The 142,040-nt window shown below is 43.9% G+C and overlaps 5 protein-coding genes across 9 annotated transcripts in view; 3 read left to right on the top strand and 2 right to left on the bottom strand.

Annotated features, from left to right (window-relative positions):
- The window catches only part of KIAA1143 (KIAA1143 ortholog), a 9,820-nt gene extending 775 nt beyond the window's left edge, over positions 1 to 9,045 (bottom strand). The window contains exons 1-3 of the mRNA XM_062617173.1: positions 8,918 to 9,045; positions 7,014 to 7,173; positions 1 to 679 (exon numbers count right to left, since the gene is read on the bottom strand). The exon at positions 1 to 679 is cut by the window's left edge and continues 775 nt beyond it. Of these exons, the coding sequence (XP_062473157.1) occupies positions 471 to 679; positions 7,014 to 7,173; positions 8,918 to 9,025 (477 nt within the window). The 5' untranslated portion in view covers positions 9,026 to 9,045 and the 3' untranslated portion in view covers positions 1 to 470. The remainder of the gene's footprint in view (positions 680 to 7,013; positions 7,174 to 8,917) is intronic.
- Positions 9,046 to 9,178: 133 nt separating this feature from the next.
- Positions 9,179 to 45,042, top strand: KIF15 (kinesin family member 15). Its single transcript, XM_062617172.1, has 35 exons — positions 9,179 to 9,276; positions 11,188 to 11,227; positions 12,682 to 12,865; positions 14,076 to 14,152; positions 15,208 to 15,245; positions 16,151 to 16,248; positions 16,613 to 16,792; positions 17,901 to 18,110; positions 18,207 to 18,332; positions 19,422 to 19,544; positions 20,161 to 20,284; positions 23,098 to 23,189; positions 24,012 to 24,221; positions 25,282 to 25,459; positions 25,881 to 26,019; positions 28,052 to 28,193; positions 28,462 to 28,662; positions 29,537 to 29,644; positions 30,398 to 30,503; positions 31,066 to 31,231; positions 32,639 to 32,780; positions 33,897 to 33,976; positions 34,172 to 34,247; positions 34,513 to 34,599; positions 35,550 to 35,654; positions 36,501 to 36,623; positions 38,306 to 38,452; positions 39,402 to 39,506; positions 39,761 to 39,925; positions 40,376 to 40,482; positions 41,143 to 41,215; positions 41,768 to 41,805; positions 43,550 to 43,715; positions 44,111 to 44,242; positions 44,547 to 45,042. The coding sequence occupies exons 1-35, from the start codon at positions 9,228 to 9,230 to the stop codon at positions 44,628 to 44,630; spliced, it is 4,221 nt and encodes a 1,406-aa protein (XP_062473156.1). The 5' UTR covers positions 9,179 to 9,227; the 3' UTR covers positions 44,631 to 45,042.
- A 17,787-nt stretch (positions 45,043 to 62,829) lies between these two features.
- On the top strand, positions 62,830 to 78,108 carry TGM4 (transglutaminase 4). Its single transcript, XM_062617171.1, has 14 exons — positions 62,830 to 62,979; positions 68,019 to 68,207; positions 68,314 to 68,420; positions 68,735 to 68,864; positions 69,898 to 70,016; positions 71,394 to 71,501; positions 71,980 to 72,154; positions 72,391 to 72,529; positions 72,787 to 72,890; positions 73,734 to 73,985; positions 75,019 to 75,366; positions 76,320 to 76,489; positions 76,824 to 76,960; positions 77,782 to 78,108. Exons 1-14 carry the CDS (start codon positions 62,964 to 62,966, stop codon positions 77,921 to 77,923), a joined length of 2,136 nt encoding a protein of 711 aa, XP_062473155.1. The 5' UTR covers positions 62,830 to 62,963; the 3' UTR covers positions 77,924 to 78,108.
- Positions 78,109 to 81,998: 3,890 nt separating this feature from the next.
- On the bottom strand, positions 81,999 to 116,515 carry ZDHHC3 (zinc finger DHHC-type palmitoyltransferase 3). Of its 5 annotated transcripts, XM_062617203.1 has the most exons (8): positions 116,382 to 116,481; positions 114,533 to 114,885; positions 102,095 to 102,424; positions 98,917 to 99,041; positions 95,626 to 95,722; positions 93,567 to 93,648; positions 91,472 to 91,602; positions 81,999 to 82,267 (listed from the first exon to the last, which is right to left on the bottom strand). In XM_062617203.1, exons 3-8 carry the CDS (start codon positions 102,398 to 102,400, stop codon positions 82,025 to 82,027), a joined length of 984 nt encoding a protein of 327 aa, XP_062473187.1. In that variant the 5' UTR covers positions 102,401 to 102,424; positions 114,533 to 114,885; positions 116,382 to 116,481; the 3' UTR covers positions 81,999 to 82,024. The 5 variants fall into 5 exon arrangements, with proteins under 5 accessions (XP_062473187.1, XP_062473186.1, XP_062473184.1 ...); XM_062617202.1 differs by lacking the exon at positions 114,533 to 114,885 and having other exon boundaries at positions 116,382 to 116,515; XM_062617200.1 differs by lacking the exons at positions 114,533 to 114,885; positions 116,382 to 116,481 and adding an exon at positions 114,190 to 114,311.
- Positions 116,516 to 116,629: 114 nt separating this feature from the next.
- On the top strand, positions 116,630 to 139,866 carry EXOSC7 (exosome component 7). The gene is made up of 8 exons (XM_062617206.1): positions 116,630 to 116,771; positions 118,041 to 118,142; positions 118,824 to 118,918; positions 126,039 to 126,204; positions 130,622 to 130,692; positions 135,271 to 135,394; positions 136,431 to 136,586; positions 139,731 to 139,866. Exons 1-8 carry the CDS (start codon positions 116,715 to 116,717, stop codon positions 139,833 to 139,835), a joined length of 876 nt encoding a protein of 291 aa, XP_062473190.1. The 5' UTR covers positions 116,630 to 116,714; the 3' UTR covers positions 139,836 to 139,866.
- The last annotated feature ends 2,174 nt before the right edge of the window (positions 139,867 to 142,040 follow it).

The raw sequence follows: 142,040 nt of genomic DNA, 5'->3' as shown, positions 1-142,040 counted from the left end.
CAAAGAGCTAATGTGCCACACCACACATGCAAAAGTTGTGCAAAAATCCTCTGCCTCTGTTCCACAGCAGTGAAGTGTCTCTCTTTTGAATGTCAAGGTAACAGTAACAGGTAAAAACCACACAGTTGTCAACTAAGGCCAGTAAATAGAGAGGAATTACACGTTTAAAAATGTATTGATTGAAAATTTATATAAGGTGGATATGTACAGGTCTATTTTGCTACTCATTTGTGACCTCAAATAGCTTTTACATACATGGTTAAATTCTCTTTTAAAAGAAAGACACGCCATACTGTTCATACAGTTCCATCTGAACTGCACAGACTTGTCTCTTGCTAGTTTTACACTATGTTTCTCTAGTTGGACTACAGCAAAGTAAGAGAAGACCTGGATACCATGCTCCTATGTCTAGGCAAAACCTCAGTCTTACTCAGATCCCTCCAAGGGTAACATATAAAAACATACAACTCCTAATCATCATTTTCCTCATCATCAAACGAGAGAAGGCTGCTGTTTATTTGCTTAGCTGTACTTTGAGGAGTAGTTGCTTCTCTCTTAGTTTTCTGTGCCTCTTTCATCTTCTTTCTTGAACTTACATTGAAGTCCAAATTTTTCTCTGACGAACGTTTGGCTGGTTTCCTGAACATAATTTTTCCATCAGCAGGTTCTGGTTCACCATCTATAACAAAGACAGTAAAATCAGAACACATCTGCACATGTTCACACACACATACAGACCTTCACCGCTATCTATACTTGGTCCCCAGAACCAAGACCAGCGAGACCCTGACAAAACGCAACTGTGAAAATGGATTTTTTGGCCACAAAATGTCCTTCATCCACACACATCTGCTACATGGCAACCAGCCCTTGAAGCCAGGTCTCCTGCAGCTCCTATTAGAAGTGGGTTCTCACTAACCAGAGCTATAACTTCAAAGAGACTGTGAGCAGTCTCACACAATCCAGTCACATCACTTACCAAAATGGAGAGGACAGCTTCATAGGATCCCTTAATTCCACTTCACTGTTTGTACAATCCATGACAACACATGCACTTATTCCAGAATTATGGTGTATCTTTGAAGAGCAAAATGCCACATACACAAGACAAAGCTTTTTAATATCTGCTGTCCTGCTGAAACAGCTAAAAAGATCACATGGCCATAAATCTGCCTTTTACTGTCTGTCGTGGTTTAAACCCAGTCAGGTAATTTCGTTCGCTCACTTCCCCCCCTTTCTTGCCCTCCCCCTGCTCTCGGAGGGACAGAGAGGAGAATCGAAAAGAATGCAACTCCCACGGGTTGAGATAAGAACAGTTTAGTAACTAAGGTATAACACAAATCACTACTGCTACCACCAATGATAACGATGATAAAGGAAATAACAAGGGAAGAGAATACATCATCTCACCACCAGCCGACCGATAACTCGCCCCCCCAGCCCGACCAAGCTCTGACCGATACCTCCTCCAACCCCGCAGTCTCCCAGCCCCTCCGGCTAACTCCAGTTACATCCTGGGCATGACGTGCTGTGGTATGGAATACCTCTTTGGTCAGTTTGGGTCAGGTGTCCTGTCTCTGCTTCCTCCCGGCTTCCCCTCCTCCCTGGCAGAGCATGAGGCTCACAAAGTCCTTGGCCAAACCAAAACATCGCTTGTTATCAGCTCCGTTCCCGAGCTGAAAGTCAAAACATTGCACTGCACCAGCTACCAAGAAGGGGAAAAATGACTGCTACTGCTGAACCCAGGACATTATCCACCCCTTATTCCATACCATTCACGTCATGCTCAGATCCCACATTTTCAATATACCATCACTCTTATCTCAGTGCATGGACCAGTCCCTATAAAGCTGCTGAGTCCATCTGGTCCATGATGTCAGGCTCCATCTCTTGTAACAGTCTTCCAGAGCAGGAGAGACTGTGTGCAGTGTTCACACTCGTGAATAACCTGGGCAATAGTGTCCATTGCTAAGTCCACCCCTCGATCATGAGTCCATCTCTGTGTTGCCTCTCTGCTCTGATGGCCTGAAGTGCCATGGGCCCACCAGGCTCAAAATAATTCACTGTCCCCTTCAGCAGTTTCTGCAGCTTGTTGCTGGGGACTCCATACAGCTGCCTTCCATCTCCAATGCTTCCAAAGCACTGGAGGGGCCCAGTGGACTAGATACTTGCCCATACTGTCCCACACACCCTGCCACTCCTGGCTGTCCAGCCTTGGGGAAAACCTCTTGGTCCCCCCATATGTTTGTCTAACCCCAGACAAGACCCAAACCTGACTCTGCTTAACTTTTGAGATCAGACAAAATGGTTGTGGGTAGAACACAGCCTGTGTGTGTGCCAACATGCTGATCCCCATCACAATCAGCAGGCAGGTCCCAAGGACACCCAAAGGCCATTCAAAACCTTCAGAACTCTCAAACGATGCTGCTGTACTTGTCACTGGGGCTGGTGTAGCTGCTGTGCTTGTCATTGGGGCTGGTGTAGCTGCTGTGCTTGTCACTGGGGCTGGTGTAGCTGCTGTGCTTGTCACCGGGGCTGGTGTAGCTGCTGTGCTTGCCGGCTCTCCCACCGCCAGCTTCTCTTTTCCTGAGTCCAGCTCTTCCTCCTCTGCCTTGCTGGGAAATGCTGCGTGGTCTCCTGCATCCTCCTGGGGCTCGGCGGGCGGCTGCTGGGAAACGCTCTCGGCCGCCGCGGGGCTGGGCTCGGTCGCGGGGCTGAGCTCGGCCGCGGGGCTCGGCTCCTCCGCGGGGCTCGGCTCCTCCGCGGGGCTCGGCTCCTCCGCGGGGCTCGGCTCCTCCGCCGCCTTCTCCCGCTGCTCGGCAGCCGCTTCCTTCCTCTCCCCGACCGCCCCGACCTCCTCCACCGGCAGCCGTCCCCTCGCGGCCTCCGGCCCCGCTCCCGCCGCCGCTTGGTCCCCGGGGCCGCTCTCCCGGGCCGGTTCGGCTGCCGCCGGCTCCCGGGGCCGCTCCCCCTCGGCTCCCCGCAGCCTCACGAAGATGGAGAGTAGGGTGAGGGCCAGGACGGTGAAGAGCAGCCGGACGGCCAGGTACAAGTCCACGGCCACGTCCGTCCCGCCCTGCTGCTGGAGCCCGTCCGTATTACAAGCCATTGCCATAAAGCACAGTGAGACAAGAACCTTAGCCCAGGCCCCACACTTGATAAACACTAACACAGCAAATACCGGCTCTACGTAAGTTACAACATTCTGAAGCTGTGAGATCAACAAGAACAACTCTGAGAGCCAATAAATCAGCATTGTGACGAGCTACTATTAATCCAGTCAGATCTGTCGTTATCTCAACCCCTCGATGCCCCACGTTGGGCGCCAAAAAGAACTGTCGTGGTTTAAACCCAGTCAGGTAATTTCGTTCGCTCACTTCCCCCCCTTTCTTGCCCTCCCCCTGCTCCCGGAGGGACAGAGAGGAGAATCGAAAAGAATGCAACTCCCACGGGTTGAGATAAGAACAGTTTAGTAACTAAGGTATAACACAGATCACTACTGCTACCACCAATGATAATAATGATAAAGGAAATAACAAGGGAAGAGAATACATCATCTCACCACCAGCCGACCGATAACTCGCCCCCCCCAGCCCGACCAAGCTCCGACCGATACCTCCTCCAACCCTGCAGTCTCCCAGCCCTTCCGGCTAACTCCCAGTTGCATCCTGGGCATGACGTGCTGTGGTATGGAATACTTCTTTGGTCAGTTTGGGTCAGGTGTCCTGTCTCTGCTTCCTCCCGGCTTCCCCTCCTCCCTGGCAGAGCATGAGGCTCACAAAGTCCTTGGCCAAACCAAAACATCGCTTGTTATCAGCTCCGTTCCCGAGCTGAAAGTCAAAACATTGCACTGCACCAGCTACCAAGAAGGGGAAAAATGACTGCTACTGCTGAACCCAGGACACTGTCATATAGGATGAAAGTTTTAGGGCTTGTTTGTATCTGCAAAATCACCAAAGTATTCCAAATGAGTAATTCTGCTCCTCAACATGTATTAGAGCAAATAAGTTAAAAACAAGGATTTGTTATCTTCCTTCAAGGATTGTCAGAGACAGGCAGAAAGCTACTGCACAAGTAACAGCACCAAGGCAGTATTCCTGGGGAAAAAGTGCAATTGTAAAGTCATGAATTGGACATAAACGCTCATGCAGTGATTTGCAACTTGTATAATGTATATCTGACTGGGTGTTAGAAACCATTAGGTTTTGAGCAAGACACTTTTCCTAAAGTACCTTTGTGAAATTCTTTATTCAGTAGAAATTTCCTCACAATATGCATGTGTTGGACAACACGATGTGCTATTTAGTTATAAACACTAAATATCTTTTGTCTTTAGCACGAATTCTTTCCTCAATATATAAGCATTATGACAGAAGAACATTTCGGCGGTAGCATATGCAGCACTGGCTGAAACACTCTTCAATGCATACTCTAAGCATTACAACTATTAAATCTAGTGTCTTAAGGGTTGTGTGGTACAAATGACCACAGAATCATAGAAGCCCAGACTGGTTTGTGTGGGAAAGGACATTAAGACCATCCAGTTCCAGGCCCCCTGCCACAGGCAGGGACATCTCACACCAGACCAGGTTGCTCCAAGCCCCATCCAACCTGGCCTTGAACACTGCCAGGGATGGGGCAGCCACAGCTTCTCTGGGCACCCTGTGCCAGCGCCTCAGCACCCTCACAGGGAAGAACTTCTGCCTTATAATCAACCTGAACTTCCCCTGTTTCAGTTTGATGCTGCACATGTGACATCAAAGTTTAGGAAATGCACATGGTATATTCTGGGAGGGAAAACCAGCTATTTCTGAAAAACATCACAGCCAAACAACCAAAATGCACTATGTATCATTATCCTCAGAAGCTGGGCCTCAATTTTTGGGCTCAGCAGTTTAATATCAAATAATTCCCCTTACTAATTGTTGCTTAAATACCTTGTTTATTTGGAAACCCTGATCTGAAGCACAGTGCTAGCCAAATTCTGGTAGAAAAAGGCATCTGTAAGAAAAATTGCACTTAGGAGCAGACACAACTGTCCATGTACTTGAGTGTACACACTAGACACAGCACCACCTCCGCTATGGGAACAGGACAACCAGCTACTGCATCAGCATAAGGAGCATCAAAAGTCTTCATCGAATACTCTTTACATTTTCTTAGAATAGTAAATTGAAAACCAAACCCCTAAAACTGTACTGAAAGCATATGCATAAAATTAAGTCAGACAAACAGCTATGTACTCATACATATGGAAAAATGGAAGCCAGAAATCTCAGTGTTACTCCAAAATCTCCTGTGAACTGCACAAAATGATTTCATCTTGTCTACCACAGAGAAACTGATCTTTGTAATGTGAATTTAAATGCCTAATAACCAAAGTGCATAAACTGAGCAAATCTCAAAAACTCCACCAAAAAGTCCACTACCTTAGCTCTGACCTTCAAGGCCTCAGTACTGTTTGTGGATCATTGTGCATCAAAGGAAAAGGTTTTACCTCTTGGCCTGGTTAAACACTGGCAAAATTTCATCATATGCTCAAGAACATTCCTTTCAGCAGGAAGGCCAGGGCACCTGAGAATCACAGACTGGTTTGGGTTGGAAGGGATCTTGAGGACATCCAGTCCAAGCCCCTGCCATGGCCTAGGACACCTTCCACTAGGCCGTGTCGCCCAAGGCTCTGTCCAACCTGGCCTTGAACGCTGCCAGGAATGGAGCATTCACCACTTCTCTGGGCACCCTGTGCCAGTGCTTCACGACCATCACAGGGAAGAGCTTCTGCCTTAGATCTAACCTGAACTTCCTCTGTTTCAGTTTGAACCCATCACCCCTTGTCCTATCACTATAATCCCTGATGAAGAGCCCCTAATGTTCTCAGCCTGTATTTGTACAGGAGGTGCTCCAGGCCCTGATCATCCTCATGGCCTCCTCTGGACTTTGGATCTCAAACCAAGGCCTGAAGACAAGGACCTTCAAATGAAGACAATCACTACAGATACAAAACAGGAAAGAGCAGAGCCTCAAAAATGAGTATTTACATGTTTTGAAAAAGAGGTTCTCTTCACAACAGCCAGCCAGCAACACATCATTTATGATCTATTAACATGTCTTAGCATTCATATGCAGTGGAAAGGAAGACTCTCAGTTGGGAAATTTACTTCCCTGCTACCTTTTCAGCTTCAGAGTTTCACAAATGACCTGATTTGGGGGTTTATATATTTCTTTTTATATACACACACACACACACACACATATATATATCTATATGTATTTGGACCAATACCTGTTAAAGTAATTTCACTTTCAACTCTGGGATAAAAATCAAAGCAACAAGAAACATAATTAAATCATGAGCATCAAACTTTCTTTATAGTTCCCATTTTTAGAATTGACCTTTATCCAAAAAAAAGGAATTATTCAAACCTCTCTTTATTAAACTGGAAATAACCAGCCATCTAAATACCTGCCTCTGAGTAGAAATCAGAATGTAAATCTAGAGGTCAGACTGACAGTGCAAAGATGGCCAAAGACTCAACAAAGCCCACAGCAAGCTGTAGCACAGTCACCCACACTTTCATTTCCGGTTTCACACCAGGTCCTCCCCATAGCAGAGGAACAACGAAGCACTTATCCTTTTACTCCCATAAGGCAAAAAATAGGAAAAGGAAGCCAAGACCTCATATTAACTACTGATGAACAAATAGAAACACAATAATGTAGAATAAAGGGCAGCAGTCCCCAAAGCATAGCGATCCAACACTCCTGGTACCTACTCCTCTGGATTTTTTTTCCTCCAAATGCAAGCTATTTCCAAAGGGGTAATAGGCAGAGGTGCCAAAATCCCATAAGGACTCAATACTATACTCCTCACGCTACATGCAATTATGTCTGAAAAATTCACACAACTAATGAAAGGCAGTATTAAATGGTCAAAAAGTAAGCAAGTATCAAGCTCCCTTTTATGGATTTTCTCTCTTTGGCTATAAGCAAGAAATAAGTAGTTTGCAACTCACCTGATTCATGTGACTTTAAGGACTCTTTGATTTGCTGTTTAATTTTCATCGCTTCTTCTGCAGTCAAGTCCCCCTTCTTCAATGTTACCACTTGAGGCTGCTCATCTTCCTTGTCACTGACATTGTCACTATCCTCATCTGCGAGTGGAAGCTGCTCTCTCTAGACAGGAGAGAAATAAAAGCAATTCTGACCACCCCACTCAATCACAGCCACTGAGGGTGGGCTACTTGTCTTTGGTTTCACTTCTGCAGTGAGGTTAGTGAAGAGATTTTGCATACTTGTCAATGCCAAACTCTCCCAATACACATTGTCACAGTGACACTCCAATTCTATCCTGAGACATGGCATCCCCTAGAAAAGAAACTGTATGGGCTCTTTCAATCAGAGACCAAAACAGCAGGAACTTGGAAGGTGAAGAATTCATTCCCTTGTTCCTTTACTGTACAAGCACTATCTGCCATGCAACACTAAGAAAATCTTAAATGTGTGGGTCCAAATTTGAATCTTCTATGCTGTACTCCAAGCAGCACAGAGAAAGGGAGTCTATGGTGGCTTTGTTATTAAAGCTGCCTAACCAAATCACTATAAGCATTATGGACTGACACAAAGAAAACCATTTCCCTGTTTCCACTCTCTCGAATTCATGCTCTGAGACACAAGAATCATTTGGGATAACAAATTGTAACAATAAACTTTCTGGCAGGCAACAACAGAAAGCTTGGAGGTAACAGAGGAACTTAAAACTCATAAGGAAAAGTATAGATGGCATTACCACTATCTACTGAATTTACCAAGAGCTAAACAAAATCTTCTTGGGGGAGTGAAACAGTTTGTACAACTCAAGGCATAGTTTTATCTCAAATTTCTTTTTTTAACAAATCCTTGTGACTATTACTTTCCTGGAGAGGGTAAGGTGATAATGGCCACTTTATACAGGAACTGAACCTTAAATACAGGCAAATGGTGCAAGTGGCACAGATCAATACATTGGCTGCTTGTAAAAAGAAATATCTTCATGAATAAATTATATATCCAGTGGCACAAATACAATTCAAATCAAGGCGGTAACAATGGTGGGGCACTTTCTTTTTTGCTAGGTTAGTTTTCAGCTGCATCGGTTAGGGTGGGATCATGCAAACACCTGCACAAGTACAACCAGGTCACCACCACCACTGCACAAACAGCACTACCAGCTGATGTTAAACGACCGCTTCAATTTACAGTTCCTTAGTTATAACACATACGTAACTCTGCATGTGTTATAATGACAGGCCTCTTTTATAAGGCATCCTGCAAAATCTCAGCAGGAAACACATGCAAAAACACACTGGAAACAGAAAACCCCTCAGAAAAGGCTGCCTTTTAACAAGCTGTCTCCAACACCCCTGCCCTGCCATCACATCAGTTTGCTGACCTGTATTAAGATGATGTTAACTCCTTTTCGATGTTACTTTTTGGCCGCTAAAACACTTTTGTACTGTATTACTCAACCACTATTTATTCTGTTTGGGTTTTGTAAGGCCAGGTGAATTTCGGACATCACTGCTGCTTCCCTGTTGACACAGATCCCTTGCGCACTGACTGCTCTGCGAGGCGCACCATGCTCCCCTCGGCTGCTATCATCAGAAACAGCAGCGGGGAAAGGCGCTGCAATTTCTTGATGGTTTGAATCGAAATAATAAGACGGTTTTCTTAATTTTAAGCAGGCAATTACTGTTCCACTTCTCCTACAGGGACAAAGCCGTAGTGCTGCTTCCCCACCGCCTTCCACTTAAGCCTGGGGCACGGGAGGCCCCATGAAGCGGGTGCTGCCGCTTCCCACCCCCGGAAAGGGCCACTCGCCGGGTTACAAAGGAAGCAGGGCCCCGCACAAGCGGAGGGCCGCGCTGCCCAAGGCCGTTACCTTGGTTTCCACCGTGGGGCCCTCCCGATACCCGACCTGCCGCTTGAAGCGGCTGAGGAAGGCGGGCTCGGCCGGCCGCACATAGGACACCTGGTTCCGCTTGCTCATGGCCGCCACCGAGCCGCCTTCCCCTCAGCGGCCCTCGGCACGTCAAGGCACGTCCAGCCAATGGCAGAGAAGACAGAGCGAAACGGCCGCGCTGACGTCACTCGCGGGAGGGGGCGGAGCCACGTCGGCTGCGTCTCTTGGCGTCAAATTTGAACGCTCCGCCGTTTAGCGAGCGGCGCTGCGCGGGCGGGAGGGAAGGAGCATGGCTTCCGCCAGGAAACGTAAGCGGGGGCCCGGCAGCCCTGGGGAAGGTGAGGAGCGTTTTAGCCGCATGTGGGGAGCGGGCAGCGTGAGGGGGGGGTTCACCCGCATGTGGGAACCGAACCGAACCGAACCGGCGCGGTGTGGTGTGGTGCCCGTGGCCTGGTGAAGGGCGGCTCTGCTGGGCTCCTCAGCACAAGACGGGCAAGGAGCTGCTGGAGAGGGTTCAGTGAAGGCCGTAAGGGTGATGGGGGTCTGGAGCATCTCTTTTGTGAGGAGAGATTGCGGGAGCTGGGGCTGGTTAGTCTGGAGAAGAGCAGACTGAGGGGGGATTGGGGGTTGGACAAGGTAATCTTTACAAGTCTCTTCCAACCCGGCCGATTCTGGGATTCTGTGGTGTCACCCATGTGTGAGAGCTAAGAGGGTCGAGTAGGGGCCTGGCTGGGCTCGGTGCCCCATGGAGAGGCCGATGCTCTGGGGCTGCGATCCTGGAGGGGCCACGGTGGGGTCGGAGCAGCGGCACGGCGAACAACGATCCCCGTCGCCTCCAGGAGCGCTTTTGGCATTGGCATCCTTGAGTGATATCCCTAAGGGCTTCCCATAGTTGATAAGTGTGAGCTGCCCTCCCGAGCGGGAAGCTTCACAAACCCGGCTGCTCTCAGCTGCCCCGCGTTAATCGGTTCGTTCTCTGTAATGTTATCGAGTTTTAATTAGCTGTGAGTAAGGGGCTGGAGCACTTCCCATACAAAGACAGGCTGAGAACATTGGGGCTGTTCAGCCTGGAGAAGAGAAGCTGCTTGGAGACCTCAGAGCAGCTTCCAGTGTCTGAAAGGATGCTGGAGAGGGACTCTTCATCAGGGACTGTAGCAATAGGACAAGGGGTGATGGGTTCAAACTGAAACAGGGGAAGTTCAAATTAAACATAAGGAAGAAGCTCTTCCTTGTGTGACACCGTGCAGATGAGGCCCTCAGTGATGTGAGTTAGTGGTGGCCTTGGCAGTTCTGGGGAATGGTTGGGCTTGGTGATCTTTTCCAACTCAGTTCATTCTATGGTTCTGTGAAAGCAGGCAGGCTCACACAGCAATGGCAAAGTATTCATGTAGCTACACAGCAGCAGCAAGTTATTTGTGTAGTATTAATGTTAATGAGAAGGTTAATATCTTTGTGCATCTTAATTCCACTTGTAAAGGAATCTTCTTACAACAAAACCTATGCACTCTTGGAGACTTTATGAGGTCTTTATTATTAGAGTATTTTGGTAAATCTTTCATTGTCGCTTGTTTTTTTTTCTTTTACATCTGATTATGTTAGTTAACATTTTGACTAACCTGTGTGAAATAATTTCATGTCAGAGTCATCCTTAAGTAGAAGACAAGTAACACTATCTACCTATGTAGTAATAAACCCTTGAGATGTGAAGCTGTGCAGAATGGTGCTGATAGCTGCAAGAGACCTTAATGCATTAGAGTGCTCTATATTACTTCATTAAAATGAAAGGAATTTGACTACTTTTTTTAAAAAGTGAAAGTTGTTCAGCTGTTCAGGTTTAGGAAGATGAGTTTTCGCAGTGATGACAAAAAACCTATTTCCTGCTGTGTTGGTTTACCTGCAGTTGAGTTAGCAGTTTTAAAATATAAAGGGAATATACAATTCTATTAGTATCCATGTTCCTAATTCTCCCAAACACTTGCAAACCCTTATATATGTTAATTTAAGAGCCTACTCACACTGCAGGACTGGAATTTTCTCTACCTTTGCAAGAAACTGAGAATTTTCTGTCAAGGGAAGATAGTTGCTTACTATTGTTGTAAAGTTCTGATTCATGCAGGAAGCAGTTATTTGCAAGGCTCTCCATTTATCTCCTTCATTTTCTATTTCTAAAATATTTTCAATTTAAATGACTTTTTTTAAGCAATAATTTTATCTTGTTTAATTATGTGTGTTTCATTTTTATTTTCTAGGAGATTTATGTGACTCTGCAATACCTTTGAACACATCTAGGTAAACTAATATTGGACAGTTTGCATGTATGAATAATCACATTTGTGTCAGGGATAATTTATAATGGTCCATGTGTTTGACCACACAAAGATAGAAAAGTACTGTCTGTCCGCTTTGGCTGCTCCCCAGAAAGTCCAGTTTGGTTCCTACCTGGAAAGTTTGGCTTTAGAATGCCCTGGAAAAGTCTCGACCCTTGGAGACCTTTCTAGGTATTGCTGGCCACTTCTTCCAACGTAGGCTGGCCCCTGCATCAGAATGAGTATGTATTTTTGTCAGTGTAAAAGCCCAAGCCTCATGCAATGCGAGGAGGCAGAGCCTCATACCACCCAGGTCAACATTGCCTCCCTGGGGATGCCCGCTAAGATTGAGCCTGCCACCTCGCCCTGCCATGAAGTCTCTTGGAGCTTGTTTGCTGATCATCCTTGCAAGGTCCTTGGGGTTGGTAAGATAACCAAATGTCAGAAGTATCCTTTACTGTATTTGCTAATATCTGTATGTTTTCCTATATTAATAACCTGGTTGTGAGTTCTCCATTTGTGTCTCATTTCTCTCACCTGGAATACTTGAACTCCGGAACAACATTGCATATAAAGTGCAAAAAACACCTACTATAACTGTGAAATAAACTTAAAGTTTTTCTTTCAGTGTTTTCCTGCGCTATTCTGTTCCTTTCTCTTTTTTGCCAAAACTAAAAATTGGTAAGAGTTGTAACACCCTTGTGCTATAACTGCCTTTTGGGAAAGAACGAAGTAAATTCAAGATTGCTACCACTTCATTTAAGATTTGAGTTCTTTAATATTGTATCTGTATATACTGGTATTTATGCCAGAACTTCTCAAAGTTTTAATGTCAGAGTCATGTGCTTACTCAAGCTAAATTTACTGGTGCATCTTCTGATAAATGTGATGAAATAGGTTAGGCAGCTTTTAGATATAGGTGCTGCTGTACTTCATTGGACTCATGGATCAAGAATTGGTTGTTCTTTCCCTTCTTGTGAGCAGCAAATTGAAATGCTAGCATTTTTCTTGCTGGAATGTAGCATCATCCACTCCATTTGTAGTCTTTTTCAGTAGAGAGAAGGATGCTTGAAGCTCCTGGTCTTAGAAACTACTGAAACACTTGTAACAACACTGTTTTTATATATCTTAGGTTCACTGTGAAATGTGTTCTTTTGGAGCTAAAATTACATGGAATAGCAATGAATTCCAATAATTCCATGTTCTTTGCTTTTAAATCTGCACATTGTGACCTTCATTAAATCCATGGCTTGTAGTGAATTGATGTGTACACAGTGAATTGATGCATATAATATACTACTATTACAGCTAATAGTGGTATATTTTCAGGAGGGACCTTTGTATGACTTTATGTTTACTCTGATTTTTGTGATCTAATTTTATCAAACAGCTGATAAATCTATTTTGAAGTAATCTAATGCATAAATATTCCTTTAGTGCTGAAGGTGATGCTATCAAAGTCTGCGTAAGGGTACGTCCACCTTCAGAGGGAACCGCCTTAAGCAATGGACATCAAGGCTTGTGTTTATCTGTTCTTTCCTCAAAAACCATCCGTCTGCATTCGAAGCCTGAGCCAAAGATCTTCACTTTTGATTATGTTGCAAATATGGAAACAACACAGGTAATGAATGACTTCCAGAGTCTTGGAATACTATTGCAGATTTTCCTCACATTCTGGCAACTGCTACACTAAATCTTTGTGAAGATGTGTGATGCTTTGGGTCTTATTTTTATCACTGGTCAGATTGGTGATATGTAGTTATAATACAGAAATGTTGGGATAAATTCTGCTCTCTAATAGTTTTAATGTATTTTTTTAACTTAATTTCTTTAAAGTTTGTGTTGAAATTGGAATTTCTATTTGTAAATGTTACAGTAACACCTTAGAAAATAAACCTGCCTGTTGGGACAAACATAGAAATCGCTGGCAGTCAGTAGCTGGTATTGCAGATGTGATTTGTATATTGGGAACTTATGAGTTTGTAGCCTATTTGTTATATTTCTTTCTTATATTTTCCTTTTGAGCAGAGGCATTATTCATCTGGGACTGATAATATGGGAAAGAAAATCCTTCAATTTGATTTCTGTGATTGTGCTTGTGATTCTGAACATAATTTTAATTCCTCTAAGACTTCAGTTCCCTTTAGCTTCTGTTTAAAATAACCCTTAAATATGTTAATTTAAGAGCCTACTCAGCCTTCCCCGCCCCCTAAAACCCCAAAAACCTACCCACTCTAGGCTGTTAATCTGTAGCTAGGCTGCTCTTGCAGGTCTAAGAAATCTGTGAAAACAGATGAGGTTAAGAGTTGGGCAGACCTGTTGAATATGCCATTTGGCAATGCGAATGTTGAAAGTTAACTGGATTTGGTAAGTGTCATGGGCTTAATTTTGATGGTATAAACCATATAATCAAAAACACTGAACCAAAATAAGTATAATATCTATTTGAAAGCTGTTACCATGATGCTGAGTTTTGTTATTTTTCTTTCAGTTTATCAAGGAATAAATGTCTTTCAGAGGAGTGGTTTATGTCACAAAGACTTAGGATGTATTATTTTGCTGTGAGAAGTCCAGGGAACATGATACATGTGTAATATTAAGGAATGCAGGTGTTCAAGGCCAGGTTGGATGGGGCTTTGAGTAACCTGGTCTAGTGTGAGGCATCCTTGCCCATGGCAGGAGGTTGGAACTGGATGATCTTCAGGTCCTTTCCACCCCGAACCATTCAATGATTCTATTTTATACATTATAAAGCTATGATCTGTAAAATGCTGGTAGAAGCAAGACTTGAATCAGTGGTGCCAAGTGTTTTCTCTTTCCTTTGTCCCCAGGAGTCAGTGTTCTCAACTGTGGCCAAAAATATTGTTGAATCTTGTATGAATGGCTACAATGGAACAGTCTTTGCATAGTAAGTCATTTAATGGTAATTCATTGCACCATTTGAAGGCACTGGGTTAATGAGTAGTAGTTGTGGGTTTAAGTGCCAGAGCCTGCTTGGTGTTACAGTAAACTTTGCAAGTGCTTTCTTACTGTAGCACAACCTAGGGAATGTTGTTGCATGATGAAGAGTGCTTCTTATTCCTCTTTCAGATGAGTCTGTGGGTGTTATACTTAGGCCAATAATGTTGATTGCTAAATCACTTCAATTTTACTATTCTTTGACTAAAACCTACAAGTTTCATCGTATTGGTAAAGAAAACGTTACTTGTTTTCATTCCATTTTACTATGGGCATACTGAAAATCTCTTTAACTGCATATTTAGCCAGCTTAACTCTTTAGCAAGTCTTAACTGTCTGTGGGAATACTTGGAAATGATGATTATGACTTTCATAGTGTTTTCAAGGTAGAAATATATCCATGACTAGTAGTATGAATATAATTATATTAACTCGATATCCTTTGGAAAACTGAGATAGCACTTTGATCAAAAATGCTAAGGTGAAGGCTCAATCTAATCAAAACCTTACTGTTTTTTTTAGCCTAGCACAGCATTTGCAAAACTGAAGGCACATCGACTTTGTTGCAATATAAAAAGTGTGGAAAATGAAAGGAAATTGCTCTGAAGTTTCTCTAGCATGGTTGATAACTATGGCCTAAAAAAGGGCATACTCAGCTTACAAGTATTTTTTGCATTTTGGGTTTATGTGCACAGCTGAGTGACACAAAACCCCAAAACTGACTCAAAAAGTAGTTTAATATAAATTTGAAAGCTTTTGTTTTTATGTTAAGTTCCTTTCCATCACAAATAAGGAAGAAAATGATGGGGGGTGAGTAAAGGTGATTTATCCAACAGAATTTCATGTTCTATTTGTCTACCTTTTTAGCTGACTTGTTTCTCAGCTTGCTTCTGTAGCTTTTATTTTAAACCGTGCGTGCTCCTTAAAAGATGCAGATTAATGAAAAATTAAGAGCCAGAATAAAACTTTATCTGACTCTTTTTTTTTTTTTCTTCTTGTTATTAGTGGCCAGACTGGCTCAGGAAAAACCTTTACTATGATGGGTAAGTGCATGAGAGAATCTTTCAGTGCTTTCCTAGTGTTTTGGTTTTTGTCTTGTTGAAATGTCTTGGGATGACTTAGTTTTTTGTCTTGCTACAGATAGCTTTCAGGTTTAAGAAATGGTGTAGTGCTCAGTGCAGTTAATTTTGCTTTATATCAAAATAGTGCAGTATAGGTATTCTCGTCTACCTTTTTAGCCCTGTTTTTAAGAGGAGAGAAGCTATTCAGGTAAACACATCTAATAAATGTTCTCAAAAATGAGTATACTATTGGCTTCCCCTTTTTGGCTGGTATCTCTTGCATGTGTAGCAAAATACTGCAGTGTGCAAGGGGCTTCCATGTTAAAATATATTGGGGTTTTCAAAATGACTGCTTCCAACCTGACCAGGAAGGTGAGGCCCCTCTGCATAGGGAGGGATCCTTTTGTAATCTTGTTCTTCATACAGTGGTGATTTTAAATGTATTAATAATTTTGCTGATGTTAGAAAGTTACTGAAATAACCAAAACCAATTTAGTTGATGTGTATTTGAGGACTACATAGGAATTAATTAAATATGGGGACAAATCCACCCTATCTTTCTGGTTCTTGAAATCAGGGTTAAAGTACCTGCATTGGCATACCTGCGCATTTGTACATGCTTTCTGTGGAAGTTATGTGCTTTTAGACTTGGGTGATCTATGGACAGGTAAAATGAACTTTCACAAGCATCATTTAGGCTATGTATGGATCTGATTATGGAATATTATCTTAGATCTTGAAAGCTGATTTTATTGCATTTCTTCTGTGGTTTTGCCATAAACTGACTAAAATGTGGTTGCTGAAATCATCTGTAATGATGTCTTGAAAAGGTCAAACATTGCTCTTAAGTAGTAATAATTCTTGTTTTTAATTCCAAATCTCTTTAGGACCATCTGAATCTGGCAATTTCACTCACAGTTTGAGGGGTGTCATTCCACGGAGCTTTGAATACTTATTTTTTCTAATTGAACGTGAAAAAGAAAAGGTACATTTACCTTATACTTCTTAGTGCAATTAAAGTCTTACATTAAAGATTAGCTATGGTTCTTTGGTAAGTGAAGTTTCCAGGATTATTGCCATCTTGTGTTGGATTTCTTTGTGAGAAACACTTGCTTCTAGTACTCTACCAAACTATAGTACTTTCTTCAGACCCAAGTGTGCTTGTATTTTGAGTCTAAATATGCATGTAGGTTTTGGGATGTTGGTTGTCATCTGGGCATCAGGAATATATCATGCAGAATGCATACGCAAACTAGTAGCTTTAGGTATGTGTAAAAAGAGACTTGCTGCCATGCAATGCCAGACTTAATAAACCCCATCTGTTTATAGTGTAAATTACTGTTTTTCAGGCTGGCAATGGAAAGAGTTTTCTCTGCAAATGCTCATTTATTGAAATCTACAATGAACAGATATTTGACTTGCTAGATTCTGCTTCAGCTGGACTCCTTCTCAGAGAGCACATCAACAAGGGAGTCTTTGTTGATGGGGCTGTTGAACAGGTGTTGTCATCTGCTGCTGAAGCATACCAGGTATTTTTTGTTGCTTTTTAATGTTTTGATGCTTATTCGGTAAATATTCCTCAGATTAAAGCACATACTTTTTTGCAGAGTGCCTCTGACACTCTTTTCCCCTGTTTACATACACTGCAAAACAGTGTAAAAAGCTGTTTCTAGATAATGCTTCCTGCCTATTCCACACATAAAATCATAGAATGGTTTGGGTTGGAGAGGACCTGAAGACCATGTTGCCCAAGGCTCTGTCCAACCTGGCCTTGAACACTGACAGGGATGAGGCATTCACCGCTTTCTGGGCACCCTGTGCCAGCGCCTCACCACTCTCACAGGGGAGAACTTCTCCCTTAGACCTAACCTGAACTTCCCCTGTTTCAGTTTGGACCCATCACCCCTTGTCCTATCACTGCAGTCCCTGATGAAGAGTCCCTCTCCAGCATCCTTGTAGCCCCCCTTCAGATACTGGAAGCTGCTCTGAGGTCTCCCCGCAGCTTCTCTTCTCCAGGCTGAACAGCCCAAACTTTCTCAGCCTGTCTCCATACAGGAGGTGCTCCAGGCCCTGGTCATCCTCATGGCCTCCTCTGGACTTGCTCCAACAGCTCCGTGTCCTTCTGATATTGAGAACACCAGAACTGCACACAGTGCAGCAAGTGGGGTCTCACAAGAGCAAGTCATATAGCTCTGGATTTTGGAATATCTGAATTGCAATTATAATAATCTTTCCCTAATACTTGTCCTACATGTCTGAAATAACAACAGAAAACTACATCTCCTGCTACTTAGGCAGCATATATGTTGTAGAAATTGTCAGGTTTATTTCTCCATGAATGAGACACATATGCATAGTATTCTGTAATTGTGTACTGCTAACATGCTATTGGATACATTATACTTTCCATCAGCAATAGCATTCTTGGAGGAAAGAAGTGAATATTATAATTCATGTTTTCATTAACCTTGAGAGCAGCTATGCTTTTTCAGTTTTAAAAGAGCTCTATTGGAAAAATTTAGAGAAGTCCTTGAGATTTTTTGAAAGCTGTTGCACTGAAATATGCTTACTACTGTGGGAAAATACTGAGTACAGTCTGAGACACTTGGTATCATTAGATACCTTTTTCATTCTTAGGCATTAACAATGGGCTGGAGAAACCGTCGTGTAGCATCAACCTCAATGAACAGAGAATCCTCAAGATCGCACGCTGTGTTCACTGTCACAGTGGAATCCATGGAGAAAAACAATGAGGTGGTTAACATTCGGTCTTCCCTGCTCAACCTTGTAGACTTGGCAGGATCGGAGAGACAGAAAGACACCCATACAGCAGGAATGAGATTAAAGGTTAGTTCTGTAAAAGCTGTGGTATATTTTTCCTTTCAGACATATTGCCCTGTTCCATCCACCAAATCAATTCACCTTTACTCTTTCCCTTTTTAGGAAGCAGGTAACATAAATCGATCACTAAGTTGCCTGAGCCAAGTAATGAAAGCACTTGTTGATATTGGTAATGGAAAACAGAGGCACATCTGTTACCGGGATTCCAAGCTCACTTTTCTGTTACGGGTAATACAGATCCTCTGGATTTTTACATGCTGCTTAGGATGTACAGAAAATACTTGTTTGGGCTTTTTTACTGTAAAAAGCTGAATTTGGGTATATTAAAGATGTTTCAATATTGGGCAAGTGGAAAAGAGCTTGAAAAGTATCTTTTTACCTAAGCAGACTTCCAGTAGATTTATTGCTGTAGACAAATTTAATAGGAGATTATAAGCCTAAATCCATATTTGCAAGTTTTAAAGAAAAAGTGTATGTTTTCATCCCTGTAACTTGGGAAATAGTCTGCATTGCAGTGTAGCATTTGGAGATGTGTTGAAATGTTTGAAAGACTTTTCAGGATTAGTCTACATGTGCTAAATGTCAGTATGATGTTAAGAATTGGAGACACTTAACAGTTTCCTACCTGAAAGCTTATAGGCTCTTTTCATGGTGAACAGAAAACAAAGATGGAAACAGTTAAAGATTGGTTGGACACCAGCACTCATTAAAATTCTATGAAGGGTAATGAATACCTGTAACACATTTTTGTGTTATAGTGCTTGTGCAAAATACAGTATTTGTGTTACAACTCAGTGTTGATGTGATCACAGCTGTATTTTCCAATCTTTCCATCCCTGTTCTATGTATATCTTAGAATCATGAGTCTCTGAAGAATTAAGTTCTTTCAATGCAACCCAAAACACATTAAAATGGAATTGTAACTGTATAAGCTGTTGAAGTGGTTATGTTCTTTCTAGGTGGCTGTGCTATAAAGATATCCACAAAAAATGATCTTTAGTAGGGAGGGAGAATGCCATTGAGGCTTGTGGGCTATTTTGGTAGTACTAGGCTTCTAGTCTTAAGTATAACTGCTGCCTTCACCAGAGATTTGAGAGCTACTTGTTTTACAGCATGGAAGTGCATGAAAACATGCATGTAAAAAGGAGAGGTTCCTTTTATATCTTTGGTCAAGAATCTGTTGGTTTGGGTTTTTGTTTGGCAGTTGCCACCAGAAGATAGGTTGGAACAGTCAACAGATGGTTGAATATCAGTCTGCTACTTTACCAAGATTAAAGTGAAATATCTACTAAAGTTAACTTCTGTGTTTTTAAACAGGATTCCCTTGGTGGTAATGCAAAAACCTGTATAATTGCAAATGTTCATCCAGGATCCAGGTGCTTTGGTGAAACCCTCTCTACTCTTAATTTTGCTCAGCGGGCAAAGTTGATTAAGAACAAGGTAAGAGAGTGACTCAATATCTTTGTTGTTGTAACAATTTCTTGTCATTTAAACTACACATCTGCAGAACGGGGAGGCTTCTTTGAAATACTCCTGTGCTTTCACTAATTTCAGTGAATATAATTGAAGTTAAAATGCTAAATTTGTTTTCCTAAACACATTTTACAGCGAATGATGTTTGCAAAGTACTTGTTCACTTTTGCTTATGAATAGAGTACAGCAGCTGGGGGACTAGGGAATGGCTGATAATAGTGTGTATTCATTGCTTGTTTTCAGAGCAGTTCATTAGAAAAAGTAATGAAATTGTCATTAAAAAAATTGAATTCACTGGGATTTCAGTGCATCTACTTCTTATCTATGCTACTACCCAAATGTAATTTCTCATGAGTGGGTTTTGAAAGCATGTTGGCATCTGGCTGGACGCTGCTGCCTTCAATGTATAATGCTTTGCTGGTCAAAAAGCTCCAGACAAAATTCTACAGAAGACATTAATATTTTTAACCATTTTAACCTTAAAAAAAGGAGTTTTGCTGCTTTGCAGTGTTTCTGTTTCCTCTTATTCTATAAGACTTCTATTTGTGCCTTTAGTAATTTTCTCTTAATGTATTTGTGAAAGGCTGTGGTAAATGAAGACACACAAGGAAATGTGAGGCAGCTGCAAGCTGAAGTCAAGAAGTTGAAAGAGCAGCTTAGTCAACTTACTTCAATGCCATCCATGCGTGATATTTCTGTATCACAAGGTAAGAGTTGGGAGTGAGGGAAGAAAATGTCCTAGTTTGGTAGCCTTCAGTGTTGGAACCTTAGGTAAGTCAAAGTTTCTGAACAACTAATACTTTTACAGGAGCTGACTTGCAGAGGTTACCTTTGTCTTATGGATCCCGTTGCCTGTGTTTGTACAGCATATTTTGCAGAAATTGTTAATGTCATTTTTATTTTCTTCCTCTTATAAGTATATTGTCCTGGGTTCAGCTGTAACAGTTATTCTTCTCCTTTGTAGCAGCTGGTGCAGGGCTGTGTTTGGGCTTTAATGTGAGAGCAATGCTGGTAACACACCAATGTTTTAGTTGTTGCTCAGTAGCACTTACCCTGATCAAGAGCTTTTCAGTCTCACGTCCTACCAGTGAGGGAGGGGTACAAGAAGCTGGGAAGGAGCAGAGACAGGGACCAGACCTGAACTAGCCAAAGGGGTATGGAATAGCACATCATTCCCAGTATAGAAACTGGGGGGAGTTGCCCCTAAGGCCCAGATCACTGTTTGGGTCAGGCTGGGTATTACTCAGCAGGTGCTGAGCAGTTGTATTGGGCCTCACTTCTCTGTGTTGAGGTTTTTTTCCTTCCCTTTTTAGTTTTATATTCTCTCCCCTTGTTATTTCCCTCATTATTCTTATTGGTGGTAGCAGCAGTAGTTTGTGTTACACCTTAGTTACTGGACTGCTCTTATCTCAACCTGTGGGGTTTACATTCCCTCCATTCTCCTCCCCATCCCCCTGGGAGCAGGTGGGGAAGACGGAGGGAAGTGAACGAGTGGTTGCATGGCTCTGAGTTACTGGCTGGGCTCAAACCACTGCAGTGTATGTTCTGAGCTATGGTTTTATTATCACAGTATCACAGTATCACAGTATGCTGGAGATTGGAAGGGACCTCAAAAGATCATGGCCAGAGCAGGAACACCTAGATAACGTTACACAGGAATGTGTCCAGGCGGGCTTTGAATGTCTCCAGGGAAGGAGACTCACAACCTCCCTGGGCAGCCTGTAGTGTGCACCCTCACTGAGAAGAAGTTCCTTCTCAAGTTTAAGTGGAACCTTTGTGTTCCAGTTTGCATACTCCTTGTCCTATCATTGTTTGCCACTGAGTAGAGCCTGGCTCCATGCTCGTGACACTCCCCCTTTATATATTTATAGACACTTATAAGGTCACCCCTGCTCCTCTTCTCTAAACTATAAAGACCCAGCTCCCTCAGTCTTTCCTCATAAGGGAGATGCTCCACTCCCTTAATCATCTTGGTTGCCCTACTCTCCAGCAGCTGTAATTGTACATTTAGGTCTCACCAGGGCAGAGGACACTAACCACCGCCCTTCTAATGCATCCCAGGATGCCATTGGCCTTCTTAGCCACAAGGGCACAGTGTTGGCTCATGGTCATCCTGTTCTATACCTAGAATACTCTTCCAATTTGTAAGAACCATGCTGCCTAATCCTCTAAGTAACCAAAAGTTTACATGTAATTGTACATTTAGGTCAGAGAGGACATTATGGTATTGATGATGCTGCATTTTTAAACTCAGGACTGTTGTGGGGGCTTGTTCCCCCCTCTTCCCTTCTTGCCCCTTCAGGAAGATCCTAAGAAGGATGTCTACCTTTCAATAAAAGATCTATTTCGATGCGAGATATTAATTGGGGGTTTATGTAATTTTCTAGCAGCAACTTTTCTTTAGACCATTGTATCTGCAATGTAGATCCTAGCACGACTTTCTACTATGTATACCTCCCTCTTCAATATGCTACTGTGTAATTTTGGTAATGAAGTAGTAAACTTGGTCTTGTAACTCTTCCTGTGTTGCTGAGTCAACTCCTTCCTGATCTTGCCAAGAAATAGAAGATACAGTAATAGAAGTAATTATAAAAGTTGGAAGACTTGTCTAATACAAAGCATCTGCGATTGAGTTTTCCGAAGGAAATAAAACATCTCTGTTAGCATACACATTTAACCAGTAAAAACAAGTCAGTCATTATGTGGGACACTGAATCATTGTCCGTGAATACATGAATATTGACAGAGGACTGAAAAACGTTCAGACATGTAATATTGTTCTGAGGGAAAGCAAGTGGTGATGCTTAAACACTGAAGAGAGGTTTTAAGCAGAAGCCAGTACATCAGAGCTGTGTTTGCCTATGCAGTTAAATTGTGTTTGTAATATTTGTGTGACACAAATATGCAATCTGCTTGCTAGCTGCTTTAAAAACATGGTGGTATTCCATAAATAAGTAGTCTTGCTTGTGTGAGGATATTCAGGAAAGCTATTTGGAATTAATATCTAAAGTGGATTAGTTAAGCCCTTTTATTCCCTTGTGTGGACACTTTCCTTCCAGATCAAATCACTGTCTACTTAATTCAAGCTTTCGCTGAATTTCCTTCTCCTAAACCAGCTAGTCCACTTGTAATATGTACAAACTGCAGTAATAATGCTAAATAATGGCTTAGTGTTATCAAATTAATTTCAGAGGGGTTTTGCATTTTATAAATATACTCTGCTGAACAGACCAATTCTTTCAGTTTAATAGAAGTTCATTGTAAAGCCACTTCATGCTTGAACAACTTGAATTATACAGTTATGTATATGGACTGCGTTCTTTATCAGCACTTGCAGGTAACTAGGATTTACTGTCTAAAATTCCTTGCTCTGGGTATGGCATTGATCCCTGTAGAGGAATTATACTGTTCAATGAATGAATTTAGATTTTCTCTACACAACCATGACATGTATCTAGGGAAACCTGGTTGACTGGTATTTTAATAAATGTGGTATTTATTTCTTTGCCTTACCTTACAGGTGCTGTTGAAAAAGGGCACAACCGTCTAAATTACATGAATAAGTTTCTTGAAGCAATGTTGTTCTGGGAGAAATCAGAAGGTGAAAAGAAGGTATGGAAGCATATTTTTAAGTGCTTAATATTGAAACTCACTCTCTTGATGATTTTTCTTTTTTTCTTTGGTTTTGGATAAAAATATTCTGCCTGAGAATAGTATGGTTTGGTAACAAGGGAACCCAGTCAAATGACAGGCAAGGTAAAATCTGCAGGTCAATTGCCAGCAGTTGGACAGGTTTTGACCAACCTGAACAGTTCTGTGATTCTCTTCTATCTTTTATATTCAGACAAGCCATGGGAGAGCTTTCATAATATGTTTAGTTTTAGGGGGTGGATTGTTTTAATTAGAAAATCACAATTTGAGAAGCAAGCCTCCCAGTCATCTCCATTTCTTGTCATGGTGCACTATTGAATCAGCCAAAATGGATCAGTTTTTTGAGAAAATCGACTGAAACCAGCACTCTAGAGGTGCATCTGATGTGCTTTACCAAATACCTAGTCTACCAAGTCATATTGGAGTTTCTAAGTATAAAATCATAGAATTCTTTGGGCTGGAAAAGACCTTAAGATCATCCAGTTCCAACTCCCTGCTCTCACACCTAGACCACATCACCCAAGGCTCTGTCCATCCTGGCCCTGAACACTGCCAGGGGTGGACCAAAGTAACTGGATGAAGTAAAGCTCTTCCAGTGTAGTGAGTAATGTGGGTTCTTGCTATGAGCTGCTGCTCTCTGTGAATCTGCTGCAAATGGTAGTCTGCATTTCACAGAATTACTGTTGACTGAGTTTTGTCTCTGTGTGTGCGATATGTGCACCTTAGAAATTCATCTAGTGTGACCATGACTTTTTTCACTGATCTGTATATGTACTTTCTAAGAGTTTATTAGAAAAAATTGCTCAACTAGAAGACCTGTGTGGCAAGAAGGAGAAATTTATTCAATCCAACAAAATGATAGTTAAATTCCGTGAAAACCATATTGTTCGCTTGGAGCGGTTACATAAAGAGGCTGGGGGAAGCTTATTGCCAAAAGAACAAGATGATCTCTTCAGTGAACTGAGGGAGGAATTGCAGATGCTCAAAGAACAGGTAAGTGCTTTTCTAGAGCAGTTTTCTTTTGTGAGAATAGCTCATGCAATGGGTCAATACAGGCTTTTTAGGAAGAGCAGGCTGGAAAGAAGATGGGTGGTGGGTTCCCTTATAGAAGCATTTCAAGTGCATGGAATTTGCCTATGGAATAGATAGGTTTAGAGTTTGTGAGTGAGTTTGCCTAAAAGGAAAGGTTGGTAAAGGTGATGTCATGGTGGAAGCTGCTACAGGCCACTTGATCTAGGTTAGGTGGAGAACTGAATCTCCTACTGAAGGAAGTCTCCAAATTACAAATCCTTATTCTTATGGGAGACTTTAGTGTCCATGACATCTGTTGAAAGGGAAGGACAGCAGGATGCAAGTAATACAGCAGGCTTCTGAAGGCTAAGAACACAGATGCCAGATGGGCCATTCAGGAATGATGCATTCCTGGAGCTGTTTGAGGAAGGCAAGTACCAAAGTACATACCTAAGCCTCAGAAGAGGAGACTTCAAGTTATTCAGGTATCTGTTAGGTGTGGTATCATTTGTGAAGCAGTTTTGAAGACCAGAGAAACTTAAGAGAGAAGGCAGATTGTTTTTAAAGAATCTCTAAGCACCAGCAAGAAAAAGGAATAGAGGTACTGGAAGACCAGCTTGAATCTCTAGCTCATAACTGAGCTCTGAAGTGAAAGGAGGGGAAGTACACAAGTCTGGGCAGTCATAAAGGGCTATAGAAATCTTTGTATGGCATGCAGGGTCAGTGTTAAAGTCAAAGCTGAAGCTGAAAATGAGTATCAAGAGCAGCAAGAAAAGCTTCTACTGCTTTATTGTCAGTTAAAGCCTAAAGATATCAAACCTACTGTGATTTCTTTGAGAGCAGATTACAAGGGAGTAAGAAAATTAACAAACAAAAAATTGGGGTGGTTTTAACCACTGTATGGAATATCTTTATTCCTCTTCCATTACAGTTTAATGCTTATTAAAGTTACTGGTGTAACAGGACCTCTAACATATATCGTAGATATGTATAGCATTGCCTGGAAAATAAAACCTGTTGAATAAAATATTGCTTATCACAGGTGGAACAACACCCACAGATTGCAAAGTACGCCATGGAGAACTATAACCTCAGAGAGGAGAACAAAAAACTTCGTTCTTTGCAGTCAGTTAAAAAGGCTCAGGAAATTGATGCCAACACAATAGCGGAATTGGAAAAAGCTTTCTCAGAAGCTTCAGCCACAGAGAAAAATACTGGAGGTAACAATATGCTCATGTTTTTCAGCTAAGTAAGCTTACTGTGTTTCTGGTGTGTTGAAAATGTCTGTTTTGATGTATTTTTTTGCCTTCTTCAAAGTGATTCCTGAAGACTGTGAATAAAATGAAGTAAACCTGTTTTATCAATGACCTTCAAGCAAATACAGCAATAGGGAATTTGAATTCTGGTGCATCCTGTGAACACCAGCCATGATCTCATTTTGCTGTCTTTACTTGTCCTGAAAACTGCAGTAATATGAATTATTCTACTTTTTTTTTTTTTATGTGGGCTGTAGCTAATACCCATTTATTCTTTTTTCAATCTGAATTGCTGCTCAAAAGCCTACAAATGCTATCATTTTAGTAAAAACTTAAGGTATTTGAGCTACGCTGTGATTTCAGGGGTATATGTTTGTTCTTTTAGGTCATCATTTATATTCCACCACCCTATCAGTGGAAGGCAATTCGCTGGCATCTGAAAGGCTGAAAGCGCGTCTGCTACAGACTCAGAGTGAACTGGCAAGTTCAAAACAAGAATATGAAGAATTTAAAGACCTAACCAAGTGAGACAAAACAGTACAGAAGTGTCTTTCATTAAATGTTTTTATTACTTGTATTGATTTTTAAAAGTTAGTCTCAGATCCTGAATATACAGTCAAAGAATTTCCTCTCATGTAAGAGAGGGCCAGGATAAGATGGTATGAACACAGAGGATGTTCCTGTTGAGCTCAGTTCCTCACAGACTATGGAACAGCCATGATGCAATCTGAAGGCACGTCTGCACTGTTGCAGATTTCTTTGTCTTTCCAAAAGCTCTTCATGCTAAGATGCAAAACAGTGCTTCACAACATGCAGGGAATGGACATGCCCTGGAATTCTGATAGTCACCTGCTTTAACAGGGCAGGGAGAGTTTGGCTTAGTTTCCGTGCTGGGGCATGGGGGCATATCTTTGGTTTTGTTTTAGTGCAACAGTAGTTTCTAATATAATACCTTTAAGATTGCAAGCTTAAACCACTATAAAGTAGAATCCAATCACCCCAGAAAATCTTGGCTAAGCCATTGGTTAATTTATTCTCTCTGCTTCAAAGATATTTAAGAAAGCAATAACACCACTATCTTGAGACCTGTTATTGGAATAGGGAATTAATTCACATAAAAACAAAGATATGGTGTCAATAATTCATTCACATCCATTTGCTTTGGGACTGAAACATGAGATAAGGGTCTACTTTATCCTTACTAATGTAGTAAATAATTTATTGTCATAGTTCTCCTTGAGGGCAGGGCAAGATAATGCAAAAAGCCTGAGTAATACCTTCAAATGCAAGTGAATAATACATGGCTTAACTTGATAAACAGCATTTCTGACAACTTTATGTCCTGTCACTGGAAATACAGGGAAAATAACTGCATTTCCAGCAAACACAATGGAAACCTGTACAAATCTGTTTTTTAGTCTTAGATTCTTGTGTAGCAAATCCTATGAACTTTATAAATCCTAAACTTAGATTGTAACGTTACAACATCAGTTGTCCTGTATCATTAGTTACAATGGTTTGTTTGTATCTTCACAGATTAGTTTGTTTTCCTGCCCACTCAGTGTATTTCTATTTTATGTATTCCATGTTTTGTGCAGGTCTTGCTCTCTTGATAGTATGAATGCATCTGTATATCACTTACCCACGTTTCCTTAATGGAGTGCAGTCAAACAGCATTGTGCTATTGAGCCTCTGGATTCACCTCTAGATTCCACTAAATTTTAAGCTTGTTTCCCATTTTGGAGTAACCGGATGCTTCATTTTACATTCAAGTGTAATTACATGATGTAACCGAATGAGTAAACTTGAACAATGTTATAGACTGACTCAATATATCCTCATGCTTTTGTTGTCCAATAGCTATCAGAACTGAAGTTCTACCCTGTTCCTCAAGTTTTATTGGGGATACTAAGAAAGGGAGGATAAGTGATAGCATTAAACTGCCAAAAGATGAAATAGTGTGTTTCCTTTTGTCTGTAGACTTTGACCCTACAATTGTGTTAGGAGGGCCAACTATCACAGTATCAGCACATAGCTCTGCAGAAATACCTTATGAAAATCATTCCTATGTTTCTGCTCAACTGTTGGAATTCAGCTAAAGCACTCTTAGAGGGCAAAATAATCTTAACAGAGCAACACTTCCAAAATACATCTTTAAAGGAATTTCTTTAACCCTGGCAAGCACCAGTTCAGCCTTCTCATGTAACTGGGTAACGTTTTTAAAGCTTAAAACAATGTTGGTATGAGTGATGCCACATTCTCAACAAAGGAATTGCAGAGCTCTCAGCTTTATTTCTTACTATGTAATGGACTTTTTCTTGACATGTTTAGTTCTCCATTGTTATGCAAGCACCCAGAAGCCTCCTAGCTTTGTCATTTTGTGTTTCTTTTGACTTTTTAATACAGCAGTGGTGGCTTTCTTCTCAAAATAAGGTATTTCAGTGTTTGGGCAAGGGCTCAGCTTCAGCTTGCTCTTTTGGCAATACTGCAGCTTATCCTTATAGGAGGGCATAGTGATGGAGTGGTTTTGACAGTAGTAAAATACTTTCTAAACAGGAAAAAGCATATGGAAATGGAATCAGAGCTTCAGTCCCTTCGGAAAGCAAACCAACATCTTGAAAACATTCTGGAAGCAACTAAAGCAAGCAAGCGCCTGGAAGTCTCTCAGTTACACAAGCTACACAGAGAAACTCTAAAGGTATGGTAAGAAGTTTCTTTAAAACCACGTATACTTACACCTGAGTTAGATGGGAACACAGGCACTTTTATTTGTACGATCCCTTAACCTAACTAGCAGTCTGGCATGAAATCCATATGGGATAAACCAGATCTGATGCTTTTTTTTGTTCTGGAATATTACTGACTGACTGCTACTGTAATCAGATGACACTGAAAAGCATAGTGGTGTAGAGCTAACCACTTTGAGCATTTTATTTTGGTATTCTGCTTTGTAATCTCTATAACAGAACATAACCACTCCATCAAAAGCTTACCAGCTGAGATCCCGCCTAGTGCCACGGATCAGCCCAGAGATCTTAGCTCATCATTCTGAAGCTTTTCAGTGTTCTGAAGAGGTGATGGATGATGTTTCAAAAGAGCCAGTTTCCCCAGAAGTGAATGAACAACAAGCATATGAGGCTATGGTTGAGGACCTCAAACTGACACAGGTGAGGGTTAAGCATAAAAACTGAAGCGTATGTGTATTCTAAAGCTGGTTTTGGCATGAAATACTGCCCCCCTCATGAAATGTGTTTTCTTTAGCATAGGAAACTGAAGCACTTGATGAATACTCAAGGCTTCACTAAACAGATCTCTTATTATACATGTCTGTGTGCATATGTATGCATAATTGTACTTAAAAAGATTTAGCATGAAAATGTTGAAAGGGACTTGAGTTGTGTATCTTAAGTAGTTTAAGATACACAGGGTATTTAATCTTTTCCTATTTTAACCTGATACCTTGACTTGGAGGAAACTTCCTTACGAGTCTCTGGTGTGATCTACATATGGAATAATACCTAAGCTTAATGTATAATATGCATTATCTGAAGAAACCTGCCAAATGATGCTTGTCCACCATTACGCTTTCTTTTTTCTAACGGACGCTGAAGGTCTTTAGTCGCATAAAGTACTCTTCAGAAGCTGAAACTAACCTCGGGGCATATATAACCCTGGCACAACAGCTAAAACCCCTCTTTCATGCTACCATAATGCAGAGATCCTCTAAGGAACTAAGCTAGTGTATATTGAGTGACTTCTTTGTAAAGTGTTACTTCTCCAACATGAACATGTGTCTGAAAACTAAGCGTTTACTGGATTTAGTCCTTGTATCCCCTGGCAGATTGTCTTGTGTTCTGGCAATTTAGTTGGCAATAGGAGAAATCAGCTGCTTTAAATACCAGCTGACTTTTGAATATTCAGTTTTCTGTTGGTTCAGGTCATAAAAAAAGCTGACATACTTAATGTGCACAGACTGCCATACGGCATGTGAGAATAGCAGAAAGATGGGTGCTCTAATTTTGAGTGTCTGTTGTGTCACAGGAGCAACTGAGCACAATGCAGACAAAGCTGGATGAAGAGGAAAGCAAGAATCTGAAACTCCAGCAGCATGTTGATAAACTGGAGCATCATTCTGCACAAATACAGGAGGTGAGAGAACAATACAACGTGTATGTGAGTGTGAATATACTTTAAGGTGATATCTACCACACTCATACTACTGTGCCTTCAGTGAGGTCTGCAGTGTTACTGCATTTTGGCTTGTGGAAAATGTACATAGCATCGTGGCTCAGGGCTGTGCAGGCAGACAAAGACTTTATTTAACACAGCACTACAGGTCTGGGGCTTTAGGGGTTGTTGTTTTAAGTGTTGTGATTCTGAGCTGGCTTGACCTGAAGTATAAGCAAGTAGACATTCAGGATGCCTGTGGTTGGTTTTGACCAGCTTGCTGATTTCTGGAAAATAGCAACAGTCACAAGGAAATTTTCAACTTTGGAATACTGAAAACAGTACTTGCCTCAAGGAACTGAACTGAAATGTTCTTACTGTATAAAACACTTGCAGGTCTTCCTTCATTACTAGGTTTGATTTAACATAGAAAAGGAAATAAGGCCTGTATGCTTCCTGGATCAGTCTCATTTCTGTTCCAAAGTAGACCTCAGCTCCTAAGCTGTGGGTTGCTTTTAAGTAAACTTCTCAGGTAAGGTAATATTTTCAGTCCTCTTTTTCTTGGACTTCTATGGATTTCAGATTTGCTAAACATCAAATTGAAAGAAAAATGTATCTTGTGTTCATAGCCAGTTGATGAAATGCTCTAATACATTCTTACATCATTATTACTGCTTTGTGACTTGGCCACTCTTACATTTCCTTCCATTTAAAACTTGTACTCCTCTTCTCAAGCTTCTTTCATCTGAAAGGAATGACTGGAATAAACAACGCCAGGAGCTCCTGGAACAAGTCAAGTCGCTTGAAAAGCAATTTCAAGACAGTCAGAGCAATACTGATAGTAAGTCTATGTAACGCTGTATCCTGGGTTAAACCACAACACTGACATTCCATATGGAGTTGTTGAGGTGTCTTTAATGTTTTGGATCAACAATAATACATTTGAGTAAATATTTTGGGTTGTTAATCCCCCAGAAATGGATTTTATGTTTCAAAGAATAAATCTCTAACATTTAAAGAATAGTTTTTCTCTGCCCAGTCTTGCACAGTACACAATATTCAGAATTGTTCTCTGGTTCACTCTGAATGCATAGGGAATACAGGATATAGTATATAAACAGAAAATAGTAACTAAAAAAGGGAAAATCTTCTATTGGTCTATGGACATGCAGTGATATGGTTTAGAATGGTTTGGTTCTGCCTGTACTCTTTAGTTCTTAAAGTCAATGTTTCATTAGCCTTTTCCCATTACAAATCCTTCTTGGGTGTGTGACCTCCAAGGTTAATTCTACTGAAAATGCAGGAAGTTTTCTGAGGCTTTCCCCAGGATATTCTGTAGTGGTACATGCCTTGTGTCTAGCACAGTTTTCCAACTAACATGTCAAATGTTTGGGTTTTGACAGTATTAAAAAGTGAAGTCTGTGACTTACGCATTGTCCTGAAGTCTGCGGACAAGGAGTTGTCTGCTGTAAAACTGGAATATCATGCCTTTAGGGAAAAGCAAGAGAAAGAAATGAGCCAGCTTTCTGCTAGACATATGGATGTACAGTTCCAGCTGGACAGTGTCAGGTACGTTGGCAGTTTGGTAAAATGCCTTAACCTCTGTTTTTGGATGCATCCAGTGATTTAATTCTTCTCTTCTGCATGTCAACTCACACTTAGTGATCTCTTATTTAAAGTTGTTAATTTGTGCTTATGACCTTTGCTTATTTTGGGGGTTTTTTGTGTGCTTAACTCTTTCCCTACCTACTTCAGAACAGGGAACATAGTGAAATTAGCAGAAAGAAAATAAAATGTGGCTTCCTTAACTTTGGTTTGCTACAGCATTTTTGCATTAAATAGAATATACCTGTAAACTTAGTGACCTCCAGAAATGAAGTGGCTGAAGAGGTATAGTTTGGTTGGGGTTGGGAGGGTTCATATTTTCAATTTAGTTTCAAAAATTAACTGTTGCTGCAGTCACATGAAGCAGATGACATAATGATGCTGCTTTAAAAATATAAGCAGAAAGAAACCATAAAAATAAACTGAAGTTTGACTACTGAAGCCTGAAAAGCTCACTATGTTGTATGCAAGAATTGCCATTATCATTGGCAGGTGAAAATCAGTGAGGTTTTTAATCATTAGCATGACCTTAGTTACGTTGGAGTTTGGGTTTTGTGTGGTTTGCTGTGGATTCGTTTTGGGGACCAGTGTCCTGGAAATATTAACTATGTTAATGGATTATCATGGGTCATAGAATCATAGAAGAGTTTGGTTTGGAAAGGACCTTAAGATCATCCAATACCAATCCCCTGCCATGGGCAGGGACATGTCTTTGCTGAAGTCAATTCTTGAGTGATGCATTGTGAGACTGGGGTCCTGGAACTGAAATTAAATGTGGTTTCATTGATGCCTTTCCTGCATTAGCACATGTACTATTTGGAGGGTATTCTTTCTATAGGCTTTCCATTAAGAGCATGGTTTATAACACTTGTCCTGCAGCTATTTTACCCCTCTTTGCTTTTCACTTTTGTGGAAGATGCAATTGAAAAAGTTTTCAGGGCAGCAATTTAGAGGTAAATAACCCACAGTTGTGCAGAATATATAATATGTAGAACATAAATAACACAGATATCAACTAAGCAGATAGAGGTACTGAAGATCATTTTAGCAGTCTTTTGTCCAGCAACTGCCTAAACGCATATAAACTTGGGGGGGTTAACGGGGGAACACCATTGTCAAGACACTGACTGAAATTTCTATGGGATTTTGTAACTAGTAAATTATTTCTAGGGATGAGAGAGTACTCTGCCTTCTCTGCCAATGCCACTAAAGTGAATGAGTTTAAAAGAAGTTACCATTTATTGTCATTCTTTCTAAAATATTCTGTATATTAGCTATGGGTTATTGAATAGACTTGATTGGAATAGTTTTGTAATGAAACAAACTCCTAATGTGGGTGGGTTTTGGTTTGTTTGGGTTTATTTTTGACAGGCTAGAACATGAGAAGATTCTTGAGGAAAAAGCAAGCCTGCAGGATGACTATGACAATTTGCAGGAAGTAGCCAAGTTTGAGACAGATCAGCTGAAACAACAACTTGAACAAGAAGCAGAAGCAATGAAAACTGAGCTTCGTGTAAGACAGTCAAGGCTTTTAAAGGACTTCATTATACAGTTACCTGGGTAGCCAGATTGTTTAATTCATAAAATCATGTAATGGTTTGGGTTGGAAGGGACCTTAAAGCTCAACCAGTTCCAAGCACCTGCCTGTGGCAGGGGTTTGGAGCTGGAGAAGCTTTAAGGTCGCTTCCAACCCATAGTCGTTTCTGTTACTGTATCATTGATAACAGATTTCACAGCAATAACCAGGTTTCCTGGTGATTTCATTTGGAAGATGTACCCAGAATCTGTATTAAAACTTGTTGCAAGATTTTTGCAACTGCAGGGCTACAAGAAATATCCAACATGTTGAAGCAGGAGGGATTTTGGCTGAGGAAACAGCTCTGGAAATGTTGAGGGAAATGGATTAATCAGTAAAGGAATAAGAAACTGCTTTGAAAAAGAATCCTGACATCAAAATGCTGGTGACTTTTCATCTCGGAGCTAGCTAAGGCTGGTTTACTTCTTCTGTCTTTACAAAGCAGTTTCTTAAACAATTTCATAATGGACGTGGTCTTGTTAAAATGATGTGTGGCTTCTTGTAGTGGATCACTGTCCTGCAGTTCAGTTGATGGTGTCCTTGAAAGCCTGTCACACTGAAGTGGCTGCAAAACAGCAGCAAGGTTGCCCAAGGGCTTTTGCAAATGATTTTGCCTGCTTTTCTGCAGTGTACACTCTGCCTGCTCAGCACGTTTGCTTTAAGTTTTACTTTTTAGTGTTTAAACGAATAGTGACACATTGAAAATGATAATTTTAAATTCCTTATAGTTTGATACCTTGTCCTGCTGGTTGGGGTTTGAAAAGTCCCCCCAAATGAATCTACAGGTTAATTTCTCACTTTAAAACCTTTTGATATTGAGGACCATTATAGCTACAGGAAATGGTCATCAATGGCAGGTGAAAAGAGCTGATTGCCTAATATCAATAAGACTTTGCTTTTGAACTTGTCCAGGACAAAGATAAGGGTCTTTCTGTTTCCATTTAAAGTTTTGTGGTGGGTCTTTTCAGTTACCTTAGCAATTTCAGGTTTTCATTTTGGTTTAAATGATTCTAAAGACCCTCTCTTGTAACAACATCTATTTTGATATTCTAGAATCTTTACGAACTCCTGAAAACAGAAAAAGAGCTTAATGAAAAATTAACATTAAGATTGCAAGAAGAAACCAGTTCAAAGTAAGTTTTAATTAGCAGTGGGCCTTGTTTTCATCTTGCTTCATTGGGTTTGTCTTGTGCTAGGTTTTCTATTCAGATGAGGCTCTTGTTTGTAGATGTGTAAGTGCAATAGAGATACGCTTACATGACTTAATTCTTGTTAGAGCTTGCTTTTGTTCTGATTATATTTCTTACTCGAAATGTTTTCTTCTCCAGGGAGCTCTTGAAAGAGCTTGGAAAAGCAGAGGTGGAGAAACCGTCCTCTGAAATGGTGACCCAGTGTGAGCAGCAGGTACAACAGCAGAATTGAATGTCTAAATCATGTGCTCTCAGATTTATTTGAGCATTAATAGCAACTTCAGCAATGAACCAACTGTTCAGTTGATTACCAGCAAAATAAATGTAGAATTCCTGAGTTTCAGACGTTGTTAAGCTATTGCTTAATTTTTCTGGGGAGGTGAACAACTTATACCTTCCCTTTCTGCATGGCTTTGTGCTTTACAAAGCATACTTCAAAAATAATAATGGTGAAGAAGAGACTTCATTATTTCTTCCAGGAAGCAAAACTGCAGAAATTGGAGCAGGAGCTGGCTGCTGCTGAAGAAACGATCGTTTCTTTGAAGAAGACAAATGATACAGATAAGGTTTGGGCTTATTTCTGTTATTGATACCCAGTTTTGCAGGTAACTTTGTTCTGTAGTAGAACTGAAAGCCCAGAGCAGCCTTTCTGTGCTACTTGATAATTCTGTGCTTCAAGGCAATCTTGGCTGTGTATCTAGGTAAAATAAACCCTTCTTTTTCCTGGCGTAAACATGAAGTTTGCAGGGTGGTGGGATACCGGTATGTGTTCAGAGACAACACAACATAACAGAACTGACAGTTAAACAACAAAAATATCAAGGTAAAGCTGTCTGCTGGGCAAAACATTCAATGCATAAATGATGCAGGCTTCCTAATGATCAATAGGGCCTTCCAGTTAGTGCCATGTTGGAATGGGCTAATAGAAAAGGTAAGAAAGGTGATGTCAGAATGTGACTCTGGGTATCTTTATGAACAAAATCAAAGCATTTTTTTACAGGAAAAGATTCCTCCAGTTATTTGAAAGCTTAAATAGCAAAAGTTCCCATAGTACAAGCATTTATGCTGTTTGTAAAACAAGCATAAGAAATAGTGCATTTACTGTCCAGCATGATGCAGTGGTTAAGTCTTTCTTTTTCCATGCTAAACTTAAATATTTGACGTATTACAAGGTCAGAAGAGTCTGCTATTGTCAGTGCAGTGGTGTTTCTTGAATGTGCCTTTTCCCACTACAAACAGATGTAACCTTAAACAGTAGTACTTCTATTTAAACCTATTACAGCCTGAGACTAAAACAGAGGGTGCGACTTCTCTTCTAATGAACACGGCAGGTTATTTAATTCTTTGTGTAAGTGCTTAGAACAAAACTGGATTTAACAACAAATCTCCTGTTATTCCTTTACATGTGCATATTGCAGCCTCGTTTTCAAATTTGGTATTGATACATTACACATCAAAGAGTCCAGTAATAAAATATGTATTATAATGTATCAAGATTAACTTTTTTGTGTTGCAGGAAGTTGTAACTGACTTGATGAGACAGATCCAGGAGCTGAGGTCTTCACTTAATCATAAAACTGAGTCCCTAGATGGTCTGACAAGAGAGCTCGAGGATATAAATGTATGTTCTGTCATTTTGAAGGGCATGGTATAGTTCTTCAGCAGTGGAAGGCAATGACATGTCTTATGGGTCTCAAACAGCATAACTCTCTGTAGCCTTTTAGAAGGAAACTTCTTTGTTTTGACATGTTGAAGTCTTCTGAACACTTTTTTGCCTAAGGCTGTCTTGAAAACTGAACTCTCCATGTGGTGGGTAAAGAGCTGTGTCTCCAAAGGGGCCTATTCACATCCTGTAAACTACACTCAGCTGACAGTCATGCTTAGGTTTGCTCAGAAACTGGCAATTTAAGAGCTCAGCAATCGAGGCTGAGTTGTAAATTCATTTTTGAGTGAATTCTTGCTGATAATAATACTATGTTCTCAATCTGAAAGCAAGTATAAAGAACTGAAACTACATATTTGAGTAAGTGAATCAATATGATGCATTTTCATATTAAAACAGGTCTGGTTTGCAAACAGAGCAGCCCACAGAATGGTTTAGATGATGTATATGTATGAGCTATGAATTCAAAAAGTCCTACAAACAAAATGGTGATGAGCCACATTTCTACATATTGTTATCTGGTTTTTAATAATGGTTTTAGTGGTTAATATGTATTGTGGTGGCTAATACATATTAATCTTTTTCCATTGTTTTGAACTCATTTCTAATAGCATAGTTTGTACAATATGGCAAGTACGATCTCAGTCTGATTTTTAGTAATTGACCCCGAGATATTAAATGTTTGTAGTAATTGTCATCATAGGATTTGTGAAATGCATTTTTTTGTATTATGTTGGCCAACTTTCTTTGACATTGATAATATTTCCCAAGATAATATAAAATTTAATATAATACTTATTGTAGTGCAAGTATAATCTTCTTCTGACTGCAAGAGAAGAAAGCAAAGTAGTCATACAGGATCAGGAAAAGAAGATTGAGGAGCTGAGGGAAGCCTTGGAGAGAAGTAAAATAGCTGATAACATTGAGGTAAAAACAATAATGTTGGTATATTATTCTATGATCATGATAATTTGTTCAACAGACCAACTGGATGTAGTTTTGCTTAAAACACTTGGTAAAAGATAACATCATTTTGGTTCAGACTGTAGCCAGTTAAGCTGTTCTTAAAGGAATTCTTAATGAGATACCTGACAAATTCTGTTAAATTATCACATTACCTGACATAAATGTTTTATAAGCTACTTCATAAAAACCTATACTAAAAGCCTGCTTTAATTGTGTTAAGGCCACTGAGGAGTCATCACCTGAATTTAATGGCAAAATTACATTAGCAGCTGAGAAATTCAAATAGGTAGACGAATATATTATGTTTAACATTCTCTCTTCCCCCACTGCTTCTATATGCAGGAACATCTTCTCTTTACTCATAATTTTAACTAAAAGCTCCATCTGCTGGAAACAGATTTAGGATGCGTTGTTGATTTCACTGCTTGCTTTTCAAATCGCATCTTTCGTTTTTTCAACTCTCTCTTTCCTGTTGCTGCTCTCATATTTTGGTGAACATGCCCATCAGCCTAAACCCACTAACCTCTCCTTACAAGTAATCCCTGCAAGATCATCTGTCATATTACATGTGCTTAGTCCAATCATATAGCATCGATAAAGCCTCCCAGAGTAGTGTTTGCTTCCCCAAACCCCGTTCTTAAATAGATTTCTGCTATGTTTAATGAACAGATTGTCTTCAATAATAATCATATCTAAATCTGACGTTCTGCAACCCCAACTGAGTTGCCTGCTAAATGGATCACCTTATTATAAACTGAAGTACCAGTTCTTACTACAGTGTTATCCATGAGTGTATCTGGCTCCTAATAAACTCATAGTGTTTCTCTTTCTTTGACTTTTTACATCAGTTACTGATTTCCTTCATGCTTTCTTGACTGGATGAGAAAAACTAATCTAAGGTGACATTTAAAACACTTTAGTGTTTCTCCTTCTAGGTTAACACACCTTGTGTAGGTATGATGCTCTACCAGATAGTGTGGGAGTCTAGATCCTGGAGTAAATCCAGAGGTATCTACAGAATAGCAGTGCACTAAAAAGCTGTAATCACCATTTCAGCATGGCTTAAAACCTATATCTTATTGTTTCTTATTTAAAGCATTGTGTCTCTTTTTAAGGATAGATGATACTTTAAAAGAGTGGTTGATTCCAAACAGCTCCCACAAGTATCTAACTGACTTTACTTGTGGTAAAGCTCTTGTTTTTGTTCTGCAACCAAGACACTGGATGCAGAAAACATGCTAAAATAAGAAATTTATAGTTGAACGCTTGCTACAATTAATGATGAAAAAGCGAAGGAAAAAAGGGAGATGTTTGTAGCTGTTGGCATTCTTAGCAAGAATTACAAAAATTAGAATCAGTGAGCATGGGAAAGCCCTTTAAGCTCACCCAGTCCAACCATTCCCAGCACTCCAAGGCCGCCACTAACCCATGGCACTGAGGCCTCGTCTTCACGCTGTGTGAACACTTGCAGGGACGATGACTGCAGCCCTGCCCTGGGCAGCCTGTTCCAATGCCTGAGCACCCTCTGGGGAAGGAACTGTTCCTGAGCTCCAGTCTAAACCTCCCCTGGTGCAGCTTGAAACAGCTGCTTTAGAGAGTAACTTTGACATTTCTGTTTTTACTCATCCAATGGCTTTAAATAGAGAGACCTTCTGTGTGAAGACTTGCATCATACTGTTGATCAGCTAATAAAACTGACTGAAGCCTCCAAGAAGCATGATTCATTGCTTCAATCTGCACAGGAAGACATAACAAAGAAAGAAGCCCTAATCCAGGAACTCAGGGAACAGGTAAAACAAGGAAATTCTTCTGATAACTGGCTCCTTGGGAGGGAGCTGTGGTTAATTGTAGCTTCTGGAAAAGGCTTTGCTGTTCATTTTAGGGCATCTTGTACACAATACTCTTGGTGAAGGGCAGCACTCCTTCCTGTAAAAGTATAGTAGTTCAAAAGCTTCTGAACAAAGGCTAGGTAGCCTTTAAATACTTCAGAATAGGTGTCTAGAGATCATGAAAATGTTTACTCTGAAAACTGAGTAAAATTGTCCGTACCTCTAATAGAGCAATCTGAGGTTGTAAGCGCAGTAACCTGGGGAGTTACTTTTTCCTCTGCTGAACACTTAGCCACAAACAATATCATTATATAATGGAGATACTGTTGAGCTATATAAAGTATGCAGCCTGAGAGCGAGTTGGAGCTTTTGCAGAGCAAATGGCTATCTTAAGCCTTTGCCCAAATTTTAGTTGTCATAACTGTCCTAGCCCCAGGTGGTACATTTGTGCTGGCAAAAACTCTACTTAGGATAAGCTGTTTTGTGGAGAGTTCTTTTGTCATGTTAGCTTATTCTCTTCCAGGAAACTGATTAAATCTATACCAGTAAAATCTTTGTATTGAATCACATCTTGTCCAGTAATGTTTGCCAATAAAGTTGATATTAGTTTTTCTGTGCTAGCAAGCTCTTTGAAAGATAGATTTAGCAAGGTGAACCAACAACAGGAGCAAAATTCAAACTCATTACATAGCATATAGTGTATAGGTGCTTTCAGAAAATGCTTGTTACATGCAATTATAAATTGATTAACAGTTATTAGGTGAATGTACAAAGTATTCATGAAAGTGAAGTCTAAGGTAATGTGAAATAACCCATGGTGTACTTAAGCTTGCTCACAATGGAGATCTGGCTGCTGTTTACTATTTTTGTATGTATTAACTAATTCACTTCTAATTGGGGTTTCTAATAGTTGGACAAAGCGACAGAAGAACTGGAGAAGAGGAAGAATGAATATGAACTAAAAATGAAGCAACTCGATCGCTTTGTTGACTCGTCTTCAGAAATATTTCCTCAGGTATGGCATTTGTGAGAGAAACATTTTCATTGTAATGACTGTTAAAACTCATTGAAAAGGACTAATAAACTTGACAATATACCAAGAACGGTCAAATCCCATTCAACTTCTTTGTAACTCTATGTATTATTGATGGCTTTGCCTGGTATTTATTACCGTATGTCTCCAACTGAGCATGAAAAGATGTAACCAGTACATAGGGGAACCAGTTCTTTGCTAATAGTCTGTTGGTTTTGTCTCTTTTAACTTGCCAGTGTGCAAAAACTCCCCCTAAGTTTGATGTGAATTTGGCAAAGCTCTTGGAAACTCGTGAGCAAGAAATAGCTGATCGGAGGGCTTCTGCAATAAACCTGGAGCACCTTGTGCATGAGCTGAATGAAGAACGGAAAGCTAAAAATGCTGAAATTCTAAGGCTGAAGGTACTGCGAGTTAATCTCTAAGGCAACTTGAAATTTGGAATAAGACAGAATATAAAGCTCAGATTTTTTGTGAGCTCTGCTAAGTAGCCTGCCCATTAAAGCAGGAAGGTAGTTCTTGGTCTTCTCTTTACTTAGGCTGATAACAAATGGTGACAACTTGCTTGCAATGTTCCATATATCTCATCTTCCTAAGGACCGAGTTGTTTCGTGTTCATGAATATCAAATGGTGTCATCATTTTTACTGATGAAACTATTCTGACTTATTCTAAATCAAGTTTCTAATGAAACTGTAAACGGAAGGGTGATGCAGATCTTGGCCAGAGAACTGTGCGTCTTTCTGATAAATAGCTTTATCTTCTCTTTTGCTCAAGAAACATATTCAACTGGAACTGAAAACAGGACTTGCAATTAGGTCTTCAAATAAAACGTTTCCAATTTCACTTGCTTAGGAACAATTAAATGAGTTGGAGAATTTGCGTCTGGAAATGCAGGTACTGGTGGAGAACAACAGGAATTTACAGAACCTTGTAGAAGCTCAGAGACCAAGCAAGAACAGGTAAAAATCAACCAAGAAAACCTGTCTTAACTTGAAGCAAGTTAAGCAAGAAAAATAAACAAACGTGCAGTTTTTGACTGAAATGCAATCTTACCTATTGCTCATATAATTAGAGATTGACTCAGCCTCTTCTGTGCAAGTCGTTTACTGGCTTGTAAACTTCATTGCCTTTAAATCACAGATTCTTGAACACAAAGTTTTATAAAAGAAATGGAAATAGAATTTAAAATAATTACCTGCATAACCATTTCTATGTACTGTATATTATCACTTGTCCAGTTATGGATTCAGTAGATAGAGAATGTCTAAACGAATTCAATACAAGCTTTAACATGGAGGCCTGATTCCATTTAAGTCTATTGTTTACCTCATCCTATTTACCTTGGTCCCAAAGCTGTCTAACATACAGCTGTATAGTTATTAAATTTTGAATTGTTTTCATTAAAACATTAGTTTTTCTATACTCTAAACAAAGGAGTGTGTTCTTGGAATATAAAAATTTAAACCCTTCTAGAGTTGTTTCATGATGTTTGGTGTTCTGAGTAGGAAGATGTGTCAAGACAGCTATACACATTTTCTGGTTTAATCTGGATAACGTGATGCTTTTACAACTGGCTTCCTCTCTTTCTGAGAACCTTTCCTTCTTCTTGGACTTCTTAGTGACCAGAAACATCCTGACGTTCAGTACCTCAAAGAGAAAGATGAGAAGGCTGCTGAAGAACAACATGCCAAGGTATTGCCCTTCTTGTGTTTCCCTGCTGTGAAGTATTAATATGTTCTTCTATTACATGGCAGTGAAACATCACTGGTTTCTAGTGAATTCTATTAGATGTAGCCTCTTATCTCTTAAGGTTTCTATTTAGGTCTAACACCAATGAACTTTGTGTCAGATTGCACAATAAGCAAAACCAAATTCAGACCATTAAAATCTGACTCATCTCTAGAGTTGGAAAGTGAAGATTGTGTCACTTGCTAACGTCAGGGCACTGCCAAAGGGAAGTTAATGTCACAGCAGAGGTTGCCATGGATCTCCTAGACAGAAGAACCCCCTGTTAGAGCTCTGCTCTGTATGAACGGGCAGAGATACTGCTGTGGGTCACTCTTGCTGGCATGAAACTGGAAATAAGTACGTACAGCAAAGACATTAATACTGGAGATGTGAATTACTGGGGAGTAGGATGATTTTGGTAGGATCTGGAATGAGTTAAGTAGCATCAATTCAGTGACAATTAATTCATATATGCTAAGCATCAAGAACGTAACTAACATTTTTTAACTTTTACAGAATAAAGCAGTGGAGGAGATGCTGAAAATCAAAGCAGAGTAAGTTTAAACATTGTTCATTGAACTGGAGACTTGTATTAAACTCATTAATGCCAAAAAGATATATTTAAGTAATAGAAGTCCAAGATCTGAAACTATAAAAGATGTCATTTGTAAATGTTGTTTATGCTCCTGCAAGACACATTGAGTTCTTACCCTTTCTCATCAGTAGGTGGTAGTAGCACCAACTACTACACTTTCTAAAATGGTAGCATTGTGTATCAAGACTGGAATAGGTGAAACCACAGAAAAACTTAAATTGAAAGGGACATTTTGAATTTTAAATTATAGATATTTTGAATTTTTATGTGCACACGCCTTTTAAAATTAAACTGAAATACTGCTCATTTCTTTATTAATATCATGCGTATTTTATAGTTTTAGACTTAATCTGTTTTCCTTTTTTATGCTATGTGTTAAAATATTTTACCCTTCAACTTGAATAATGGACATTATTATCAGAGGATTCCTAGATAATGTATGCATTATTGTGCAAGTGGTCCTTAAAGTTCAAGTGATTTGCACCATGGATGGATAGTAGTTAAGAAATAAAATACCAAATAAGTAGGTAGCAATTAGTTTGAAAGCGTTGCTCCTGCTCCTACTCACCTGTATTGCTTCATGATTCATAGTGGCTGAATCTCCTAATATTTGAGTTATTTATATTTCATGGAATACTTTCTATGTAACTAAGGATGAAGATAAGGTTTTATACATATGGTCATTTCAAAAGTGATTTATATCAAGCTATTTCTAGTCTTGATTAGGGTTATTTTGCTATTTGATGCATACCTCTCTGGTCTCCAAACCAGTGGTACAGTGTCTCCTACAAACAAATAATGTGCAAAGAGGGGAAGAAGACAACTCTTTTATCACCAAGGAAACATCTTGACAAGTGCAGCAAATGAATTCTGTTGTAATATATTGTGATATGTTGTGGCTGCAGTGAAATAAAACCAATGGCAACAATGCTCCATCCCTGGCGCTGTTCAAGGCCAGGTTGGATGGCATGGTTTAGTGTGAGGTGTCCCTGCCCGTGGCACGAGGGTTGGAACTGGATGGTCTTAAGGTCCTTTCCAACCCTAACTATTCTATGATTGTAGTTGAGTCTGTGATTCAATGGCAAATATCATTTATGCAATATTTGAATGGTTATGTATAATTACCAAAGTTCATATCATCAGGATATAGGCTGCTGAATTTGGTGGTATGGTTTAATATATTGGGAGCCTGAAAGAATTAAAACACTTTCAGCACACAAGATGTCTATCCAAAGTGGTGGTCCTGCTGGTTCCAGGCCAAACAAGCTCAGAGCTGTTCAGAGATGTTTCTGAGCAGCAAGGCTGTTGGGAAGAGCCACAATTTAGATGAAACCTGGAGAACAGCAGAGTTCATCTGGCACATTTAGATGCCTTTGAATTCATTTTAAGTGTTCTTGTAAGTGAAGCTTCCATTTTTCTTTCATGAGTGGAGTTACACATCCTGGATTGGAAGCAGTGTACTTCCCAAAAGAGCAGCAATTCCAAAACATTACCTAGTTAAGAGACAGTATCAAACACCAGCACTGAGAAGAGGAAGGGAATTTTTCCTTCTCTTAGCACCAAGTTCTAAGGAAAATATATTGTCTCAAAAGGATACTCTTAAAGGAGCCTGCCTCCATGTCCAAGGCTCACAAAGTAATTCAGCTGCATGCCATTTATGTTGGGGGGGGTTCTAATATTTCATGATTCTTTTACATTGGCAGATTAGAAGAAACCAAAAATCACCTCAAAATCAAAGAGAACACTTGCCTTGAAATTAATCTGGAGATGGAACGAACAAGAGCTTTGGAGATCAAAGCGTTTAATGAAAAAGAAGAAATAAGGTCAAAACTGGAGGAAATGTATGAAGAGAGAGACAGACTTGCAAAGGTTCTACATGTCTTTTTTTGGTTTCTTTACAGTAGAACCCTATTCAGCAAGTAGAGCTGTTGCTAATTGCACAATTGAATTAGCAATCGAGGGCTGCCTCTGAAAATGTTTTGTCTTGCAGTTGTATTTGTAATGCTGTTTCCTGCACTAGTCTAACTCTGGGTGTGGAAATCACGGTCGCATTTCATAAGTCAAATCAAAGGGTGCTTTTTTCTGCCCTTCAGAGGAATCTCATCTACTATCTAAGGAGGCATAAGACAAATAAGATATTTCCTGAATGAGCAGACTCTTTCATCATGTGTTACAGCACACTTAAATGTTAGTATGTTCTAAAGAAGCTGTTTCTTCTGGAAGAAAGGAGGGGCTACAGTCTACAATGTATTTATTAATTGCAGGAAATGGACTTGCTGAGGAAGCAGGTGAAGTCTCTTGCAGAGGAAAATGGGAAATTGATTGGTCATCAAAACCTAAAACAGAGGATTCAGTATCTTGTGAAACTGAAGAAAGATTACACTGAACTTAGTGCGGTAAGTCGCAGAGTAGCACATAAACAAAGTAATGGCCTGACATAGAGAGCTGAGCTTTGAGAACATAAACTAAAACTCTTGCTCTTCTGTTGGTGAGCCATGGATAGGTATCTCTGATTTGATGCAGCTGTGTGGTTGTGGCTGGTCTGTCTCCTTGCAGGTCCCAGACCCTGTTCTCCCCATTTGATTTCCTCAAGTACGTAGTGTGTGAAACACTTGACTGAGTGTAGATGCCACCTAATTAGAAGTATGAAAGAAGTGAGTATAACTTCCTTAGTGCCCCCGTGTTCGTTCTGTTTTCCAGGAGACTGAAAAACTACGAGTTGAAAATGCTTCTCTGAAAGAAGGAAGAAGATGTGACACCTGCAAACAGCGGGAGCAGCTCTGATGGCACAGCTTCAGAGACAGAGTTTTCAAGTGTACAGAATAAGCAAAACACCAAGTGTCAAAACCTTATTTTCCTGGGACCACAGCGAAAGTCAAGTCATTTAGTTCCTGGATTTTGGGCTGGTAATAACCTTTAGTGAAGAACTGAATTCAGCCATGTGGGCAGCTATCAATGACCTCTTATCGCCTTCCTGGCATTTCTCAAAAACTGATTTTTTTTGTGTCAGTGCTAGAAGGTACTTCCTTGAACCTGTCTCTAATTCTATCCACCTATTCTTGGCTATCTTATACAGTACTTACTTTTGCCCACAAAGAAATGGGGCAAGAGAGCATGAAGAAAAAGACCCATGGCAGTTGGAGGGCAGGATTCCTAGTGAGTTCCTGCACTATTTGACTGAAGGGAAGAATAAAGCTTATCTCTGGATTTTTGGAGTTGCCTAATCATGTAGACTTGTTTCTACTTGAACTTTGAAGTAGTAGGGTAAAAAAAACTCCTTAAACTGAGGCATTTCTTTTTCTGCAGACAAATAGCATAGTTGTATGCTTTCTGCGTTGCATGTCTGTAGTAGAACTTATACTCCATCCTTTTCTAACATAAGAAATAAATCCTTTGTATATAAACCACAATAGCCCACATCCATTTTTCCTTCTTGCCCTTCACCAACACAACCCAGCAGCAGGGAGGCGAGGGGCTGCTGGGGGCAGCAGCAGCCACTGGGGCTTTGTGGGGAGCCTGCCTGCCACTGGATACGGAAGGAGGAAATGGCACAGGGAAGCGGCTTGTGCCGGTTAAAGCATGCTCTGCATTATTCAGGGCTTTGCTTCTTCCTGCATCTGTGAGGGGGAAGAAGCATATGGGGTCTTCAAAGGGGTTTGGAAGCAGAGTGGGACAAGCCCAGCTGTATCTCAGCTCCTGAGGTGAGCAGAGCGTGGTGGGCATGCAGGGGGGCGATGGAGCCTGTCTGCTGGTGTGTAACAGAGAAGTGAAGTATGGGGATGCCTGAGACCAAACCTGGCCCTGAACACCCATTTGCAGTGGGTTTATGTCAGTTTGCCTTTAAAAGCAGGGTGTTGGTATGCTTGAGTGTCATGCTTGTCTGCAGCCTGTTGTTTCATTGATAGAGCAGAGACTCGGAATGGTTAGGTTGGAAAGGACCCTAAAGCTCATCCAGTTCCAGACCCCTGCCAGAGGCAGGAACACCTTCCACCAGAGCAGGTTGCTTCCAAGCCCTGTCCAACCTGGCCTTGAACGCTGCCAGGGATGGGCAGCATCCATGCTGGGAAGGTGGGAACAGGGTGGGAGGAAAAATGGATGTGGGCATTGGTAGTTTATATACAAACCTTATATATACTCCATCCTATTTATAGAAGGATGGAGTATGTAAGTTCTACAACAGGCATACAACGCAGGCTCAGGAGTAAGCAAGCTTATGGCAGGGATCACAAAGGGAGAGGGACAGAAACCACTGGTTGAACAGACATAGTCCAGAAACAGCCACACAACCCAAACCAGTTTGGGATTCTATGGTTATTAAAAATGGTTAAAAACCAAAACCTAAGTCCTTGTTAATCATGTTGCTCCTTTTGTGTATATCAGAAAGGACAATCAAAAAAGCATCAGGGTTTCAATTTTATCAGTGTGGGTCTTGTGTGTCTTTTTCCACCCCCAGGAAGATTGTGCTCTGCACTGACAGGAAAGAAGAGCATGGAATTGCTGAAAATGCGGACAGCATCTTTTCTGGGTGGTTTTCTCCTTTGGAATGTATAGAAACATCGCCCATTTGTTGGTGGGGTTTGTTGGTTGGGTGTTTTTCTGAAGGTGATAAATTGTTGTGCTATTGAGGTGAAGTGTTGCCAGCAGGTCAAGAAAGGTGAACCTTCCCTTCTGCTCAGCACTGGTGAGGCCACAGCTGGGGTGCTGGGTACACTTACGGGTTCTCAAGATGGATGTGGAGCTTCTGGAGACAGCCCAGCAAGGAGCTGTTCAGCCAGGAGAAGGGATGGCTCGGGGGATCTCATCGATGTGCTCAGGCACCTGAAGGGACACTACACAGAGGATGGAGCCAGACTGCAGTGGTGCCCAGTGACAGGACCAGAGGCAACAACTGAAACACAGGTTTTCCCTCTGAACATCAGCAAACATTTTTCCACACTGAGGGTGACTGAGCACTGGCACAAGTTGTCCAGGGAGGTGGTGGAGTCTCCATCCTTGGAGATAAATCAAGAGCCATCTGAACATGGAAATCTGTGACATGGAAATACGTACTTTGAATCCTGTGTTCTGTTCTGGGCACCTCATGACAGGAGACATTGAGGTGCTGGAGCGGGGCCAGAGAAGAGCAATGGAACTGGTGCAGGGCCTGGAGCACAAGTGTGATGGGGAACGGCTGAGGGACCTGGGGGGTTCAGTGTGGAGAAGAGAAGGCTCAGGGGGGACCTGATCACTGCCTACAACTGCCTGACAGGAGCAGTGAGGTGGGGTCGGTCTCTGCTCCCAAGGAACAAGGGGCAGGACAAGAGGAAACGGCCTCAAGCTGCACCAGGGCAGGTTTAGATGGAGCTGAGGAACAATTCCTTCCCCAGAGGGTGCTCAGGCATTGGAACAGGCTGCCCAGGGCAGGGCTGCAGTCACCGTCCCTGCAAGTGTTCACACAGCGTGGAGACGAGGCCTCAGTGCCATGGGTTAGTGGTGGCCTTGGAGTGCTGGGAACGGATGGACTGGGTGAGCTTAAAGGGCTTTTCCCAACCTGGATGATTCTATGGTCCTATCCCTCTAGGCATGAGAGCAGCCATCACCTGGGCAGCGGGGAAAGCAGCAGCAAACATTAGAAGTGTATTGGTATTACTAAGAGTCTATGACACAGGGTAGCAGGATACTTCACAGTAACACCAAGGTGGATTTCACCTCTCAGCCAGGATGATGTGTTGTGTTGGCTGAGGCTGAGAGGGGTCATTTCACTTGAACAAAAGTTCTCCTTTACTTTCCCTTGCCAAACTTCATCTAAAATTACTTCTGCCTCTTCAGGAGTGATTCTGGATTATCTGAAGTGTACACTGAAATTAATCTCTTGGAAAGGCAATCAGAACAGTAATCCTTGACTCACTGGGCTGGCTCGGCTGAGCCCTTGGCAGGGGAGAAATTTCTACCTCTCTCCTTCCTTGTGGGGAACACCTGGGGATATTCCTATCTCTGCCTGGATGCCATTGCGATGACCATTCCTCTGCCCAGGATGAAGAGGGACTTAACCTTTCACTGGAAAACCTTCCTACTGGGCACAATGCCACCCTGCAGCTGATTTCCCTGGCTCTGCCATAGAGGAAGGTAAGAACAACCCATTGGGTTGAGGGTGGCTTTTAAAGATCACAGTTGCTATGGTAGTGGGAACCAGCTTTGCTCCATCACTCATAGACCCACAGACTAACTCGAGTCAGGCAAGACATCTGGAGGTCTCTAGTCCAACCCCTGCTCTGCAACAGGTCACTCCTGGCCTTCTTCTCTCCCCAAGTCTGGAGAGCCCATGGCTTCTGTTTCTAGTGTTTGATCACTTGTTTTTCCTTGTATTGGATGGAAATTTCACTTGTTCCAAACTTGCTGCCTCTTGTCATATCCCAATGCACCCTGGCGAGGAGCCTGGGCTCCATCCTCTCCATACCCTCAAGCAGATGGTTAAGGATAATATCAAGGTCTCTTCCTTAAGGCTTTACCTTTCCCCAGCAGTGTACCTTGGTTACGCACTTTCTGACCTGTAAATACACTGAATTTAGGTGAAACACGGAGAATCAGTTTCCCTTCTCATCTCTTTACTCCCAGATCTGCCTACCCACTAGAAGAGGGGAGTGTGGATGTACACAGGTAAAACTGCCTGGTCAGAGGCAGAGAGTGAAGCTGGGAGGCAAACCCCTTCCCGTGGTGAGCCATAATAGAAGGCTGACCGGGCTTGCTTGTCCCTCTTCTTCCTCTCCATAGGGTTTGCCAGGGCTGTGGTGGGAAAGCAAAGTGCTTCACTGGTAGGAATCCTCTTGGATCATTTCCCATTGCCCTGATAAAGCTGGAGACCTTTGCCACATGTGGGGCTAAGCGGGGCCAAACTCCCTGAACCTCTGTGGCTTCACACCTCCGTTTCTGTCTGCTTCAAGGTGAATCCCACCGTGGATGGAAAGGTGACGGGATAGGCAGGCACGATCACTATGGGCTTAGGGAAAACCTGGCTTTCCCTTGCCCTGGGCACTTTTATGAGTCAAGATGCGCCTGTGATCTCCTCCCTCGGTGTCTTCGCATCAAGTACATGGTACATGGGGGCTAGGGAGGTGGCTGCAGCAGCTAAAACTGGGGGTGTGGGGGGAGACTGTGAATGGGGAAGGCTTTTTAGGCAAAGCTGTGCCCTTTTTTCAGATTGAGGCTGTTGCATAGGTTGTCCAAGGAGGGAGACCTTGAGAACCTAGTTTGGCCTTGAAGGCCCTGGAAGAGGTGGTTTTCTTGCTGCTAAATACTGGAGCAGCGAGCTCTCAGTGAATCAGTGAGTGTGCAAGGTCAGGGATGAGGCTCCTCAGCTCTGTTGCCTTGCAGAGGACCCTGCTTTGCCCTCACTGCAGCAGTAAGGCAGGTCATAGGAGGTGCTGATGGCCACAATGATCTCAGCCCACAGCTGATGGGTCCTGGATCAAATGCATCAGCAGCATGAGCACCTTTGGTGTTTGTCTCTAGCAGGGCTGAATTTGATCCTTTTGCATACATCTAGCAATGAGGGAAGGGCATTTCTCTGCGTTGCTTGTGCCCCACATGGTGAGCAGGAGAGCTTTCTGGAGTTTGGCTTCTGGCGTGGCACCTGCTGTGCGTTGTCCTGGCACTTCTCAGCTTGTCCATTGACTTTGTTTGTTTGACTCAGCTTTGTAGTTTGGATTCAAGGCAGGACATGCCAGGGTCACACTCTGCTCAGGTCTGTTTCCTTACTTCTGTTTCCTTCTGTGATTCCATAGAGTCATAGAATCCCAGACTGGTTTGGGTTGGAAAGGACCTTGAGATCATCCAGTTCCAACCCCCTGCCATGGGCAGGGACACCTCACACCAGACCAGCTTGCTCCAAGCCCCTGTGTCCAACCTGGCCTTGAACACTGCCAGGGATGGGGCAGCCACAGCTTCTCTGGGCACCCTGTGCCAGCGCCTCAGCACCCTCACAGGGAAGAACTTCTGCCTAAGGTCAAATCTAACCGTCCATTCTTTCACCTTAAAGCCATTCCCTCATGTCTGGTCATTACATGCCCTTGTCAAAAGCCCCTCTCCTAGTTTCTCTGCAGGTCCTGGATGGCTGCTCTTGCTGTCAGCAGAGGCGGTTCATCTTCACACCCAGCCAGGGCAGCTTTGCCTTGTCACAGGTGACAAAGGCAAAGCAAACCAAAGCAAAGCTCCCAGCTCCGGCTCTCACTGGCAGTTAGAGCAGCTCAGTAAACTGTGCAAGGCACTGCCCTGGGCAGCAGCTCCCTTCCTCCTGCACCACCCAGGGAAGTCCCACAGCCTCTGACGTGAACAAGTCAGAGCAGTTGAGACCTCATACAATCATTTAGCTTCTGCCTGTAACTCTCCCTTTGTGGCCAGCGATGTGGGTTATCGGATGAGCTGCACAGCTCGCATCCACTGTGACCAGCACATTAGAATGAACCAGGTTGGAAAAGCCCTTCAAGCTCATCCAGTCCAACCATTACCCAGCACTGCCAAGGCCACCACTAACCCATGGCACTGAGGCCTCGTCTCCACGCTGTGTGAACACTTGCAGGGACGGTGACTGCAGCCCTGCCCTGGGCAGCCTGTTCCAATGCCTGAGCACCCTCTGGGGAAGGAATTGTTCCTCAGCTCTGGTTTTTCCAGGGGCAGCTCTCTCAGCCCCATTCCTCACAGCTCTGGCAGTGCAGGAGGTTTTGGGGTGGCTCATCCCAGCAAACCTTTCTCTCTGTCTTTGCCTTCAAGGCCATCCTGGGTGATTTTCTCTTTGGGGAGACATGGACACCTCTGTGCTGGGTTGGCCTCGCAGCGATGCTCTGCAGCCTTGTGCTGCTGCTCTGGCTGGTACAGCACCCAATGGAGGGGGAGTGATGGCTCCTGCAGGGGACATGGTGCTGTGCTGTGCCACCCCTCACCAGCCTGCCTCGTGACCGCATTCCCAGCCAGTTCCATACACGTACATGGACCTGCTAACACCTACTCGCTTGCCGACTTGCGAAGTCACGCTGGTGGCATCTTTCCTGGCACATCGGCTATGGCGTGGTGGCAGCGACAGCCTCGGAGGGAGCTGCTCTGCTCTGAGTCAGTATCGGTGGTAATCACAGCCACGGGCTTATCAGCCGCTGTTCCTCTTCACACCCTGTGGCTGCGGAGCTTTCCCAGTTCAGGGAAGGCTGAAGGTAAACTGCGGAAGGTGCCTGTGCATCGGTAGTTTTCCATAAGAGGACCCGTCCCGAAATAGAAAAGCAATCAGGAGCAGAAGGCAGCTGATGTTTCTGCTCTGCTGTTCCTGGTTTTCCTCTTGAAATGGCTCCGTGCCTGCCCTGTAGGGCTGAGGAGCCTTTCATTAGTCCCTTCAGTTCCCCATCAGTCGCATACACCTTTTAACTTGCTATTTGTACCCTGTAACTCCCAGCTAACCCTTCCTGATGTTACGCACTGTAAGGTTGCTGTGCTTTAAACTCCTCACCACAGTGGGGTTTTGATACACACATTCCTGCTGTGTGTAGGTCCAACTCCAGTTTTGGGACACCGCGAGTGTCCATGTTCAACACATCCCTCTCCCCTCTTCACTTGGGAATTGCTTTAATGGTTGCTAAAATGGAGTTTCTCAAGCCACATTTTTCTTCACAGCTGTAGGTGATGCTGATTCCCACCGGCGCGATGCAATCAACCACATCACGGGTACCCACACATCAGTTCGGGGTGAGTTCATCTGTGTTCATGTGCTGACACAGCGCATGTGTCAGGCATCTCCATTTCTAAGGTCCTGACTTCTCTCTGGCCACACATCTTGTTTTGCTTGGAAGTTTTAGTCGCAATCCTCATTGAGAAGCATTCTAACGATGCCTGTAAATGTGTGCATCACGCTGGTGATATCACTTGTTTGCTCTGGGCTTGCCAGGTTGTCTTCTTGCGACCACAGAAAGTGAGTCACGGCTGTGGCATGTGCAGAGAACCTAAGGACACATTTCTGCCAGCCTCTGTATCAGAACCTGTCAGGTTTATCAGGACTGGCAGACCTGTGCCGTGTCCAGCAGGAGCGTAAAAATAGACTTGGGGTGGAAATGCCACTGGAGTTGGGTTTGTGCCTTCTCCTTTGCATCAGAAAGGTGTAAAGTGACTGCCCCTGGAAGAGCCTGGGAGCTGTTTGCTCCCAGTTTGCTTCAGGAGACTGTCCTAGCTCATCACATCCAGCAGGCATGTACCAAGGGGTACATGGTACAACGCCTTTGCCTCTCTGTTCAGTGTGTTCATAAGTCTTCTCCTCCAAAGAGAGGAGCTGCAGATGTGGTGGGGAAGAGGGCAGAGTGCTTTCCTCCTTACCAACATGGGGCTTTGCACCTGGGAGCTTTTTGCGTAGCAGCAGTAATAGAGTGGGACATGTCTCTGCTCCCTTCAACAAGGGATGGGACAAGAGGGAATGGCCTCAAGCTGCATCAGGGCAGGTTTAGATGGAGCTGAGGAACGATTCCTTCCCCAGAGGGTGCTCAGGCATTGGAACAGGCTGCCCAGGGCAGGGCTGCAGTCACCGTCCCTGCAAGTGTTCACACAGCGTGGAGACGAGGCCTCAGTGCCATGGGTTAGTGGTGGCCTTGGAGTGCTGGGAACGGTTGGACTGGGTGAGCTTAAAGGGCTTTTCCAGCCTGGTTGGTTCCTCCTCCTTACAAACCTTTTGGGAAGGTTTTTAGCACGGGCTCTCTCAACACTGGTATTTCTTTATTACAGTCTTTGTTGGAGATCAAGGTCTAGGAGATGTTTGCACACGTGCAAGAAGTGTTGGCAGTGGTTTACCTTGTGATGCTCGCTTTTAAGGTGGAAGACATACTCTGGAGCTGTAAATTCACTGTCGTAAATACTGGAAGGTGGGAATGGAATCGAGTTTCCCTCCAAGTCCTCCTGGAGGAAAAGATTGCCAAGCAGAGTGTGTTTTTTTGGCAGAGTCTCTCTCCTGTATGTACACAGGGTTCTAGCACATCCGCCAGTGTTGCTTGTCAGCGACAGGGCTGCAAGGAAGGCTGTGATTGCTGTGCTTCATGTGCTCATGTGTGGCCATCCAAAATGCCATCTCAAAAAGGGGTGGCAGCATTTACAACATCCCTTTTGTCTGCACATCTCTCAGGTGTTGGCTGTAAGGAGCCTTTCCTGCCCCTTCCTCTCATTCTGAAACACAACACTAATTTCTCACCATCTCTTTCAGCCTGGAGAAGAGAAGCTGCGTGGAGACCTCAGAGCAGCTTCCAGTGTCTGAAGGGGGCTACAAGGATGATGGAGAGGGACTCTTCATCAGGGACTGTAGTGATAGGACAAGGGGTGATGGGTTCAGACTGAAACAGGGGAAGTTCAGGTTAGATCTAAGGCAAAGCTCTTCCCTGTGAGGGTGCTGAGGCGCTGGCACAGGGTGCCCAGAGAAGCTGTGGCTGCCCCATCCCTGGCAGTGTTCAAGGCCAGGTTGGACACAGGGGCTTGGAGCAACCTTGTCTAGTGTGAGGTGTCCCTGCCCATGGCAGGGGGTTGGAACTGGATGATGTTAAGGTCCTTTCCAACTCAAACCATTCTATGGTTCTATGATTTTCCTCGAGCAGGGCTATACCCTGTCACCCTTCAAGCAGTACAGGAGCAGTACTGTTCCATACAGGTTAACAGCAACACTCACAGTGTCACTCATGAGGGTTGAAGTATTCTTGGATTAATGGTGGGAAACATTTGAAATATCTGTTGCATAAACAAGGACCAAGAGTATTATATTCTAAGGTAAATAATACCTTGGATACCTTTACAAAGAACAAAGCCGAATGAAATGGGAGTTGCAGTTGAACCTGAAAGCTTAGTTTGATTAGAGAAGGAACTATGCATAAAACCTGAGAAATGTCCCTGTTGTCACTGACAAGGGGCAACTGAAAGTTGGAGGATTGGTCATAGGGGATATCAGTGTAACTTGAAGGCTGATATGTTTGCCTGGGTGTTAAGTACTAGAAGTAGATGCGATCACTAAGATCAGTGGCTTGCTCTGCCAAGCTTGGTGTATTTGCATTTGGTTCAGTGCCCTGTGCTGACCCTTCAGAGACCTTAAATACTGATCCTGTTGCAAGGGTGTCACACACTTAATTCCACTAAAATATTGCAAGTGGTGGGGTGTTTCTGAAGAAGGAAGTCATTCGTGGTGCTGTGGCTCTGACCTTGACTGGCGCAATGAAAACATGATGTTATGAGCAAATGAACTAATCCTGATGTGCTCGTGGTGCCAGAACTCCTTTTCACTCTGTTTTATCAGGAAAGTCTGGGGTGGCCTCAAGTCAGTGGTAAAAGCCTTCCTAGGAAAGCCACGAGTTTGCCTCTAAAAACCCCATCCTATTTGAAAGGAAAGGGTTGCAAGAACACTGTGGTCCTGAGGAAGGAATAAAGTGTTTTAGACTGCAAAGCATCAGGTGGCAGATGGTTGTTGGGTTAGGTGTTTCCTTGCCCTTTCTGAGACAAGGCTGGTTCTCGATGCTTTAACCCCCAAAAGAAGTTTAGGGACTTGTGTCTAGTATCTGAAATGGGGTCTTGGTTCATGGGCAGAGTGGAGAGCATGTTCATATGGGTTGGCAGAGGCAGTCAGTCCTGGTGATGTCCTCAGGGACCTGATGTAGTCAATGTGTTGTTTCCAGTGCTGGACTCCACCTTCCAGTTCAGAAGGGGTGTTGGGAATGGATACCAAGTAGGGGCATACAAGGAGAGGCTCATGGATGTGGACTTGTTGGAGATGAGGAGGCTCAGGCTAACGTGATGGTAGTTCAGAAATGAGGTTGTAGTAAGAAGGGGAGCCTTGAAAACCTCCATGGAGGAGGCTCTGCTGCCTCTCTGGGCAGTTAACATCCTGATGCCATTCTTTTCCTTTATGGCCAGCTTGAAACTCCCAAGAGATAACCTGTGCCTGTTACTCCTTGTACTGGCTGTTTCTATGGAGTGGAGCTTGGCTCTGCTGTAAATCCTCTCCAAGCACATAGCATTAGAATGAACCAGGTTGGAAAAGCCCTTTAAAATCCTCAAGTCCAACCATTCCCAGCACTGCCAAGGCCACCACTAACCCATGGCACTGAGGCCTCGTCTCCACGCTGTGTGAACACTTGCAGGGACGGTGACTGCAGCCCTGCCCTGGGCAGCCTGGTCCAATGCCTGAGCACCCTCTGGGGAAGGAATTGTTCCTCAGCTCCATCTAAACCTGCCCTGGGGCAGCTTGAGGCCGTTTCCTCTTGTCCTGTCCCTTGTTCCTTGGGAGCAGAGACCGACCCCATCCTGCCTCCATCCTCCTCTCAGGAAGTTGTAGGGGGCATTTTTGCACAGCACAGGTTCCCAGCAGGGCCATGCCTGTGAGTTGCCTAACTGGGAGTGCCCTGAAGAGTCATCCAACATCCCTCCTCTCTGCAGGAGGAAGCAGTGCTTGGCAGCAGCACTTGTGGCATTTGTAATGCCTGATCCTTCCCTGGGGCAGCGCTCATTTCTCCCGAAGTGTTGCTGTAACTCACCAAAAACCATTAAGTTCAAAGCCCTGGCTGATGCTCAGGCCCTGCACATGCAGGAGAGCAGGTCAGGTGCCAGGCTGGCGGCGTGGTTTAACTCTGAACTCTCACTGCAGAAGCAGAGATGGCAGTGGGCTGGAACTGGATGATCTTAAGGTCCTTTCCCACCCAAACCATTCTATGAGTCTATGCTCGCTGTGTCGGGGAGGACATGAGCTGTTCCCATGGCCAAGCCCCATCCCCAGCTCATAGTGACCTCTGAGCCAAGCGAGGTTAAGCGATGGATGGGTTCAAGTCATGCCCTTCCCAAAAGGGCTGGCACCATCCACCCCACCCCACTTACTACTGCCCTTCCCTCCCACTTGTTTCCTTTGTCGTGCCTTTATCCCTGCAGCACGCAGCGGAGCCTCAGCACCACGCAAGACCCGTGCAGGGTTGAGCAAGGTGCGCATCATCTCCCTGCAGCAAATTGGAAGCACTAAGCCAGCACCAGCAAGCCCTCAGGACTTCGAGGGCATGCAGTAGCCTGAGGAGCTGCTTAGGAAGCCTTGGCAATTAGTATAGCCATTCACAAGCTCTCTTTCTTAAACCCTGAGGGGAAATTGAAACAGGTAAGACTGTTACTGAGCAGTCAGGAACAAAAAAGTGTGCTTGGAAAGCAAGCAGAGTGGCTGGTTGTTTGCTCAGCAGGGCAAAAAGTGTCCTGTGTATGCCAAGTGCTGCTACTGGATGTGGGTTACTTCAGTGCTGTGTGCAGCTATGGGATGGAGTGCTGCAAGGTCCAGGTTTCCCGGTGCTTTGGTCGGTGCTGCAGCTGGGCTGTGTTAACCTCCTCAGCCAGCACAGGTTCAAATGGCCAAATCAGTTCCCAGAACCATAGAATCCCAGACTGGTTTGGGTTGGAAGGGACCTTAACATCATCCAGTTCTAACCCCCTGCCACGGGCAGGGACACCTTCCACTAGAGCAGCTTGCTCCAAGCCCTGTGTCCAACCCAGCCTTGAACACTGCCAGGGATGGGGCAGCCACAGCTTCTCTGGGCACCCTGTGCCAGCGCCTCAGCACCCTCACAGGGAAGAGCTTCTGCCTAAGAGCTCATCTCAGTCTCCCCTCTGGCAGGTTAAAGCCATTCCCCTTGGCCTGTCCTTACAGGCCCTTGCCCCAAGCCCCTCTCCCGGTTTCCTGTATCCCCTTCAGGCACTGGAGCTGCTCTCAGGTCTCCCCTTCAGAAGCCTTCTCTTCCCCAGGCTGAACAACTCCAGCTCTCCCAGCCTCCACAGATCCCTGCCCTCTATTGCTCCCACCATGCCAAGGAGACTGCCAACCTACTGTTATGACATCCACATGTCCAGGGGTGGACCAAAGCCCTTGCACCCGCTGTGCCTCGGGTCTGGTCCCATACAGTGCAATGGCCGGATCCCCAGTGCTGTGTGGGACCAGCTTCTTCCTGCAGATCCTCCTGGTTCTCCCCACCACGCGGTGATTTCAGCCGTGCTCTGGATGCTGGGATGTGACAAGGCATAGCCTGACCTGTAGGCTGTTTATATGGGTATGTGTACGAACATGCAGACCCCCGTGGGCAGATGGGTGAAGCTGCTCTACCACCCCTGCAGAGCAAAGTGTTACTGGAAGACACTGGCAAGTGAGTTTGTGTTTTCTCACCTAGACACGTGCAACCAAACACATATCCTGGAGGTGGGAAAGTATTCTGTCAGCGTTTTCCTTGTTCTCGGAGGCTGCTTTTTAATACATGGATAAACTGTTTTATCCCTGATTCAATATTTGTGCTATTGATTTCCTTGCCCTTACCATTTAGGCTTTTTGCAGCCCTCTTCTGCTTTATTTTTCCTCGTACCTTCTCGTGTTGTTTGCTTTAGGTGTAGTCTATGGATACGTGTTCGCACTGCAGTCAGCGTGGTCAGACATGCACACTCCGAGCTAGTTCATGGGTCAGTGGCAGGAGGGTGGATACAGCCCTGGAGTAACTGCACCCACTGGAGCCTTTCCAAGCACACAGTGTAGGCTATGGGATGGCACAGCAGGGAGAAGGTCTTTCTCCCCATCTCAGGTCTCTCAGTGGGGTGGGAGGCTTCCCACACCGAGGTGTGAAGAGCGAGTTAGGAGGCTGGGACCATTCAGTGGGGAAAGGAGATGGGGGCGTTTTGTAATGGGGGCTGAGAAGACCATGGGTTGCCTGGAGAAAGTTCAGCTGGGATGGCTGTTGGCTGCTTCAAAGGCAGAGGAGCTTCCTCCTCCCCACAGTGTGTCATGGAGCCGGGGTCACTCACACCCACAGGAAGCAGCAGAAGTTGTGCCTTGCTCGGGTTCAAAAAGGGAGCAATTGCATGAAACCCCAAAGTTGGTAACGGGAAGCAGTGACACGATGGAGATCTCTTTTTCGTTATTTCCAGCACAAAACGTGCTGAAAAGCAGAAGTGCCTTATCCTGAGTCATACAGGAGTTAGTTTGGAAGGGACCTTTTGATGCTCATCTAGTCCTTCCCCCATGCAATGAGCAGGAACATCTTCAACTACATCACTGTAGTCAAGTGCCTAACTCAATCCTCTCGGCACTGGAACATGCTTATTTTGGTGTCTCCGGTGCCCCACTTGTACCAAAGCTGAGGGTCATAGTATCTGTTTGGTAGAATCCCAAGTTCAACCTCCACGCATGGTTGCTCCCTATATTTAGGTTGATTTTGCAATTTTGCCTCTTGCACCTCAGCCAGGGAAGGGGAAAGGAGTATTGAAAAATAACCAGAAAAGGTGTTTTAATGTAATAGCATCTTGATTTACTGTTATTTTTCCAAGGTGGTTTGGCCTAAAACCTCGGTTTCCTCTGATGACCAAAGGACTTCTCTTTCAGTGCTACACTAGCCGTAAGTCTACCTGTGGTGTATGTGTAGTTATGGTCTCTGTTTTATCCCTGTCTTTGCCTTCTTTGGGAGCAGATTGCCTGGGTGGCACTGGGTTGGGCACAGACTGATCCAGCGTCCATTCCTTCTGAAGGTAAATGCCCAAATCTAGACACCTACATCCTGAACTTCAGGTCCAAATCCCCTCTTTCAAGGTTCAGTGTGAAGGAAACAATGGAATTCCCGTAATAATTCTGTTGGCATCAGTCACTTCTCTGGTATTTGCCTGTGAGAAACTCATTGCCAGGTTTTGGTCAGACGACATGGAATCAGTTAAGATCTGGGCTTGGCCATCTTGCATCAACCCCTGACATCCAACTGCCTGCCACAAGTTGGCTCATGTAAGATTAGAAGAGAATCTGCCTGCTGGTAACATGGGATGCCCTCGGGGTGTAGCTGACAGGTCACTGTCATGGCCCGTAGTTGGTGAACATGGGTGAGAAGTGATCGAATCAACTCTCCTGTCAGAGTAACAGCAGCACGAGCACGTCGGGATCATTACGTGGACGAGATGTGTCTCACTGCTGGGAAATTCCTAATGACTGAGATTCAAGCCTTGTTGGAGCAAGTCCAGAGGAGGCCATGAGGACGCTCAGGGGCTGGCGCATCTCCCATATGGAGACAGGCTAAGAACACTGGGGCTGTTCAGTCTGGAGAAGAGAAGCTGTGTGGAGACCTCAGAGCAGCTTCCAGTGTCTGAAGGGGGCTACAAGGATGCTGGAGAGGGACTCTTCATCAGGGACTGTAGTGACAGGACAAGGGGTGATGCGTTCAAACTGAAACAGGGCAAGTTCAGGTTAGATCTAAGGCAGAAGTTCTTCCCTGTGAGGGTGCTGAGGCGCTGGCACAGGGTGCCCAGAGAAGCTGTGGCTGCCCCATCCCTGGCAGTGTTCAAGGCCAGGTTGGACACAGGGGCTTGGAGCAACCTGGTCTGGTGTGAGGTGTCCCTGCCCATGGCAGGGGGTTGGAACTGGATGATCTTGAGGTCCTTTCCAACCCAAACCACTCTGGGATTCTATGACTCTAAGCCTAATGAAATGGGGAGGCGAGAACCTTCAGAGCCCCTCAAATAAGGTCCAGCTCAAAAGAAATGGACCAGATCCTCAGCTGTTCTCCATCTATGTGGATTTTTGCTCTTTTTATCCCCCCAAGATTCCTCATCACTTATCATTTCCCAGGCTGTGACTCAGGAAGGACTTAACACGTACTGGATGTGGGACACAGGCCTGCTGTGGTCCATGGAAGGCACCTTCTTGCTATGGTGCCCCTAAGGACCCATTTATGGCCCGTATGCATGGAGGGTGACTCCATGAGGAGGCAGAGAGGATGAGTTCACCTTTCCAGAATGCCAAAAAGGAAACCTGTGGTGCTTTTGATCTGTGTTTTATTTTGACTGTAAACTCTGACTGGACACTGGGGAAAAGCAGGCAAAACAGAAGCAACCTGAAACCTCAGATAGTGATAAAACATGGAAGTCCACACACGGCTGTTACAAAAGGCATGACTAGACATGGGATTGCAAGTATAAAGCTGAGGATTGGGTTACAGTTAATGTCCTTCCTACCTGGCATTGATACCCGTGGTCATGCTGTGGTAGTTTGACTTGTCATTTTTGATACACAGACTAAACAGAACCTGAGACAAAGGGCAAGCTTGTAAATAGGGGAGCAGCCACTGCGGAATCCTGGTCTTATTTGTGTTTTAATACCAGCTAATAAGGTGACTTACCTTGCAGCAGATAGGTGCAGATAAGGCTGATAGCCTCTGGTGTTTGGTTTTGCAAGCTGGGAAGTGAGTTGCTGAAGTTCCTGGTAATAGGCTGGAGATGGCTTGTGAAAAAGAGATGGTCTCCTGCCTGTGTTCATTGCAAGAATATACCTTTATGAGACAGATGGAAGTGATTGATTGTTGGAACTGGGGGGGGGGGGATCAAGTGCAAAAGGGCTGCTGTTTCTCATAGCTTCACCAAGGAGGAGGAAACAGAGCCATGCTGCTGAACCCCAGCCAGGCACTCGCACCAGCAGAGACGGAAAGAGATTTGCCTGTAGGAAGGACAGGCTGCAACCACGAAGCGAGCTGAAACCATGGCTTTGAAAGAGGTTCCTGCAGTTTCAGTTGATCGCCTTGCCAACAGCTGCCTTGGAGGGTATCACAGTTCAATGGCCTTTCTTGGCAGGGCAAGCTTGTACGAGCCAGGGGAGGAATCTCATATAGGAGCGTTGTGCCGTATACCAAGTTTAGCGCCGCTGTGTTGAGATGCTACCAGTCTGAAGAAGATAATGGGAGCAGGCAAGACCAGCAGCTGCACAAAGTGAAAGGAGAACTGAAAACTCGGTGCTGTCTGCTGGCATAACCCAGGGAGTCTTGTAGACAGCGAAAAGGCCAACCACTCTCCAAGGTGGAGTAAGTTCATGGCAGGGCAGGACCCACACACATTGCACTTCTGCATCCTTCCTCCAACTCTGAGGCTCAGATCAAAGGTCAGAACATGCACACTGTTGAAATCAGCCTTTTGTAATATCCTATAGTGCTGGAAATGGGACTGTCCTGGGTGAATACATGCCCTGACTGCACCACTGACCCTCCAGCACACACCTAACCAAATGATCTCAGGAGGGGAGTGTTACCAACATGAACCAGTTCCTGTTGGCAGAAATCTGTAGGTTTTGCTGTAGGGCTACTATGTCAACACTATTTAAGCTGCCTCCAATCAAGCATGGAGTGATAGAGATGTATATATATCTATAACAGGTTGAGACTGGGTTAGAAAGCTACTGTCAGTGTTGAGATGAAGTGGATTACACTGTTGCTGCAATTAAGTGGAATCCAGTAATGCACATCATTGCATGTACCCCTGGTTATGTTATTGTGCCGACATTCCATGTATGCTTTACCTCATCCCATGCTGTTTCTGAACAAAACTCTTTCACCTTGCAGGAGGAAAGAAAAGCAGAGTTAAAGCAATGCTGAAAGGTGAATTGGGGTTGTAGTGGGTCTTTGCAACAGTGAAATGTGTGATTGCCAGCGCATTGTCTGGGGCTGAATGGTGAGTGATGCTCTGTCTCCTGAGGACGCGGTGGTTCAGATGCTCACGGAGATGTCCAGTGAGATTACATCTGTGTACTGAACCCCGGATGCCCTGTGATGCGCTAGTCATGCTCTCAGCTAAGGACACCCAACGTACACCCGCCAGCAAGCACTGACATGCTCCAAGGGTGGGATGTGCTAACTCAGCACCCAGCTTGCGCCGACATCGCGGCACCAAACGAAACTAAGTAAACACGTGAATTGATGGAGAAATGTCGGTGCCTTTGAAGGCTTCCACAGCCAGGTCTTGTTTAGGAAGATCCTACCTTTAGATGCATGAGCCTCACAGACTGATCCTGCCTTGGTGGACCAGACTGAGGGTCTGCTGCCATGGAAGGAGGCATCAGGGGGCTGAGGCTGCTCCCATGGCTCAGACACCTCTACACTTTAGTGTATTTGGGGTATTTGTATTTGTTTCTAGTCTCTGTGCCCAGGTGGCTGTTGGCCTGTGTGCCACCAGCTCTCCCCCTCTGTGGGGTAGTTTCATCTCTCCATTGTCGGTCATCCTGAGGACCACGGTGGCAGTGGGGCACATGGGATACAGCCACCTCCTGGGCAGAGACCTATGGTGCAGCTGTAGCAAAAAGCAACCAGGAAGCAGCTCCTGATCCACCACGTTTCTTGCTCCTCCTGGACATGTTCTGTTTGTCCTCTTTCCCATCCCAATCTCCCTTCGTGTCTGTTTGACCCCAGGACGTGATGACCAATGCCAGCATCCTTGGGCTTTCCACCTTGCACATGTAAATGCTGGCCTTCCAGTGTCTGAAGGGGGCTACAAGGATGCTGGAGATGGACTCTTCATCAGGGACTGTAGCGATAGGACAAGGGGTGATGGGTTCAAACTGAAACAGGGGAAGTTCAGGTTAGATCTAATGCAGAAGCTCTTCCCTGTGAGGGTGCTGAGGCGCTGGCACAGGGTGCCCAGAGAAGCTGTGGCTGCCCCATCCCTGGCAGTGTTCAAGGCCAGGTTGGACACAGGGCTTGGAGCAACCTGGTCTGGTGTGAGGTGTCCCTGCCTGTGGCAGGGGGTTTGAACTGGATGATGTTAAGATCCTTTCCAACCCAAACCATTCTATGCTTTTAGCCCACAGCTTCAAGTGCTTCTGTCCCGAATGCAATGAAAAAAATCTCACTATCTTCAAAGAAAATGAGACTGGTCCCAACGGGGAGCCTTGTTTTCCTATGGATTAAGTGTTTGTGGGCTTCCTTGTAAGGTTAGCCCTTGCGTTGCAGCCCCAGTAACCTGGATGTTGGGGCATAGGCGCATTCCTGTTACTCATCTAGCCCATGATTTTACCATTTGTCAGGGAAGGGTCTGTCCACTTGTCATCTGATTGTGCAAATCCACCTTCCATGTGAGTCGGGATTTGGGTTTCGCTCTTTTCCAGGCTCTGACTATGTGCACAGGGAGTTGCAGTCATGGTTTTTTTTCCATAGGCACTTCCTTTCTCTAAACACCTCCCCTTGGCAGTGGCCCTGCTGACACCTCAGAGCAAGACACTGATAAAAGGGCAGCCTGCCTTCCTTCTCCACGCTCAGCAGCAAGCGGCACAGGCTACTCAGGAGCTCGGGAGCAGCATCGCGGGCATCTCCGGTTGGAAGGCTGACAAGAACCATGAGCAATAACGCTGGTGAGTTTCACTGCTCCGTACCCCTGTGTTAGACGTGCAGTTTGGCAGGTCTCCAGCGGGCAGTTCCAGTGGAGGTGGAGAGCTCTCACCCCTCTGACTGCCATGGGGAACATGTTATCAGTGGTGTTCCACCTTGGGGGAAGGTGTTTCGGTACCACTGCTGCTCAAGGGGGGTGGGTTTGCTGTGGCTGTGCAAGTTCTGGTTTTAGGGTCATAGAATCCACTAGGCTGGGAAAGGCCTTTACATCTTGACAGATCAGTAAACGGGCTGTGAGATGCAACTTGCTTATTATCAACATCTGGTTCTAGCCATCAGTGGCCATGGGCAATTCATGCAGCTCCTTTAAACTTGTCCTGTGTCAAAGTGAAAGGAATTCCTTTGATTCAGGCTACTTAATCGTGGAGATTATTACTCTTCAGTGGTGGCTGATACCATCTGACAGATGTTTTAGAGTAACTGGAAAGAGGATTTATTTGGATGTGAGCTCTGGCCTATTGTCAGCACATCCTGCACCTAGAAAGGTGCCTGAGTCACTCCTTCAGCACTGCAGAGCCACCACCACTGGTTGTGCTCCTGGAGCCAGACCCAGGATGCTCAGAACCCCACATCTGGGGAGCCAGGAGCAGGTCTCCACAGCATCAATAGGGGAATGATGGCCTGACACTGCTCTGATCCCCTCCGGTTCGTGCCTTACTACTCTGGGTGTGGATGAGCTGAAGCTCCTCAGGAAGTCTTGGACAGCAACATCTCTGGGATGTGATTTCATGTTGCTGGGATTTGTGAGAGTGTTTGCCTGGAGGCTGGGCAAGGATAGGGAGTAAATGCAGGTGTCCAGGTCTTGCTCTCTCTTGTAAAACTACAGTTCTCATCCCACTCCCATCCTGTCCTCCCTTATTCCCACTGAATCCAGCTATAAATGCTCTGCTCCGCATTAATATACTGTTTTTAAACCACATCACCTCATCCTCATGTTAAAAAGGTTTCAGGTTCTTACCAGTGCAAAGTCCTCATGTCCCTGGTTTTTTCCTGGGTGATCACTCAAAGCCTCCGAACGTCTTCCCAGGCAGATAGCAACGCGATGGGGCCAGCAGGGTAGTGCAGAAAGGAGCTCCATAAGGGATAAATCATGGAACGAGGAGATGAAAGCGAAACACTGCCTTGCAATTTCTGCTTAAAGGAAGGAAACAAAATCAGTTGAGAACAGCTGAGGTTTGGGTTTGCTTCTGGCTTGCCCTAGGAGCAAGCAGAGCCTCTTGCACGGTGAGCCTCTGCACCGTGAGCAGGCATGTTCTCAGCGTGCTCCGGGCAGGAGGCAGGGCAGGAAGCTGGAAGTGGCACACAGGGGCTGCCCGGGGAGCTTGGCTGCAGCCCAGCCCCTCGGATCACCGGGTACCACGTGTGTGTTTGCACAGGAATCAGTGCACTGCGACTGGGACAGGTCTTTGGCACCGCACTCTGCACTCTCAGGGCATAGAATCATAGAATATAGCCAGCCACCATAGCATCAGCCAGCTTGGAAAAGACCTTAAAGAACAAGTCCAACCGTTACCCCAGGGCTGCCAGGCCACCACTACACCACAGAATGGTTAGGATTGGAAAGGACCTTAACATGCCTTGTGTTCCAAGGCAGCTGCTGTCTGTGGTGTTAACCTGTGCATCCTCAACATTGGTAGTGTCCAGAAACAGGGGGTGGAAATGCACTCCCTAAGTTAGGAAATGCTGTAAGGACAGATTCCCCAGAGCCCTTTCCCACAGCCGTCCTATGCATTCAGCTCCCACATTCCTCCATAGCCCTCTCCCATCACCAGGGCTGGTTTTGGGAGCTTCTCACCCTGGCACCAGTGTTTCCATAGGGAGCACGGTTGAGAGCAGCTTTGGTGGCTGGAGGTTTGTTAGTGCTGAGGAAGAGGCACTTCCCCTTCATCCTTCTCAAGAAGGTTAAGCAATTATTTCAGCTGAAGTTTCTTGACATTAATACAGACGCAGATCCCCCCACACACACATTGTTGTGCAAAACATCAGCCAGATGTTGGCACCTGGCAGGCAGCAAGCAAGCAGAAATGAAATCGCTTCAGAGGTGATGGCCAGTTTTGAGTCTGTATTTGCTGTACCACTGATAACTGTTAAGTAATGAGGATAAATATGGTTTATAGCGTTCCTAAGAAGAAATACACGGAGGCAGTCATCTAGTGGGGGTCCATCAGTTTGCTTTACTCGAGGCTGCTGCCTTCCAGGTGTCAGTGGCACACGTGCCACTGATTCCAGCCTGCCCCATCTCTCGTGCCGCAGCAGCTACCACCAGATTGCAGCCTTCTCTAAGCACGGCTCTTGTTGAGCTCAGCCCAGCAGGGGCTGCCTGATACCGTGTGAATCTGTCATGGCATTTGCTGAATTAATCCCTTCCACCATTATGCCTTTGATTTGCTAATTTCTGGGTTAACGTAAGTGGGTTTGAATTTCCTGACTCTCCCAGGTCTCCGTCTGAATCACTCCTGAGCCAATTGCTTTTGCGGTATTGTTACTCCCCGCTGTTTACACGGAATTTATCCTTTAAGGGTGTTTAATGGGCAGGTACAAGACAGGTCAGACACTCCCAAAGACATACAGCTCAGCCACGTTCCGGCATGCTCCGGCTTTCCCTGTCACACCTCCCAGGGCAGCCTCCCAAAGCCTGAGGCCAGCATTGAAAGCTGAGGTCTTTCTCTTTGCTCCAGTGCAGCATCAGGTTGTGCCTCTTGGAGCCCCACTCCTATGACACAGCCCTGAGCCAGGAGCTGCTGGGCACGAGGTGGTGGGGTTTTGCCTGGCTCTGCTCCCATCAGGCTCATCCAGTTCCAGCCCCTGCCACAGGCAGGGACACCTCACACCAGAGCAGGTTGCTCCAAGCCCCTGTGTCCAACCTGGCCTTGAACACTGCCAGGGATGGGGCAGCCACAGCTTCTCTGGGCACCCTGTGCCAGCGCCTCAGCACCCTCACAGGGAAGAGCTTCTGCCTAAGAGCTCATCTCAGTCTCCCCTCAGGCAGGTTCAAGCCATTCCCCTTGGCCTGTCCCTGCAGGCCCTTGTCCCAAGCCCCTCTCCAGGTTTCCTGCAGCCCCTTTAGGCACTGGAGCTGCTCTCAGGTCTCCCCTTCAGGAGCCTTCTCTTCTCCAGGCTGCCCCAGCCCAGCTCTCTCAGCCTGGCTCCATAGGAGACGTGCTCCATATACCACACCATACTACACCATACCATACTATATAGTGCTCTGCCCCCCATGTTTAGCATCTTCCAGGCAGGTAGCATTTCTCCAGCACAGCTGGCCCCCAGCCCCTCCTTTGGTTATCTGGATTGCAGGAGAAACCAAGTTGCAAGGATCCATGTATTCAGACTTCCATGCTAGGCTGGTCAGTGACTGTTGTTATATGACCTGGGACTAATTCTTGGGGTGGAAATGTAAAACACCAACTTCAGTGTCTTGAAGAGACCCATTTTTCAGGCCTTTGGCGTCCTGAGACATTGGGTATTTCAGCAGCTGAGGGGAGCTGAATTTTGGAACACTTAGTTTCCTCCCAGCTTGACTCTATGATGTGCTGCGTTTTGTAAGGAGCAACTAAAGCTACTGTTAGCTATTATTTGATAATCATAAATAATACATTCAGCGCTACTATAAGGCTGATCTTTGACCAGAGGGGATTACACTGAGATTAAAGTCCCAAACGGTGAGGTTTAATTTTTAAGCTGCTCTCTGCTAACTGAGGGCTGCCTGGGAGCATCACCTCTGAATGTGCATTGGCAAGCAGTGCTTTCTCCATATGTCTCTACTACTATTACTGCTACTACTACTACTACTACTTGTTTTAGTACCTGCAATAGGAAAGAATCATTTGTAACACTCAGAAAGCTGATGCTCCATGCGTTCAGCACAGCACAGACATGCAGCAAGCAGCAAACAGAAGTTGCTGTCACAGCCCTGGCTTTGACAAGGTGCCACCAGCAAAGCAGCTGAGTAGGTGAAGGAGATAGCTCAGGGACATGGCAGGAGCACGGGCAGAGATGTTGTGGTGATCAGGACCTCTGGTGGTGTGAGATGCTGGGGGATGCAGCTGCAGTGATGGGATGCAGATGTGCTTTCCCTGCTCTGGTTTTGAGAGAGAAGCAAGACTTCCACAACAAAACGTGCTGTCATGCATCTGGCTGTCCCATGGAGCTGGCTGCTGCCATGTGCAAGGGTAGGCAGTGGGTCAGCCAGCAGACATGGGCTGCCAAACCACTGAGTTCCCATCTCTGAGGAAGCAGCCCCAGGGAGCACAACCTCTCCCAGGTCACTCATTCTTCACTTGCCCAGGGCCGGTGCAGAGGTCAGGCATACCTCAGTCCAGGTGGATTGCTGCAGCACTCACCACTGCCTGCCTCTGCAACCTGTTCCAGCAACACAACTGTCTCTGTATCTCTATATACATATATGAAGTCGTTGTTATGTTATGTGTTATACGTTATGTTATCAATTATACAAAACGATATGATCATAGGAGAATCATCATATCACAGAATGGTTTGGGTTGGAAAGGACCTTAATGATTATCTAGTTTTACCCCCACCTGCCATGGGCAGGGACACCTTCCACTAGGCCAGGCTGTTCAAAGCCTTATAATGTACTACGATACATCATATTACATCATACATTACATATATGTAATACATCATGTTACATCATAGACTACATAATGTAATACATCATATATTACATTGCATTTACATTACATTTTGTTATGTTATACCGTACCACATTATATCCTATTATATTAGTACAGTGTAGTGTAGCATTGCATAGTATAGTGCATTGTAGTGTAGTATAGTACAGCACAGCATAGCATACAATATGATACTGTATTATTTATGTGTATATATGTATAGATAAACAGTTGTACCATTGAAATGCCACTTGACACTCAGATGTTTCGGTGCCTCCCGGGGCTCCATTAAGAAGAAGAAGAAAACTGTCTTTACTGAGCAGTTCACCACCAATCTCTTTCCTCTCCCCTCTCCCTTCCTGCTGAAGGCTTCCCAGGGAGCGACCTGAAGGTCGCTGGGCTTGACTTCCTCAAGAGCCAGAACTGCCGCCTGCACCACACGGATGCTTACAACACCAGCAACCTGGTGGTGCGGCGCGGGCAGCCCTTCCAGCTGCAGCTCACCTTCAGCAGGGAGCTGCAGGCTCCCGACAAGCTCTCGCTGCGCTTCAGCATCGGTGAGTGCTCCTCCATGGCCGGCAGGAGATGCTCTCCTGGCAGCCGCGCTCCGGTCGCTGCGGACCCGTGCAGCCCTCCTGCATCCTGTGCTGGCTTTGCTTCCAGGTGAAAACCCAATGAGATCCAGGGGCACCCTGATGTCGCTGAACCCGAGGCGGGAGGAGGATCTCAGCAGGTGGCAAATCTCCATCCTCAAGAGCAGCGGCAAAGAGGTAGAGCCCATGGGAAGCATTTCCGCGTGGAAGCAGCAATGCCGAGCCTGTTGGGAGCAAATCCTCCTCCTCCCCCTGCCCTGCTTTCCCTTAGCCCCTATCACTTTGGGTGGGCAGCAGCCTTGCCTTGTTTAATCCCGTTTAACCCATTGCTCCCACACTGCACACGCAGGATGCACCCATCCCATCCTTCCCCTCTCTCCTTGCCCAGATGCCCTTGGCTGCCAGCTTTGGCACTGATCCTGCAGGACAGTGCTTGTGCCTGTGGCTGGGATGGAGGCTCCATCATGCTGTCTCTTTTGTTGCCTCCACAGTGCCTACTGTCTGTCACCAGCTCACCCATGGCCCCAGTGGGAAAATACACCCTAAATATAAAGACTGGAAACAACATTTACAAGCCCGAAAACAGTGAAGTCTACCTTTTGTTCAATCCTTGGTGTGAAGGTGAGTGGTCCTGCAGCCACAGAGGTAATCACTGCTCCCTGGGGAGCTTTTCCTCACATTTTTCCTGCTCTCTTTCCCAAATACACTCCTTTTTTTTTTCCCATAAACCACCACAAGCAGCATCCTCATGGAGCCAGTGGGGAGCTGGGCTATAGCAATGGCGCAGCATCCTCATGGAGCCAGTGGGGAGCTGGGCTATAGCAATGGCACAGCTCCTCACTGGGGAGTCCTCAGTGCTGGGTTTAAGGGACATCTCTCTCTCACTCCTGTCTATTTCCCTGGGTCAGCACTACAGTTAACTGAGATCCTTTGAGCCTGGAGAAGAGAAGGCTCCTGAAGGGGAGACCTTAGAGCAGCTCCAGTGCCTAAAGGGGATACAGGAAACCTGGAGAGGGGCTTGGGACAAGGGATGTAGGGACAGGCCAAGGGGAATGGCTTTAACCTGCCCGAGGGGAGACTGAGCTGAGCTCTAAGGCAGAAGCTCTTCCCTGTGAGGGTGCTGAGGCGCTGGCACAGGGTGCCCAGAGAAGCTGTGGCTGTCCCATCCCTGGCAGTGCTCAAGGCCAGGTTGGACACAGGAGCTTGGAGCAAGCTGGTCTGGTGTGAGGTCCCTGCCCATGGCAGGGGTTGGAAGTGGATGAGCTTTAAGGTCCCTTCCAACCCAAACCAGTCTGGGATTCTGTGATTCTATGACTGCATTGGCTTAAAATCCAGCTACGAAAGTAACGGGACAAAAAAGTGTGCTGTTGGTTGGCATCAGTCCCCAAGGTCCCTGCTGCCAGCTTGGTCAATTAAAGTGTTGGGAAGCTCTTTGCTAAAACAAAACACTGGTCACACAGCAATAGATCTAGAGGAGTAAATTAAAGGGTAGTCTTAGAGGACAATTTTCCATGATAGGAAAAAGAAATGTGAGTGCTGCCTGGTCATCATTTGTGTGAATGTCCCAGACCACCAGCTCTTCCAGTTGGCATCCCAAGGAAAGCTTTGACTACTGTGTGCAAACCACCTAACACTGAGGGTTCTTTTGCTCCAGATGATGTGGTTTTCATGGCTGATGAGGCACAGAGAAAGGAGTACGTGCTCAACGACACGGGCTACATCTACATTGGGTCTGCATACAGCATTTACAATAGACCATGGAACTTCGGGCAGGTAAAGCAGCACTTGTCGGTGCTATTACCCTTATTTGCTCTGTCTGCCTTAGGCATTCAGTTCAATGAATCAGAGCTACAAACAGTTTAATCCCATGAGTAGCTCAAAGTGCTGGAGCAGCCCTGCCAGCTTCACCTGCTTGGAGTAACCTGTGTGCTTCAGTGTTTTCCCCATCCACAGCTGGAGAACAGGGTTCAATGGCATGGTAGTAGTCAGAATACAACCCCCCTGGCAAAGGATGTGCAAGCTGTGCAAACAAAGCATTTCTGGTTGAAGAGATTCCCAGAAGGAGTCCTCCCCTCTCCCATGCAACCTGAACTCATGAGACATGGCGAGGGCAAACAGATCTGAGCATTTACTTTCTGCATCATGATGGGGAAAAAACAGGGGGAAAAGCAGTGGCAGAGGTTGTCATCGCTCCAAGTGGTGCCTTCCCCGGCCTCGAGGTGAGCTGTTGGATGCAGGACACAAGCATCCCACCCTCCCAGGAAGGGTGTTCCTCACTGCTGCCTCTCAGATAACTCCATTGAGTACAATGACAAACACACTCAAGGGTAGAGATAAGAGGGAGATGCTGGAGCAGGTTTATTTGCACCCCATAGGAAGCACACAGGCACCCAAACAGAGCATCTTACACTCTATCCACACAGAATTCCCACCAAACAATGTTGGGATCTGTTTGCTTTGGGTTTCTTTATTTGTTTTTAATTATTTTATATCGTTTTATAAGTCTGTGGTTTCAAGCTGCAGGATACAGAGAGCCCAGCAAAAGTGCTCACACTGATGCTTCTTCCACAAAGGGCCAAAGGGCACTGGCCTCACTGCAATTCCTACCCTAATATTTATTCTGCTGTTAAGCAATGGGAATTCATATTGATCTTGAGATTGATATTCTGCCGAGCTTCGTTGGATCAGATGTTTCACATCTCTATGACTTGAACCTCAGGGAGCTTTATCAGCAATTGCTAGTTAGGAATCTTTTGCTATAATAATCTCCATTTCTGCATCTTTTTCTCCTCTCCCCGGGGTTCATTCCCTGAGGAAAATCCATAGCCCTCTTAAACTTCCATTACTCTTGTGAGTAGCTTGCAGGAGGATGACGTTGGTGACATAGGGCTACTCACAGGAGTAAAGATTGCTGGGTCAGGTTCCAACCATGTTTGCAAGACACGAGGCTTTTGTCTTCTGGCCATGGTGGGGGTCATTTAAGCCATCCTTTGAAGAGAGTAGCTTTCGGAAGCCCTGTAGGCTTGGAAATTCCATACCATAAAGGATGTTTGGAACTGGTCAGACAATTCCCTCCACGTGCTTGGATAAACTTGAGCAAATCCTGGGTTAGAGCAGCGTATAAACGTCTCCATTTTCTCTCCAAAACAGTTTGAGGAGTTCATCTTGGACGCCTGCATGTATCTGCTGGACAAAAGCAAGCTCAAGCTGAGCAACAGAAGGGATCCTATATTCGTGTCTAGAGCCATGTCTGCTTTGGTACGCCTCTCCTGTAGAAGTGCTTTGCCCTTCCAGCTTTCCTTCCTACTTCTCACTTGCTCTTCTTCCCCTGGGGCCTTGAACACCATTTCCGGATGCATCTGAGATGGGTTCCTTTGGGAAACTGCAATGAGAAAGCCATTTTGGGTGGAGGGAAGAGGCGAGTGATATACAGCATCGCCCCATCGACACAGATACAGCTTGCTGCTGCCCCAGTGGTTGTCCCTCCCCGGGGAGGGTCAATACAAAGGTTGTATTTTGGGGGGTTACTGCTCTCTGTGGTGGGACTCTTCTTGGAGCCCTAGGGTTTCAGATGCAAGACGCAGAGTGCATTTTGGCTTCCCTGAGCAGCACCTTGGTCTAGATAATCCAGGTGGAGGGTTTCCAACCAGCCTCGCTGGCTGCCACAGGGCTGTGGAGCAGAGACCCTGGGTTTAAGGGTTCAGCATCGTTCTCCTTTGCATCTGTGCTGCCACAGGTTAATGCCAATGACGACAGCGGTGTCCTGCTGGGGAACTGGTCGGGGAATTACAACAACGGGACATCCCCTCTGGATTGGATCGGGAGTGTCTCTATTTTGCAGAAGTATTACAAAACAAAGCAGCCAGTCCTTTACGGTCAGTGTTGGGTCTTCGCAGGAGTCCTCACTACAGGTAAATGGTGACCTGTCTCCCTTCTCTAATTACTGTGCTAATAAGCCAGATTCCTGTGCCTCTGAACACCAGGGGTGCAAGAGTCATCACAGCATCCCAGTGCGGTTTGGGTTGGAAAGGACCTTAAGGCTCACCCAGTTCCAAGCCCCTGCCACGGGCAGGGACACCTCCCACGAGAGCAGAGGCACACACCAACCCGAGTGGTTTGGTGACGCTGTGTTTTGTCCACGCTGCAGTGATGCGCTGCCTGGGGATCCCGTCCCGCTGTGTGAGTAACTTCAACTCGGCACACGACACGGAGGAGAACCTCAGGGTGGACATCTACCTGAATGAGCTGGGAGAAAAGCTGAACGGGATGTCCCTCGACTCTGTCTGGTACTGACAAAAGGGGTTGATGCTTCTTACACACACCCACCCCCCCCATCCCAAAGCACCTCCTTTCCCAGCCTCAGCAATCCCTTTGGGAATTTCCCTACTGCTTTGGGTTTGCTGCCTGGGAGGTGGAGAGAAAGCCTGGGGTTTCACAGGGTTACACACAAATCCCCATTAAACCTGCCCTTACTTAAGAATTAAGGGAGAAGACTGTGGGTTTCCCATCTCACTCCTTTCCTTTCCAACCCACATGCATGCAGGAACTTCCACGTGTGGAACGACGTCTGGATGAAGCGGACAGACCTGCCAGCGGGGTTTGATGGCTGGCAGGCAATCGACTCAACCCCTCAGGAGCAAAGTCAAGGTAGGGTTTGCCTAGAAAGGCTCTTCAGCAGCTCGCAGAGGAGGCAGGGACATGAAAACCATGGTTCCCAGTTAGCAAAGCGTGTGCTCCCCATGCACATCTTCACGTACTTGGGCAGCAGCATCCTAAAGCTGGAGGTCCCACTCCTCTTGTCTCAGCCTGGCACAGGAGGAACAGCATCTCAGTAGGCAGAAAACCAGCCTTGTAGGAAGCTGTGGAGAAAGCAGGAGCTGTAGGAGAATGTTATTTCAGAGGTGAGAGCACACGCACACAGAGCTAACAGAGGTTAGCTGGAAGATCAGAGCTGATTTCTCTTTCCACCGTCCTCTGATAGGTGAAGTTGAGGACTCAAAGCGGTCTGTAGTAGGAGGTGACACAGCTTTCCCAGTAAAGATGCTTTCTGTAGAGCTTTCTTGTGGAAGTAATGAGTTACTTCATTGGTAAATGAAGGGGGCCAGTGCCAAAACTGGTGACTACCCTCCCAGGGTGCGAAAGAAAACATGAGTCCTCAAGGCTGTGCAGAAAGTGGGGTATTGCCAGATCAAACACAAGTGGCTAGACTCAATTGATTCATCGCCGAGCCATGACTTTCAAACCTTAAACTTCTTATTTAAGTGGGGGGAAACACATAAAAGCTCTTAGTAGACCTTGGTCACCTATAAAAAAGCCCAAACAGCTCTGGGATACATGGGGGCTCTTGGAGTTCATGACTGAAATGGAGGAGTATTTACTACTAAGAGCCATGGCCACAGATTCCAGCTTGAGTGAGTCTGATGGTTGGAACAAAAACTGGAGGCTTTGCTCGTGTTTGGAAAAGTAAGTGTTGTTGAATGCACTTTGTAGGCATTTTCCAGTGTGGTCCCTGCCCGCTGAAGGCTATCCGAGAAGGGGATGTGTATCTGCCCTTCGACAGCAAGTTTGTGTATGCCGAAGTGAACGCTGACAAAGTCTACTGGGTGGTCAAGAAGGTGAACGGCAAGGACAAGTACATCAGGATTAACACAGAGACCCGAGGCATCGGCATGAACATCAGCACAAAAGCCGTGGGGCAGGACAAGCGGGAAGACATCACCTGGCAGTACAAGTTCCCTGAAGGTAACTGCTCCATCATCTAAAATAGAGTCACAGAATGAACCAGGTTGGAAAAGCCCTTCAAGCTCACCCAGTCCAACCATTCCCAGCACTGCCAAGGCCACCACTAACCCATGGCACTGAGGCCTCGTCTCCACGCTGTGTGAACACTTGCAGGGACGGTGACTGCAGCCCTGCCCTGGGCAGCCTGTTCCAGTGCCTGAGCACCCTCTGGGGAAGGAACTGTTCCTCAGCTCCATCTAAACCTGCCATATAGTCCCAAAGAGCAGACCTCTGGCCTTTCTATAGAAAACACCCACAGAGGCAGCTGCAAGGGCAAGCCCTGTGTATAAGACCTGGAGAGAGGCAGCATTGCTCCTGTGTATCTTCATGCCCAGAGAGAGTGAACCTATAGGCAGTGGAAGTAATGGGCTGAGTGACCACTCTAGTGGTTGGACTCACCGCTGCTTCATTTCTTCATTATTCTTCTTCTTGTCTTTCCATTCCCCAAACCACACTGGAAACACAAAACCCCACACTCCCTCCCCAGAGGCAGCTGGGCTAGACAAGGGCAAAGAATTTAAGAGCATCCATCCTTGAAAAGTGTATAAAATGCTACAGTTAGATCTGGAGAGAGGCTTTGGGCTGGAGCACTGCATCCTCCCTGAAGCAGAAGCATAAAGAGAAGGTGGTTCTATATGAGGAGACTGAGATACAGAATTCCAGTCTGGTTTGGGTTGGAAAGGACCTTAACATCATCCAGTTCCAAACTCCTGCCACAGGCAGGGGCATCTCACAACAGACCAGGTTGCTCCAAGCCCCTGTGTCCAACCTGGCCTTGAACACTGCCAGGGATGGGGCAGCCACAGCTTCTCTGGGCACCCTGTGCCAGCGCCTCAGCACCCTCACAGGGAAGAACTTCTGCCTTAGATCTAACCTGAACTTCCCCTGTTTCAGTTTGAACCCATCACCCCTTGTCCTGTCACTACAGTCCCTGATGAAGAGTCCCTCTTTGACACCTAAATATAGCTGTTACCCATCCTTTTTCTTCATCCAGGCTCCGAAGAGGAGAGGAAATCCATGCAGAAAGCTTCCTCCTTCATCCGCCCTTCAGGAATAGTGCCTCGTGCGCGCTTCGCTTCGTCTTTGCCCGCGGGTCATGTGGACCCCAAGCCTACGGTCCTGCAGGAGACAGTCTCCAAGTGTGGGCTCCAGCTTGAGATAACCAGTAAAGCACCTCTGTATCCTGGCAACCCCTTTGAACTGGCCATCGTGGTGAAGACCTCAACTCCCGGGACCTGGACCATCAATCTGGCCAGCTCCTGCCAGCTGCAGTCCTACACTGGGAAGGTTGAGGCCAGCCTTGGACATGTCAAGGAGACCGTCAAGCTTGAAGGCAAATCTGGTAGGCACAGAAAGCTTGCTGTGTTCTATGGGCTCTTTACTGTGGCAGGCTGGGGCTTCACTTGAGTTTGTTCATAACAGCTTCACTATTTGAGCAGAGCAGGGCACAAAGAGCAGAAATTGCCACCTAGCTCTCTTGTTACTGCATTTAGGAGCCTCAGTTATAGCCTGGGATCCCACCATAGCAGTGACCATGAATGCCCTGTCTCTGCTGCAGCTTCAACGAGATGGTTAGAAGTACATCAGTGTGGGTGGGATGTGCTGGAGCATCTACATCCCATTCTCACTGTGTGAGCCTCAAAGATGCCACCACAGGCTTTGGGTGTACGTGTGTGCATCAGGTCCCTCAGGGGATTTAGATGGCTGGAAAGATTCACCTTGTTCTTGCTCTTGCTACTCTGACATTGATGAGCTGGTGGTGGTGCTGCTGAGTGTTACTGTCTGAATCCTTCACCCAGGACAAATGTCAACCTCCTGGCTGATCCCAAGGGCTGTTTGCTGTTCCTTGCGGACCTTTGAGTGACCTGATCCCCAGCAGTGGGATTGAGATTTGCTAAACAGGAGGCTAATGAGTGAGAATAACAGCAGTAGGGCATTTCAAGCATGAGTCACTCATTAGAAGTCTTTGCTGCTGGTGGTTGCTGAGTGTTCTCATACATACATAGGACAAGGAGTAATGGCTTTAAACTTAAACGGGGGAGATTTAGAATCATAGAATCAGCCAGGTTGGAAAAGAACTTTAAGATCAAGTCCAACCATTACCCCAGGACTACTGTGAGGTGTCCCTGCCCACGGCAGGGGCTTGCAACTGGATGATCTTAAGGTCCTTTCCAACCCAAACCGGTCTATGATTCTATGAATACACCTCATTCCACACCCACCACCAGAGCTGACTTTGCCACCCAATCCCTGGGTGCGTGATGAAGCCACCAAGTTCTGTTTTCTTCTCTGCAGAGGTGCAGGTCCCTCTGAACATTGCAGCTGACACATACATGAAGACGCTGGCATCGGTGGAAGATGAAGTGGTCATCCACATCACTGCCATTGCTGAGGTCCAAGGGACAGATGACAAACTCACCAAGGAGACGACGATGAGCTTTGAGTACCCCCCCATCACTGTCCAGGTGAGGCAGAATCCCAGAACCATTAGGGTTAGAGGGGATCTCAGATCATCCAGGGCAGGTCACACAGGATTGTGTCCAGGTGGGTTTGGATCCTCTCCAGAGAGGAGTAGCCACCAGCCAGGCTCCTCGGGGATGAGGGGTAAAGCTGGGCTCACTGTAACACCATGGTGATGTTAACATTCCCAGAGGATGTGGTGCCTTGGGAGGGTGGAAAGGATAGGAGTGGTTGTCCTCCACCATGCTGGCGGTGAGGAGCAATCCTACATCAGCTCCAGCATCCTTATTACCCCTCTCATCTCTGGTATTTGGGTTTGTTTCTTTCCTCCTCTGCCAGATGCCAGAAACAGCCAAACTGAACAAGGAGTTCACCTGTGCCTTCATCTTCAAGAACAAGCTGAACGTGCCCTTGGACAACTGCAAGCTGCTGGTGGAGGGCTTGGGCATCTTTAAGATGTCAATGTTTGATCAGGGGTAAGGACGTGACTCCAGTATGAAATGAGTATGCCAGGACTCTGTTTCTTCCTTTTTAATCTCCTTTGAAGAAGCAGTTGGGGGATTTGGAGTAACCAGCCCCTCTGCATTTGAACCTGAACCCCATCTGGGTGCAGTACAAAGACCCACACAGAGGTTGATGTTCTCAGGGCATTTGGGCACAAGAGGGCTCACTCTGTGTTGTGCTGTGATGCTGGGTGCTACCCAGCCGCTGTGAACACAGCTGCTTCCTTCAGAAGGCCTAAACTAACCTCCCTGGGAGGTCTGGGAAAGATCCCCAGGATCACTGGGACCAACAGCCAGCATCACTGTGCTGAGACCCTCCTGCTGCACCTTGGTGCTGGGAGAAGGGAAACAGTCACCCTGTGTGAACCAGGCAGCCACTGGTTCTTTAAGTGAAATGATTTGAAAGCAGGAAATAAGAACCATAACTCATAGGATCATAGAATCCCAGACTGGTTTGGGTTAGAAAGGACCTTAACATCAACCAGTTCCAACCCCTGCCATGGGCAGGGACACCTCACACCAGACCAGGTTGCTCCAAGCCCCTGTGTCCAACCTGGCCTTGAACACTGCCAGGGATGGGGCAGCCACAGCTTCTCTGGGCACCCTGTGCCAGCGCCTCAGCACCCTCACAGGGCAGAGCTTCTGCCTTAGATCTAACCTGAACTTCCCCTGTTTCAGTCTGAACCCATCACCCCTTGTCCTATCACTACAGCCCCTGATGAAGAGTCCCTCTCCAGCATCCTTGTAGCCCCCTTCAGACATGTTGGGACTACTTGTTTTTCCTTTGTCCTTAGGGATGTGAAGCCTGGCAGGATCATTAAGTCTGAAATAATCTGCACTCCAACCAGACTGGGAGAGAAGAAAATAGTAGCCAAGCTCACCTCGAACCAGATCAAAGCGATCTGCACAGAGAAGGCCATCACCATTGTCGAGTAGGATGGGGTGGCCTCACTAAAGGCCTTTTCTAACCGAGCTGCATGTGGCAGACACTTCCTGCCTCCTTCCTTGCTGGATAGTCCTGTGCAAGTAAAAAGCAATAATCCCATGAAGTGAACTAAACTGATCGAAAGGGCACAGTTGTGTTGATTGCAGTTGTGATTCAATAAAGGTATTAAAATCGATGGCGTGATTGGGTTGTGTGGCTCCCACTTCAGGCCAGGGATTGGAGCTCAGGGAGGTGCCAGTGTCAGTCATGGTGAGTATGAGCCCAGGGCTGTTCTGCAGCCACTTGGCTGCGGTCCTACATGGGAGGCCACCAGGGAGATCACTGCACCATGGGCAGCTCAAAGATGCTTTAAGCATTTCTCATTGATCCTCTTCCTGTCCCACCCAATTCTTTCGGAAGCAGTGGAATCTGCAGCAGCGTTACCAGTACTTCCCTAGAAGTGTGTCATCAGAGAACCACAGAATCAAGCTCATCCAGTTCAACCATTGCCCAGCAGTGCCAAGGCCACCACTAACCCATGGCAGTGAGGGCCTTGTCTCAATGGTGTGTGAGCCCTTGCAGGGATGGTCAATCATTTTACGTGCCAGCCTATAAAAAAGGGAGGAGGAGAAGAAAAAGGAGGAGGAAAAAGGCAAAAGAAGGGGTTTGACCCTCTCTTGTGTTTCAAAGATTTGGGAAACCCCAGGAGGAGCACCCAGGTAGTTGTTGGGCTCCAGAAGGTGGTCAGGCTGCCTCAGCCCCTGTGCCCATGGCACCCTGGGTCCCTGCAAGGCCACCTCCTGCAGGGGCAGGGCTCATGTGTGTGGTGCCTGTAGGAAAGGGAAGAGCAGGAGGTCCTTGGCAGTTGAAGTATTAGATCTTTAATCAGTACAAGAGCGACCGGAGGCATAAAAAGGAGTTACAAACAGCAACGCATCTCTATTTTCAAGAGATGTAAATTCCTTACTTGCATAGAAAACCCTTTTAGAAGACACCAGACAAGAAGCACAAGGTCTGCCACAACCCTGTCCGTCACCTATTAACACCTCACACCAGAACAGGGATCTCCAGCAGATGATGTTGCACTGAGCAGCGTGGGGAGCATCCCCTCCGGCTCCCCACGTTGGTGGCACCACCAGCATGATCTCAAGGAGCACCTTCCCCAGGGTCCAGCGAGCCAGTCAGGACCCCAGCAGCACGGCCTGGAGATGAAGGCACAGTTAACCAAGGGGCAAGGAGTGTGCAGAGGGAAGGACAACAGCAGGGTTGGTTTCAGTGTCATGAATATCACTTTTGGTCTCCAGCTACCACGTAGTCATTAAAGAAGATTTACGATAGAGCTGGGGATAAACCAGATTCTTCAAACTTGTAAAGACTTCAGCAATTTCCAATGGTTGCCCTATACTGAGACAGAAGAGATGCACCAAGGAGTAACAGGGACTTGGTGAGGGAGAAAGAACAAGGGGACAAGGGAGAATGAGCCAACAGACAGCAGAAGAACTGACTTGGTGGATGGAGGAAGTCACCCCTTTAGGTCGGGGTGGTTGGGGCTGCCTATGGCTCTGCAATAAGGCACATGGGTATGTCTCCATCTCAGACTATAACCATGATGTTGGAGGAGGGAAAAGCGTTCTTGTGGCTTCCACCCTCCTCTTCACACTGCTTTTGTGTTTGAGTTATTAAAAATCCAAACCCAGAAATGCCAGCACCTGAGGAAGAACAGGAGAGGTGGGAAACAGAAGTGAAGGATGCCTGCTCTCCTGACAAGGTGAAGCCAGTTTGAAAGTGGAGGAGGAAACATGCCACCTCCATCCATGCCTACCCAAAGCCACGTAAGTGGGATCCGCATCCTGAGAAGCAGCACCAAAATACGCACTCCAACAAGAGCAGGAGAGAAGAAAACAGTAGCCAAGCTGACCTAGAACCAGATCAAAGGGATCTCCACACAGAAGGCCATCACCATCATCAAGCTGATGTCCCCACGTGCCCGCCTCAAGGTGAGCATCAGCCATTCCCCACTTTCTCTCCCCAGGACCCTGAGGCATCATTCCCACTGCAGACATGCACTGGAGGCAGGGAAGTTAACTGGATGCAAGGTCAGAATTAGAAAACATGAGGTAAAAAGGACACTCTCCCTCTTTCAACATTCCTGTTTCTCTATGTAGGAAATCCCTTAAAGATCTATGTCCCTGATGTCCCTTTCCTGTGGGATGCTGACAGGGAGGAATGTAGGCTGGTGCAAAAGCAGGAGAGCCTCTTCCCTCACTATCCCACTGCTGCACAGAGCAAAGACATTCAAGACCTCAGGTCCAAACAACATGAGAGGACACCTCAGTTCCCTCCAGATGCAGTGTTTCCCTTTATAAAGGTTTTTATAAATACACAATTCCTAATGATTTTTTTCTAAGTCTATTTTGCATTGGCAAAGAGGAGACATCCAGAGGGGACAGGGAAGGGGATGACTTTGGAGACACCCCTGGGTTTTCACCAAGCTGTGCTCCTAACAGTCACAGCATCCTGCTTGTTCCCAGTCCCTTTGCTAGAAGAAGGGATTGCTGGGGCAAGAGAACAAGGCCAGGAATGAATCTCACCCCTGCACAGTAGCCCTGGATGTCATAGAACCATAGAATGGTCTGGGTTGGAAAGGACCTTAAGGTCATCCAGTTCCAACCCCCCCGCCATGGGCAGGGACACCTCACACTAAACCATGTCACCCAAGGCTTTATCCAGCCTTGGTTAGTAGTAAGACCCTCATATAGGTACCAAGCTCTCAACCCTCCAGCCTCCTTTCTCTTACGTTCAAGAAGAATTATCTTTGGTCCATGCTGCAGGGGAGGGGGAGATGGATGTCCTGTGGGGGAAAAACCAGGATCACATTTCTAACACCCTGCAAAATGTACTGACAGTGATGCTAAGGGAGACAGCAAACTAAATGTGAAGAACAGCGTCAGTTAAAGCTGCATTGACATCTGGAGCACGCCGAGTGTTTGTAGCTTGATTTGGATGCAGAGGCTGGCGTCACCTCTGCATGATTCTGCTGCAAATATTGCCACCTTCCTTGAGCAATACAGGATTCATCCATGGGTTTACCAATGGTCAGCAGGAGCTGGCTGCAACATTAGTGTAAGGAAATCCTGCTGGCAAATACCAACAGGACCAGGTTAAACGCCAGTAAGGTTAAGAGGCGATATGCAGTCTCAACTAAGTGGCTACCAAGAAAAGAAACACATTAAATTAGACAAGTCAAACGGAGAGAGCCAGTACCTCCAGCAGCAGGATGCCCACGTCTCTCTCTCTTCTTTGACCACAGAAATAGTCCTGGTGCTTGGCCTAGCACGGGCTGCTCCCATTCCATGTGTCCCATGTGCTAATGAACCACAGCCCCAGGGTGGAAGCTTCCCCCCACCACCAGCTCAATACTCAGCCAATATTTACCCACTCTTTGCTGCATGGGCAAACATTCCTGCTTTCCTGGACCACCACCACCACTGCTCAGGCAAGCACCACCAACCAGCCTTGGGCAACCCAGAAACACAGAGGGTTAGAATTCACCCCTGGAGATATTCCACAGCCCAAAGGAATTATGCCCAGTGAGAGATCACCCATTTGCCACAACCACAATCCCATATCCCACCTCTGCTAAAACCTGAGCACCAGCGGCTTGCATAATCCAGAGGCAGCATCCATGGGATGAGCTAAAAAAGGCTGTGTTTTTCAGGAAAACCTTTGGAGCTGCGCTAACCTGGCCATTGAGAATCTGGCTAATTGCTGCAAATGATAAACAGAGCTTATCATTTAGGTGTCCAAAAGGCTGTGAGAACAAAAGACTAACCAGACTCCTGAGGGCTGCACTCCTCTGGGAGCTGGGACCGATCCATCCAACAACGACACGCTTTCCTTACAGGCCATGTAAGAAAAGATCAATACAGGAGTTGATGCAGGTCTGCGAAGGAGCTCACTGTGAGTGCTGTACCTGGCTTCCAAACACCCCTGAATTTCTTAATGCACCAAAAGTCTGCTAAAAACCCCAAACCTCTGAATCTCCGGCACAAGTAGTTACTGAAACAGAAAACACCCAGAAGCTGCTCCTGACACGGTGGAGGATGCTTTGCTTATTCATGTAACACTTGGACAGCAACATCCCGAGCGAGAAACTGCTCGATTTCTTCTTGGGTCATTATTGCAGATGCAGGAGCTGCTGCCACCGCGTCGGCTGCTGCTGGGCTCTTGCAGTTCAGGTTTGAAAAGGGGTTGAACCAACCCAAGGAGAAGGCACCACCGAAGGCCAGCTTCATTCCTTCCCAGCCGCTGGTCCTCTCCCATGTTGGCTTCTGATTCTTGAGACGCTCAATACCCTGCAAGAAGAGAAGAGTTCTGGGTTGTTTCATGTTTATAGCAGGTATTTGGGCATCAACTGCTGTAGCAGGTGCAAAAATGTGTATATATATATGCATATACATATATGTATATATATATATATTCCTAACTATCATCTTTTCTAGCCAGCACGTCATTCTAGTTTTAGTTAACAATGAAGACAGATGTCCTATGTAACAGAGAGTTTCATTATAGAATCCCAGACTGGTTTGGGTTGGAAAGGAGCTTAAGATCATCCAGTTCCAACCCCCTGCCACAGGCAGGGACACCTCACACTAGAGCAGCTTGCTCCAAGCCCCTGTGTCCAACCTGGCCTTGAACACTGCCAGGGATGGGGCAGCCACAGCTTCTCTGGGCACCCTGTGCCAGCGCCTCAGCACCCTCACAGGGAAGAACTTCTGCCTTAGATCTAACCTGAACTTGCCCTGTTTCAGTTTGAACCCATCACCCCTTGTCCTGTCACTACAGTCCCTGATGAAGAGTCCCTCTCCACCATCCTTGTAGCCCCCAAATTTAACAACAAAACCCCAAACCAAGACCAAATTCATGGACAATCTAAATCATGGTGACCTTGGTATCAGTGGCTATTGATTTTTATGGTAAAGAGATAGCTTCTTAAAAGCCATCCTTTTAGGAGGCATGGGTTTTGAATTCCTCCAAGGAGCAGTAAAATACAACTCAACATTTCACCTTCTCTGGGTATTTTTACAATAGTTCAGATACGGGCAGAACACTGTGACATTTCCCAGTATTCAGGGATTTATCACAGCCGTATCTAGGCCTGTCACTAGATGCTGACAAGCGGATACAGTGTGCCAATTCAGAGCAACTATTTAAGAACACGATTTCCACTTAGCAAATTGTCAAAGACAAATCACACCACAGGCTGGACACCCTCTGGGAGGTGAGCAAGTCTGTATGGGTGGCAGTGGAGCTGTCAAACTGAGACCAGAGCCTTGGACAGTCAATATCCTGACTCATTCTCCCTCCGAGAACATCACTTTCAGTACAGCAAACATTGTGACTGTGTTTAAGTAACAGGTCCATCAAATTTGGGCAGTGAAAAGTTTTTCTGGTTGTCTTCTCCATGTAGAAATAAGGAACTAAAAAGTTCTCTCTACTTTTTTAAGGCTACTGCTATGGGCAGTGTGCCCATCACCTGTATCACGTAAGAGGGGAGTCAGATCCACAGAAGATATGCCCATGATGATATGCAAATGATCACATAGAAACACTGTTCTTAGAGAAGCAAGAACACTGGATCCAAGTCTTGAGACACTCAGAGAAAGTTAAAAATGAGGAAATTCAGTTAAAACCATTTAAAGGAGCAGTTTTAGAAGAGCTGGATGAAAATTACACTTCCCATGTTCTATTTCTGCCTATTTTCCCTAACAACCCACATCATTCCAAAGCTTCACAGAGATGGGAAATGAATACATGCAGCAGCTCAGTGGCATCACAGCAGGCCTTAGAAATGACACATTTCAATAGAGCAGCAGCTTGGGTTTGCAAAAACAGGGAGTCAGCATGAGCAGCCCTGGGAGAAAACACAGCATCAAACTAAGACTTGCATGCAAAGCCTTTGTGAGCTTCATTCATGCCCCGTTTCTTGTGCTGACTTAGGAGAAATTGTAGAATCATGAACTGGTTTGGGTTGGAAAGGAACTTAAAGCTCACCCAGTTCCAACCCCTGCCATGGGCAGGGACACCTCACACTAGAGCAGCTTGCTCCAAGCCCCTGTGTCCAACCTGGCCTTGAACACTGCCAGGGATGGGGCAGCCACAGCTTCTCTGGGCACCCTGTGCCAGCGCCTCAGCACCCTCACAGGGAAGAACTTCTGCCTTAGATCCAAACTGAACTTCCCCTGTTTCAGTTTGCATCCATCATCCCATGAAATCCAGCTGTGAACCTGCAGAAATAAATGTGGCAAGACCAAAACTGAAGCCTTCGGAGTTGCAGGAGAAATCCCACTCCCAAAGGACAAACATGCATCTTGCACTGCCAAGCACAGGCACGCATCCCTTGGCTCTGCTCCCAAGCTCCCAAATGCGCAGGTTCCACTGGGCACATCTCTTGCAGCCTCTGTCCCCTTGGGTTGCAATGCTTGGTGCCCAGCACAGCAGAGCCTTGACAAAGTGTTTTAGCACTACCATGTGTTTTCCCTTCAGGATACTCCGCCTCCAGCACCCTGCAGCTTTGCAACCAGGAGGGAGATGCTTTTGCAGCTCGAAGCAGGAGACCACCTTTGGCTGTCAGCTGTTCCTTAGCGAACTGCAGAGGTTTCTAACGCGTTAGTAACAACCCGGCACGGCGGCTGCAGCGTTTGTGGTGTGAGTATCTAGAGAGAAGGAAAACAAGCAGCACAGGGCAGGAGGAGAAACAGACACCACACACTTCAACCCTTTCCCCAGCAGCACAAGCTTTAACTCTGCTGTCAGTCATGTGTGTAACCCATTTCAATCCACGCTGGTGCCTAGATTGGGAATAAGGATTTTAAGGACTTCTGGGCAGCAATCCCGTTCTTCCCTCCCAAAACAACCATCATTCACCTGCTCCGAAGAGCATTTACTAACCAAGGCAAGGTCAGACTGAGGTTGTACTAATGCCGGATTAGGCAGGGACATACTTTCTCTCTCCCAGCCTGACCTCACTAATCCCTTCACAGCACGTATGAAAACCAAGCAGAAGTATTCAAAGTTGCATCCTGATCTAGTTTTGGCTGCTTGCCCCACGGTCAGTAGGGCGTGAGGTTTTGCCTTAAATATAAATCAAAGGGGGGTGGAAGGAAGGCACAACTGCTGCAGGCATTTTGTGACTGTTTAATGAAAGCCTTTTTGCTTTTTTTTAAATACATTTACCCAAAATCTCTCACCATGATTTTAGAAAGTGAGAATTTTGTATTTCAAATGAAAGCAACACCTGTTTCTGCTTTCCATCATGCAGCTTTGCATTTAAAAACCCCAGAGCTCAGAAATCACAGAATCCCAGACTGGTTTGGGTTGGAAAGGACCTTAAGATCACCCAGTTCCAACCCCTGCCATGGGCAGGGACACCTCACACTAGAGCAGCTTGCTCCAAGCCCCTGTGTCCAACCTGGACTTGAACACTGCCAGGGATGGGGCAGCCACAGCTTCTCTGGGCACCCTGTGCCAGCGCCTCAGCACCCTCACAGGGAAGAATTTCCTTATATCCAACCTGAACTTCCCCTGTTTCAGTTTGTGCCCATCACCCCTTGTCCTGTCATCTTTCACTCTTCCCAATTATGTATTTTTGAGCAAATACTGAAAAGAGAAGACATACATCAAGAAATATAAAATACTAAACGCTCCCATTTCAGTAAGAGACACATCATTGCAACCACGGGGACAGTAGGACAAGGCTGACCTGTTACCACTGTGATGCTGTCGGATATACCCTGTTTCTCCCACTACTGCCCTCTGTATCAGCTCCTGCAGTGCCAGAGGAGGAAGCTGGGCTGCGTGGCCTGCCCCGAAGCGATCTGCAGAACAGCTCTTGGTGTTAGAAGAGATGTGTTAGTTTGTTTTAAGAGAAAAACCAACAGGAAAGAGCAAAGAGAAAAGGCAAAGCACAGTAACAATTTGTCTGTTAAGGGGAAGACACAAAGAAGCATTGCAAGCAGGAATCATGGTTAAGGCAGACTTTTCCTACAGCAGCTCCCTACGCTCTTTTCTGCTTGAAGCATCATTTAGCTTTGCAAATGAAGTACCTCGCCTCTGATTGAGTTTGTCCTTCCATTTTTGGCCATGTTAAATCAGAACTAGCACCTGAAATTAGGGAGCCCTCCCCAAAGAAAAGCTTTCCATGAGCAGATGGATAAGTCTGCCTTGCTCATAGTAATACCTGCGCTTAGTATCATTCAAATTCCATCAAATTGTACCATCAAGTCATACAGCGCAAGTAAAACTGAGGACCCCCAGTTACACACATGCACCAGATACCAATGGACATTTCTGCAAGCTGGGATGATATTTCACTTAAAATGAAAGCAGTTTGACTGAAAATATCCATACTATATAATGCTGTTTAAGAATGCAGCTGTTTGAAGCAAGAAAAACTGAGTAATTACATACTTTCTCACAACAGTCAAGATGCTAGAACAACCAACCTTCCTCCGGACTACACAGTGAATAAGGGTGATTAAAATAAACCAAAACTGGAATGTGCACCAGTGGAATTCATAATCAAAACAAGTTTTAAAGCAATGATCTGTACAGAGATGCATTCACTTGTAATGGCCTGGGTGACTAAAGCCTTGATTTTGCGTCAAGGCAGCTTTAGGGCTGGACGCTCTACCGGTTCAAGTTGCCACCTGCATGTCTTTCAGTCGACAAGGTTAAACCTAAACTCTTCCTGAACTTCTCTTTGTGAAGGGAACATGTATGAAAAGCCGCATTTCCTTCACGTGGCTCTTCCCACCAAGGTGCAAGTGCAGCCTGTGGTTCCTTCTATGCAGGCCTGCAGCAGACATGACAACCTACTCCTGATGTCCTACCCTGAGCAAGCAGGACTGTAGAAACAGTCCTCTTACACAGCAGAGCAGCTACTAACAAGCCTCTTCCAAGTGCTGAAATAAACCCACCGATTAACAGATCAATGTACTAGTGATTAACCCATTTTTAAACATAAAAGTTGACTACTCAGTTAACCTTTATGTGCCTGCTTGTGTACAGAAGCGAAAGCTCAGAAAATCACGACAGACTTTTGCCAGCATTTGAAGTGAAGAAAAAGAACAAGCAAACAAGTTTTTGGAAAAGTTTTATTGCATTTGTTTTCCATATGGAAGCATTGACAGATTGAAAAGATGCAGCATTCACATTACTTCCAAAATGAGACATCCATTCGGTTTCTCCTTCCCTGATTTCCCTCCCTTCCCCCATGGCTTTGAAGCAATCTAAACAAAAAAGGATCCCATTTCATCTTAAACCAAGGAAAGCAAAGATTCCTTGGAAGTCATGGACACAGCTGAGTTGTATTTTTCTTTTGTTTGCAATTCATTTGATGAGCCCACAGGAATCATGATCCAAAAATATAACAAAGCTCCTGCCTGAACACAAACTGTCAGTTGTAGTTAAGAATGGGTTAGTTCTACCTGGTTTTGGAATGCCTTCTGTCCCTCCCACTTCCATCACCACACAGCTCATAAGGGTATGCATGCTCCTTACCATAACTATTTCCCAATTTAAAACACTCACACATACATGTGTGTTTACACACCTACACATGTATGCACAAGTATGAGGGAAGATTTACAAAGCTCTAAACCAGGGCAACGCTGAGAATATAGAATCCATCACCCCGGTACACCTACACATCCCATCAATATCAGTCTTTACAGTAATCTGGGCATTCAGGTCAGTTTTTCACATTAACACTGTTTAGCAGGCATTGCTCTAACAAGTCATTACCAAGACAAACACACACAAACAAGATGATTCTGCTATTCTAAACACTTGGAAATTAGATTTCTTTCTTTCCTGCAAAGTGTAAGGCATTTAATAATCCAAAGAGTCTTCTAAATCTGCCAAACATTATCCTAAGAGGGCAACAATTTCCTGCACACCAGGGAGGGAACAGACAAAACAATGCAGAAAGATGGAATCAGTTCTGTGCCTGGAAGGAAAAAGGAGGGTGGGGTGGGAATTGGTGTTGGCAACATATAAGTACTGTATGTGATCACCAGGTCAACTGGCCCTCTTGCAGTGCTGTGTTCTTGTCTTGCACCTTTTGGTAAGTGAAGTGTCTGCTGCCCCGATCAAGTTCACTTATGAAAGAGCAATGTGCTCCTTCAGGAAGTCCAAAGGTGTCTGTGAAGGGCTGTTGGCACTCATATGTCTTCCAAAGAGCTCATCACAGTCAGGAGGACAGCATGAGAATCCACTCAGAAGAGGTGGGGCACAACAGAGAAAGAGGATCCCCTTCACATTAGTTATGCCATACAGAAAACAGAGAGAAACAAATGCCAGGGAAGTTAACAAAATTAAAATATAAAAAAAGAAAAAAGAAAAAAAAAAAAGAGAAAAAGGGGGGTGGGGTAGGGTGGATAAGAAAAGCAGCAGCACTTTCAGCCAGAGATCTCGAATTGATATTGTGAAATACAGGGCCTTTTTTTTTTGACTCTGCAATTATCAGCCATTGAATAGACATAAAAAAGTTTGTTTTGCTTTTTGTTTGAAACATTCATGGAAAATTTGTAGCAGTAGTGCTGTAATATGTTTCTATTTTAGTGGAAATGCTGGTCAGGAATTCCTCAGACCACATACTGGTACGGGTCTGCTTTTCCTTGGTCTGGTGTTGCGAATGGGCTAAGCCATGCTATAGAGAACGGATGGCCAAATACTGCTTTCATGTTCATCCATTTTGTTTTTTTAGCCCATCTTCTCTCTTCCTTTTTCAACTGTTCTATTCCCTGAAAACAGAAATATCACATTTTCAGTCAAACACTCAGATTTTGGTAGTTCTGGATTTGGGGAAAGGTCTACTCTCAGTTACCCCTTATCCAAAGGCTGGAGTAAGTAAAATAAGGCATCTATCCTGCCTTTCCTTTTCTTCTCATTGTTTTATACTAAAAAAATAGTAAGGATTGAAAGTATTCCTCAGAAATAAAATTACTTCCATCTTGTTCAGGCTTAGCTATTTCATAAACCTTTCAAGACCTGCCATCCAATTGCCCCTCATGTCAATTTAAAAGACCCCACCACCTAAACTCAACCAAAAAGGATGCGCTTTAATGGCTGAACATTGTGTACTAACCAGATGAAAAAGTTTGAGAGAAAACCACTGTAAGCTTGCAGACAAAAAGAAAAACCCCAAAGACAATCTCTGTAACACTCCCAGATTCACCAAGCAAGTTCAGGAAGTGCCCATGGCTCAGTGTAGCCGAGTCTACCTGATGCCTCTTAATGTTTCATTAGAGCCACTGCTAAAACATGCACGGGCTGAGAGCCGGGAGAAGAGGTTAAATAAGATACTGATTTGAGAGAAACCATTGGCATTGTTTAGTAAAGGTTAGAGGGAGAACAAAAGCAAACTGTGAAGCAGCCAGCTGAAACATTCCCTAATCAATCACTAAGAAAATACAAGAGTTACCTGTATTGTGTCTAAAAACCCTAAGTGAGTTTGGTCTTTCAGAGAAGCTATGCCTGGCTGCCACAGAAGCAGAATGAATGCAGTCACTGAAGAGCATTACTCTTCCACAGAGAGCAGCAGCAGGCAGATCACTGTTCCTTAACTGCAGATCTTTTGCAAGGTAAGCTTCTCCTGACCTACATGTCTCTCCCCTGCTACAGATTAATGCACTGTAATACATCTGTGTGTCTCAAATTACTGATTCTGGGAGCTCTGCAGAACACAACATGGGTCATCTGCAAGTTGTGCTGATCCCTGGTAAGTGTCACCTCTAGAGAAAGCAGGAAAATATGTGGTTCTGGGTCCTTTTGGGCAGAAAGGAACCATCCCTGTGGGAAAGCATACATAAGATGGGGAAAATAAAGGTGAGGAAGACAGCACTGGCTCTAAAATGTGAGCTAAAACACTGCAACAGACCACACCAAAAAGAATTTCACCTGGAAATATTCCTCTGCTTAAAACTGATTGCTTGCCAGACATAGCTAGCTCAATGCTAGCAAATCAACAATAACGCGTTCCACAGAGCAAGATCACTGGTACATATTGAAACCAAAAATGAAACCCCACAACCCAACAGGGGCAGACCATATTTCATTTTTATTTTAGAATGTGGTGGTGTTCCTTTAACATCTGTGAGTTCCAGAATTTGAGGGGAAGGTGAACATCAGGGGACTTACTGCCCAGCTGTAGGAAGCAGCTTCTGAAAGTTCTCAAGAGGTTTCAAAGACTGAGAAATTCCAATGATGATTTCACAGGCAGCATTGCTAATTTACACACTTACTGATAAACTCAAGCTTGGATCTTGTTGCTCTGTATGACACTATACTTCTTCCTGGGGCTCTCCCCAGCAGAAAGAACAAGTCTTGCTTGTTCTGAAGTCTTCCTCTGAACACACAAAAGCCACAGTGTGAACATCAGCCTCTTGCAGAAGCCAAGCATTAAGAAAAGCACTGCAAAATGACTTGGGAGTGATGGGTTCCTACAGTCTATAACGCCAGTCATATCTCTCCACTGGCAGCAAATATACCTATTCTAGCTTCAACTGGCCATGGGCAGTCAAGTGAAGGGGAAAGAAAACTGAAGGAGGCAGGGGAGGAAGAGTTGTCATTCTTCTCAGACTACCACTTCTCTTCAACCTCTGCAGGTGTCTGAGCATGCTTGGTGAAGGCTGGCAGTATCCACAAGAGTGGGCACATCCCCAGGAGTCACCAGCTCCATCTTTAAGGAAGTGGGAAAATGCAGGGATATACAATGGACCGCAACACTGCGATGTAACCTCTACTGTGCCATCTTTGGACTGGGAATGACAGCAGGCTGTACCCACCAGGCTTCCATGAGCCTACTCCACTCCCTTTCTTCTTCACTCTGGTAAGTGTTTTTCAACTGCTTAATATGGAAAGAAATGGTACTCTTCTGGACCAAAAGAAGTGTGTGTATGGGGGTGTGTGCGTGCGTATATGTGTGTGTATATATATATATATATATACACACACACATACACATATATATATCTCCCTCTCCCACCTACTTATCTTGGCTTTCCAGCACATAAAGCTGTAAATAGTGACACCAGGGGAAACATCTGAATTTCAGACACCACCAATGGAAAAGAATGTAATTAAAGGAAAAAGGTTCTTGAATCCACAGGGACAAATACTACCTACAGAGTAATCCCAGCTACCAGTGCTGGCCTTGTCAGAGGTACTGTCAACACAGCATCCCAGCTAGTACACAGGTGTACACTGCTTCTCACAGCAACCTTTACAGAGCATGATCCAGCACTATGTCAGCTCAGTTTATTACACTGGATCTTTCCTCAAAGGGTACACATACATTAACTCCTTGTTCAACAAAGTAGAATCATAAAATCATTCATGTTGGAAAAGACCTTTAAGATCATCAAGTCCAACCATTCCTCAGCACTGCCAAGTCCACCATTAAACCATGCCACTGAGGGCCTCATCTACATGTTTTAGCCCTTCACTGTTTCTACAAATGGTGAGAGATAGGATAAAGGAGTGTGTGAGACACCCACCGTTTCATCAGTGCAGATGGAGTGTACTTGGGTCCCAAACATAACCGAGGTGAAGATGAGGAATAGGAGAGCCTCAAAACACAAGAGGATGAGAAGAATCACTGTAGTTGGTGGAGAGAAGGAACTGCATTCTGTGAAGACAAAGCAACAGAGTTGGAAGGGAAGAGGTCAGGTAATGCAGCAGCTGCAAAACACATGCTAGACCAGGAGCTCTCCATACTCAAACTGTCATAATAAATCATATGACCACTACTCTCAGAAAGATGCATGGGGAAGCTCTGATATTCTTCAGGATATTCAACACTGAAGTCATCACTCCTGCAAGTTTAGAAAGAAAAAAACAACAAAAAACAACCTTGCAACACTTCCAAGAATGCAACTTCTTTTCCCTTTAAGTGTTTGCCCCAGCACACTTGCCAGGACTCCAGCCTACTCCACTGCACATGCAGCTTCCCTCTTAAAAACCTTAATCTTCATGGATTTTCCATGGTGATAAAGTCCATTAAAAATTTCCAGCTGGTGGTCAGGACACAAGGGTAATTATTTCTGTTAGCACCAACATAAACCCAGAGCACGCTTCCTTTTGTAACTGCTCTGTTGTAGCCTAAAGAAGGGCAGACTAAGCCAAATTCTTATTTTTCTTCATTCTCTATAGTGCAAACTAAAGTAAGAGCTGCAAAAATATCTGAGAAGGCAGCTATGAAAGGGGAACAGATAAGAGGAAGGGGAAGGAATACATTACAGGGCACAGTGTTGTGCTGAGTGTTCTAAATGTCAGAACATCTCTCAAATCCGTGAATGCGTATCACCAAACTCCCCTGTTTTTCCTCATGTTAACCTTTAACAGATACACCAGAATCAGGGGCCAATATAACCAACACAAATCCAAGGCAGCTGGAAGAGCAAACCCATCTCTCATAACAGCTCTGTTCTGCCCTCTAAACTTGGATCAGGTGGGAAAGCGCTTCCCTCATAGATACAAGCTCTGGGAAAGCAGGCAAAGGAAATTATCCTTTGATGTATCCTTCCCCTATAGCCACCGTAGTCAAATCCAGATGTTCTCAGCGACAGCTGGCAGCTGTTTTACCAAGTTCTGAACTACAGAACCACCTTGTCGAATTCAGTTCCTGTGTGTAAATGTACCCATCCTCTCCAGTAGGATAAACCAAAAGCAGTCATTAGACTGAAATTCCAAGAAAAACAAAGCTAATGCTTTCCCAAAACAATCCACAAGCAGCACATACAGCTGCACACATATTCCTGGACAGCCTCCTGTTTGATTCAGCATTACCTAGATGATTTCCTACATCCATTTGTGTTTTTCAAAACACATCTTAACTGGCTTTGTGAGCATTTACTCGCTGGCTGCTCCAGAGAGAGGGTTGGGATTTTTGTTTGTCTGTGCCATTTTTATTCAGTTGTTTGGGTTGTTTTGTTTGTTTTTTTAATTCCCCATTTTCTTATGGAAAGGAATTGTTGTTCTTACGAGCATGGATTTTTGGATGTGAGTTAGAATGTTTTTCTGGCAGTCTTGTAAAAATGATTCACATTCCCCTTGTAAAAAAGCAGACACATTCTTCTTATCTTGTGCTAGCATTCAGGAAATCAGTGTTGAGTTCATGACACAGGTGATTATTGGACATTGTCAGGAATTGACACAGGTTGCCCAAAGAAATGGGAAATGCCCCATTCCTGGCAGTGTTCAAGGCCAGGTTGGACAGGGCTTGGAGCAACCTGCTCTAGTGGAAGGTGTCCCTGCCCATGGCAGGGGGCTGGAACTGGATGATCTTAAGGTCCTTTCCAGCCCAAACCATTCTATGATTCTATATACTATCTAGGTGTGTTTATATCTCACCTTCTTCCCAGGCAGTATTGGGCTTAAGTGAAAACAGGACTTTTCAGGATAGACACCCCAGCATGTCACAAAGAATTAGGAAATTCCACGACTGATCATAAACCAAGTTGCATAGCAGAGCCCTCCTAGCATTCTTCTGAAATCAGCTTAAAAAGGGGTTGCCTTACAAGCAAACTACATTGTAAGGTCTTACTCATCGGCTAATCTGGTATTTAAATGAGGTGTTTTGTTAGTACTCACTTGTCCAGTCTTCTTCAAAGCAATACAAGAAGTGAAATCCCACCATGATTAGAGCATGCAGAGAAATCAGTGCTATATACATCTGAAAAATAAAGGATGTAATACAGGCATCAGGTAGGTTTAAAGACTAAAATGCTAAATCTTCCAAACACTTTAAATAAAGCAAAAGTGTTACGATTTAAAAAAACCCAAACCACCCCAAACCCCACCAAGGCCTCCCATCTCCCCTAAACAAACATCCTGAAGCTGGCCAAGACTATACAGACTCATTCTGCCTTTACTAACAGCCTTAAAACAGTGAACAGGAGGGAAACTGCTTAACTCAAAGCCAGTTGGACACAAACCCAGCTCCTGCATCCCAGTACAGCCTCCGCACAGGTAACTTGTCTTTATCTCTGCTGAGCACAGCACAGCTTTCAGAGAAAAGCAACACTGACATCAAGGCATCATGCTTTCAGAGCTTACATCTTTATCCTTGAGAGCTCTATAGCTTTCCCTAGAAACAACAGCTAATCCGCTTTAACCACAAAATGCCACTTTAAGCACTTTATCTATTTTCCAGCATGAGTTTCAGAATTTTTTATCTTTTTTTATTTTAGTAAGTATTTTCCCCTGAGGCAGACACTGGCACAGAAAGTTTCTTTCAAGCTTTAACACTTTGCATTTAACCCTTTCTGGTTTAAATTAGGTCTTAGCTTTGTAACAAAAAGATTTAAACTATATTCAATGCTACAAATACATGACAACTTACCAAGACAGGGCTAAAAAGGTGACTCTCCTGAACCTACAGACTCTGACAAAGGCCAGCAGATATTAGATGTGAGAGAGATCTTGCTACAAGAAACCCCTGTGGAAGCAGTAAAAGGTGCTAGGAGAGCATTTTGGTTTTGTGCTGCCATTCTTTCACCTCCTCAGGTCTCAAAAGTAAACAAGAACAATTCCAGCAACCTTTGTTTTGTTTCTCTCAACTACATGAAGTGTTTAATACAGCCTGCTTAAAAGTAGATGTCAGTTTTAGCAGAAACAGAAATCCTTTTGATAGGATTAGAACACCTAGCTCATTCCTCATGGTGAGAAAAAGCCTTGTTCAAGGGAAAGAAACAGGATTTGTTTTGTTCTGCAATTCACATCCTAACAAAGTAAACCACACAACATAAACCTTTTCATTTAACTGAAAATCTTCCCCTCGTAGTTGGTAATATAAGAACATTCCTCCTCAAACCTACAGATGTCTCAAAAGATTTATTAATACAGCAGAGCATCACTGAAACCCAGACTTGTAATGTTCACACTACACCCACAGGGTATCTGCAGTTCACTTTGATGAAACAGATTTCAACCCCTCCAGAAATATGTAGTACTCAAGTCTGTACTCCTCTTTTTACTCGTAATGCCACAGATATAGTACAAAAAGTCAAACACGTCCTTGGTTTTCAAGTATGAAAATAAATCACTTGCAAGTAAAAGGTGGATAATTCTTGCCAAGGAGACTGCAGACTTCCCACTCCTTGCTTAAGATGTGGCAACAGCTCTTATTGTATGATCCCACACAGGTACTCATATAACTACAACAGTTAGGAACCCTGCCTATGGCCTGGGACCCTACCAGGCACAACACGTTTTAAAAGCAGCGCCCACGCCTCAAAGAGCTCAATGCCACAATAAGCTACTCACGTTGAAAATAGGTGCTGAACAACTGTCAACACAAACCTCGCAACACCCTGGCAAATATTTCCTGTGATGCCTTTTCCCCCTTGTTGTGTATGCTCCCTAGTTACTGAAACCAAAGTCTGCCGCAGTTCCCTGGAAGTCCAACCTTGGGGGAAGAAATCCAACCTTGGGGGAAGAAATCCAACCTTGGGGGAAGAAATCCAACCTTGGGGGAAGAAATCCAACCTTGGGGGAAGAAATCCAACCTTGGGGGAAGAAATCCAACCCTGGGGGAAGAAATCCAACCCTGGGGGAAGAAATCCAACCCTGGGAGCTGTTTCAAAGACTACACACAGCCTTTCAGTGCTGCCCACTGGCCAACCACAAACACCACTGGCAAAATACTTACTGTAAACAGTACAAAGTACTTCTGGTTGTTCTCTCCTACACAGTTATTGACCCACGGGCAGTGATGGTCCATTTTCCGAATACACCTCTTGCAAACACTGAAAGAATACAGGTCCTTATTTGTAGCACATTTCATTCCAGGAACACAACATTCAGAGGGGTTTGGGGCACACAGAGATTAAAGGAAAGAATCAGAGGCGAAATCTGAGCTTTAATAAATGTACTAGTCATCATGTTCATCTTCTTGGTTTGCTCACTTGACTATGTCTGTTCAAAATGAACCATACAATACCAAATCACCACACAAATGCCAAGTAAGACACCTGAACATAATATTCACATCAGTGCTTCTGCCACAACATGCTTTCAACAATGCATTCAGGCAGAGGGAAGAAAAAATATCTATGATTTAGTTTAGATTTAACCTATTTGGTCTGTGAATAGGTCCATAGATTAAAACCAAACAAAAAACAGAAACACTAGACAAGCCGTAATGAATAAAGACCTTTTTCAGAGTTGCTAATAACACTCTAAGGTTTATTTACCAACATTATCCCTTTGCAGGAACTTGAAGAAAAGAAAGTTAAATAAAGCATTAGGAAAGATTCTTGACATCAAGGTAAGCCACATACTAGCAGCAAACAGCTGTGACAGCTAGTCAGGAAGCCGATATCACAATATACATTCAAGGCAAAATGTGGTGTTAAAGCCCTTGACAAAATAAGCCTAATAACACCTCAATTCAAACTCTTGCCAGAATGCACATTGTGGCTCCAAGTCAAAGAATTCAAAGGTTATGACTCTGTGTGAACATCATCCCCTTGCTTAGTCAGTAACTGCTTTAACTCCTATAATAAAGGAAGTCTTTTTCTCTGCTGCTTTCTCATATGATAGGAGACAAAAGGCAGTCTCCTGATACCACATTGCACAAACAAGCACAGAAATCAAATATGAAAACACCACAAAAACCCCAAACCAAACCAAGAAAGGAAACAGCCATTCCAGAACAATTCTGGCAGCACTCAAACAATCTCAACATTAAGCTCTGCTAGTGTTGGTTTTCTTCTTATAACAAAAGATATTTTGATCTTAATATAACCAATAAACTTCAACAGCCAAAAGCTTAAGGGAAACAGACAAAAACATAAACATGTTCTTATGAGGGCATATGAATAAATAATAAAAACCTCTCTGTCAGAACAGTCTTGCACTTGCTCTGTGAAGCAGGAGGGGATAATCCCCAAGGATACATCCATGCCTGACAAACAAATGAGTTGCTATAGCGCTGATCTTAAAAGAAATGTTGGAGAGGCAGATCCCAGCCTCCCAGTGTAGGGCCAGATCAGAAGCTGCTTCTCCTCAGGCAGACTGGATAACTTATTACCTTCCAGCCCCAGGTGAGGTAGAAAACAGGAAAAGCCTGGTTTTGCTAGGATAAGAAGCTTGGAATTATTTTCAAGCTACATGGGGACAGAAATCAGCTGGCACAGTAAAAACAACTCATCTGTCAGATAATGTTATACTTCATATGACAAATACCAATTCCTGGTTTTAAAACACAAAACCAAAGAAAGACAGGGCGGGTGGTGTAAAGCAGGAAGATGCAGAAGGAAGCAGGAGGATGCCTCCCTGTGGTCTAATTTACTGTGTGCAGATGTGCACACATTTCCCATGGGTTCTGAACCATGGAAATACCCAAACAACCCCTCCAATTGCACCTAGTTCCCCAGTGGGACAACCTGAAGCAGTGGAGCCAAAAAAGACCTCCATGAAGGAGGTAGCTAAGGCTCAGAGGTTTTATTCCATGTGTCCATACCAACAACAGTTGTATGACAGGCAAAATATGAAAGTAACTGGGGGAAAAGTAGTCACAGAAACAAAGACTGAAAACTATAAGCACCAGGAATTGCCCATACTCAAGACACTCTCTCCCATCGCAACCAGCCAGCTTCCAAATGCTGTCAGGAGTAGTTTGCTGGACATGGGGGACTCCATATAGCACACGGATCAAAAAGCACCCTGGCCCCTGAGGCATACAGCTAGCAGGATCTCCTGCTGATGCATATGCACAACTCTGATGTGTGAAAAAACAATAAAACCCCCTACTCCACAAAGAAGATGTTTGATTCTCAACAGCACCAGTGCTCAGTGGATCGGTTTCCCAAATCTTAATGTCTACAAAGTTTTCTTAAAACATATTAAAAAGGACCATGGAGATGAGGCTTTGTGTTCGTGTTAGGCTGCAAGGCATCAGCAAGCCAGCATTTTAGATGCAAAGTTTCATTCATAATTGAAGAAGTGGCAGAGGGGATTTTACAGTAGCATTAATAAGTGATAGACACGATCGTATTGCTCCTGCTGAAAAACCAACTCCTGATTTTGATTAAGAAAAAAACACCAAAAAAACCCATTTGCAAACTAAAGCTCTGAAAATAAACATGAAAAATGCAAGCAGCATTACATGTTTGTTCAGCTCAGTACCATGTATTCCACTCCTCAGAAGACACCTGCACAAATGAGCAGTAAGCCTGATAGGAACTCTCTCAGCATGTATTGGTTTTGAAGGAAGCAAGGAAAGGACACCAGTGCAAACTCATTGCTTACTGGAACGCAGGTTCACTTGCTTTAAAAGCAGGAGAGAATTTCAGAAGTAGTTAATTCTTTTTGTTCACTGCCTTTACTAGTAAAAAGCTTATTACCAGTTACTCTCTTCAGAGAAGTTTATCCTACCAGAAAAAGAAAGGACATGATACATCAGTAGCTACTAATCTATCACAAAGCACAAAGTAACAGTACTTAATAGAAATGTGCAAGTCAGAACTCTTAAGAGATACACAGTTACATGAACTTTAGTTTAGTTTAGTTACCTGAACTGAAACCTCACTCCTAAATAGAACCTACAGTTAAACAGGTGAATAAAAACAAACATAGAAAGGACACTGACCTTTGAGAGACATCACATTTTATGGTTTTCTATGCATTCTGGTATAGAATGTCTCTTTTTAAGTAACCTTTACATGTAAAGGTATGGAATGTCAATTACAGGTCTGGAGTCAAGGTAGCATTTGAGGGCTTCTCACTTTGCAAGAAGTGCCCCCAGGCTGCTCTAGATGAAAATGTGCCAGAGAAGGCCTGAGAATTTTTTCAGTGTCTCGCACTATAGGCAACAGAATCTGGATGCCAATCTCTCAACTCAGTAACTCCAGTCTCAGACACCAAAAACAATTAAGATCAAGGCCCACTGGATAATTCCTGAGGTTTTGATAAAAGCAATCCTCAGAAAAGCCTTTACCTGCAGTGATGTGCTCTGTCAGGTTTGATGCTACAACACTTTGGGCACTTGTAAACCACCTGTCCTGGCTTTAGCTGTAAACTCTCGATGAACTCCTTTGTGGCATTACCTTTGGGTACAGCACCCTGCAGAAAGAAAAGAAACAGAACAAACCAGAAGATTTTAACCTGTGAATGTTGCAAGTGCTACGAACAAAAGGATGACTTAAAACAATGGGAGGAGACGGAAAAGAATAAAAACTTCCCTAAGTATTCTTTCAAGAAGAGCAAGAATAAAAGAAATTAAAATGAGGTCCTAATTCATGAAACCACATACTTCAACATAGTTTTGGTTTAAACATCAGTAAATCCTCACTTAAGCAATTAGTCTTTTGCAATCCTATAGTAACCTTAAAATATTTAAGCATCCTCATCCCTCTCTTCACATCCATCAATAAATCCATCATGCCAGTGCTTCATATCACAAACTGGAAGCTGCAGATATTTTATTCCAGTAGAAACAGCTACTTCTGAAGTATCATTGTGTGCACTAAGAGTTGCTGGTAAACACCTTATATATTTATAGCTATGCTTCCATGGGGTATTTGTTATTTAAATGAGGGTTTAACATTCAAGCAGTGAACATTAAGAATCCTCCCACCTGAATAAGACTAGGTAAAACATTCTCAGGCTGTGCGATTCCCACTTTAAAATGTGTCTTTAAACAGGTTATGCATTGCTGTTGCTAGAGTCTGGCTTCAAGAGTTTCCAGAGTTTCTAGGACTGTATATTTGCTAAAGAAACACCCAAAACCCATACATGCACACCCCCAAGCCACAAACCCCCCCACCCCTGCCCCAAACCCCCCCAAAATCCCCTCGAAAGTCATGAAATGGGCTGTATGAGATCAGTACTGGTACATTGGCACAAATGCACCTCTGTGGATGCAAGGTTTTTATACTGGAACAAAAGCAGGGATGTAATATTTTAACAGGTTTCTGATGCCTCTTTTTAACACATCTGTATGACCTAACAACAACAACAGGAATAATACACAGCAATGAAAGAACTGCACATTAAACTGGTACCATAAGGCTTTCTTGAGCAGTCTCTGGGCTTTGCCACAAAAACCTCCCAACAGGCCCAGCCAATTTAAAAATTACCAAGACCCATTTCCACAAAATGCTACAACTCAGATGCTCTGTCTTTAGTGCAGAACCATAGAATGAACTAGGCAAGAAAAGGCCCTTCAGATCAAGTCCAACCGTTCCCCTGCACTGCCAAGGCCACCACTAACCCATGGCACCGAGGCCTCGTCTCCACGCTGTGTGAACACTTGCAGGGATGGTGACTGCAGCCCTGCCCTGGGCAGCCTGTTCCAGTGCCTGAGCACCCTCTGGGGACGGAACTGTTCCTCAGCTCCAGTCTAAACCTCCCCTGTTACAGCTTGAGACCGTTTCCTCTTGTCCTATTGCTTGTTACTTGGGACATCAGCCACCTCCTTTCTCCATCCTCCTGTCAGGTAGCTGTATGCAGCAAAACTCAGAACCTTAGGAATGTTTTAGCAAGACATCACAGGAAGCAGTTCCTGAAAAGCATGCCACAGGCTATCAATTGTGAAGGATTCAGGTGTTCACTTATTTATAATTAGAATTGGTTTTGTTTGCCTCAGCAGTGCTTTCTGTTTCATTTTGATCCTAGACATGCCCCTGGTTCCCCATGTCTCGTCAGCACCTTTCATTCCTGACTCACACTGTCTGACAGATGTTGCTGCACCCCCTCACTTTATCTTCCCTCCTCTGTATTTTTTAGCTGATTGCCTCATTAAAAAAAAATCAGAATCCCACTGCCTCTCACCATCCACACACAAATTCTACCACATATTAGGAATTCACATATCTTTTCCCAATTACTCTGCATAGAGATTGTATCTGCTGCTCCAACACTGCTTGCCCAACCTGCTTCAGAATACAGCTTTTGTTTCAGCAGAGTTCCTGCTAACTCTGCAGAATAATTCCAGTGACTTGAAGGTCCCCAGGCGTTACAGCTACACAATATACAATAATTAACAACAAGAAAGAACCCCCAGGGTACAAACTATATAACAAATTGCTGCAACCCTCTATACCAAAGACCAACAACCAGCACTTTCAGAGCCTCAACTACTGCTTACAGTTCTGCCCAGCAGCAGTGTCGTGCAAGTCATCAGTCTACTATAAACCGTGAAATTACCCCAAAGCAAGCCATTTCTGCAGTGCTGTGGCTTCTGGGATTGCTGGAAACCAATAACCAATGATGACACTGAAGTTCTAATGGCATGTAACAAGGTTTCAAGTAGCAAATGATGTTTGGAAGGAATAATTAGAGTATCAGAGGCACATGCCATTCACAACAGCAGCAAGAACACTCAGGAGGAAGGGGCCACAAGAGGAGTCTAAGCTTGGTTTTCCTTCCACTGACTAGCAGAGATGGGGTTTTGAGCTGAACCTACTCACCAGTGGTTATTAAGCAACTACACCATCACAGGCCAGTCAGAGTAAGTGGTGTGATACTAAACTCTATCTTCTCACTAGCTGAAAGACAAGAAAGGAGCAGAACAGCTCTCTCAAAAAGCAGTGTCCTACAGAGACATCCGAGAGGGTCTTAGAACTTGTATGCTTCCCACTCACCTAGGACTGTCAGCTCTTTAGTATGCTCACACAGTCTTTATTTCAGCATGGTCCAGTACACTCAACTAAATCACTAGTATGAGAGATGGTAACATGGCTTTTCAAACCGATACACATCCTGCTCCCTTCCGGTGAGGCAATACTTGCCAAGGCAGACAACCAAAACCAGCTTTTCCAGCTTGCCCGTTTGTCAAGACAGGACAAGCCACATATATACACACACACACACACACACACCCCAGATCTGCTACTGGGGGGGGGGGAGGAAGTGTCAGAGAGAAACACTCTCCTTCCCAGGGCAAAAAGAGAGGAGCTGCTTGCACAATGGGAATCTAAAGCTGAGTCCTTTGCATCTGACTTGAGTGGGAGGAGAAATTAGCATACCACATCAGCAGCCTCAATCTGTAGGGTGACACACAAAAGTTATTTAAATCTGCCACTCACTCAAGCAACTGAGTTCCCCAACATGTAGCAGACAAGAAAAACACTGCCTGTTTTTTTCCGAGACATTACAGAGAGAGATATACTTACTGGATCTGTCAGCATAGCACGAAAATGTGAAGCCAAAGCGAGGAAAGCCAAGGTGTTGAACAGTGTGCCATTGATGACACTATAAACATAATCTCTTGATGGAACTAGCATGACAAGGAGGACTACAAAGTCGGCATAGAACACCAGCATCCAGGTAACAACAGCACATGCAATACCACAGCCATCTCGAATAAACCACATTGTTCCCAGGGAAGCGTGGCTAGGAGGTGGGACACACTTTTCTGGCTGGAGGTATTCAGGTTTCCTTTCAATATCTCGGAAGCGGTGGACTGGAGTAAGCATCATAGGCTATTATGTCCATACTTGCATCTGAAAGAGAGTCAGAAACAGTGGTCACTGCTTTGCAAGACATGCAGACCTCTGTTCTCATAATGGCACAGGGATCATGTGGGAAATGCCACACTGCAGAAAGGGAGTTGAAAAAGCAAAAAAGGTAAACAAATGAAGCACAAAATAAGGAATTTGGAAACCAGACTCCTGTGCTTATCAGAACACTTCTTACTCAGAAGACTTTCTAAGTGCTTTTAAGGAATTAACTTTTTTTAATTAAGTGCTTGCTTAATTACACATGAAGTCCACCCATGTGCCCCCTCCACCCCCTAAGAGGAAACACAACAAGTGTTTTAATGAAGAGAAAGTGATCAGGTAGGTACCAAAAGGAGCTGCTTATTCAGCTGCAGGAACTGAAGCAAGACCTGGACACTTTATGCAAGATAAAAAGGAAAGACTTGGCACAGCTGGCAGGGTCCCTTTTTGCTGCCTCTGACCTGGAGAAGAGAAGTCTCTCCTACAGATACTGGGAAACTTGGCAAGTGGAAGAAATTTCCTTTTTCCTTATGCACTGACTCACAGCTTTGGGGTAAAAGTGCCAAACCAAACCACTGCAAAGTTACAGTGGCAGGAACTGCTGAAGAAGCAACACAAGCGAAGATCTTGACATAAATTTCTAGTCTTGGCTGGAGGATGCTCTTCCCAAACAACAGCTATCTCGCACTCTCGTCTCCTCTTTTGACCTTATGTCCCTTGTAAGTCTTCTGTTTTGCTGTGCTTCTCCCACCACCTCCATCACAGAATCATAGAATGGTTTGGGTTGGAAAGGATCTTACAGCTCATCCAGTTCCAACTCCCTGACACAGGCAGGGACACCTTCCACTAGACCATGTTGCTCCAAGTCCAGTCCAACCTGGCCTTGAATGGCATCTCCCAAGAGCATGTTTGGCATCCCCTAAGAGCATTTGTTTTACCTCCCCTTTAGCACTTCTAGCTACCCCCCCTCCACTGTAATAAGGGCATTAACATGACATTTGCAGCCATTGCTCTGTCCTCACCATCTCTGCAAGAGGATTTGTCAATCCAGAAGGTAAGGTCCAAACTAGTTGATTCTATGATTCCATGACCTTGGACCCAGAAACTGCAGTACTCCAGGTATGCACGTCTCTTTCACGCCTACCAAAAGTAGGCATTTGAGAAAACAAGAAAAGAACTTGTAAGATATTGGCAGGGGATCAATCAAACTGCCCTGTGAACACACACCACTCCATGTAACAGCACACCCACAATGCTATGCCTTGAAAGTGGCTCTTTACACACCCAGCAAGTTCTTCCGAAGACACTTCTTCATGGAGTATTTGCACGATGCTCTAAACCACTCCAACCTCTACATATAAAGACTCGCCTTCTACACAAAATAGCTACAATAACTACTACCAAATACACCAAATTACATATACCTGAATGGAAGGGTTCAGCCTCCTCCCATTTCAACCTGTGAGGATTATTCTGCTTTGCAAAAAAGAGTGCATTTTCCTGTTTTACTTCAGAGAAAGGGAAACAGTGTTCACCATTAATTATGCTTTCTGCCCCAACAGTTCTACTGAAGCTATTTTTATGTTCAATTGTTAAAACAATGACACTGTTGCCTATAGAAAACGGGTAAATCTTGCAGCAAACATAGTGAGAGGATCGCAAAAGTACCTATGACCTTAAACATCTCTCAATCTCTTTTACTGCAAAGTTCTGCCAAGTACCAGGGGAAAGCTCTATTTGGCCTAACACCAACCTAAACAGAGGTGCTACTGCCCCTACCTAGACAAGAAAGGAGATCATAGAACAGTTTAGGTTGGAAGGGACTTTCAACGGTCATCTAGTCCAACCCCCTGCAATGAGCAGGGACATCTTATTTGCCTTCTAGTTGTTATTTCAAGAGGACCAAATTCATAAGAGGACAATTAGTCTTTCACAGCCAAAAAAGAAGGTTATGAATGAGCAAGACAATTAATTATATTGAAGCACAGAAGTGATGAGGCTCACGTGTGTTAGTGCGAGTGACATGGAACAGAGGTGACTGGAACTGTTGCTGGCACAGTGAGAGGCAAAAGCCAGGACCACAAAGTTTCTAGGTACACAGAAGTGGGTGAGCCAGACCACTTATAGCATTTGTTTTCCTAGCTAAAACTAGGAGAGTTAGGTAGCTGCTTATATTCCTGCTCTGAGCACTTAGTATGCTGCAAAGTGAGAGAATTTAAGTATTTTATGAATGTGAAGAAAGTCACATGGATAATGTTAAAGCACAGTCATATGTATAAATACATCAACACACAACAGAAAAATCAAGATGAAAATGAGCCCATGAGGAGCTCATTTACTTCGGTTAGAAAACCAAAACAAACCCAAAAGCCACCCAACCTCTTCTCCCCATTCACAAAATTCATATACCACATTGCAATTACTTTGTATTTTAACCACAGCTATAATTTAGCCTCATAACTCCTGATATTTAGGGAGAAACAGTGATGATCTAAACAATCTGGTGGTCTAAGTTCAGATAAATCTATCCCTACTAGTAAATCCATACCTTTTGCGCAGTTTGTCACAATTTCTGTGAGGACACTTGCATGTTCCTGCATTCCCAGCATATCTTAAAGCCTCAAACCCTCCTTCAAGGAAACAGGTTAACCTTCCCTGCATTATTTAATAATCATATTAAAGCTGTTACACTGGTTTGCCAACTCAAAATAAAGCTGACTTAATTAAAGAATTGTAAAACCACATAATGGTTTGGGTTGGAAAGGACCTTAAGATCATCCACTTCCAACCCCCTGGCATGGGCAGGGACACCTCACACTAGACCATTTCACCCTAGGCTCTGTCCAACCTGGCCTTGAACACTGCCAGGAACGGGGCATTCATCCCTTCTTCGGACAACCTGTGCCAGTGCCTCACCACCCACCTCACAACAATGTTTAGCTGTCAGTAATATCCTATTGCATTAAAAAAAAAAAGGAAAATAGTAATTTAGGTGGTCGGTTTTCCAACAGAAGTCTTAGAATTGACACATCAGGTGCAGTAACATCTTGTCTAGTCCTGAACACAGACTTCCAGGATCTTTTGCCTAGACTCAGACTTTTTCTTCCCCTACACCCTGAGGTTCTGCTTCCCAAAGTAAAGTAATGAAAAAGTCACAGGAAAAGCAAACTCCTATTTAACAGAGGGATTAGTACAACAAGTTACTTTAAAGTCAGTAGAAACTGACTGAAAGCTAGACAAATACATAGTGATTAAAACTGTGGGTTAAGTCTTAAACAGCACACTTCAGCAGTCAAATAAAAATCTATTGCTCTTGCAAATGAATGCAGGAAGTGATTTCACTCCAGTAAGAGTTTTACAGCTGTCTCTCAAAAACAGCATTGAGCTGAACTGGGGGACTGGGAGAAGCTATTGCTGTGTAACTAAGGAGAAAATGGAAGAAGCCTTGAGGCACCTCAGTGTGAGAGTCTGGGGACTCGTTTCTGCAGTGCACTGAGGAAGCAGTTAAGAGGATAGAGCAAAGGCCTTAAATTCTGCCTTCTGGCTGGAGGATAAATTTGTTATTTAATGTTCTTCTGTTATTTAATGCTTGCTTTAGAGGCATCATAAGGCTTCAAAACAAAAAATAAAAAAAAAAATCACTAATAAGTACATAAACACCATACTTTAGTTGAGAAATACATGTGTTCTAGTGTACACTATCTTAATAGTCAAGTTATAGGAGCTTAACAGTCTCAACTTCCCTTCTACATGACCCAGTTGTGTTCTCCTCTTACATACACAAACATCTGTTTGTTTTTATGTTGGCAACCTGGTATTTTCATATGAATAATAATAATTACAACAAAGATTGGAAGGAGTGGGGAGGAGAAAACAGCAAGTTGGCCTAATCATGCTGCATATGAACTTAATTCGTAACACACGGAATATGCCAGTCCTTCCTGCTCTGGAGCAAACAACATGTTAATGATGAAGGCAAAGGGCTTAATAACTGAATCACGGTGTCAGACTACAAGTGGGGCCACAAGATAAGTGCGAGATACAGTGACAATGCACACATCAATTTAGCTTAAGGACATGTCAGAGGAAAGACCTTGTCTTCTTTTTTATCTGGAAGGCATTTGGCATTACAGGAATAATTGAGAAACCACGTAATATACAAATGAGAAATATAAATGAAACAAATTAAAATCTACTTCCCGCTACAAAAACACTTAAAATATGCTATTACACCCTATGTAAATTAAGTAACTGTAACAAAAATCTACTTTTTAATGGCCTGTGGCCAACGAACGTGTTTAGAATGAGCTAAGGAATGATGTGGGCCTTCACCCAATGTGTACGTGAAAGCTACCTGAGGTTCTGATGTTCTAAAACTTACACCAAGCTTAATGGCATCATTATCATAATCGCGCTGACTTTCATGGAATTACTCATGCTAGTGAAGTCAAGCACATGGGTATGACTTGCAAAACTACACTATTACTCTATACACTGGAACCATTTCCACTATTAGAATCAGGGACTTATAGAATGGTTTGGGTTAAAAGGGACCTCAAAAGTCATCTAGCTCCTTAACACTGAACTTTAGGAAGGTTACATTTTGTCACATGAACTAAGTGAAGTTCTGCCAATTACATGAAAGCAATTCTGAAAGACAAAAAATAAAAACACAAGAAATGCAACCAGGGCCTATCATGGGCATTCTGTTGAGGTTTTCAGCTTGGGTTTTTATGTATTTTAAGGAGATACTTAAGAACAGATTTTATGACACACACAAAGTACACTGAGAGTACGTTGAGAGCTGACAAGTAACATTTTTACCTTTTATTGTCACCAAAAGAAATCATACATACATCACCAGTCAGATTATATTCATGACAGCTGAACTAAGTGATCCAGATCCACAGGACAGGATGTCCCTTTAAACAAACCCAATAAACTCCAAGTACAAACTGCAAGAGAGGTAATTTTGAAGTGTATTCCATTTTTCTGTACATAAAACTGCATCAATTAAATCACTGGATATTTAATCTTCCTTTGCAACAGAAAGTAGAGAAAGTGTTTTCTAACTAACAGGATATTTACCTTCTCGTGCCATACTTTCATACAGCTCAAATCTAACAAGAAGCCTGTAAAAACTTGCCAAAGCAATTTCTAGCAGGGGTAATAAGGAAATATCAGTATTCATGTATGTTTTCCTAATAGCTCCTGCAAGGCCTAAAAAGCTTTAACTGATCTGCAGGAGTGGAACAAGCAGCCCAGCTATGCTGAGAATTTTTTGGCTGACTGCAGATTCATCCAGATACCCATCAGTATGGCAGTTTCCAACTCCTGGTTTACAAAACCCTGGAGGGCCAATGGGACATATCTCACAGGTCTGCGAAAGGCAGCTAAAAAAAGCAAGCCTATTATTAGCAGGCTTAATTTGCCAGAGCGCTGTACTTCCATTGGAAGTACACGTATGGAATCCTAAACAAGTAACAAAATAAACCCAAACCCAACCCAAAACAGGCCCAAAACTACTCCTTTTGGGTTAAAATGGCAAAAACAATGGCAAAGGATCAGGCACGGAGCTTAACTTTGCACCAACAGGACACCCTATGACTCAGATCAGAATGTCCCAAGGCAAAGCCTAACCTAGTCCTACTCCAGCCACCCCAAGAGCAGGTAATGGAGTTATGCCTAGCACAACTAATTTGTCATTTTTCCTCTGGAATTTCAGGCCATATTATAAGGAGTAGAGTTTCAGCCTAAGTACTACATTACCAACTATGTGTCTGCTTTTAGCAAGAGGCTCAAACATCCCTGATTCCCCTGAAGCCTTTGGCTACTTAAGTCATGCCATTTCTACAGTTTCAGTTCCCACACTGAAGACAAATGGCATAAAGAAATCAGAATGCGAATTACAGTAAATACATTAAAAATAATCTGAATAAATTACAAGGCTTAAAACAAATCTGTGTTTTCTGAGGCTAATTACACAGGCTTGGATTACTTTGCCTTGGAAAGGAGGAAAGAGCACACAAAACCAGATGGTAACCCAGTTATAACGTTTTTCTATATATGAAGGGAGGAAGTGGCTATATTTCAATGCTACTTTATAGTAATGGTTTAGAAACTGTTTATCTCACTATTTTGATAAATCTTACTATTTTTTATTTAGGAATGATTTTGAAGAGGCCATGTGTGAACCAGACCTTTGTAAAAATGGATCATACCTTCATTATTTTTATTTGAAGCACTTCATTAGAGGGGAAGATTTAACTGAAGTCATGCATTTCTGAAGAATACATTTGAACAACAGTATGAAAACATAGAGGGAACTTCTCCCTAAGAAAGAAGGGGAAGGGACTACCTTGAAGACATCTGTCAGATCTAGAAACTCCATCCTGAGGCCAGGATCAGTATGAGAGTGACAGGCTCAAAAGAGACACAGCCACATAAGGCAGAAACCTCACAGTTTTGTTCTCATTTACATCAGTGTAAACAAGAACAGTGCCAGAGAAATTCCATTAGTAGGAGCGTAAGGAAAATAAGACCACATTTTCTCAATTAAAAACATGGAGGGTTTCCTATCCTAATGTTTGTGGTATGTAATCTCTCAGGACAGACAGTAGCAGCTTCCTGGTTAACGTCTTTATCATTTCTGTTTAACTAATGGGTATGTATCATATAAATAAGTTATAACATGATAAAGACTGACCTAAGAGTCTGAGTTATCCTGCAAGTGACTGCACCCCTCCTACAGGGCCTGTCAGCTGCTGGTCTGAGCCAAGGAGAGGAGACCAAGACAATGTAGTTACTGTCCGAGGTACATCAACACTGCAGTACTATGGAGAAGAGACAAAACTGGGGCAACATCTAGGCACAGGACGCAAGTCCCAAGGGCAACAGAGACTAAATTCAGGCTTAATCTGATGGCAACATTACTGTTCTTGGTAAGCTTTTCATCAGAAATGGAAGGTGCTTTATAAAACTGGCACTAAGTATGGGCCATTACAAAATAACTTAGGATAACTTTTAAACTGACAGAGCTGCAACAGAGAAATTCTGTCACATCAATCTTACAGTTTCCTCACAGACTGAATACACACGAGCTACTTAAGTAAAAGAGAAGTATTCATCCTGAACATACAAATACAAATCACTTTTGTCTCATTGCCACCTAGCTGGAACAAGTATAGGAAGGAAAGAGCAGTCCTGCAAGAAGGGCCTGTGCTAGGAAATATAACACAACAAATGGGGTGTCCTGTTTTCCTACAGCACTGCAGTTATCCTGAATAGACAGTTCTGATGGACAGAACAGAAGAATCTGTCCTGGTCTTCCAGACAGCTTTGGAATTTTGATGCTGACTCAGGATTTAAAACAAGCCATGGATTGAGGGAATTTAAATTCTCAATTTGCCCTATGTCAACTTCTAACAGAAGAAAAACAAAAAGCAAAGACAAAATATTAAAGAGGGGAGGTTTGTCTATACAACTAGTACTATTTGTAGCACCTATCTGAAAAACCACACTGCTTTTATGGCATACGGAATACATTTTGAACAGCAGCAGGAGACAGTTTCAGCTTTAAAGTCTGAATCATAGTAAGAAGCTGGCAGAACCATCCTAGTCTAAAAAATATTCTGCGTATTATCTTTCCAGGCAGAAAGCGCACTTTACCAGACATATCCTTTCACACAGACTGTCTAACCCAGTATTTGGCTCTCACCTGTGCCTGCTACAACCCCCCTTCACAAGCGTGAACAAGTCACTCAGCCTCTCTATTTTATTCCCCCACTTGTAGTCTACACTTCTTCCCTACCATACAGGGTAGAGAAGATACCGGTATGACGGCTGGAAGCCATTTAGATTTTAAATCTAAATGCTATACCTAAGCAGGTAACTAAACCAAATACAGAAAACACATAGGGTATACATTAAAACAGCAAATTAATGACACAGGGACCAAAGAATTATCACCTCTATCCTGAAAAGGCCTGAAGTGAAAATCACAACTGTTAGGATCCACTTTTGTGATGTTAAGAGTTGGCCTAGAAGAAACATATGATGCTACCTCAGAGAACTGGAAAAACCTGCAGGTTCAAAGTGGCTGTACGTTAAAGCTTTTGAAATATAGTAAAGAACTCATGAGTTGGCAAACTGTGTGTTTCTTGTTTTGCTCGCTGTTGCTTTCACATCCACAAGGGATCCCTATCTCCATAAAAAATCCCCATACAATTTCTGTATGGAAACATTAATTTTGTTGTTCTTCGAAACACTGAGAGCTGGAGCCCAGGCTATCTGTGACCCACAGTACACTGCATATATATTCTATGCTGTATTGGACATTAGTAATTCAAGTAGTCAGTGTAAAGAACGAAGATGTACACCACATTACTATCTCCCTTTATCACTTGCTATAGTCCTCTCTGTATCTATGGTATGGTACTGCTGCCTTTCCACCAGGCCTGTAGATGTTTTGCAGTCTTTTTTTATCTGTTCGGTTTTAACAGCATAGCTCTTGATGCTACCTTTATTCACTCTTAATGTTTCAGCTTGACCCCGTTTGGTTTAACTTTTGCGTGCTGCACCATATTTAAGATTGGTCATCCCTGTCAGTTGTGCAGTATTGCAAAACTCCCAGCTGAACTTCACAAACATGCCATCCACCACCAGCCTGGCAGCAAACACATCAACACAGGCCTTGCATTTCCTCCCGTTCAACATTCCTCTGTTGTCCAAGGGCATTAACACCGAGTTTTCTGTGTTCTTATTTTACTTGCTATTATAGCTCCTGGAACAGTGATTCCCAACATTTTTCCAGCTGAACTCTGCTGCTGTAGCCTTCCTTCTCATTTCCTTACTTTCCCATCCCTGTCATCTGTTTTTACTCCCTGCTCCACCTCCCCCGCAAACCCCCTCCCCTTCCTCCTTGCACTCTACTTCTTCTCCCATAACAGTACCAGATCTCTATGGTCACCTTGTAACCTGGTGGGGTGAAGAGCTATGAGGCTACAGACAGATCTTTCTCCCGTTTCCAGAAGCACTTCCAAGCAACCCCCTCTCTGGAGGCACAGACAGAAGCAAGCAAAAGAAGCTAACACACCAGTGCTCCCGCAGAGTAAGACCCACTACCTAGCTGCACCTTGCCTGTAACACATTGCACCTCACTTGCTGGGAACTGCTGTATAATGTGGTGTTTGGCACCCAGAGCCTGCAGAGGCAAGCTGGCTCAGTCTTTTGGATTCCCTCTCTAAAGGACACCGTATAAAGTGTTACTGGCAGCCTTGCTGCACTGCAGTTCCAGTCAAGTTACAAGCTATGTTTTTTTCTTATTGCCTGCACAACCCAGGAAATATGCAGCTCTAATGAGAAAAGCTTTAACTTCTCATTTTCTCTCTAATGCAACCTTAAGATTCAGATTAGTTACATGCATAAGTCAAATGCGATGTTCTGGGTACCATCAATCACATCTGGTTGCTGCAACCAGCGCGGGGAAAATTCAAACTGACAACAAGCCTCTCTACCTTGTCGTATTTTAGATTACCTCTGTCTTCTTCCAGAAAGGCAGAAAAACTGTATTCCAGGGTATCACCCTAAGAAAAAGGTCACGTTTACACTGCAGAGGGAGCAGAGGAAGTCATAAGCTCAGTCAATTAATATCTGTAGAGACTGGCTGAGCTACAGCAAGCCATTTTCACCACTGTGGATGCCCATCACCTACACTATAATCCCCTCTACATGAGAGATATCCTATAACAGATATATGCTGTCTGCACAAGCTTAATGGCTCCACAAGCAAGTTTTCCTGAAATAATGCAACACATGGGTTTAACTTGCATTGACTGTACATGCTGCCAGCTCCTGTTCTGTTGGAGATGCACACCATCCCACCCACCAAGAAATGTAAGTTAGTATTAGATATGGAAAAAAGAGACTCACCAAAGCAGAGTTGCCACTGCCCAGGTTACACACACCCTGTTCTCCTTTGCAGACACAAAGGAAAACACCCCCAAAAAACATATAAATACTTGGGCGCAGCAGACCATCATATGCTGAAGAATTACGCATTCATCATCTTGCAACCTGCTCCAAATAGTTTGATTGAATTACATTTTCGTTTACTACTAAATAAGAAATTTCAAACCAAAATACATGCTCTGTAACAATACCACCCAAAATGAACACTAAATGAAACAGAAACATATACAAAAATACCCAATAGGTGTTAAATGTTGCCACAAATCCTTTAGCTTTTAGGCAGACCTTACATTTGTCCTTTTACAAACCTACAACTGCACAACGCTGCTGGGTCACACCTTCTAATTCTCAATGAGCATTCAGTCAACTTAAAACCACGAGCAGCTCCCATTGGCATGCCAAATACTGTTTTGCGTCAGTGAGACAGCACTAAGAGCTACACTGACAGAGTCCTCATGTTTGAAGGACTGAGTCTTTATTGTATGTGGGGCTGCATTTTTAGAGGCATATGAATTAACATGTGGCTCACGTTGTAACAACTCTTATCACCAAAACACCCTGCAACGCTAAGCAAAAGACTTGCTTGTTGGTTTCACTAAGTGAAGAACCACAGTACTTGCTCAAGCCTTGCTATCTACACCACCAGACATTGAAGGCAGTCACTCAGCCCAGGCCTTCAGCCCTTCTCTGTGATTCCACTGTATCAGAGCAAGTTTGAATCTAGGCTCCTTTCCTACACATCTGACACTGTGCACCTTTGCTATCTCAGGAGGCTGGCATACAGCCTCTCTTTTGCATGCTGGAAAAACACAGGTTATCTTTTTGGAATTGGGACCAAAGGGAAGAAATCTAAATGAGCTCTGGTGTCCAAAGCATCCCTCCCTGGCACCCAGGCAGCAGGAGAGCTCAGCAGAGACCAGTGCCGCATCCTCCTCACCTGAGCATGCATTTTACTGAAGACTGTTTCCTAATGTATCCTAATAGTGAGTTCTTGCTACTTCTTAAAAATTACTTTCCTGAAGTACTCCAGTAATACTTAGAAGCTGCTGCTTAAAAGCAGCCCAGATTACTTCCTACTAACATGTAACTCACCACCCACCTCAACTAACCCCAACACAGCACTGTGCCATGGTCTCAACACAGATTACTCCTGTCCCTGAAGTCACAGCTGCCCTCCAGTAGCCTCCCACAGCCGTAGCTAGACACCGAGTGACCATAACCACCTCTGAAGTAGATCAGCAACACTGTCCAGTTGCTCACCAGCAGGCCCATTTCATCACTGCAATGCACTGACAAGTTACAGGATCCCATTCCACCACTCCGTCCCAGTAACAGACCACAGGGCCCCGACGAAATTGCTGGAGGCTCCCAGTTTAAATTTCAGGCCGTGGAGATATTACGCTGCTCTAAGGACCCCCAGAGCAGACCAGCCCAGTATTATTTAACGCATTCAGCCTCCCAGTATTTGAAGCCCAGCGCTGGAAGCCGGCGTACCAAAGGCGTGAGCAGCAGCCCACCTCCCGATTTCCAACCCATGCCAAAAGCTCCAGGTGATGCCGCTGCGGGAGAGGACGCGACCCGCCCGTGCCCGGGGCCCCGCCGGAGGGAAGAGGGTGCACGGAGCGGCCCTTAAGCGGGCTCCCTCACAGCGCGGGGAGCGGGCGGAGGGCCGAGAGGTGCTCCCTGGTTGCGGTGCAGGCGGCGGGCGCTGCACCCGCCTCAGCCCCGGGAGCGGGATGGCCGATCCGCTCTGGGGGGCGACCCGCTCTCCCCCCCGCTCCCGTCCCTCTGTCACCTACCCCACAGGCCTCCGCCAACGCCGCCGCACAGCGCCGCTCCCCATCCGCCCCGCGGAGCACCGGCACGGCCCCGCCGCCGCCGCCGCCGCCCCTTACGCTGTGCTCGGCGGGGAGGTGGGGCCGACAGGAACCAGGAAGTGAGCGGCGGCGGGGCCCCGTGAGGCCGGGGTGTGTTTATGTGCAGGGGGGGTGGTGGTGGTGGTGGTGGTGGTGGAGGGGAATGCGGGTTTTGTGGAGAGAAAATAAGCTTTTGGAGACGTATGTTTCCCATGGGGAATGGCTCCCGGCGCCGGGCAGGTTGGATACCTGGTTGGCAGGTACCGGCACACAAGCGGTGGCTCACCTTTGCTTGAGGCTCCCGGTGTCGAGCCATCGCTTCCAGGCTGGACATCCTCGGCAGGCTTTAGTTAATGACGCAGTGGGAATTCTGACATTCCAGGTGGTTCCCTCAGGCTGGCTTTACTTCAGCACGTCATCCGTTTACAAGGTTAGAGGAAAATGCATTGCTTTGCCCTTGCAGAAGCAAACACAACTGACATCGGTTTTGCCTGATAGCCTCCACCGGTGCAGCACATTGAAGGGAACGCCAGTGTCCTTGGAAGTGCTCTTCAGGGCAAGGGGATGCCTTCCGCCCTCCCAGACAAAAAACGAGCCAGGCCTAGGTTTTTCGCACCTCTGGAAAACAGCTGTCTGCAGCTGTAATGGAGATGTGCTAGCTGAGCCTCTGGGCTGTGCAAGAATTCCACTTGCATTAGGTAGGCTCCAGGCTGGGGTGGCAGAAGGGGTAATACAAAAGTAATGATAAATAATAAAACACTTACTCCTTGCAGCTGGAACTGCCAGCTAAGCCATGAGACAGACAGGACTGGGAGGGAGCCCCCTCCCCCTGTGCTCTCAGTTGGAATCACATGGTGCACCTGCATGGATGCTTTATTTTGGAATTCACTCCTGCAAGGCAGCTTTTAATTTCTCATTACAGTAATTTGGTTCATGCTGGGGAATGTGAGAACACAAAAACTGCTCTGTGGGGCAGACAAAGGGTCCAACACAGATGCAGCACTGGCAAATGCTGCTCAAGGACACACAAACCAGGCCCCTTTCCCACAGGGGCACTGCCCTTGCCTGGTGCTCCCCAGGCTTCCCAAGGAGTATGAGCTACCCAAGCTTGGTCAGGTTCCACTGCTGCTCTCCCACTGAGCAGTCGTGAGCAACCCCCAAGTAACCCCAGTGTTCAGAAACTTGACTCCTTTTACAAGCAGGAAAACCACAGAATGCATCCCAGAAAGCATCCGCTCTGATCTGACTGGTAACAGATGGCATAGCTTGCTAACAGGACCAGACCTAACCCAAACTAAAACCTCCAAAACTTCTTGTTCCAGGCTTGTTCTGCTGGGAGAAGAGAAAGCTCTGGGGAGACCTTAGAGCAGCTTTCAGTGCCTAAAGGGGCAGCAGGAAACCTGCAGAGGGGCTTTGGACAAGGGTCTCTAGGGACATGACAAGGGGAACGGCTTTAACCTGCCAGAGGGGAGACTGAGATGAGCTCTTAGGCAGAAGCTCTTCCCTGTGAGGGTGCTGAGGCGCTGGCACAGGGTGCCCAGAGAAGCTGTGGCTGCCCCATCCCTGGCAGTGCTGAAGGCCAGGTTGGACACAGGGGCTTGGAGCAAGCTGCTCTAGCGTGAGGTGTCCCTGCCTGTGGTCCAGTATGCTTGATTAAGGAGTTTCAGAGATCTAGAAATGCCTGGATAAACTCCACCATTGTGCAATCCTCATGAGGTCGTTCTCACCCAAGCAAGCATCATCATCAAGTCAGATAGCAACTTTTACAATTATACACAAGAGCCATGTAAAACAAAGAAAAGTGTTAAACTTACATTAACCACTCACTGCTCTGAAACTTCGAATTAAGGCTGTCAAAAGAAACCCAGCCTTAATTATTGTTTTAATGTATGTGGTGTTAATTACACTTCCCATGCTCCTTTCCCAGGGATATGTGGCACAGAACCAACAGCACTCTCCTACCGAAGCACTCGGTCTCTTCTCTGCTCCCGCACCAACCCACCTCGCTCGGTCCTTCCTCCTAGCTAAAAACCTCGCCGTTTCCCCGTTTCTCTCACGGGGTTTAGGGGTTTATCCCTACGGGAGCCCCTCCTAAGCAGAGAGGTACTTCCGCAGCCCCCTTCAGCAGGTTTTACCTCAGCACAGGGCAGGCAGCGAGCGGGCGCTGCCCCTTTGGTTTATCATGAGTGTCAGCTCCTCGGAGGAAGCATTTATTCAGGGACGCGGGCACCGCGTCCGAGAATGATTCGTCTGCTCCCTATGAAAGCCTTACTGAAGGGGATTTAGGGGCTGCAGGCTCCACTCCTCCCATGAGGAGATCCCCCACTCTGCGGGCGGAGGGGCAACAATGGCGCCTCAGGGCTCTCCCCCTCCCTCAGCGCGGCGGCCGACCCCGTAGAGCGGCTGCGCGCGGGCGCCGGAAGCGGAAGGGCGTGAGCGCGGTGCGGCGGCGGGAGGAAGCCGGCAGTATGGCGGCTGTGGTGCTGAGCGAGCCGGAGAAGCTCTACATCGTCCATGGCATACAGGTAGTGGTGGTTGGTGGTGGTGGTGGTGGTGGTGGTGGTGGTGGGAGGTGTGGGAGGCCGCAGCCTGTGCCCCTCCGAGTGGGGTGATCTTCGGATTGTGCCTGTTGGTATTGTTGCCCTGGGAGGTGTGGGGTAAGGCCCATCCCCTCCCCGTGCTTGCTCCCTGTGTGGAAGGGGAAGCAGGGCGGGGGCTCTCCTTGTGTTTGGATGGGGAATCTCTACGGTGATAATTATAGAATGGTTTGGGTTTGAGGGGACTTTAAAGCTTCGGGCAGGGACACCTCACACTAGTCCAGATTGCTTCAAGGCCCTTTGGCCAGCCTGGCCTTGAACACTGTCAGGGATGGGGCAGCCGCAGCTTCTCTGAGCACCCTATGCCAGCGCCTCAGCACCCTCACAGAGAAGAGCTTCTGCCTAAGAGTTCGTCTCAGTCTCCCCTCTGGCAGGTTAAAGCCATTCCGCTTTGTCCGGTAACTACAGGCCTTGTAAAAAGGTGTAGAATTACCCAAGCACACTGAAAACGGGGCATCCGGACGGGAAGCAGGCTGGGAGCAGGACGAGGGGGTTGTTTCGTCGTGTCTTGTTCTCCTCCCCCTCTTGCTGTGCTCTTTCTCAAGTTTTTTGCTGTTGCGTTTTAGCCTGTCACTGAACTGATTAGCAGTGTGTGGAGTGAGGAGGAAAAGTGAAGGACACGTGGGGAGCAATACTAAAGATAAAAGGACTCTTTACAAAGGACAGAAACTGTATTTTACTGCAAGTAAAACTGTTTTAATGGCAGTAAGCTATATAGTTTCTGAGGGTGTGAAATACCTGTTTTTGAAATGCAAACAAATGAAAGCATTTGGAAGGCTGGTGGGTTATTTTTGTTTGCTGGGTCCTAATTACAGATATAAAAGTACAGAACTTGGTGTCCTGGGAAAGACACATGCGGTATTAGGAAAACTATGTTTTAAAGTTGAGACTTTTACAGTTTTGCAGTCTGAAGCTTTCTTTTGGTATTAAAGTGACTTAATGCAGGAGTTCATGTCCGGCTGTAGAGAACCTGTTGGCTAAATGAGATTTAAATGGAAACATGCAGTTGGTTCTGTTGTGTTCCTAAGTGAGAAGCTATAGCTGTTGTTTTTATATCCTTTTTACTGCTGTGTTTGGCATAGGGAAAAGAAACTTTAAAAGCACAGGTTCTTTCTTTTGTTTCTTTTCATTATTTCTTTTGTTTCTTTTCATTATTTCTGATTCCCTTAAGCACAATGTATTGATTGTCATACGTAGGAAGATCTTCGTGTAGATGGTCGTGGCTGTGAAGACTACAGATGTGCAGAAGTAGAAACAGATGTTGTATCGAACACAAGTGGATCTGCAAGAGTAAAGCTGGTAGGTAAATTCCTTAGAAACTGTGTACTTTGCTGATGAAATTTCTGGTTTATGTGACTAGTTTTAAGATAAGATGAGGCTATTTGTAGGTGGGTTTGTGTATGTGTGTGTAATGGTGTGTATGTGTAATGGTGTGTGTGTGTATAACACTAACTGAAACTCTTGGGTTAAGGAAATAACGCTAGGCTGTATAATTCATTTGAGCTGGTTTAATCTGCTTGAGGTACATTGACTGTGAAGTAGCTGGACAGCCTTCAGTCTGAACTAATCTAGCATTTAATCTTGAAAACTGAAATTACTATTGAGCCTTATCCCTGGAAACAAATTCTGTTCATTTAGAGTGAAGCAAAACTACTTCTGGCATGTGTTGAATGTGAAGAAGATAAATACAATGTGCAGTATTATAAAGGTTATGCAGAAATAGCTGTTTCCAGTACAAGTAAGAGTGTCTTTTTAACCTACAGAAAGCTAATATTTGAAGAATCTTCTTAGGCTCTAACATTGTCCTTCTAAAGCCTCTTCTTTTTTCAAAACCTAAACTTATTTTTAGTTCATTCTGATAGAATTATCAGTATAGATAACTAAAAGGTAGAAATATCAGTATAGGCATTTAAATTGAGTAGTTCTGTGACTGTAATTCCAGTTGTGCAATGTGTTGTGTTGTGTTTTCTTTTTAAACAGGGAAACACTGATATCTTGGTAGGAGTAAAAGCTGAAATGGGGACACCAAAGATAGAGAAGCCAGATGAAGGCTACCTGGAATTCTGTGTTGACTGGTTAGTATACTAAAAGAGAGGAAATAGATCTAATATTTGGAATAAATGAGTAATTTCATTCTTCTGAAGATTATACCTTCATTCCACTAACCTTCTGTAAGGGTCTGAGTAATAGAAACAGTTTAATGTTTCAACAGTGTTGAATGTTCAGAAACTTTCTGCTGGTTCTGCAGACCCAAAATAAGCAAAGCAGTAGGAGTTAAAGAGTAAAAAAAAAAGTTAAAGAAAAAAAAAGTACATTGCAGAACATCACTGCAGCTGGAAAGGAGTAATGGTTCAATTACACATGCATTTAACATGACTTCATGACTACAGTGGCAGTTGTCTTTTAACAGTGATAGCGTACAGAAAATCTCCTTCAAAAGTGAAGTATCCCAGAAGGAAAGAATTGACTGTTACAGATGGTACTTTAACTGTACTTAAAGGTTTACTTTGTCTATGAAAGCAGCAGAAAAAGTTTGAAGTGTGTTTTTTACAGATCCATTTGTTTTAAAAGAAGAAAAATTCTCACTGTAAACTTCAGATATAAAATGAATTAGAAAATTTGGATATAGTATTTATTGGTGAATCGGTATTTCATTAACTAAAATTGAATTAGTTTTAAATCATATTTGTGGTTTTCTGCTACAAGAGGACTGTTATTTAGCCTTGCAGTCTTCACAGTGCACAAATCATAAAGGAAGCTAGAAGAAAACTGAGAGTTCTGTTTTCAGATTGCTCTGAGGTAGCGTAGTGATATTTCAATGTTATTCCAGACTGTCTGCTGTCTGAAACTACAGTATGCATGTCTTGCAGACTTCCTAAAACTGTTTTTCATGAAACAAGGTGCTTTGGAACCTCTCATAAAAGCCTTGGCACTGTCAAGTTAGCTCGTTGCATGTGATGTTTTGGTTTTTTTTTTTATTAAAGCCAAAAATGTTGCTACTCTGATGCTAAACCAATACACCATTAGTAAAGCTAAGGCATGAGAGCTACTAAGTAACTCTACTAAGTTACTTAGTAGAGTTACTAAGCTACTAAGCTGCTAAGACACTGTATCTCTGATAATCTCTCTGACCTAACTAGCTGTATCTGCCTTGACGTTTGTATCTCTCGCATTATGCAGCCTTACCTGAGAGTGCTTCTATATATCATGAGGTCCTAGCTAACTCTGGAAACTGGTAGAGGGAAGGACTCGCCTATGACTTAGTTGTTTGTGATTACTGTTTAAAAAACATCAGACAGGAAAATGATCTTCTCAAATGTAGTCCTGCTGTTAGAGGAGATCTGAGCTTGACTGCTTCATAACACTCATATATGAAATATCCTAAGCGGCACCGGCTTTCTTCTGATGGTTTCCACATGAAGAAAGTCCACTGACAGCAAGGATATCTCCTTACTAAAACAAGTGATCTGTGGGGATGTTGCAATTCTGTGACACTTTTCTTACATAAATAAATGTTAGAAAAACGAACTCAGTAGATTAATGTTAGATTGTATTTTCTAACTGTTAATCTCTGCTCCATGAGAAGATGGGATGGGGACGTGCAGCAATATTGTGCAAGATGGATCTTGTCAGTTCTAGAAATAGGTAATCCTTACTTTTTGTGACAACACAGACCAAAAGCCTGTATTTTAAAGAAGGGTAGTCACTTCTTTCATACTTGTGTTGTCAGGGAAAGGTGACTTCTAACCTCCAGAAAGATCCAAAAGACAAAATGTGAAGTGGCAGCAACTTGTTCTCTGTAAAGGGAAATGGATGCTGTCAGTACTCAGATGCTTTTCTAGGCTGCCACTGGGTGGTAGTAACTGAGCACAGTTTGATACACTGCATTCTTCTGGTGAGATTCCTCTATGTTCTGCTTGGCTTTTATATTGTTGGAATTAATAACAAAAACTTGGACTGCAGTGTTTGCTGTCTTAAAATTCTTTCCTGAATCTTTCAGTTTCTTGTAGTGCAGAAAATAATCACTTGCTGGATCATGTATATAATTCTGTGCCCCAGAATTCCATTTCTCTTCATTCTGCTCTGAGTCCTTAACCTAGAATCACATTTTGTCTCATTTTGAGACAGACTTTAATGCAAGCCTCTGGAAGAGGTGATTTTTGGGGCACTGATTTGTGATACTAGAAACTAATTGTCATAGAACAAGTAGTCCATGTCCTATGAGATGTGCTTACTGCCCTGGAGAAGACAGTCATCCTGGTCATTGATGTTGAAAGACTCCTGTGCCTGCTTTTGTCATGTTAGAGTTTTGGGGCTCTTCTAATACTGGCTTTTTTTGACTGAGGCAAAGATTTATCATTTTCAAAGTGTGAGAAATGCCAACAACAGAAATAAAAACCAGACCTCAGAATTCCTTGAGAGTATTAGTTATTGTTTGTGGAATTAGGACAAGAAGGAATTTATTTGTCCATGTGTGGCCAACTGTTTCTCCACTCTGAAGGCCAGAAATGCTTTTGTTGAAGCTGGGAGAGTGGGCCTATTTGGGATGCCTGCATGGGAGCCTGGATCAGATAAGGATAGCTGGGAAGTGGTTCTCCAAATCATAAGAGATGACAGTATTGCAGAACAACCACATCAGCATGCTCTTAGGTGATCCTCAGATACCGTTCCATTGTGTTTTGTGGGGAAAATGTCAAATTTCAGAGCAGTTGCTGAAGGTTATCACTTGAATGGTGGCTGCAGAAAAGAAACCTTTCCTCCTCTTCTTCCCTCCTACCATAAGCCCATTATCATGGCAACTTTTCTTTGTAGAAGCAAACTAATGAGTTTTGAAAGAAGTGTCTTTACAGTTTTTTAGGATAATTCATCCACTAAATATGTGTTCTCTACTGAATGGGATTGAGCTCAGCTTTCAGAGGGAAACACTATCTTGTGCTTGGCTTGAGTAAAACTGTTTCAAACTCTGTAAGCAGGTGTTCTTCTGGATGGGAAGTGTGGTGACAGTGCTTGACTAGGCAAAGACCTGAATCAGTATATCCATATTGGTAGAGTTAACAGTTTGACTGGACTAAATCCAGACCCTCGTTAGCCTGGTTCTTTGTAGTTTCATGAGCTTGAATATCACCTTAATGATATCCACACCGTTAGACAGCATTTGGACCTGTGTTCAGGTCTGTTTCTGGGACTGTCTTGGCAGTTCAGATGTTTCATAACTGTCATGTTTTGTGGCTGATTTCTGGAAGAGAGGAATATTAGTGAGGTGGGTAACTTAATGCTGAGTCTAAAACAGTGAACCTGCCTTCTTGTTTAAAATGATTATATGTTTCTTTTAGTAGAAAAATAGAAATCTGATATTGGTCGATAGAAGTAAATATGGGTTTAAGTGAAGAATATCCTCTGTGTAAGGAAGCCCTTGTACACCAGGAAAATACCTACAACCTGTTGTTCCATTAACTGTTTTATCTCTGTTATGGTTACTTACCTTGTAGATTATAGTATCTTAATATTTTCAGAAGTAAGCAGCAGGAATAATCAGAAGACTGGAAGATGCAACCTGTGAGATTTCAGTCTTTTAGCAGGGAGACAACTGAAGAGAGGCATGACAATAATCTTCAAATATGTTAAGGCTGCTACAGAGAGATACAGAACACGTTCCCCGTGTCTTCTATGGGTAGAACCAGAAAAAATGGGGTTAAAACTCAGCAAAGGAGACTGATAGTGCATGTTGGAAACACTCATTTCTTATGTTAATAGTGATTGAAAGTTGCTGCAGAGGTCAAAGGTTGGGCTGACTTCCATGAGGAATGAGATGGGTACAGCTGATATCACCTTAGTTGAGAATGATCAACATCATCTCCTCAATGTTTTTTTTAATGCCATATTATTTGATTGAACAAGAGCTATTTAAATTGTGTGTGTTCTCATATTTTTCTAACCCTCTCCTACCCAAAAGATAGATTTTTTCCTGTTTTTTTAGTAATGACATACCTCAGGCTGATGCTTAATGATATCTTAACAAAGTTGACTTGAATATAGTAAAGAATGTTTTTCATGAGGGTAAATTGGATTACCTGACTGCTCTCTTCAGACAGTGACCTGACAGCTTCTGTTTCCCCATCTCTCTGCATCAGGGGGAGTGTGGCCAGCAGGTCAGGGGGGTGATCTTCCTTCTCTACTCAACCTGTTGAGGCCTCATCCAGAGCACGGTGTCCAGTTCTGGCCTCCTCGGTACAAAGAAGGTGAGGAGGTACTGGAGAGGGTCCAGCAGAGGCCATAAGGATGATCAGGGGTCTGGAGCATCTGTCTTCTGAGGAGAGATTGCAGGAGCTGGGCCTGGTTAGTCCAGAGAAGAGCAGACTGAGGGGATCCCAGTCAATGCAGATCAGTATTTCAGAGGTGGATGCCAGGAGGATGGTGCCAGACTTTCCAGTGATACCCAGTAACAGGACAAGAAACAGTGGCCATAAACTGAAACACAAGTTTCACTTCAACATGAGGAAGAACTTTTTTACACTCAGGGTGGCAGAGCCCTGGAGCAGGCTGCCCAGTGGGGTTGTGGAGTCTCTGTCTCTGGAGACATTCCAAACCCTTCTGGATATGTTCTTCTGTAACCTGCCTTGGCAGAGGTTGGACTAGGTGATTTCCAGAGGTCCCTTCCAGCCTTAATGATTGATCCTGTGATTCTCTAATGTCCTGAGCAACAAATGGGGAGTGCTTAACTACCATAAGAGGAAGATTTTGGCTGTAACAGCATCAGTTTTGAAATTCAGTGGAGATCTGTGATAGAAACATTATTATGCTTGAAGAATCTCTAATTGTTATGCAGTGTGATGCTGAAATGGTTTTGAAAGTATTTAAAATTACATTCTGTGTGGGAGCAGAAATTCTGTGCTCTGTCTGGCCGCTACTAAGTTCTTTCTGTGCTCCATAAAACAAATGTTTTGTCTTTTTCTCTTACTAGCGTGTTAGACTTACCCAGTGTAAATTACTGCAAGAGTCTGTCAGCATTAGGTGGCAGTATTTACCATATAGTTAATATAATAGTACCCTCCTTTTTTATATCACTTGGATTGCAAGGAACTGAAGTGTTAAAAGGATAATGGAATTAAGATGCATTTGCAGTGATATTCCAGTTGAGTCTTATGTTCTTCCTTCTAACTGTCAAAGAAATCATCTCTTTATAATTAAAAAATACAACTTCTGATATAACTTTGCTTATTTCTGTTCAGAGATAATAATGAGGTATAGCTTGAGGTTTGTATAATTCTTTTCAGCTTATAGGAATCATAATGCTTGTGTAACTGTACTTTAAACAGAATGGTTAAACAGAATAAAGCTACTTCTATGGGTAAGTGCTTGTTTAATGCAACCTGAAGACCTGACTGGGCATGCTTCCAGAATTAACTTATACTTAGATATGGTTCTGTCTTATAAAATTGGTGTCTGATATTGTATGTCACACTTGTAATGCCTATTTGGGTTGCAAGTGTTGTCTGGAAGCACAGATCAGTGGTTGATCGGTGGTAATTTATTTGTTTAAAAAGCATGTATAGTGTTGTCTGTTTATAGTAGCAGCATATAATTTCTGTAAAATCCAGTAGCTTTTCTTGGCATTCTGAGTTTTCATCAGTTCTGCAAAAGAACAAGTTGGGAGAAATACTCTGAGGTAAGAATAATAATAGGTAATTATATATGTAATCTTATAGGCTCTGCAGACATAGACTCATAGGAAGGTTTGGGTTGGAAAGGACCATAAGATCATCCAGTTCCAAACCCCTGCCATAGGCAGGGACACCTCACACTAGAGCAGGTTGCTCCAAGCCCTGTCCAGCCTGGCCGTGAACACTGCCAGGGATGGGGCAGCCACAGCTTCTCTGGGCACCCTGTGCCAGCACCCTCCAGGAAGAGCTTCTTCCCTATATCTAACCTGAACTTCCCCTGTTAAAGTTTAAACCCAGTCTTGTTGATACAGTTCATGTGATGGTTTAAGTCATACCTAGGTAATGTGGATCTTTACTTGTGATTTTTTTTTTTTTTTAAGGGATTATATTCTAAGACTTTGTTTTATGCTCTATGTGTGTGTTCCTGCAGCGTGCCTGTTGGAAGAGCTAAAACTGTGTATCATCATGTATACAGAAAATGTACATGAGAAACTGCCACTGGGAGGTGCCCAGCCAGGAGAATACAAGGCTTTGCTGTTCTAGATTTTAAACCAATCATAGCTACTCCTATGGAATAACCACCTTTCCTATGTTCTGTAATGAGAAATTGATCTGGGGAGGTCTGACCAGTTTATTTAAAACCAGGATCTGCCGTCTGTGTCATGGGTCCACTGCTTGAGAATGCTTTTGCCCTCGCTATAAATCAGAGGTTGAGTTCCAAATATTTGTTAGCTTGCTATATATGCACGTCTGCACATTTCTGCTCTATTGCACTGTGACTTGGTGATGGAAACTTTGTTTTATAGGCCTGTTGTCTTTTATTGTTAATTGTTCTGTTTTGCTCTTAGCGATGTACAAGGCCCAGCACTGAAGGACTTTCTTGCATGACTGCTCATAAACAAAGTTTGTTATTATGTTGGAATCAGGGAAGTGAAAAGCACTCACTTTTGCCAGATCCCTTCTGGAAAAAATGGTTTTTGTTGCTGCTCTCCCTAAGCTGCAGTTGCTGAAAATAATGAGCTTGATAGCAGAGAGTACACTTGGTAAAGAAATTACCATTTAAGGTCAGGCAGTCATGGAGCTTGGAAAATAAAGCATGTCCTACTTGTCACATCATCACATCTTTCTCCTCTTAGCCACCCTCTTATTAATTTAACATTCAGCTCTAACAGGCTGTCTTGTTAGCTGTTCTGAACTTCATCCAGGTTTCTCTCACTTCTTTATTTTTGAAAGGGCTGAGGTGATAGAAGATGACAGTGCTTAAGAAATAATCCCTGAGAGGATTCACTAACTTCAATATTGTAACCTAAACTGAAGATAGTGGAATTTAATTAGCATCAGAGTTTGTAGCAAAATGTAGGTATATTATCTGCCTCAAGACATTTTCTTATGGAAAATAGAAACAATTTCCTCACAGATAGGGTGCTTATTATACAAAGAAATCCTTAGATATGTCTAATGTTTTATATTTAAAGAATGTTCTTTGCATATTGGCTGCTTCAGAAGTGAAAGTATGTTTTCTTTCTTTATCTAGTTCTGCAAATGCTACTCCTGAATTTGAAGGCCGGGGAGGAGAAGAGCTTGGCACAGAGATAACAAGTACATTCTACACAGTATTTAGCAGCGAGAACAGTGTAGACTTGAAATCACTTTGTATTAATCCCAGAGAGCACTGCTGGGTTCTCTACGTTGATGTGTTGGTAAGTAAGGGAATGAAAACTAAGATTGAAGGGGGTTTTTCAGAGCACTGATTGACTTGTCATAACCATGTATATTTTCATATAAAAAGTCATATTATGATATAATGCTTCACAGCATGGATGGCCATTTTCTTTTGATTCTAGATATAATCACTACTTCTAGCTTGCTCTTTTATTCTTTTCTTAATGCTGCTGCTCCACTGCAGAGCTAATAAACTACTGAATACTCCAGATCTGTCTCATAAAAATCAGTAATCTTAAACTGACAAGGAAATTGCCACTAAAGAAAGCTGAACTGTTTTCCAAGCTAGATAGAACAGCAAATGTATTGTTCCAATGGGTGTAATTTAGCATGGGTGTATGTTAGCCCTAACATAATCGTCCATCCTCTCCACCTCCTTGCACTACTATCAGTGGTAATTCCATGAAGTGCAATAGAAACTTTTTTGGCAGAAGTTAGCATTTGGTCTAGGCACTTTCTGGTGGAAGTTTCATGCATGTGTTGAATGTAGAAGAGAAGCTGAGTATTTGTTCTCATTTAAAAAATGGAACCTGAATGTTATGCATATAAATCTTGTGCATGCAGCAGCTTAATTTCCAAACTGTGCTGTATCTAAAGTACTCTGTCATGGAAATTTAATAGAAGTCTGCAAGTCAGACTCTCCTGAGCATTATTGCCAAGTCTTATCAGTCCAAATTTGAGTTTCTGTTTCTCAAATTTGTAACTGAAAATATGTTGAGGGATTTTTTTCACAGGAATCCATTAACATCTATGAAATGATTTGCAGAATGCTAAGCTGTATTGGAAAAAGAAACACTGGGTTTTGTTTAACAAAACAGGTATGTTTAGACTAAGATGTAAATGGATGTGAAAACTAGTCCATTAGGTGTTTAAAAGCAGTAGCATTAGCCTAATTATAGTAGATATGGTGCAGACCACCATGTGTGACTTAATGCACATACAGAATGATCAAATATGTACCACTGCTGAGTGCTTTAACAGTTCTAGTCACTGGCTTATTGGGAGCTTGGCATAGTTTAATAGAGAATGAAGTGTTAGTTCTGGGAAATCACACCGAGGCCTTTAGTTACTAGGTGATTACAAGCAGAGGTACAGAATATTAAATGCTGTGCTTATTTAAGGAACACATTGCTTAACATTGCATAAACCCTGCATAAACAAAGACTTCTATAAAGCTGACTGCTGCAGAAGTAGTTCTGTATAGATTTTGTATAACTGGTCAGTATTTCATTCTTCCTGTGCAAATTTGTTGATTATCCACAGCTACAGAGAAAAAAAGTCTTGGTATTTTAATGCTGCTAGTTGAATCATAGAATGGTTTGGGTTGGAAAGGACCTTAAGATCATGCAGTTCCAACCCCCTCCCGTGGGTAGGGACAGCTTGCACTAGACCATGTTGCCCAAAGCTCTCTATCCAACTTGGCCATGAATGTCAAGACCTAAGTTATGTGATGAATTTTACATTTAGCTTTGTTGACAGTGTCAGTAAAGAAACTTTGTAGGTTCATAATTAGGACTCTAAACACTGAGTTTTTTTAATGTCATATTCTGCAGGGATTTGTGTGTGAGCCATCGAGGAGCTGCTGGTACCCTTCTACCCTGGGCCTCTCTATTTTCACATTTTTGAGGTTTCTGCACTATTTCATTTGCTAAAGGAATATATATCAGCTGTGATAAAGTATACTTGATGCAAGTAGAGAAGTTGCCATTGCTGAATCATTCCTATAGAATTCTATTTTTAATAGTACATGGTGAAAGTATGACACGCTGATGTAAGACACAAATCATTCAGCATTTAAGGGAGGCAGATTCTAAATGTAACAATGCTTATTGAATCCTTTGATGGTGTTTTCCCTCAGAATTCCTTGAAATTCTTCACATTGATGTTTGTGTTGTGTACTTAAGTTGGAGTTTAAGGAGTTTAAGCCTTAAATCTGTCATAAGCCTGAAAATCCTGGTACTTTGTGGTCAGGTGGCAAGGTACTTGGTTTCAGGCCTCTTATTCCAGAGGGCAAAACCACACAAAGAATGTAACTTGAGATATGAAACCTCAGAAAAGAGTGTCTTTTGCACAGCCTTATCAGTTGAAAGTATCTCTCAAATATTGTCTGGCTGTCAGTGTACTTGGGAGTTGCTATGACTGTGTACAGTCAAACTGGAAAGAAAATAACTTCAACTATAGACATCCCAAAGATGCAGCCATAAGGACACATGTATCAGAGGTCAAGAATATATACCTTGACCTTTCAAAATGCATTCAGTCTTAATAATAGAAGGCATTCCACTTCCAAAGAACAGCTCATGAATGTGGACATACACAGTACTGCAAAACTCTTAAGTATGTTCTCCCCCTCTCTGTCTTTCCTTCAATTTCTTTTCCCTTCTAAGCCAGTGATGTCAGAGATAAGCTTTTAGGCATTTTTGATGATGTGATATATAGAAATATATAAAATATCTTTATATATATATATATATATATATGTAGCCTTCTCCATGTAATTTGCCCCAGCAGCTTGCTGTGCTGCACAAGGAAAATCAAAGTGTGCAATCTCTCCATCTCTTCATTCCGTACCCAGTCACAGTACATTGTGTGTTGAGGGGTTGCCTTAGGTTTAGTTGGAATTTTAGCAGTTCACTACTGAGCATCCCTTAGAGAATTTCCTCATCTTTTCTATTTCCTCCCAGTTGGGAAAAAGACTATTAGAAATTTGTCCTTTTGGAGGAGAAGCTTCTTAGAATAAGGCAAGATCTAGAATGTTTCCTTTTTTTCCCTATCCCAACTAATGTTTTCATTTGCATATCAGTAAATTAAAAGCAATCTTCTAAAGACTCCTTTGCTTCCTGTAACTCACGGTTGTGCATATTTTCTTAGCTCTTAAAAAGAATACATTAAAGAAGTGTGGGCTCTCAGTACAAGATGCTTCAGCTGAGAAGAGAGTGTTCACTTCTTGGAGGAATGGTCATAACCATGCTTGATACAGGCTGTGTTCTTAGCCTGTAGGTGCCACTGTAATACAAATGAGGCTTTAGAACAGTAGCCTGAACATAAGCCTAGCAACAGTGCAGGCACATCCCATGATTGTGTTTTAATAACAAAGATACTGTGGGGCTTATTGTTTTAGCCAGTAAAATCCAGTAATAACTGAAAGTGGCAAGTTAACCTCTCTGTATCCTGCAGCTGTTTGCAGAGAAATAATCTGATCACCTTTGTATTTAGTTTTCTGTCCCAACTTTTTGTCATTCTTTTTACACAGTTCAGTCTGTATTCATAAAAATAAACTGTCTTTCCAGAATACCTGATTTGTGATTTGCTCCCAGCACGGGAGCTTATCTCATTCTTAGAATCATAGAATCATAGAATAGTTAGGGTTGGAAAGGACCTTAAGATCATCTAGTTCCAACCCCCCTTAAGCAGATTTTGAAGATCAGTCAATGCAATCAATGTTGCAAAGCTGGTTTTGCTCTCAGACAGCATAGCTTGATGTAATGTAGAAGCACCTGTATCTTCTTGCTGAAGTAGTCTCAAATACTTGGTGGGGATGTCTGCGTGTTTGTAGACTAGTACTGGCAGCTGAGAGTGGAGCTTTGCAGAGATCCAGCACTAGGCTATGGCTACATACATCTTTGAGGTATAAGTCAGCCTAGAGATGCTATTAGTGGTTATGGGAGCCCTGCATTCTTCTCTAGTGTGCAGTGCTACTGTTCTCTTTGTTCTTTTCCTGATCTTCATAAGAAGAAGCTGGCCTCCACACTTTGATTCAAATGACAGTGTTACCAACAAGAAGAACGTGACATCTTTTTCAGCTGCAAGGCAAACCTGCTGATGACTCCATTTCCATAAAGAATAGAGGATAAATCATCATGTGCCACCCTAACTAGACCTTCAGTATCTGTTTTTTTTTAATGCCATGTTGTGGGTGACAATTTGCATTGCTTCTTCAGAAACAATTCTACCAATTGGGTTTTCCAGTTGATATTTTAAAACTATTCCTCTTTGAAATAAAGACAGAAAGTGGATTGGCTTGATTTAACATTAAAGAATGAATGTGGTTGGTTGATAACAAGTATTCTGGTCATAGTCTAATTCAGAGCCTTAGCACAAGAAGAGTAAGAACAGCAGTGGTTTCATTTCAGCTTCTATTATTAAATTTTATCATGAATTTTATTATGAAGTGCATTAACTCTTCTATTTTGCATGTGTAATACAGTTAGCTGAAATCTCAGTTTCCTATCTGTTTCTTTTCATAGACAGGCTTTAAAGACAACTTTGTGTATTCAAAATCTGCTCTGGTTCTTAATTTTGTGCCTTTTTCAAGTAGGCTGAAGTAAAATAAAGACTTGGTTTAAAGGCACTAGCCTGATTTTCTTTTAAAGAGACTCTTTTTTTCTTCCCCAGTTATTGGTATGTGGTGGGAACCTCTTTGATGCAATCTCTATCGCAGTGAAGGCAGCTCTCTTTAACACAAGGTAAAGCACAGATCTCCTTTCATGTGAATGGAAGTGTCATGGGAAGGGGAAGAGCTAATCACTTACTCTGTGAGCTAATAATTTTTGATGCTTAAGTCTTTAAATAAGAAATACAGAAGGCAACTTTTATTCAGATACAAGGCAGTCCATTTGCATGCAAGTAACAGGACCTGATGTTATTAGAAACTGAATCGAGTGTTATATTACATTATATGCACAATTAGGCTCACAGTATAACTGTATATATCTGTACCCAGATCCACCAAAAATTGTCTTTGACCATATGGTTTAGTTGCAAGTCATTGGAGGCCTTTGTGTGGATGCCTTGTAGGTTTAAAACAAGAAGGATTTACTGATGTGTGATGCTCCTGAGTAAGAAGCCCTCTGTCAGTGTGACTACTCATTTGTAACTAAAAAAAAAGGTGTGATTTGTAGCTGTAAAAAGTGTGATTTCTCACTTCTGATGTTCTTTCTCATTAACTGTTAGTCTAGAGTTCTTTTAAAACTAAGAGGAAAAAAAGGTAGCGAGAGATTGTGAGGAGAGGGAAATGATTTGTCTTTAAAAGAACCCCAGGCATTTTAATACAGAGAATGAAAGAAAATCTGGTAGAATGAATGATGCAAGTGCTCTCTGTGTGTGTTAATGAAAACATTCAATAACATTTTTAATATCTATATTGAGAACATTCAATAATATAGTATTCAATAATATGTATTGGTTTGGAAGTGTTTTCAAATGGTTCTTCAGCTGTAAACTAAAGATTTTCTGAAGTCACTGGTATAGTTTTGGCTTATTCATCAGGGACTCAGCACACGGTACTAGAGCTGGAAAAATACATGCAAGAAGAGGGAAAGACATCTTTGAAGGCAGGCAGTATATCAGGTTAGAAACACTTTAAAAGGGAATAAGGGAGAATCCATCCGAGGCTACAGCTTGTGTACATTGGTGAGAAATTTCCCATGTTAATCAAGTTCTCAACAGTAACTTTTCACTGTCAACAACATGGTTGACAATGCACTGAAAGGTAGAAATGCGTGTGTCTGTGTGAGCTGCCAGGATGCAAAAGTCATACAGTAAAAATAGTTGCTCCCATGTGAGTTGTTTTGCAGATCCAAGGCATGTGCTTTATTTACAAGATAAATAAGTCTTTTTTTCCTTATGTCAGCCAGAATCCTAGTTCTGAATAAAGAGAGGGTATCATATGAAAGTAATTAAATAAATGAAGAAAACCTGTTGCCTTGGGAACATGGGCAACATGTTCCCAGAAATTATTTTCATGATTCTCTTTTATTTTCATTCTTCTGACAACTGTAGCCTTCATATAATCTGATCTGTGGGCAAGCATCCAGTGTCTTTTGGAAGGTATCAAATCAGAATGTGGTACAATGTGACACAGCGCAGAGCCTGTTGATTTTTTACCTGTATAAATCCTGTCTGTTGGTGTGAGCAGGGAATGCTAGTACATCTCATCTCATATGACCTCGGAAAGTCAAGGGGTGAAATTCGAAGTGAAAACCTGTTGTGCTCGTTCATTGTCTTGCTCCCTTTCCCTTGGTACCTACTAAGTTTTGTTTGGATTGACACAAGGTTGCTTAAAGTAGCTGCCCACTCTCCATGAAATATTACTGTCCAAGCAAGACAAGATGTCAGATTGAAGATCACTTCAGATTAAGTGTTCTGGATTTCACATGTGTTTGCTTCTGAGACTTACTTGCCTTTCATAATCTGTCTACAACAGATATGACTGTTTTGGGGGAAACATTTACTTCTCGAAGTTTTGTATTGTTCATTGTGTTCTAAAAAAATACATTTCAGGATCACATGCAAAAGTTAGCAGATACTAAGCTTTCTTCTTTTCTGTGTCTCCAAGGTGCTTGAGGCTAGATTTATCTGCCAGATATTGCAAAATGTGCAAGTAGCTAAGTTAGGATTTAGCATTAATCTTGATCCTGTGGAATGTGCTTACTTGCAACCAAGGCAACAGAAAGCAAGAAAGTTACAAAAGCTAGAGTTTCTAACACAATAGCTTCTCAGATGTAATGTTTTTTTGCCAGGCAGCATGGTAGAAGCAGAACTGATGCCTACTTCCAAAAGGAGAACTGGTTTTATAGTTGTGAAACCTGGGTCTGCAGTGTTCGTTATGTGACATAAGTCCTGCTGTACAGATTTCTGCCCTAATTAGTTGCAGGAATCAAAATAGAAAACTAAACAGAATCAGCATCAACCAGGTTGGAAAAGACCTTCAAGATCATCAAGTCCAACCGTTCCCCAGCGCTGCCAAGGCCACCACTAACCCATGGCACTGAGGCCTCGTCTCCACGCTGTGTGAACACTTGCAGGGACGGTGACTGCAGCCCTGCCCTGGGCAGCCTGTTCCAATGCCTGAGCACCCTCTGGGGAAGGAATTGTTCCTCAGCTCCATCTAAACCTGCCCTGGTGCAGCTTGAGGCCGTTTCCTCTTGTCCTGTCCCTTGTTCCTTGGGAGCAGAGACCGACCCCACCTCACTACAACCTCCTCTCAGGCAGTTGCAGGCAGCGATCAGGTCCCCCTGAGCCTTCTCTTCTCCAGACTGAACCCCCCAGGTCCCTCAGCCATTCCCCATCACATTTGTGCTCTAGGCCCTGCACCAGCTCCGTTGCCATCGTTTGCCAAGTAAATGTGTACAGCTGGTTCTTAAGGGAGATCTTCAGAAGCTGGGAGAGAAAATCTGTCTTCTGGAAGTGCTTTGTGCTACACTCTCTGCCTAGTTTTTATGTGTATATATACCCCCCCTTTTTATGTAACTGTGATACTTGTGTTGGATCATTTGTCTTTTTGCTTCTGTAGTAGTTCAAATTTGTAGTTCTTTCATCTGTTCTTGGCCAAACAGCTCCTTGCAGGCTTTTTTCAGGTATTAATTCTGGCAACTTTTTCTTGCACACCAAACATTGTTCTGGTTTCACAGCTGGTTTAGGATGGAGTTAAAAATTGCTTGATCTCTGAGGTTTTCCTGAAATATTCCTTCTTTTTTTAAATGCTGCTCTGGCATATCTACTTCTTGTCTAGGCTGTTGTCCAATGTTGTCCATTGTTCTGGGCAGCTTGAGGGCTAGTCAACTTGTGACTTTATTTCATCAGGTTTTAATGGGGTATTTTAAACTTGAAAATAGGCTTTGATGCATTTCCAATGAGCTTCAAAGCATTCTGAGTTTCATTTCAGGAAAAAGAACACATTAGAGTTGTTCTGCTTACTGAAAGTTATAGTTTTAGCTTGGCTCAGGCTTGTAGGCAATTTGTTCTCACCGAGGCAGGCTTAGCTGTTATGAAGTACTTGCCTCTAGGACTTTGAGCAACAAATAGCTAAAATGCTCTTCCAGGGAACAGCAAAAAACCACTCTGTGTTGGGGGGGGGAATGTTCACTAAATCAGTCCCTGCCTCCTCCTCCTTTAAAAGAGATTTGATACAGAATGCGTAAACCAATGTAACCTCCAGAGTGTAGTTCTAAAACACAGCACAACTGTAAAAGTACTAATATGAAACCAGACTGTGGTTACATTCCACATGGTTACTGAAGTTAGCTTCCTAGGGATGGCTTGAAATACATTCTGTTTGCAAGTGCAAATGTGTAAGAGTGAGAGTATTGTGGCGTGGAGGTTTTACTGGCTGGTACAGCCAAGTCTCTCAGTCAGTACTTCATCCTAGTGAGCACCTGGATAAATGAGAGTATATGAGATGCTGACATTCTTGGCTACTTGAGATACCATCTTGTAGTAAATTGGTTTAAATTACTTTACTCATTATGCTAGAAAGCTGCATTAAATCATCCTATAAAACTCCCGTTAAATGGCTATCACCAATACAATATATGTACCACTGGGAAGGAGTCTTGACAAGCTCGTTTGCACAAGAGCTCATCACTCACAGTTGAAAGGAAAAGCATCTCTTGGATTTCTGCCTGGGTTTTTAGCCCTGGTTATTGCCTATATCTGTCCTTAGAACAGTAGAGTCTATGCCTCTTAAAGAATGAGAATTCTATGTTGCCAGTCTTCCCATCTCTTTAAAGAAGTAGGATATTACTAATGTTATCTTTTCCCTTTAGCCCAAGTCTCCTTAGTTAGTGTCTTTCTTTCCTGAACAGCTTCACTAGTTGCATTTGCTATTGACGTCACAGCTTTGGCAAGCAGGGCAATTGCTGTAATTCTGACAACTTTACTGTTGTCTGCAAGGCTGGGATCCACAGTATGAAAGGATTCAATCGTGGTAATTTCTGTCTTGTACATCCAGGTAGATGGATAAAGAATTGTTCAGAATTGATTTGTGCATCATATATTTCCCCATATATTAGCATAAAACCCACTTCATATTCCAAAGGTTTGACTGATGTAAATCTGATGCTCTTATCCTAGAGATCTTCCCCCTTCCAATGTTTTCTTCCTATTCTCAGGGTTTGAGTTGTTAATACTTTGATAACTTTCTGGATTTTTTTCCTAAACATTTAGCCTCATTTAGAGGAAAGGGCACTTCCTGGAGTTGAGATGTGTGACAACCACATTCCTTACCTGTTCTGGCAATGATTGTGCACGTTTTGTTTCCACAGAATACCCAAAGTGCGTGTTCTGGAGGATGAAGAAGGCTCTAAAGAGATTGAGCTGTCTGATGACCCTTACGATTGCATTCGACTTAATGTGGAGAATGTGCCCTTAATTGTCACATTAAGCAAAGTAAGCCTAACAAATTCCTGACCTACAGGTTCTGTTAACTTCACCTGCTGTTTATTTTTCTCCCTGGAGATAAAACTTGTATTACAGATGCAGTCAGTGTGCACTGTGTATGTATTTGTTCGTCTTGAGCTTCCTAATTAAGAAGAACTGAATAAGGTTTTATTTTTCCACATCTCTGACTTGCAGTCAGAGATTTGCAGTTTTTACTTGATGCATCTTCTTGCATGCAGAAGAATTGTTTATTATTTTTCATCTAATTCTTGCTCAACACCCAGAGCAGCAGATCCTCCAGTATGGTAAAACAAATAGTCATTGTTGTGAGGGGCAGAGGTTGTGTGATCTGCCTGGAGTTACATGACGAGTGTTTGTTTCTGGGGAGAGAACTCCATTTTCATGGGTGCAATACTATCATAGAATCATAGAATAGTTAGGGTTGGAAAGGACCTTAAGATCATCAAGTTCCAACCCCCCTGCCATGGGCAGGGACACCTCACACTAGACCATCTCACCCAAGACCTCGTCCAACCTGGTTTTGTTTTCCTTCTCCATACATAGCACACAGCTAATACAGTTGGTTTGCTGGATGCTGCATTTTCCATTGCAAGAGTGAGCCATCTGCTTAGTTACCTGAAAGTTTGTCTGACGTTTCTTTTAAGGAAGCTGTCTATATAGTAGAAAAGCCATCACTGAAGTGAGGGCTCACCTGGGTGTTAGGCTGTACAGTTTTCATTTAAAGGGGAGGAAAGTCTGTGCTTGGAGTTGGGGGAGAAAAGGAATAGATGAAAGGATGGTCAGATTGAAAACCAGTATGAAATAGTACGTGCTTATCTCACCTCTCTTACCTATGTACACACAGTTTGAGGTCAGAGGCTGTTTAAATACTCTGCTGTCAAGTCAATCTCTGACAGTTACTAGAGGCCACATGGTACTAGGGTGGGAGGCTACCGATAACAGAGCTACCACTCACAGTTTAATATCTTAATAAAGAGCTTAGACAATTGCAAACTAATCGTCTGTGTCATTTTGTCACTAACAGATTGGCTATAGGCATGTGGTGGATGCTACCCTTGAGGAAGAAGCCTGTTCTTTGGCTAGCCTGCTTGTTTCTGTGACCAGTAAAGGTGCTCTGACTTCTATAAAGAAAGTGGGGAGAGGCAGCCTGGATCCTGAGAGTATCTTTGAAATGATGGAGGTAAGTTTTGAGCAGTTACTGTCTTGGAAGAACTGGAACTTGTGTATATGAAAAGCTGCAGCAAGGCCTTAAAGAGCAGAGATCTTTATGCTTTGATTAAGTGCACAAGGGCCATGCTGAAGGTCACAGACCCTGTGAAACAGAATCTACTATGAATGGATGTTAGCCAGAACTTTTAGATACCTGAAATGTATGGTGCTCACATTTGTTTCAGATAAGTACTTCACAGCTGTAAGACTGTAAAGCTTAAGCTGTTAAACTTTGAGAGCATTTTTAAAGAGCATGTTCCCTCTCTCATTGTTTCCCTTAAGACGGAAAGAGCAAAACTTCTAACATGGTGAAGGCTCTATAGAAGTAGTCTCTATAGAGTAGGGTGGTACTTTGAATTGTCAGTGCATGGTGTTCTCTCCTAGCACAACTCATTTTTTTTTGTGATAAACTTACTGTTCTCATTTTACTGTTGTTTTTGTTTGCTCCTTTACTGTGTTTCTAATCCGCCCCCACTCCATGAAAGTATTAGTACGTGGATATTGTTCACATCCACATAAGAATTCCATTTTAAACCTTTTTTTCTGGCTCTTTTTGAGTCTGTTATCCAGTATAAATTCTCATATTTGGCCTTGAACATGAGACAGAAGTGGGGTTTGAACTTGGAGTAAGAATGAAAACTAAGCACTTCAAACTGGCTCTGTTTCCTAAAATCCAGAACTAGTTTCAGCGTGGCTGCATTGAGGAATGCAGAAATTGGACCAAGTTTGAAAACAATTGATCTCAAGTGGAAATTACATGCCGAGTATATGTGGCACTTCAACTGTTCCCTGAGATCAGAGTGCTAATCTTGGTAGTACCAGTGGGCTTTTTATTTGCATTCAGAGATGTCACCCCTTTAGCTTGGTAGAGTTGTTATCACTAGTCTGACATCCTAAAGAAACCAAACTGCCCATGGACATCTGATTTCACTTCCTTAATGGATTTCAAATCCAATTCTAACTCGGTGTCATGGAAGACTTGAGGTTGAGATGGCTGCTTTGGTCAGAGCCAACTGATTACTAATTTTGCTCTGTACTGAGCCCTAAATAGGAAATAAACTTGTGCAGTTCCCTTGTGTAGCCTGCCCCCAAAGGCTGTGCTTGGGATTCTGTGATGCTCGTCTAAACATTGATCAGATGGGAAATCTAGAAACTGCCCTACTCTGCTGGAGAGCTTTAGTTAACTTGTCCCTACCTCTGGTGCAAGGAGTTAGAACCTTAAGCTGAGTTGTGATGTCTCTCACTTTGGAAGAAGTCTTCCCTCCTGAGTAGTGAGCAGCTTGAAGGAGTAAGGGATAAAACAAGATGCTTTCTGGGAGGTCAAACATCATCTGTTTGGCCCTGCCTCAAACTCAGCATCCTGGTTAGGATACCAAGAAAAACAAAAAGGCCTGGGAACGTCCAGTGGAGGAGCTGTGTAACCCTTGCTTGACACCTCCATTCTGTAAGGATTTGGCTGCACGTCAGAGGGTGTTCAGCCCTCCCTGTCTGGTGGTGAACAGATGTTCTAGGACGAATCTCTTAGGAAGGCAGCTTCATGGGAAAGTTTGGGAAGCTGACAGCATTACTAAGTTCATGATCCAAGCCATAAGGGAGGCAAGCAGGAATAAGATGGCAACAGCATTGTGTCAGTACCAAAGCTCTGCACAGTCCCCATTCACTTTGACCTGGGGTGAGTGATGTTGTCCTGCCTTTGAGGAGAAGAATGCACAAAGTGTATCACCTCTCAGGACTCCAAACTGCTGTTGTGATCATTGTCCCAGTGCAGAGCTGTAGCAGTGCTTCCATGTTCTCCCCTTTATTTAGCATGACTCAAGAGTGTTTAGGATAGGCAGCTACCCAGCTGCATCAAAGCTCTTGTCATATTTCCTTTGGCTGTAATCTGTCCAAAGTCTGGGCTATGTTCTGGGCCATATTCTGTCACCTAGTTCTTCGATGAGAGGTGTACCTTACTTTAAGGTCTATGTGCTCATGGTGTTGGCAGCTGTCATCAAGAGGTGACACAGAGCTTTGTGGTCATTTGTATGGCAGGCACAGGCTTTGTTGCATACATAAGGAGCTAATAAACGCAGATTTAGTTTAATCTGTGGCTCTTTAGGGAGAGCAGGGCTCTTCATCTCTGTATGGAGTCACTATTTCAGGACATTTGGGGAAACCCTTGGAAAGGGCTAATAGCACTGCCATAAGATCTTTATTTCTGCATTGCCCAATGGTTCCTTACCGTGTAGCTTCCACAGTACGTGTATGTGGGAAGAGGCTGGTATTGGAGCTAATCCTCACCACCTTCACAGGGAAGAGCTTCTTCCTTATATCTAACCTGAACTTCCCCTGTTTCAGTTTGAACCCATCACCCCTTGTCCTGTCCCTACAGTCCCTGATGAAGAGTCCCTCTCCAGCATCCTTGTAGCCCCCTTCAGACACTGGAAGCTGCTCTGAGGTTTCCACGCAGCTTCTCTTCTCCAGGCGGAACAGCCCCAATGTTCTCAGCCTATCTTCATACCAGAGGTGCTCCAGCCCCGTATCATCCTCGTGGCCTCCTCTGGACTTGCTCCAAAAGCTCCCTGTCCTTCTTATGCTGAGGACACCAGAGCTGCACACAGTGCTGCAAGTGGGGTCTCACAAGAGCAGAGCAGAGGGGCAGGATCACCTCCTTTGACCTGCTGCTCACGCTGCTTTTGATGCAGCCTAGCAGATGGGGGATTTCTGGGCTCAGGTGCACACTGAAGTGGCTTATGTTCAGTTTCTCATTGATCAGCACCCCCAAGTCCTCCACATGGGCTGCCTAGCTGGAATGTGTGCTTGTGCTTGATGTGAATTTAATTTGTATTCCTGGGTGATCAGGCACTGCACAGATCCAATATTAATGATCAGGGAACACTTTTCTGATCAGTGTGAGCACTGCTTTTATGTGTAGATTTTTCTGAATCTGAATCAATTTAAAATGAAGCTTCCACTGCCATTATTTTTCTTAATTAAAAGCATATTTTTATTACACCAGCTGGTGCGTATGAATCATTAAAGGGAAACTATTTGTCAAAAGGAAGTGTTCTGTGAGAGTTGTCTTCCTGTTAATAAGCATATGTCTCAGATGCGGTTTGCTGCTTTTGCATTGCAGACGGGGAAGAAAGTAGGCAAGGCGTTGCACGTGGCCCTTCAGAAGATTCTGGATGAAGAAGAGAGTTTGGGGACGTCGCGGCAGAAAGTTGGATTTCTAGGATGAGTTTTTATTAAATGTTCAAAACTGGTTTTAACTGATGGTCCGATATTGTCAATTTGTATGTAGAAAAAGGCTATTTTTTGCAATACCTTTATCCTTCTGGCTAAGAGGCTTTTAAAACGTTCCCAAGAAAAGAAGGCTACAGTTCAATGTGAATAAGCAAATCTGAGATGCTTTTTGTGTGGGTAACTATCTGCACATAGAAAATGCACTACCAGCAATTGATGCAGTTGCCTGGGAAGTGCTTGAGTCTGTTTTCAAGAGTGACTGGTGGAGGTTCCACTTAATTCTGTTTCAATGTGTTCTACTTCTGCAGACCAGCTCCTGTGTTCTAGAGTGTGTATGGGGTTGTCCTTGGTACAGCACAAGCCAGTTTTTGGGCCTTTTGACTTTGTTTTTTTGTTCACCAGCCAGCTGAGAACAGCATTTGGTGGAATTCTTTCATCAAGTTATCTTACTTTTCTTTGAATAAAACATGGTTAGATTTTACTATAAATACAACATGGTTCCAAGTTTCCAATTTGTATTTTAAACCAAGATTTCTTTATTCACTAGAGCTCTGCTTATCCCTTTTGCCAACAGGTAAAACAGTAACCTAGCCAAAACCTCTCATGGTGGCTAAGGAGAAGGGAAAAATAAGTGAATTTGTAGGAGTTTGATAATTCAGCTGGAAAAGCATAGTGGCTGTGGGTAATAATCCTTTCCAGGGAAAGACAGAAGATGGCAAATAAGGTAGGCAATCAAATTGTATCTCCAGGTCTTCAAAGCAGTTCATTCTCTCCTTACATCAATTGGCTGGCCCAGCAAAGAGTAAGAGTGTTTATTTGGCAGGATAGAAAGAGACAACAGATGGAAGAAGTCAAAGGATAAATTGATTTTATCAATTGATTTATCAAATAAATAAATTGATTTATCAAAGGATAAATCTTGATTTTCAAGAAGTTGGTATTTTGGCTGTGTTAGAAGGATTGTTTTGAACAAACTTTACGATAAAATTTACTACCATAAGCCAGGAATCATTTAGATCTTACTTGGGCAGTGTTTTCTGGTTTAATTTCCTAATGCCAGAATAAGAACATTCCCTTGACCAGAACATGTCTAATTAGAAGAAAGGGAAGGCTTTTGTGAGGAAGAGCTGTAGATATAGGACAAAACTCAAACAAATAGTCATGATCACATTAAAATGTATAGTGTACTTAAGGTCCCCAAGTGGCTTCAGCCCTTTGCCTGGAGCTCTCATAACCATTCAAGGTACAGTACTACTGTGTATTTCAGGTATGTGTGGCTACTACTACAAGGAGCAGGCAGGTTCAAATAAACAAATGCATTAAAAAGGTCCCACAAAATTTGCCCAAGATGTCTATTTTGAAGAGGGGGGATTTTTTCAGTACCTTTAGTAAGGTAGGTTGTGGTAGTGCCATGGCACTTTCTTCACACCAAGAAGTGCCAAACATTATACATAGCTTTATATACATATCTTTAATCACTCCAGTAGAGTTAGTCTATGTGAGGCAAAGACTAACTTGCCATCAGCTTGCAGCAGCTGTGCTCCACATTCCTTGTGATCCAAAGTCCTTGCTGCACAGAGCTAGGTGAAAAAATGTAGAAAGAAGACTGAAGGGAGAATAAACATTTACACTATCTTAGACTTAACCACAGGCAGTATTTGTTTGGTCATGTGTTGTTTAACATTTCAGAAAATGCTTAATCCAAATGAGGATCGCAAGTCAGACCACAGCTGAATAGTTGTTGCTTGTTTTATTACAGATTAGTGGTTGGATACGAAAGGGCTGCCCAGAATTACTTCCAGGGTGAATTTTATAACATGGTAATAATAGTGTATGTCTACGTAGCCTTCCAGCTGAGGGATCTCCAAGTGTTTGCATGTTACATAATTTAAGATGCTGCTTGTCACCTCTCCAGAGCCTTTTAATTTTCAGTTGGTTGCTACAAGAGCTGGCAATGGGACAGAAACTTGTGTTGCAAGCATGTTAACTGACTCCTTTGTGGAGGTGAATGTATGCTCATTCCCTCTTCACCTCATATTAAGGATAGAAAATATTCAGCCTATTTGAGATCTAGGCTATGCGCTCAAGATACCTAAAAAGCAAACTCTTGGTACTTGAGCATCTATGTGTACAAAATTGGCTAACTTGGTCATAAAATGCTTGGCTCCAAGGACTTTGAGAGCGTCCCTGTGAGTTAATA

The sequence above is a fragment of the Pezoporus occidentalis genome, unplaced genomic scaffold, assembly GCF_034315485.1.
Source record: "Pezoporus occidentalis ecotype Australia unplaced genomic scaffold, CSIRO_AGI_Poc_V1 ctg193, whole genome shotgun sequence".
Classification (NCBI taxonomy): Eukaryota; Metazoa; Chordata; class Aves; order Psittaciformes; family Psittacidae; genus Pezoporus; species Pezoporus occidentalis.
This window is presented reverse-complemented; position numbering and strand designations above follow the sequence as displayed.

What these genes read in the sequence shown, in the direction of transcription:
- KIF15 (XM_062617172.1), top strand. Translation starts at nt 9,228, where the DNA reads ATGGCTTCCGCCAGGAAACGTAAGCGGGGGCCCGGCAGCCCTGGGGAA. An exon ending in ATTCTGCACAAATACAGGAG is followed by an intron (nt 29,645 to 30,397) that starts GTGAGAGAACAA and finishes CCTCTTCTCAAG; the next exon opens with CTTCTTTCATCTGAAAGGAA. An exon ending in TCCAGGAACTCAGGGAACAG is followed by an intron (nt 38,453 to 39,401) that starts GTAAAACAAGGA and finishes GGTTTCTAATAG; the next exon opens with TTGGACAAAGCGACAGAAGA.
- TGM4 (XM_062617171.1), top strand. An exon ending in TCAAGAGCAGCGGCAAAGAG is followed by an intron (nt 68,421 to 68,734) that starts GTAGAGCCCATG and finishes TTGCCTCCACAG; the next exon opens with TGCCTACTGTCTGTCACCAG. An exon ending in CAAGCTTGAAGGCAAATCTG is followed by an intron (nt 75,367 to 76,319) that starts GTAGGCACAGAA and finishes TCTTCTCTGCAG; the next exon opens with AGGTGCAGGTCCCTCTGAAC.
- ZDHHC3 (XM_062617202.1), bottom strand. Translation starts at nt 102,400, where the DNA reads ATGATGCTTACTCCAGTCCACCGCTTCCGAGATATTGAAAGGAAACCT. An exon ending in CTTTGAAGAAGACTGGACAA is followed by an intron (nt 91,603 to 93,566) that starts GTGAGTACTAAC and finishes TTGTCTTCACAG; the next exon opens with AATGCAGTTCCTTCTCTCCA. An exon ending in CCATCTGCACTGATGAAACG is followed by an intron (nt 82,268 to 91,471) that starts GTGGGTGTCTCA and finishes CTCTTCTTGCAG; the next exon opens with GGTATTGAGCGTCTCAAGAA.
- EXOSC7 (XM_062617206.1), top strand. Translation starts at nt 116,715, where the DNA reads ATGGCGGCTGTGGTGCTGAGCGAGCCGGAGAAGCTCTACATCGTCCAT. An exon ending in GATCTGCAAGAGTAAAGCTG is followed by an intron (nt 118,143 to 118,823) that starts GTAGGTAAATTC and finishes CTTTTTAAACAG; the next exon opens with GGAAACACTGATATCTTGGT. An exon ending in TAATTGTCACATTAAGCAAA is followed by an intron (nt 135,395 to 136,430) that starts GTAAGCCTAACA and finishes TGTCACTAACAG; the next exon opens with ATTGGCTATAGGCATGTGGT.